We start from the raw sequence: 144,179 nt of genomic DNA, 5'->3' as shown, positions 1-144,179 counted from the left end.
GGGGTCCTTATGTAACATTTAAACACACTGATGTTAGCATTTAGCTCAAAGCACCACTGACTCTAAGTTTCTAGGTTCAGGCTACATGGCTGTCGACTCTTAAGCCACGATTTAACTCAATTATATTATACTCAAAGGCCCTCATTTATCAATCTTGCGTGAAAACAGGCGCAGATCTGAGCGCAGAATTGGTCGTATGACAGGACACACATGTGATTTATGAAACATTCGTATCTGACCAATCTCAGCGTACGAATGAGCGGGCCTTGATAAATGCGGCGGCTGAACTCGATCGTCATTAACATGTTACGCCCTTAAATATTCCTGTTTTGGAGGCCTCGCCCACTGAGGTCAAACATGTAGAGGAGAAACACTGGTAAGAAAATAAACTTTTTTCCGACACACAGATCGGCATCCTGACATCCGAGATGGAGCAAAATAAAGATGTGCTTTTTGGCAGTCTTAAGAGTGGAATAAAAGGGGCCAGTAAAAACGCTGTATGGAAAAGAATAACGGAGGCAGTCAACCCGAAGCAGCGCTCCACTGTGACCCGTGTGCGTGTGTGCACACTGTTGAACCTGCGCTCCTGCTCTGTAGCGGGGTTTGCCAGCGGGGTTATTAGGTATTCTGTTAGAGGATAACCTTTGTCACCTAGAAGAACCATACCAAAATGTTAATCATCTGATACCTTGTTTGATTTAATGCAATTTATCGAGGGTAGCCACTTACCGAGGAGATGACTTTGGCTCTGCAGTGCGCTTTCCTGCAGCCGCGCGCCAACACATTCGGGGTCGTGGGGGGCTGGAGCTGAGCTGTTTTGAAATAGAAAAGAATCGTGTCCTTAGTCTGCAGACTTTGGTGCTATCTGTAGACTGTATAAAAATATGGATGTAGCCTCTACGTCGAGGTCTATTCTCTCAACTTAATCCAATCATACTCGCCTACTGGAGTCTACATCTTGTCAGACTTTTACTCTGCCTCATTTCCTCTTACCAAAAAAGGCATTGATGTGATGTTGGGGGGAGGGAGATACGTCCATCTGGCTGATGTATACCTCGGAGGCGAAGTGAGGGCTAGCGGATAGCTGTCACTCAAGAGGCCGCGCCCCTAATTATTCATTAACTTATTACTTAATATTAGTAATACTGATGGGAGGCAAGGTGGCTTGGTGGTTAGAGCTGTTGCATCACAGCAGTTCTGTGTGTTCTGGGCTAAAAATTGATCTGGATGTCCAGAATCTTTCTGTTTGGAGTTTAAATCTCATTGCCATGTCTTCAACCAGAAGACAGAAGTGGAAAGAGAGGAAAGAGAGGCGCCAGGCCCCTCAGTAACTTCCTCACTTCAAAGATGTTTGATACCCCACTCTATATATTTGCTTAAAAAATGGGAGATATTCTGGAGAAGACTAGTGGGGAGCACTTTGAGTCCAACTGTTAAATACACTGAGACAGATGGAAAATATACTGTAATGAGTGTAAAAAAAAGAAGGCAAGTCCTCCATTTAAAAAAAGTGATATTTACTCAGATAAATTGTTGCTGCAATGTGAAGCTCAACACTTGAATATTTTAGCAAATACCAATTAAGAATCTTTGTAAAAATTTGTTTCTTGAAACAAATGCATAGACTAAGCCTTGACATCTGTTGGAGCGGGAACTGTCAAAGTTTCCTCTGAGACTCGTAAAAAAACCACTCCAGCCCGGTGCGTATTATACCTGTGTCAAAATGCTCGACACATCTTCACAAGAACAACAGTGAGATTTCAAAGAGTTACACCAAGAGCTGTGATAATACACACGACTGCCTGTGTAAGTGATGAATCCTTACAAAGAGGCCTTCAGCGTCCCAGGAGATGTCCTCTTGTTCACGGAGAGAGGTAACGCAGAGGACACACCATCGCAGATACTGCAACTGGCTCTCTAATGTATATTTATAGCGCTTCACTTGCATTTAAAAAGTTTAAAAACCTATCTAACAATGCTAAATATCTTTGATCTACTTCTGAGCCTAATGCAAACAGATAATTGTGTTTACTTTTTTCTTCCAATTGATATATAAACAGTTTTCCTTATGAATATAACAGACAGTATCAAAGATAAGTCTGTTCCTACAAGGGAGCTTTGTGATTGCTCTCTAGTCTGCAATTTGTCAGCGCGATATTTATATTCGCTTTCATATCTCCACTGGCATTAATGGCTTGTGGCCCGATAAACAAGAAAAACACACAGAGAAAACTCCTGTATGAATTCATCCATTGGTTATTTCCTTTTCGTTTTCCCTATTTATTTCTTTTTCTTCTCTCATAATAATGGTCTAACAGTTGAAAATGGTCCACTGGTGGGTTCACATCAAGCTTAGCTAGCATATCTTCCTCTATTGAACACTAAGCTGTGAATGATTGATCCATTAACACTGTAAATACAAAGCTTTTAGGTTTTGCGGGCCCTAAGTGCTGCTGCCGTCTCCTCCTGTTTGAAAATCAACTTGAACTTATTTTAAGCACAGTCAACAAAAAATCACATTCTGGATTATAATACATTTCATACATACATTAATAATTGATAAAGAAAAGCAAGCATAGAGGTTAAAGTCATAACAGTCATTAAAATATAATAGAGAACAGTATGCAGTCGGTTTACCTCTGACAGCTGATCAGTTGCGCTCTTTCTCTGGAGTTTGATCCGCTCTCCGTTGCATGCTAGTCAATCATCAGGAACAATAAACTGAGGATGCTGCAGGCGTGACGGCGTGGAGAACGGAGAGGAGCATGGTGGCTACTCGTCAGACTAATTAACCATACAGACAGGGCCCAGCACCATAACCCAAGACAATTCCAATCTGAGGGGCTGTAATTGAAGTGACAAGTTAATTACAGGCTGATATTATCGTGCGTTCCTTGTAACACCCCTCTGTAACCCCCACCCCACTTCTCCCTTTCCTCCTGTCTCAGTCTCTTTGCCGTTCTCTCAACTTCCATCCTCCGATGTGTTAATTAACAACGGTAGCCCAACAGGTTTGGAGCTTGCGCACATGCCCTCCTGTATCTTTGACCTTTTCACCTGTGCTGGATGTATAATTAAACGGAAATAAGTCCACTTTGTCTCATTTTCATTTACAACATTTATGAGCTGCACTTTGTAGACTCGAAACTCCCACCAGCCACAGAGACATTGCTACAGCCACATGCCCCTCAGCTCAGACCTCTCCAACAGATCCCACCCAGCACCTCTGTGCACCTCTGTAATTAGCGTTAGCATCTTCTTTAAACAAGCTACATAAAGTTTAGTGGCAGGATTAAATCAGATCATTACCATAATATGGCTGTGCAATTTGCCCCTATCTCTCTGCTTTTCCGCCACATCAAAGCCCGGCGGAGCACTGGTGTAATTGGGCCATGCCGCCTTGTCAAGATGATTCAGCCTGATGGCTGCTCCTCTGCCTGAAAAACCTCCTGGGCATGATAATTAATGGAGAAGAAAGTCAAGTCAACTGGAAGAGAAGAAGAAGGAGGAGAGAAAAGAAATTTAAAAAAAAACTTTGGACAGCTCCACATGAATATTTCACACCTCTGACTTATTCAAAATGAACATTATCAATTTGATGTATAATGGATATTAACTTTGTCAACGGTGTTTCCTTTTAATCCAGACATGTTTTTCAGGATGTTCCTCAACCTGATTCCTTATGCTGTGACCTTATGAGTGGTTCTAATGATGTAAGTGAAGTGAAATCAAAGTTTGTTTGGCACATTGTATCCCTCTTAGATCAATGGTGTCATTTCTGATGAGGGTGTCGACATGAGGACAGCTGCCATTCAATGAGTTCACATACAGATGATTTTGAAACTGATTTCCCTTTGGAGTTAAGGTAACAAACAGTGCCTTGTGTATTTATTATAATTTCCTTTTCAAATAGTCTCGTGAGACCAATGCCAATGGCATTACAACAACCTCAGCGTCTTACACAAAATCAGTTTTCTTTGATAATTTACATCATTATGTCACCTTGTAGGAAGAATGCAAATTACAGGCCTGCTGTGCCTTTGTTGACACTCTTTGCCAACACACTTTGGTAATGAATAAGGCAAGGCTTCAAACACAGACAGGTGCTGGGCATCTAGTAAGACTCACTATGAATATCCGGAGTAGAAAGTCAGCCTGGGTCACTGTTGATTTGTTGCAAATTAGCACCATATGTTTTATCTCAGCGTTTACATATGAATGACTCAAAACACAGAAAAGGAAGGCTGGAAGAGGGCGAGGGGATGAATATCGATGATTCCTCTGTATGCCGGGTTGGAGAGGGAGAGGTGGGGGGCACAATAGTGCCTGCCATTCAAATGTCCATCATCTGTTCAGCCAGTGAAGGAGGAGAGACAATGCTGGTGACAGTTGGTGACAGAGACAGCTGGTTGTCCCAGTAGCCTGTGCCTGTGATCCACTATGAGGTGACACCTCGCCCAAAAAAAGAAAAGTGGGGGAAAAAAACATCTTTGACTAATCAAAACAGCAGGCCAGACGCCCTGCCTGCGCCAACAGGAGACCAATGCCACAAGGACGCCCGGCTGGCATGTCAGACAATACCTTCTCTGTCACAGCGTCCGACTACTCCTTCTTCCTCCTTCCATCTGTCTTTCCTCGAGTCTTCACCCAACAGCGTCGGGGCATTGGGGGTTGTCAGCTAAAGCAAGTAACCTTTCCGCTCTTTCATTTCTTCCACCCCAAATTTGAATATGAAAAGGGACTCTCTCTTACCCAGTCAAAGACCATCACTTTAATGACATTTGGCAGTTATTTGATTTATTAGGTTTTAGAGGGAGGGGAGAAGAAATCCACTAAATATTTCATATGCCATGCTAATCCTTGTAATATTGCCAGCTGAAGCCATGTACCTGCACCGCTAAGACGTGAGGCACATGGATTTCTAGCAGTCAGATGACTGGAAATGCCTGTGAGTCTACTGAATAATAAAATAGCTGTATTGAAATATTTAGACTTTGATTGCCATTAAAGGAATCTTTAAAACATGAGATTTACGTTTCGAGGAAGAAAAGAATTGTGATAGTAGAGACAGCAATCACAACACACTTATACAGAATAACATCATCTCCCTCCGTATCCCTCTAAAAAGTAGATTTGGGGAGAAAAAGACGGTGCAGGTTCAAACAAAGAGCACGCTGCCATGGCAGAACAAATGGCTCACAAGAAGCAGTTCGCGTGATAGAATGTGTTTCTATGGTTGATGTCGGGTGAAAAACACAAGTGAGGGGAGATAGGACCTACACATATATAAAACATTCTGTGACAAAAGTAGCTTCAGAACTGGGAATGAAAGGAAATGAGGTGTCAGCAGTTTCATTCCACTCATGACACTTCTCTCATCTCAGCGCTGTTTGACATTTCCACAGCTGCTACGAACAGTAAGTGTCGTACAGAGGATACCAATGCTCCCTTTGTTTGACGAGCACTTTGTCCATTTGACTATGTTCCAGAAAGACTGAGACAAGAGACAAAGAGTGACAGAGACATAAACGGAAGCATGTGGTTTACGATCTGCATCCCCAGACCTTGAGGCCTAGGTTGGCTGACAGTATATAGGCCTGATGTGCAGGCGTGTAGGCGTGTGTGCCACATGGTGCCTTCTTGCCTCCCATCTCAGGACACTTCTGGTTAACTTACTCTCTCCCCACAAGTCCTTGGCAGCCATTTGTCCCTCTTTCATATTTGACATTGACCTTGCCGTGACATCACCCCCTCTGGGCACTGTGGCATCACCGAGAGATATGATGAAAGCATCCAAAGGCAGGCCACCATGACTACACACAAAACAGACACCACTTTGAACTCTCTGTCTCCTTTTGTTTTTCGCTGCAGTTTAAGAGCGGGGGTGTTCAGAGGCCAGCGCAGCTTGCCGTAATGTGCGGCTCACATGTGGCCAGAGCCTGAGTAATGCTGCTTCTTTGGTCGGGCCATGTCAAGGGACATGCCACAACTATCCACAGACTGAAATAACAACAACTGTGCGACAGTAAACGCTACCGATCTAGCATTTCATTTTTAAACAGCCAAAACCAGCATGCTTTTCTATTCTGTGCCACATAACGGTGCTGCTGTAGGCTATTTGCAATATGCAATACCCAAAGGCTTTGGAGCTGGTAAGATGAGAATTCGCTCTGTTAACGAGAGAATAAACTGTGATCTTCTGTTCCCAGCAGATTCTTTTTCTTTGGGAATATGTCATAGTGGCATGTGTCACATAATGGTATTGTTAGTAAGTGTGATATCTATCTATGCTCCCCTGCATTGCCTTTAAGAAGACATGATGCATGTTGTGTGTGTGTATATATATTATAGTATACACATGTATATTGCTTGTCATTTATTAGCTGATGAATGAAGGCTCCTAGGAAGCATAAAGAAGAAATTGAAAACCCAGAGGAGACGCTGCAGTGAGAGGGTTTGCAGGTAATGAGGCAGATGCGGATGAGATTGTGTGTATCTGTGTTTGTTCCTGTACCTGAATGTACATGTGTGCTATAGTAAAAAAGGCATGGGTGCTCATGTTGGAGTTGCTAGTTATACTCGCTAATCACAGCTACTGGGTGTGTAATTGGACATAACAGGCGTCAGTCAGGCAGGGTGGGCGGGAAGAGACAGTTTGGCTCCTTGAAGGCCCAGCTAGCTAATTTGCACACAGTGATATTCCCGCATAGACAACTGGAGGCAAATAAATGAGCTGAGAAAAGGCAGCCAGACGATATGCCACTGCGCACCCACTGCTTGATTTGCCACCAGGGCTTCTGCACCCAGGTAGCACAATTACTGCCCATCCTCTCTCCCTAAATTGTGAAGCGGAAGAGAAGTGACACCCATAAGGCGTGCATCACTGTAATCGAATCTAAATGAAGGCTGTGCATAACCAGAGCTTCCACCTGAGACAGTGGGAGAAATGTGACCGCGCCAGCCTGTCAACACCGTGTCAACACACCCGTTCACAGCCCAGTCCGCATGCATAATCACACCAATCATTACAGTGTCAATGATGATAATGTAAATATAAAGAGTGGAGGCAGGAAAGAAGAGGAGCATGCAACGCTGGGCAAAAACTCAACTAACAGAGTAGAAATAGTGACTGTGAGCACGAACAATGGGGGAGCAATGGGGAGGAAAAATGTTCAGTTTAAATTTGATCAGTAACACTGAGGTTACTTTACATCCGGTGGTAGGAAGAGCACACACATCACACCTGTACTAGGGTGAAGATCCCATGTAACATTTTAGGTGAGGTGTAACAATTACAGTGCATCTCCCATTCTCTTTGCAAATAAGTCATGTTGCAGTGGCCGTGTCATTGAGAGCTCAAAACATCATCCTCAATAAATCAATGTTTACCTTTGCAATAGTACCTTATAGCCAATATTAGCAACATAATATATGGTCTAAGTGATCTAAATAATTGACAGAAAAAGTAGAATACATTCACAGCTTATTGATATGCATTGTGACAGCCTAAAGTTGAATTGTAATTGGACTTTTTTTTAAAACATCACTGGATTGTATGTTACAATCTGAAATAATGAGCTATGTGCATAAAATATGTCTGGCTCCTGGTTTGACACACTTGACTGTGGCAGCACAGGTCATTGCACATGGTTGTTTCTGATAGCTGGTTAGCAAGGTAGCTTGTTAGCTCAAAATGCTGCACGAAAAAAAAGAGGACTCCTGTCACAAAGCCAATTACTTCTATTGAAATCTATCCAAAAGAGCTGTCACATTCATACCTTCAATGATCTTAGTGTGGGTACCACACAGTATGTCAGAGCTAGCTTGCTACATTAGCACTAGGCGAAGCACTACTGCAGAAGTAGCGTCTGCATGACAAATTCAGCTGATAAAAATCTTTTCACACAGTTTGGCTTAAAGTGTTTTGTATAATATATAACACACAATTTGATCGATGCAATTCTGGTTCGTGTGCTTTATTTCCCCCCCTTTTTTTGGGAGAGATCGCCCTACCCAGAATTTGCTAGTAAGAGGTTCCACTTGACTGGCATTTCAGTGCACTTTGATTAGTTTGAGGTCTGAAACTTCGGACTTCCCATGGCACTTGAACCCAGCAGGAGCAGCAAAAGTGAAACAAATGACAAATGACAGGCAAGAAGCTTGGAAAATCCTTTTATCCGATTAAAGCTATGTAAAAGCTAAATTTTGTATTATTTACTGATGTATTATATGTTGTAGAACAAATCGTGAAAATTGCTTAAGCTTGAGCTAAACACAGACCTTATTTCAGGCATCTCACCAAAAACCCCTTCTAAAAACCCTTTGGACTCATTCCTGCAGTACTCTTTTGAAGTTGGGGAATGACGTGAGTGCTGATGTAACAGCACTATAGTGGCACTTTCTACCTTTGGTATAGTCACAACAGTACATAAGCCCTGACGGCTGGTTTAAACATAGTTTCTTAATACGGGCTGTGTGCATTTTTCTGTGGATTGAGCATTTTGATACTTTCACAGTATTTATATAAAAGCTCAGCCTGCTTTATAATATGAATATATCTAAATCTCACTCTACAATATGGGTCTTTTAGTTAATGTGTTGTCCTTGTAAAAAAAAAACCTGAATACAATAGATTATGTGAGGCATCACTAGGACATAATAATGGTTTGTGTGTCTATCCGCCTCTCTCTATATATATGAACTTGCTTGCCATTGTATATGCTCACCACGAGTTTAAATCATTCTGATGTCAGAAGGGACATGCTCCATGCCACCCAGCATCATTATTAGCTTTTCATGGTGCCAAAGGGGAAGCATTAAATCCTCTCCACCACCCCAGTGATTGAGACTGTCACTGTCATTAACCTGAGGTGATGTCGGTGTAGACCGCTCAGCCTGTTGGCTGCTATCCCCATTGACATCTAAACACTGTTAACCTGCCAGCAACAGAGATGTACGTCTGTTGAATGCTCGAGCCTAAAACCAGCCCGTTTCTATCACTGTCGCCTCTTGGCCAAAACTTTACTCCTTTCCGGTTTAAGCCAGACCATATAGTTACTACTGGTGATGTCACTAGTGAGGAAGAGAAAGTTACAGGTAGGATATAAAGTTTGTAGTAGCGTTTTCCCCAAGTGGAAATGATCAGGTATATGTTTGGTCTTTGGTTCCACTAAATGGATATAACATTGTCACAATACTCTACTCAGCCTAATGCATAACATGTAAATTCAAATGTAAATAGATTATAATAGTTTCAGGGACCTATGAATTACCAAGTTTGACATCAAGGAAGAACATGAATTGTTGTCTTTTTTATTACTTTTGAAATATTTTTGAGGGGGAAAAAGTAATATTATGTAAATCAACCAATGATCTAGTATAATCTAGTGTTTTTCCTGAAGTCACCTCTGTAGCCCAGCAGCAAAGAGCTTTGGTTTTCAATGTTTTCATTCCATAATCTCGTTTTTTGTGTTTCAGTCATCCTACTGGCCGAAACAGTCTCCCCAATGAGCGATTTCCTTCCTTGTCATGAACACCAGTGGGAAGAAAAAAAGCTATCGACAGCACGGCTCTGGTTAAAGTGAGGATGGTGACACCCTGTTTAACGACCGTGTGTACTCTGTGCTGTAAGTGTAATACGTGATTTACAGTACTGTGGATTTTATTTTGAGGGATCCAACTGCCTTCTTAGGTGATGATGAAGCAGCAGCGGAGGGATATAGGAAGTCGGCCCGTCTCTGGAGGCTTTGACCAGACATATTTCCCTCTTTCTTTAGCCCACAATTAGAAGCGATAGTCTCCCACTCCTACGATGGCTCCCTCTCCTCAGCAGAGATATATTTATCTGAGGATAATTGGCCATTAAATCCTCACTTGACAACTGTGAAAATGCCACCCCAAGAGTAATCTGGCTGCCAGAAAATGACAACGGTTGGCAGAGCTGTCGACTGCTGGGAGCCACATCAGAAATGGATGGATCTATTCCACACACTCACATCCATACACATGCACACGGACAGAGCTGGTTGTCCTTATCAAATTATGTGCTGTTCGCAGGCTTGTGATTTATTTCTTTTCATAAAAAGGAAAGCCCTCATTATGATCCGTATTAAAAGACAGGTCTCAGTACTAAGGATAAAACACCATCCTTTTAAACCCTTCTGTCACTAAAGAGAAATGCACTTTTTAGCTTTATTTATTTTCATTAACTTTGCAAGCTCCCTGCTTTGATCACTTGATTGGGGTACTCTATATTCAATTATGGATGTCGCACTTCTTTGAAAGCCCTTATGTAAAATTGGATTCTTCTTTGCATAGCATCTGTCTGACTTGAGCTGATCCTTATCATACGGTTCAAAGTATCTGAGCTTACTAGCTTTTTGAGGCTGTCGAAAGCCTGGCCAAGGCAAATGAGAAGACAAGCACTGCGCTATAAATTTCTGTCCTTTTCGTCCAAGTGCCTTGGCTGTCTCTCAAGCTTCTAACATGAATCAGACTGAGCAGCAGATACAGTAAGTGTAATTATCCTCAAAGGATGAAGATAAAACCAGATCTTTGATGGTGTTTCAAATACTGGCCATAGATAACCCCTGGGTGAACATTATCCTGTCTGTGTATGTGATTTCTTTCTCTCTCTGATCAAATCCATACCAGTCCTCTTCTTACATTTGAAACATTTCCATTTTGCCTTTTTTATTATACAGGTCAAAGTGCTATATAAATACTACATAATACAATATCAAAACGCTCAATCCACAGAGAAATGCACACAGCACATATTCAGAAACTGTGCCTTTAAACCAGCCATCAGAACTTCTGTACAGTTTTGATGTCACAACTATATTATACATATAGGTGCAATGGTGCAGCGACGCAGATAGCATAAATGCAAACATGTTCTAGTAGAAACCTTTAATGCAAGTATGAAGCTGAGAAATAGCATAATATGGGACATTCAAGTTGTGTTTACATAGTCCTTGATGAGATAAAAAGTGGATCATGATCAGGGAGGTTAGATTCATACCTGGGAGAAGGTGGTTAGGGTTTTAGTTGTTACTGACATCTTAGATCAGCATACAGCATTTGTGTGTTTTATTGTCTGGCAAGAAACCGCTGACCATGACAGAGCATCTGCCATAAGAATGTGCACATTATCTCTCACAGAAGAGGTCGAGGGGGTCTCTTTTTCTTGATCTGGTAAACATGTGTTGGAAACGAAAGGCTGATTGAATTGACTATGTTTGTTCAGGAAAGTGAAGGTTGTGGCAGAGTGACAGGAGGTTTATTAAACTGCCATAAAGTCATGGCTGGCAAAAGAGTCTTTTCTTGAAAGATTACTCACTGGATGAGAATGTCGTGTATCCACTCGATTTAGGCCTCAAGACACTTACAGCACAGCACCTGCATATGGAGATGTTGCAGGCTTTCAGACTAAGGTAGCAGAGAGAATGGGGAAACCATGCTGTGAGTGTAGCCTGTCCTTTCAGATGTCATTTGTGTTGCATATTCAGGGGCTACTCAAATCACAGCACCCTGCCAGAGCATGTTACAGGAAACACCCATCGAAGAAGCTGAGAGCTTTCTCTGATATTACTCAGACGGTACTGGACAACAGGCAGGATGAAAAGTAATATAACTAATAATACAGCGAGCAGCAGGAAAAAGGGTGGATTCCCCTCTAAAAGCACCAGACTGTGTTGTTTATTAATTCAAAACAGTGTTTCAGTTTCACAATCCATGTTATCAAAAATTCCAACATTGTCTTGAGTGCAATCTCATGTTGGAGCGATAATGGGACGGAAAGTACGGCAGAGGTGAATAGAAGGTACGAACCATAAACTATTCACAAGAGAGCATGACAAAGGAGGAGAGGGAGTGAGAGAAAGCAGTGTTTCTGTATTCCCGTACCTCTACCCACCAGTGACAACACCTAAAACAGACGCACTCTACGTTTTAACAGTTTGTCGAAGAAGCTTTTGTTTGTTCCATTGTGTTTTTTTGCGTCTGTTGTTTTTTTACACCCCTCCTTTTACATCCGTCCTTTACTCTGGAGGCTTCCTTGCCGCTCACAAACAACAGCCCTCTCCCAGTTGGCTCTGTTTGATGACCTACATTACATTCTCTTTGCATGGAGGTACAGCAGGCTTACATGATGTGTGTGCATAAACTGCGGTGTAAATGACTCGAACAAAAGGGAGGAGCAGCCGTACGGGGATGGAAATGAAAGTGCGTACCATTGTAGGGGACACATTGCATCAACAGAGCTCAGCGTAGTCTAAACACCGCCACTGAGGGTTTGTGTCACTAATGATGGCTTGCGCTGACAGTGCGACGTGTGTGTGATCATGCTTTGTGTGTGTGTATGTTTGTGTGTTTGTCATGAGTATGTCCCTCACACATGAAACACAGCCAACTCTCCTCTGGGACCAACTGGCAGCCACTTCCTTCCTCTGGTTTTGACAAGTTATATGTAATAACAATCCACAGTGCATCTTCTACCTTTGGGGCTGGGTGCAGGAGTCTCAAACCAATGTGCATCTGTAGATGTAAATATGTTTCATCTGGCTGCATTGTGAGCATATTGGACGTGCTTTGATCGTAATGCAAAACCCAGCACCCCACATCATGGTAAAATCATGTACTCACTTCCATTGTATGTGCAGTGATTGTGCTCAACAACCCAGTGTGCCTCTACTAGCAAAACCACATATGTTCAGCATGGATGAAAAGTCAACCATGATGTTCATCCAACAACAGTCCCTTTAAATACCACTTTTCAAGCACAGGCTTCAAGCACAATTTAACCATCTGAAACCGTCTCTGCAGCGTCTCAGAGTACACCCATGGCACTGTTGCAACTTGTGTAATGTGTCATGTGGACGTCTGTATGCTTGGAAGTAAAAGCTCAATTCTGAAAGAGCCATCACACAAATTAAGCCCCTTCGTTTCCCCTCTCCAAAAACTAAAAGTTTTGCTGTTATCCCTGAGAGCAGCACTAAAGCAGAAAGCCAGTTAAGCTCCATTAGGAGCCTGCGCGCTGTGACGATCGCATTGGAAGTGCTGGATGAAAATTGCCCGGATTAATGTGTTAATCCACCTCTTTAAAATGCTAATGTCCATTTTATGCCCATTAAATCTCAGTGTGCGTTTTCTTTGATGCATGCAATTTCTATCAATTAAACACAGAGGAGTGAAACAGGCAGGAGGGAGATTAGTTCTCTTGCTTCAAGCACAAATTTTTCCTTTTGGTTTCATATTTATCTTGAATGTGGAAGGGGGGAGTTTGTTTGGAATGGGTTTGTGAAATACAGAAGGAGCAATGTGGTGATATGAAGAATTCTGAGAGCCCTGCATGCCTTTCATAGAGCTTATAACAACCCCCCAAACATTCACTAGCAATAGGGAATATGTAAACATATTACTGAAGTGATTTCTTTTCAAAACTACCAAAATGACTGGAAATATACTTTCTCTTTTATTTTTACCTGATTTTACATAATTATATATTTACCCTGCAGTCCTTTATAATAAAATGTTATTTTTATATTATCAGTTGAAGGGAGAAAATGTATTACTGATTTATTTTGTAAGACATCCGTATATATTGTATATATTTATGTTTAAGTGCATTTTTGTTTTTGTTACCTGATTACCACTACATAATCCTTTCCATGATTTCCCATGCACTACCGTTTTTGGTAATTAAAAGCTGTCAACAATTTTGAATGAAGTGTGTATAATGCATCAATAGCTTCCACTAATATCACAATGACATGTTTGCGATTTTGCAAAATATACTTTACTGTAATTTCTAAATAAACAACCAAACACTTTACTAAAAGCTGCCCTAATCCAGATTTTTTTTTATATTAACAATTATCAAATGTAATGTGTAATGTGAAAAGTTTTGTTTGCAGTGACGACCCCATGAGCTTTATAGCGTATTTAGCTCATTGTTTTTCCCAGTTTGAAACTTAACTGTTTTGATAGCAAGAAGATGTTTTCAGCAAAGTATCTCAGATGATGCCCGGCACCAAACATATCAAGATCCAGATCAAGTTATCAACTCACAAATGAACACAGTGGAGCGTTTAGCAGCAAGAGCAAGACATTCCCCTAAGGAGTTGGTGGAGACCAAACTGAATGACAATAATAGGAGAGTGAGCTTCCAGCCCACAGTGAAAGATAAACAAGTGGTGCCAACCCGTTCTCATCCCAACTCGTCAAATACGGCCACTTTGTCAGGACCCCTTGGCATCACTTGTCAACGCATTGGGTAGCCCTGCGTGTCAAGCTATGACTTTATTCCAACATCAGCAGAGAAGAGAAGAGAGAGGAGAGAGGAAACTATTGACTAGCCAGTAGAGGTCAGATTTAAATATTCTCGAATTAAAGTCTTGGACATACTAGATAATGGGACTGTGAATCTGGTTATCGTAGTAAGACAAAGGTGCAACCTATGCCACGGGAGTATACTGTAACAAGTCCAAGTCATTCAGTTGTGAACTGTTGTAGTTGCCTGAGTGCTTGAGTCACAATAATATACACACATCAGAGTGTTAGTGATGTGATTAAGTGATGATCTATTGTCCTGTAACACCGACAAATCTATTTCCAGATTAGTCAGTGAAGCTCCAGAAAGCCATGGCTATTGATTATGGACCGCAATCGCAAATTACTGAGCTGAATCACGTGTCTGCGACAGCCTGCAGATAGAATAAGCAGTTTGGATAGAAACGAATTGCGTGGTGAATCCTGTGGAATTTCTCATCCCACAAATGGCGGGATGACTCGCGGATGCCCTCGCTGTTGTGCAAAGCCTTTTAAGACCAGGAGTGACATAGCTTGTCCAATCACAGAGGCCTCTGCGGCTGACCATAAAATGCTTCCAGATTTGTCACACATACACACACACACACACACACGCACACACACACACACACACACACACACACACACACACACACACACACACAAACACACACACACAGACTCATTGTTCAGAGTTAAAATGCTTCCAGTAAACTCGCATTTATCATGTGAGCACTATTTTTGAGGTAGAACGCAGGGAATGATTTATGGAGGCATTTCGACTTCTCTCGTGCTCGCCCTCCATCATGAGCAAAATATGCTGCCGTAAAAGTAAAATACACCCTCTGCTACATGGTGAAAATGTACTAACTCATATTTTATTTACTCATGCATTGTGTGACAAGTTGCTGTGTGCCAATGAAAGGGCCACTGGCATTTTGGGAGGTCCAGGAAGCTATGAATATAGATTATTTAGAGGTGGAAGTTGTGCAGTCCATTAAGATGACTGAAGATAAAGCCAAAGCCTTAATTGCTCCTGTTTACAAGGACCCCAAAAGTCACAAAGCAATTGCGGTGGGGGCACCCCCAAGTCATCCCATTCTCCACCTCCTCTTCTGTCACACATCCCCATTCTTTAATACACCTATTAAAACAACTAGGCATCCCACTGGCAATACAACCCTTCCCCTAGCGTAAGCATATGTGGACTATTCAGTGGGATGGGTAATTTATTAAAATCAACCTAATTTTCCATGATATATCAAATCTCTGCCTCAGTAATCGTAAGCCCCATTTCACTGAGCGAATTAGGTGCCCACTGCTCGGTGCGATCAGAGGCCTGGAAAATGAGGCCCGGGCTGGTATAAGAGTGTTCACAGCCCGCTAATGGTCGGGGGATGAAATAGATTTCCACAACATTCATTACAGTTCAGCGACAAAGCTGAGCAGCCAAATATAAGCACACACTCAGCACCATCATTACAGAGGCCTGTTTAAACATACACAGTGACGGAGGATTTGTGATATGGAGGTCCTGGTGTAGTGGGCTAAGAACAAGCTTGCTATATTGTTGGGTTTAATACAAATCAGGCATTTAGCTTAAACTGTTCACCAAAGAGACTGACAAATTCTAACTAAACTACTTGGTTACGAAAATATCATGGTTTCGCTTAAAATGAGCAACAGACGTAACTGCATCACAGATCTAACTATGTCACAAAGTTACATCCGTAACAAAAGTTGGTTAACTTAAAAAAAACTTTTCTGAGTTAAAATGCTCCACAACCCCACAAATGCCTGCAGGGTAACAAACTCACCAGCCGGGAGTCATGCACACAGACAAGCTACAGAGCAGGACACTGATTTTGAGACACTTAATTACAACATGTAACGTTGTATAAAAAGATCTGAAAGTAAAAGTGTACAATAAACGCATTGCACCAAATAAAGCTCATTTCCAACTGTTGTCCATACAGTGCATATAAATGATATCATAAAGAAAACTGGTCATAAACAAAAAATATATAATATTGCAATAGAGTATGAGAATATAATGTATAGAATGAGGATTTTTTTGTGCAGTGCTTTAGGAAAAGGAACATACTACTGATGAACGCAGTATGCCGTATGTACTGTAAACTGTATCCTTCATGTTGCCATTGATTTCTTATAGTATAACTAGGTGAAATGTGATGGAAAAGTCACATAATCATAAAATTCAAGACATCAACAGCAGAATACACAGGCAAGACGGTATCATTTGATACAGCTGGATGGAAAAATGACTGGGAATATCACATTAGTATTTCCTCTCATCTTAACCTCTAATAGAGGATGACAGTAATCTATTCCAGGGTCCTGATCAGAAGCATAAACACTGGAATCCAATTCGGAGTGTGGTCTCTCACACCCACCATGGCGCCAAACTGAGTGCTATGCCCTCAACTTCACTTTTTACAAATTACATAAATGCAAAAAGATAGAATAAAATATTTAGATTTTTTTTTGTTCATGTTGAATGCAATCTTTTTAAAAACTGTTCACAGCCCAGCAGAAAGTGGAAAGCTATAAGCATAGTTCTTTTCACATCCAGCCAAACCTCAGAGACAGTTTTTTTTGTGGGGAAATAGACAAAGCCTGGTCATTGTCATGTTGTTCTGCTTGTTTTGGGGTTGAGGCTAAATTAGTTGCAACTGAGTTTGAGGTCCTGAGACGGCATGCTCCCACTATGTTTGAGCCACCCTTTGTCATTATACAATTTGTTGTACTGTTTTCCACAAACAGGAAGTCCCTCAAAGCTAGTGTATGACCTAGCAAGGATGTGTCTCCTCCATGCTCAAGGAGGAGAACTGATGAGATTGGACAGATTCAAGATGGTGCGTTTATATCTGATGGCTGCGACGTTTCCTTCCCACTTTTTTCTGAGGAAGGAGCCAGCACACTTGGGCAGCCTGCCAGCCACAATAGCTCAAGCTCTATCCCACAAAAATTGTCATTCTTGTACTTTTTATGCCTCTGGTTTTTCTCCTGAAACACAAGCATCCATGTGTTCCAATAACTGAAGCAGCATTTTGGTTTGTACTTAGATATTTCCATTACTTTCCCTCCCTGTCTTGCAGTGGTTCCAGCTGGTGTTGTTGGATTGCATATTGCAGCATGATCCTCTGGGAAGGCATTGTTATGGAAGTTGGGTGTACTGCACTAGAATCTATTCTGACTGCATTCAACAGCCTCCCTGTCTTAACACCACAGCTGTCAGCAATGTCACTACATGATGAGCCGTGACACCACCGAATCTAGCAACGCTTTGTCACCCTGATACACTTAAGCATTGGTTACAGAGCTCTGGCTCGGCAAAGACATGCTGTCAAGTAAGGAAAGACCATTATCTGCAATAGACACAAAAGTACAGGGGATCCCTGCAGACACAGAGATGATTAAGGGCTAAGTGTCATTCTTCCTGTCTTGGTGTATTTTTTTATTTAAAGAGCTCTATCTCTTACTGTCCGTTTTACCGTGCATCTCAGACTTATTGCCCAATTCTTCCTGCCTGCTCTGAAGGGACACAGACCCTGACAACCGTGTTGGGGTATTATCCTGAGGTACCGACCCTACTGGTCATACACCACTTCTCCTCAAAACAACCGAGGATGGGTAAATAGGAGAGTAAATCAATGTGAGGATTGACATACATGTGGAAAGCTATTGGTGATGAGCACAGGGACAGCTAAGTGTGAGTGGGATTTTCAGTGATGGGAAAGTATTTGAGGAATGCCCACACAAGAATCAGCCTCTTGGTTCTGGGGGCCAAAATGATGTAGCTACAGTAAGCCTTGTTTACAATGTCTGACTATTGGTGTCTGATTTCCTAATGACGATTCTGTTAGCATCCCACTAAAACAGCCAGAATTAGAAGTGTGATTCCCTTTGGGGCCAGTCATGCTCAACGCATAAGCACTTAAGGTACTGTGGGGCATTTGAATAAAAGGTGCCACAATTGTAACTGTTTTTTATCTCGGGAAGGATTTCAATCTGGATTCATACTTATTCATATCATCATATCTAGAAAATGCCCTATATAACTATAACATGACTGCAAACATCTGTACCTTGCTTAAGGAGTTTCCAGTGGTATTAAAGCAGTAGTATTTTGAGAAACACATCTATTTGCTTTTTTCGCAAAGGTTTAGATGAAAATATACAGTATATCCCACTCTCATGTCTGTCTGGAAAATATGCTACAGTTAGCGGCTGCTTAGCTTAGCACAAAAACTGGAAATAGGGGGAAACAGCTAGCCTCGCTTTGTCCAGGTAACAAAATCTATCAGCACTTTTATAAGCTCGGTAATGAACAAAAAGTGTAAAATTGACAATTCGCCTCAGCAACTTCTTAGAGTCTCCCATGAAATAGTCCAGCACATTGTTATGTGTACTGTAAAATGTCATTTTTACACTTTGTTTTTTGTACAGATTAACCAAGCAATACATATCGTGTTGATTATTAAGCTTTAACATTGCTAATTGTAAGTTACTTTAAGTTACTTTAAGAAAGAGTCAGGCTAGCTTTTACCACCCAATTCCAGTCTTTGTGCTAAGCTAACCCACTGCTTGTGTTGGCCTTATATTTCCACACATGAGAGTGGTATATATCTTCTTCATAAACTTAAATACTAAACCTATTTCTCAAAATGTTAAACAATCCCTAAAGTGAGAATTATAATAAACATAACTTAATTAATTAACTTAAATAATTTTGCCTGTCCCAGATTTTGCAGGGAGTGGGAAATCTGCTTCTCCAACCTCTAGGCGAGTGGCATTAGTATTCAGAGACAGACAGACAATCAGGCTCCAGTTTTATCACTCAGCATTTGTAAGAATCCGATCTTAGACACAGCAGTATCAATAAAAGATCTAATTTCTAGCCGCACTTGAACAACTGCGCCTCTTTCAACCTACACTGTGGGTATCAATTGTGCACTGAATAATGAAAAGCAATTATGTAGCTAAACAAAGCCATGGCGGTAATAGGCTTTTGTTTTATTTTTATACACAAAATGAAAATAGATTCTGCGGCTGTGTGTGGTTTTCTTTTTCAAGATCCTGTGGGTCATGCTCAGGGCATGCTCTTCCTAACACCAGTCTGCCTACAAAGAAATATTGTGATGGAGGTTCCAAGCCAGATAAGTTAGACGGCGAGTGAGTATGAATGCGGGGGACAGTGGCAGACGATCTGACTCAAACGGGGAGGAAACAGAAGTCGGCTGCTTAGATTGTGTCTCGATTAATTATTCAACAACCAGATTCTCTATCCAATGACCCCGGTAAAGAAGCACAAATTATTTAGCAAGCTGCCACATCAGCGCTTGGTGTGGGGACATGAAGTATGTGCTCTCAGTGAGATATCATAGGATGCATGCGTACCTCCGCTCAGGCTACTTGCCGCATGACACACGGCCTAGTGGGTATTGATGGCTGTATCAGGGTACAGAGGTACGGTTTCTCTCACCGGTCACTGATAAGGAGATTAAAATGTACGTCCTTGGTACAGACAGTGAATGGTACGGATGCAACAAATGAAGAGTGTTCCTCCAAAGTCAGATACCAATCATGTTTGAAAAAGTGACACCAGCTGCTTCAGAACAACTGATTCCACAGGGTTTAAACAAATGTTACTACTTGTTACAAGACACTGAGTATTTGATGCGCAGCATTGCAATAGTTTTGCCAATCAGATCCTCTATATTTAATGGAGAGGGAATAATGTTAATTTTCTTGATAAGCAAGTGGGGCTTCAACCAAGCCCTAATCTGCATGGCTGACCATGTCTTTTATGTTGTCAGCCATGTGACTGTTCCCTTAATATAAATGTTTCATGTATAATAATGAAATAAACTGATGTATTTCTCCAGCAGTGTCACCAAGACAAAGTCCTGAACTTAATGACATACAGTGAAATGAGACAGCCACGTCTGACAGCATGATTGTCACCCTGTTATTTTTGTTGCTCTTAAAAAAGCTATATACTTTCCACAGCCACTCAAAATGTGTTATGATTTCAGAGCGTGCCAGACAGAGAGAGGGTGAGAGAGAGAGAGAGGGTGAGAGAGAGAGAGAGAGAGAGAGAGAGAGAGAGAGGTTGGTTGAAGGGACAGACTGTTTGCATGCACATATGCAGGTGTATATGTGTTTGTACACTGTGCATTTGATAGGGAGTTAGCCTTGATCTTGTTAGGGGTGACTGGGGTCTCTGTGAGACCTCACACACTGGGCTGTGGGTGTAATTGTCAATGGCAGGCCGGCCTGTAACCATGTGGAAGCTTAAGGAAAAGGAATGGGGAGGAGAGTACGGGGCCTTTGTTTGTGGAAGTCGCCACATGTCTGCCTGTGTGGCAGTGCTGAGCTCCCGGGTGTGGAGGCTTGGCTTTGGGGAGATGATTGTTATAGCACTGGTGTTGGCTTTAAAAATGCCTTTTTAATGGGAATGCATTTCACAGGCAAGAGCAGCGAGGTCTGGGAAACCAACAACACAGCGGTGCGGTACAGAAGTTCAGCGTGTGGTTGTGTCGGGAGACGGTTCATCAGTGGAAACAGCCTGCCATCTGCTGCTGGACACAAGAATAACAGACAGGCTCCTAAAATGCTCTCCAGACTTGTGTTTTTCAGAGTTTTGCTCTTCTGAAACAAATGACAGACGTGCCATTTCTGCATGTGAAAGAGAGAAAAATCTTTTAATGATGGCATGTTAAAGGATCTCAATGCACAGTATACAAACACATCTTTTATATTATTTAGTTTAGTTTTGTTTTGGAGGTTATTTAATTTAAAATATTGGGTCAGATCAACTTCCACCAACCTCTTTTCTGCCTTACTTATTGTCTTTCCACACACTTATTCTGCATGTAAACAAACATGATGCATATGTCATCAGTTGTGTAACTGCGGTTGTAAAGTAGCTTAATTAAATATCCATTCAATACATGACCTTTTCCACTTACCTCAAGCACTTTTAACGCTTTTCCTTAATGAACAAATGAATTATGCAGTAACCTAGGCTCAGCCAACAAAAGGCATTTGCTGCCTAATGTGTTTGCCTAAATAGCAGTGAAGAGCAGGCCTACCTTTTAAGTGGATAAGGTACCTCTGTTCAGCTTGCGGTAAGTGTCTAGTTTAATTTAATTCAATAATCCTGATAAATGAAATAAATCCCTTCTGGGACATCCATTCCTTGAGTAGTGAGATAATATAAAATGAGGTTCACAGAGGAAAAATTAGAACATTATGGTTGATTGAGCTTTTACAAAAAGCAGAAATATTAATACAGAGATCTTCTTTATGTTTATAATTTTGCAATAATGAATGAAGGCATCCATGTGGAAAACAATCAGAGCTCGAAATGGATGACAGTGATTGTGAGGCTTAGTGAAAGAATGCATTAGCATTTTCACACACTCCCAATGCAAATTGTTTCACTTAAACTTTTTAAATACCATTTTGTGTTCTGACTTAATTTTAATAAGTTTGCAGATAAGGAAGCATAAGCATTGACTTGAAAGGCAGATCGTGAGTCTCTGCAACACATTTATTCACTATTTGATTCATGAGAGGAAGGGGGGAAATTGAAAAGAATGAAAGAACATGATCTTCTCTGTGAAATAATACATTTTGTGCTGAATCGAGATTATTTTAATATAATGAAAATATCCGTATCAAACACTAATTTAAATTCAATACAGATGCTTGTATAATTGAATGCACTACTCTGCACAAATTAAAACGGGCCTTTCTGGAGGCTGGCACTGCTTATATTGAAAGTGTTTTACTTTCAACCCATGCAGTTTTGCTTGGGCTGAAAGCCATTTAATAAACACATTTTGTGCTATAAGTATTTATTATATTAAATGGCCAAACTAACTTTGTGTGACACCATTAAATTATTGAAGATTAGACCCAAGCACATGAATATGATATATACTGTAGTTTTGCAGAATGTGTTTGCTTCAATGAAAACCTATTACCTGTATTTGTTTACTCTATCACTAATACAGAGTGAGTTTAAGTAATAACTTAAGCGTGCAGAAGCAATAACTTAAATGGGCTTAATACAGCCAACTGAACCACCAAATCTTTAAATCATTTTATAAACGTCAAGAAGATTTTATTCTTTCAACTGTGTATTGTAGTCTTACAGAACCTGTCAGTGATCTCACTCTAAATAATGGACCTACTGTCTAATTCTGCTGTTCTTCTGCTGTACCTGTGTATTTTAACCCCCACCCCCCCCCCCACACATACACACACACACTTATCACTTGTTTCCGGCAACTGCAGCCTCTTGTAAGTCAAATTGATTGAGTCGTCCTTGAACATCTGTTGTTCAGCCAAGCCTCAAAGGTAATCCCGCTAATGGCCCTCTAAGCTATCCACATAAACACACACATAAATAAAAATGTTTCCAAAGAGATTTGGTCATTGACTTGCTGCTAATCAATTCTACAGCCGCATCTGTTGATGAAGGTTTGGGAAGTACAGAGCAAGATATATGTAGCGATCAATGCCTGGCACTACACTTGCTGGGCAATGAGTGACAGTCACAGCTCCACCGGGAGTCAACATTTACACACAGATGGACCGGGGCCCGTCGGATGTCTTGGCAAAAGTGCTGTACACACACACACGCACGCACACAACAGTGAAACACTGACCGACAGAATGTTGTCCATCAACGACACAAGAGCGTGTGTGAAGCGGAGTCAGTAAAGTGAAGAAGTGGCATTCCATAATTTGAGCTCTGGCACAGACTGATATGAATGCTGTTGGATGAACGCCACCTCAGAAAGCTGGTGTTTCAAGATTTTAAGTAAATAAATGGAAAAAGCTGGCCAGGTACATTTTTTAATATTATGTCACCCCTCTAAAATAACCTTGGAGCTTTCTTACTGTATCCAGAATGTACACCTTCAGTTTAAGAAGAGGAAATAAACGATTACCAAAACTGAACAGCATTACGGTAAATGCTTAACAAGGGCTGAGCTAAACACACACACACACACACACACACACACACACACACACACACACACACACACACACACACACACACACACACACACACACACACACACACACACACACACACACACACACACACACACACACACACACACACACACACACACACACACACACACACAGTACAATAAGGGCACCAGAGCGTTGCTCTATCACAGTTATCACAGCCCCAAGCTGCATTTAGCCTATTATGCTTTTTGGCCTATTGGGCTCTTTTGGCAAAATATGCCGATGCGATACGTTTCATGATACAGGCATCACAATTCAATATAATGTGATATATTGCAATTAGGGATGACACATTGAGAAATACTTCCCACCGGTGTTACCAAAAATGCACCAGCTCATTACAGGGCTCATTTTGGCAGCTGCTGGGTTGAGAAAGGGGATGAAAGTGTCGCCAACTTCTCTTCCCTTTGTTTCAAGGCTAATGTTAACCATAGACTGTATATTTAAATATGATCTTAACCAATTGGACTGTTCAGACCATTTCTGCGCGGCGTAAGAGAAACCGGCAAGCAAACATACTGACAGCATATTATAAGCAGTATAGATATACAATATCAGCCTAAATATGTTAGCATATAAATGATCTGATTATGCACTTTTGCTTTTCACCCTGACACCAAATCATCCACCATTGACTTGTCCGTCTCGTCAGGTGATGAGTGAAATCTGACTCCTCTATACAGCTCTGCTGCTGTGAGTGCGAGTCTGCTGCGGAGCAGACACTTTCATGTGGGTGCTGATACGCAAAAAATGTACTAAAGAAAATCAAAATCATCAATGGCACAAGTAAGACTGTGTAAAACTGGTATCAATGACTACCTTGGCAAGCCTAATTATGTAGTCCAAGTAAAAGTAGTAAGAAGAACACACCAACATATGCATACATCAATACATAAGAGGGGAATAGTCATATGGCTTAAAATGGCTGTGGATTTACAGCACAAAATGAAACACTGTCTGCCCCAAATAATTGCATGTGAACTATTAATAAAAATTAATATTGAGAATCAACACAATGCTATTTTCTCAAGCCCCCATTGGTCTACAGAGAGTGATAATCCCACCATTGCTGTTAATTTGATCAAAATACTTCTGTCCAGTTAGACTGAAGTAGCTCAAAACATGGCTTTCTTCTTTTGATCGATATCACAAAAGGGCAGAAACATACCTGCTGCTTCAACATGACACTCGGAAGTTTCTCCAACACCTGGGTTTACAGCTAGAGAAATATCTGCATATGACAGACCAAGCTGGGCTTTTTTGGATCACTCCTGCTGCCAAGCAATAATCATAAATTTAATTTCCAATCTGCTCTCCTTTTATTAGTTTGGGTGTTATTAAATGAGATTGCTTCATCTTAATATATTTCCAGGGCCTGCGAATGTGGCTAGGAGCTGATATTCAAATTCAATAACATGGCCTCTACTTAGTGCATGGCACTAATAAATGCCAATGTATGATGCATACGAAGACGGGGCTCAGCGTGGAAGTCGCAGCGGGCAATAATAATGCTGTGAATGTCGCTCAGAGGTGAGATATGCCTCTCTCCAGCCCTGTACTCCAGTGCTCATATGCCTGAAGAAGCCCAGGTGACCTACATACAGAGATAGGCAGGATGGGAGTGCTGAAGAGGGGAGAGGCGGCTGTTCATATTTCCATGTGTTTTATTAACTATACTACACAAATCCCTGAAGAATGTAGATACAAGCTTTGGTACTTCACGTCAGAAAGATGACTATGTCAATCACAACTATGTGACTGACCTTTAACCTCTCCATTGGATGCTGGAGGAGACTGGCCTGTTGGATGCATCTTTTGAACAGACATCTGAAACGTTTGGTGTAGCAGAAAGACAAAGAGATGATCAAGGAGCTACAGTATGTAGCAGCAGCTTGGTTGCAGTGTTTCACCTATTGCCCTCTGCAGCGTTAAAACTTGACATCTCTCCCTTTTTCCTATTTTATCACGTAACCTGACAACTGCTATTGCAAAGATTGCAGCTTAGGAAGCTTAGCTGCAGGAGCGAGTGACCTTTACTTTTATTATGAATATTTCTATTTCCTTGTTATTATAGAGTTAAATCTATGCATATGATCAGCACAATGGATTTCTTTTTCATTAGTTGTGTAAAATGCCACTCAGTGAATGGAGGGGCAGCCGGGGCTGCCTGCCAGATTACCCCTCTCTCCTCCACTGGAGGGATCTGACAATTGGAATTAATATGCGTGGAGCTTTCCCTTTCCATTTGTTGGCTGTGGTTTTCCAGGAAACTTTATCAGGGGTAACATTATCGACAGCTTTGCCAAGAGCTTCTTCATCATGCTCACATTCGAGCCTGCCCAACACTTGTCACTGTCAATCACAAGGTGATAATACACAGATGATTCTCTCATTTGGTTTAATAAAATCTCCAGGCTTATTTGAACTGCAGTCATTACAGCAAATAATTGCTGCATTGAGGTTTTAGCCAGGCCATAGCCTCAGGGATAAGGAAAGACTATTGCTATATGAAGGATTTGGCTGATGTTTTTTTTGTATTCTTTACTCCCCAGTTGTTCATATTTCTAAAATGAATATTACATTTGAATCTAGATTTGGCTTTCTTTATTCAAACTAACATTGTTATTACATATTATCTGGATGTGGGGTCATCTTTTTTCACTTTTTTATGCCTGCACTGTCAAGACAGATTTCAGCTGGGACTGCCAATAGTAATTTTTAACTGTCATTTAAACCAAATTGTAGAGTTGAATCAGTGGGCTTAAAATTCTCTGAAGAAATGGACTGGTAGAAGGGACATATTTCATGTTACATTTGAATTCCAGCTGAAGACATGTACCTGGAAAATTCTGCCAAAACCACACTATATAAATCTTTCAGACTGGAACAATCAGGCAATAAAATACCCCACTACATAATTGATCCACATGGCAAATATAAAAAGGGATCTGATGCTGATAAGATGTCTACTACACAAATGTGTGCACTAGATTTGCTGTAGTCTAGCTCCCAGCTGCACCTTAAGTCAGAGGTTTTTAAAAACAAACCAAATAAAAAAAATACACTCATATACATTTTAATTTAAAAGTCTTATTGTAAAAAAAAAAAGATTTCCATATCTCTTTTGATGATGAAACAGGTCAAGGTGCTATATAAATACTGTGAAATTATCAAAATGCTCAATCCACAGAGAAATGCACAGAACCAGAAACTGTGTCTTTAAACGAGCCATCAGGACTTTTGTATAGTTGTTATGCCATTTCAGTTATTTCCAGGCTGCAATGACAGTGCAGGCGGCAAAAGTGCAGATGCAGAAGACTTGCTGACCAATTAGAGCAGACTAGGAACTAAAATATAGCGCTTCAAACTGATTATAGACAAGGTAGGGTGCAATTCTTTTTTATTCCCGGTTGATAGGCCAACGTGTTATTTGTTGAAAATGTGTTTTTTACATATTAAACACTGAATACAGGTATTTTCGAACAGTGTTTTTTGAACATTTAAGCATCTAAACATGTTCTAGTAGAAAACCAAAATACAAGTGAACCTGAAAATGAGTATAATATGAGACCTTAATGTTCAGAAACGGTTTGTTATTTGACCTTCCCCGCTCTAGTAGTTGTAAAATTTCAAGTATAAAAGAAAATCCAGTTCCAACAGATCACATATTCTATTAGTTAATCCAATCTCCCCATTTTAATTACATTCATTAGTATATTTGTTCGACCAAACAAGGTCACAATCGTTGATTAGATGACAAAGAATCAATGGCGAAGACAAAAAACTCATTACAAAAGCAATGGTGTGGATATTTGCACCCTTGTTTGTGTCAGACAGTTTATCCCAATGTCGATGAAGGCAAAGCAGACATAAACTTATTTGTTTTGAGGTGGTCTTTGATTTGTACATGTCAAAAGTGTGATGATGACCTTGTGTTGTTGGCTGCCCCAATAAAGAAGCAGGACACTAATTACCTTTGTCAGTGAAGTGTACTTGGGGCAATATACAATCAGATAACAATAATGGAGTCAATAATTTGTATTTACTCTGAAACTTGGACAATGTCATTTCTCCCAATTAATGCAATCACCCATGCATTAAATTAGTTTTTTTTTTCTCATCCAGAAAAATAATTAGGGGTAATTGTTAGGAAATCAATCAATCAACAGAATGAACTGCCAATGAAGCGTGTTCAAAACTAAAGAAATGTGTGACACAGATGGCTTGGATGTAACTTACTTACCCTCAAGGGACTTCTGCTGTGCAGTACACTGAAACATTCAAATTAAAGCAATAGAAAAGTGAGTATTATTTTCATGTTTATCAGAGTGCCCTAAAGCACTTTGGGGGGACTCTGATAGCTTCTATGTAAACAAAACAGATAATCTACGGGATGAAAAGACACAAAAAAAGACACTGACCAGGTAGACGGACTGTCCTGTCTGTCCCATCTGTAAAATCTTCTTTTTCTTTTTTTTTTTAAACAAACATATTACAATTTTTCACATTCAACTCCCTTTAATACAAAAAAACTAACATTTCAAATGTTAAAGTTTAAGGTTTTAACCTGTGGCTCTACTAACATGTGATAGTATGTATTCAACTTTGTAATTTAAATATAGCAGATGCATATAACAAAAGGTGAAATATTTCAAACATTTAACAGCCAAAATACGATTTTTAAAAGAAATTTGTCAAGACTATTAAATACAACTTATTAACTATTAAAAATACACAGACAGACTTCGAATTAAAGGTTGTTTTTTTTTCAAAGTCAATCAATTAAAAATTGGTCAACATGACAAAGTGCTCACAGGTGACAATAACCAATGTATTTTTTTCACAGCAGCAATTAAGATTCCATCCTATTGAGATTAGTTAGTTTCCAGGCCCCTACTATTTTGCATTCTGGCTCGCTGTCATGGCTTACTGTTGGATTTGGTCCAGTATTTAGTGCGAGCACTGCAGCATGGGCGGTATGAACCGGGCTACAACTTAATTTAACGGGGCACCTCAAACCATTTTGCTCTGTTATCCGCAACTTCCTAAATATCCTAATAGATTTGCGCTGAACCAAGCGGCTGATGCAGCATAAACGCTTTTGGTAAGGTGACCAGATTTAAAAGCCTCCATAACATGTTGTGTTTTTGTCTTTGAAAAACTAAAACGGGGACACTGCCCTTACCATCTATAGAGCCGTTTCTCTCACCCTAATTTCTCCTAAATTGTGAAGGAATTGATTAACAATGAGCTTTTTTCTTCTGATCAAAGTTGCAGAGATCAAGAACATCCAGAAAATCAGCTGTGATAACCTAGTATCAGCCAGACACTTCACCCAAACTAAGGCCTCTTCCTAACACCATATGATTTTCACAAGATTTGGGGACAGTTTTAAATAGGAAATGCCACAGATCATGTTTAATGACAACTTGGGGTAGAAAAGGTTTTAGAAAAGATGATTTTAAGGTGGTTTTTAAACTTTTGGTACATCCTGCTGCTATTGGAATATTATCCCAAAAATTGTTTAGCTTTAAGCATTCGAACCATGTTAACACGACTGGAGGAAGACATCTTGTCAGAGCGTATAGACCTTTTTAATGGAATTGAATTGCTAGGCAACAGACCTGGTCCTTGTTAACTTCATGTCAGTTGATGCCATACACATACACTGCAACAGGACAGATTTAGAATGTTTATGTTCAAATCTTTGAAAAGGTCCATTCAACTCAGCTCAAGAATATATATAATGAATGATGGTCTGCCACGCACAGTAACGGACAGTGACTACAATAAGTAACTATAATCTGACTACTGATTTGGAAATAGTAACGTGTTAGACTGGCTTACTGGTTACTGAAAACGAAGGAGTAAGATTAGAGTAGCTAACGTGTTAGTGGCATCACTGACATTGAGAGGCTGCCACAAGCTCGTGATGATTAGTTTATAATAAGTTTCTGGTGGTTTTATTTGATGACAAGTTACCAACTACCTCTAAAGAGCTCGAGTGACATTGAAATGTCAAAATAATAAAACTGTGTGCTGTAGAGTAGAACTAAACAGTTGTTAGTTGCAGCGTTGCTAATAATGTTGGTGATGGCTGTGGCTGACAGACAAACAGATCTGCTTTATCACATGCATGATAGATAATAAATACTAGGGTTGCAAAATTCCCGGAATTTTCAAAGATGGAAACTTTCCATGGGAATTAACGGGAATTAATGGGAATAAACTGGGAATTTTCAAAATTGAAGGTTGGCTCTTCTTTGGAAAGGGGATGGAATATGGCAGTCATGCCAGCACATATCTGCAGCCACCTGGTGGAAGGGACTATGTGAATCTGAGGCCCTTGCACCTGTAGCCTCCATCATCCTCCAAATCCCACCATCATCAGCCGCCTCCGAGCGCAACTGGTCACTGTTTGGGAACACCCACACAAAGGTTCGCAACAGGCTCACAAATGTGAGAGTGGAAAAGCTGGTTGGCATTCGGGCAAACCTACGGCTGTTTGAGCCTGACACAGAGCCATCCTCAACAAGGCTGGAAAGTGACACTGAAGAGGAAGACTCAGAGTTGGATATTGAGGAAGTGGACATGTTGTTGGATGATGATGAGGTCCAGGAAGAGTCTATTGACTGAGCAAAAAAGAGAAAAGAGGATTGCTTGAAGGAAGATTTGCATGTTTAAAGAGACATTTTGGAGGAAAAGTGGCATTTTTCATTTAACCTTTTGAATGGGACTTTGTGGAGATTTCTGGATGGGGGGCATTTTTTTTTGGGGGGGGGGGAGAGTGGGGTTAGGGGATGGTATTATTAAACTCAACATTTCTGTTTTTGTTCATCCATGAAACAAGTTATTGAAACGTGTTCTATTCCACTGTATTACAAATAAATCTGTTGAAATATCTGTTGAAAACATTTTGCATGGAGTTTTTCTTATGACTTCTGTTAATATTTATGCTTGGAAATAATATATTCCCAGTTAGTTCTCCTAAATTCCCATTAATTTCCATAATTCCCATTATTCCCATGGAAAGTTTCCAATATGGAATATTTCCAAAATTCCAGAGCTTAACTTACCATGGAAATTTACCGGAAATTTTCCGCCCCTTTGCAACCCTAATAAATACACATATAAATCAAACGTTAAATAACATATAACTTAGATGATTAATGGTAACACTTACAAGAACACCTTTGGTTCCCCTATCCAAGCAGTGATATTTCACTGTGTGTACTATAGCTGGCTGAATGGATGCATGAATTCATGAAAGAATCTCATACCTGTAGCTGCCTCTGGCGAAGGGAAAATAATATTCTACAGCGCAGCTATTCCACCAATCAAAATACCAGAAATATGGGAATTCTGCCCTGAGCTTGGGGCTGGCGGTGCTTGTTTTGGCTTTAGCCTGTGCGAGTCGTATGGTGCGCAACTATACGTGTCGTTTTGTCAACATTTACGTTTTTTTCATTTTTACATTTTATTCCATTTTCAGATCTTTCACTCACAGTGAAAACCGTTGATGTCTGGTCACCCTAGCTTTTGGTCTGAAAATTGCAGATCAAACGTGTCAACGGAATTTCTGCGCTCTGAAACTCATTGATGGCTATTCGCTCTGCCCCTATGCCAAAAGTTTAACTAGGATGAACTTTAACCCCCACACACTTTGACAAATACCGGCATGGCAAATAGAAAGGGGTCAGCCCAAACCATTTTCTTTATGTCCATGGCCCAGACGAAGCCTCCTAACATGGAGGAAAAGCAGATAATGTGTGTATCTGAGTTCCCTGAACTTTACAATACAAGTTTACAGTCGTATCATGCCCATGGACCCATACCCTCTTCTTCTTTGCTGCTCTTCTTCTTACTAGCAGGGCTAATGCTAGTACATGCTTCTTAGTACGGGACAGATGATGTGTCTTCTTTGCTGGCAACAACAAAATAGTCCCTCGAGAAGTTTTGAAAACTCCACACATTTTACTCTGTCTTCTTTGACTTCCTGAACATCCAAGTCGACTTGCGCCGAACCCAATGCGCCGAACCCAATGGCGCCACCAGGGGGTTCCCACTGGTCAGTCACAGATATTGATATTGGTACTGATGATAATTTTCTATCGCCATGCACAAGGGCAAAGGACTCCATGTGCTCCCTAAACTCTGTTTCTGCTTCTGTGACCTCAATTACCAGTCCCCTAATATACACACACACACAGACACACAGACACAGACACACAGACACACAGACACACACACACACACACACACACACACACACACACACACACACACACACACACACACACACACACACACACACACACACACACACACACACACACACACACACACACACACACATGCAATAACGTTTTCGTGAGTAACTGACTGAATTTGCACTGACCACCTGCACCGAGCTGCACCAATCTCGAAAGTCAAGAAGACTATCTGTGAGTAACTAAGTTATAATTTCTTTAGTAAAAAAAAGGGGGGAGGGGTAATATGCATCTTGACATGTGATTTTTAAGTTCCAAAAGGTGCTACAGCACCTGTAACCATTACAGCACCGCTGTATGCTTGTTTACTTTTTGGGGACATGAGTTATGTTGCTAATGCTAACATTAGCTGCTGCGCTGCTTGTGGTATATTTTCAGACAATGAAGAGAAAGTCGACAGACATATCTTCTTATTTTGAGAAGAAAATGACCACAGGAGGAGAGAGAGAGACGACAGGGGAGCAGCAGAGGTTTAGTGCGGAGGAGACAGAGGAGGATGAAGGAGAGAAGGAGCAGACAGTAGAACTGCATGACAATACCCCAGCATCAGTTACAGAGCACAGTGAGCAGGAAGTACACGGAATAGCAGCAGACGAGGGTCAGATAGCAACAGTGGTCACAAAGGCGAGGCAGGAGGCAGCAAAAGCAGGTGTTCAACCTGTTTCTGGACCAACAGGTGTGTTTTTATTATTGTGTACAAGAGGAGAAGAAGAAGCAGAAGAGGTTGCCAGGTATCTTAGAGCTAATGGCAGTTACCAACAACCATTACTCACGTGCTGACTAGTTCCTCGTGAGCTTGTTTGTGTCTCTTGTTTCTTAATAGATATCTCCCACTCAAGAGCAGAGTAGCTCAAGCAGCCACATCTCAAAGCCTTCCCTCGAACCCTTCAAGGGGGCGGATGTCGGTGCTTCTCTAAAGACCGGTACAAATATGGCTGGAATACTCAAAGTAAAAACTCGGCCTTCTGTTATGCCTGTCGACACTTCAGTCTCCCTAACTCAGGTGATTCAGTATTTACATCCGAAGAGGGGTTCAAAAATTGGAAAAAGGCAACCTTCAAAGATGGGGGACTACATTGTACTCCTGTATACCACAATGCAATGTGGTCGTGTTTTACAAGAGGAGAAGAAGAAGCAGAAGAGGTAGCCAGGTATCTTAGAGCTCACAGCAGTTACCAACAACCATTACTCACGTGCTGACTAGTTCCTCGTGAGCTTCTTACTGGTACTCGCTCATGTAATAAATTAGCCGTGGGCTATTACAGCTCGCAGTCGGCGGACACAACCATTGTTAACAAAACCACACTTTTACACCGTCAAAATTTCAACAATTTATATGGGATTTAACACTGAAACTAACATGCAACATCAATACAACCTATTACTGTCACCCTGAGTGCCCAGTTTGTATTATAAACTGACTGTAAAATGGGTTTACGGCTCTGTTTGTTTACATGAAATTGGATGCACATATATCCGACACAACTATTGACGCAACTATTTGTTCGAAAATTTCAGTGTAGTGTCCGAAATATCGTTTGGTCATTCACTATATAGTGCACTATTAATAAACACTATATAGGGGATAGTGAGTGAGTGAATGAGGGAACAATTTCGAACACAGCTTATGTTTGGTCTGAAAGGCGCATTAGTCACTAGAAGAAGAAGAAAAAGAATTAGTGTAGTGTCCGAAATCTCTATATGGTTTACTATTTGGAGACACTAAAAGGGTATAGTGAGTGAGTGAATGAGAGAACAGTTTTGAACACAGCTACGCACAGATATACATGGGGAAATGGCTCCAAACTTACCGGAATGCCCCTTTAATGAAACTGATCCATCCCTAATGTTACACCTGTGCTTTTCCAGCTATGAAAAGTCTAGATAGATAGATAATTACTTTATTCATCCCGAAGGAAAAATATTTTGTTGCAGCAATCTGGTACAACTGAATATGATGCAATACAATAGAATAAAAATAAGATTAAATAAAAATAAAAATATCCGGGTATAAGAAATAAGTTGAATACCTGCTGTTGAAAAGGTGTATTCCTTGTTAAACAATATTTTTAAAAAGTAATACTCATAAATCCTATCTTTCTTTTACTCTTTTCACCGAAGAAAAACAGAATATCTGTACTTACCGTTTAATTTCAGCTACTTTTTCTAAAGGACGCTTTCCCAACACGTGACAGAAGCGCCAGCAAATCAAATGCCAGAACGTTTATCCTGTAGACCAATGAGATTCCGTACTTACGCACAGAAACGCCCATCATTACGTTAGATTGAGCTCTGGTTTCTGAATCTGTCAAATTATTTAGGTAGCCAATGTTAGCCAGTTAGCCGAGGTTAGCCAAGCCGAGATGACACCCACAGCACTGGCGAGCAGCTGAGCAGTTTCTGCCATTACATTGGGGCACACGTCAGCATCTCTCAAAAGGGACTTTGACGGCTCTCTATCAAATACGGTGAGTGACATCGCTAAGCTTTCTTACTTGCAAGGGCTAAAAATAGAGGAAAAGTCAAGTTGTTGGCAACGCCAAATGTAGCATTGTAAGCTAATGGTAGCTATATATATTTATATATATCCCTAAGTGAGTTAAGGAAGGCGGATGAGACAACGTCAGTGTTTGGCGGATGAGACAACGTCAGTGTTTGGACATTACGATTTACTTGCATAACGCTTCGAAGGAGTATTTTGTCAGCTGTGGTTTTAACTACCTAGCTTACGTTGGCCCATAATGTTTGCTAGCGTCACGTTAGCACCGCTGTAGCGAATAACTCCGTATCTGTCACAAATGCTATGATATTAATAGCAGTCCTCATTGAAAATGAAAACAAGAGTCTTTAGTGTTGACATTCTATATTGATTTCGCAATATAGTTTTGAACGTCGACAACAATACTTAATGAAATAGCCACCTTAGCATGAGGCTAAGCTATTCCAAACAACTCCTCATTTGAGAGCTTAGTTGTTAACGTTTCTCACTTTGTACTGAAACAAGTTAGGGCATTTTTATGTTAACTGTCAAGTTGCAACGAAACATTGTTATAGTTTGTCTAGATGACATTAGACCATGAAGTAATTGATTGTATGCATGTTTACAAGTTGTTTGTGTGTATTTGGCTATAAATGCAACAACAGTCACTTGTTTCGTTTTTCGTGTGTGTGTTTTTTCCCCCCCCATCACAGCAGCGGATGGCCCGGGCAGCATTTGTCGTGGGACCTAGGCCTACATAGAAAGAGGGACACCTAACTGAACCTCTGAATGCGTAATGAACCTAAACCCCTTCTGGAGCATGTCTACCAATACAAGTCGTAAGGTAACGTTAAACACATTGGATTATAAATGTACACATGACAGGCTACACATTCAACTTCTTTGCATTTTTGAGAACGTGATAGTTAATAGTTTGCATCATACATTCAATGTCCAAATAAAACCCAAGTTCTCATATTGTTAAATCTTTATGTTTTTATCTTATGTATCTTATGTTAGTGGTTTTCTCAAAGTTCTTATGACATCATAGGTCAAATTTGTGTGTTCGTTGAAAAACCAGGGGACATTTAACCAATTTATGTCATCATGACTTTTTCTCCCAATGAATCTGAATACTATATCAGCGTCCCTGTGTGTGAAGTTGATGTGTCTGTACTCTGTATCAAGTTTCTGACAGCAATAATTTGATATCTGGGAATCTTTGTCCTGTTAAGGGTTAGTGCACCTCTGGCCTATTATTTTTTTAGGGGTCTTCATTCCTGAACCTGTCTCCACTTGTATTTATTTTCTTGGCAAACTGGATTTGTTAATACTGAAGTTGAGGGTGTGGTCTCGTAATACTTTTTGTAAAAGAAATTTAAAAAATGTTTAGAATTGGCTTTTCTTCAAATCAAGTTAATAGGACTGAAATTTACATGTTGATGACTAGAATCCACTTTCTCCTTGTAGAATAGAAGTAAGCATTACTAGTTGTTTAGCACGATTAGCTAGTGCTTGACTGAATTTCCACAAACAAAGGGTAGGTGAGGTACATTTTATCATGCTGGTGCAACCTGGGTGGGGTAGGGAGGAGGTAAACTGTCTACCTTGAGCATGGGTGTGAGTTAATTTTTTTCATGTCTAGTCAGAGGAGCAATTCAAACATTATGTAGTCAAGTCTGACTTCAATGAATGTGAAAGCTAAATCTCTTGCATTAGCACACTATTCACTGCAGACATTCCACGCATACTTGTATTAGTCATCAGCAGTGTTTGTTGTGCCTTCCTGATGCATTCCTGACATCCCGCTGCTTTGTGCTCGATGTGTACAGTGACACTGTACTATAACTACTCTTATCATTCTGAAAGGCATCAGTAAGATACAAGATAGCTGTACTTTAAAGTACTTCCTCTCTTTTAGAATACTGCTTTCACCATAAGCTGCAAACCAGATGGGCAGTGTTACCTGAGAGGTTGGTCACAGAATGTGGTTATTACACTGGGCCATTGGTCTCCTCTTGAGTGTGCATAATGGCTCTTAAACGCTACCATTCTCTAATCCAGCTCTTAAGACTTTCTTTTTACCTGCTATTTCACATTTTACAGCTGATGTGTTGAGATTCCTGTTTTATTTATCATACAAACAGCAGAGATCTGACAGTGAGGAACAGAGCGGGCATGGGGAGCAGAGAGCCAGCCCTGCCCGGCTGCCCTTTGGCAAAAAGCAGCTTCCACCCATTCCTAAGAATACAGCCCCCATTACCAAGCCTGCGTCAACGGGCAACCCAGCCCAGTCAGCCAATGGCACACATGCATCCTATGGCCCCTTTTACTTGGAGTACTCTCTGCTGGCTGAGTTGTAAGTATTGGACCACTGTCAGAAGTACAAGTTCAGTGTGTTTTGTTTTGATTCCCCTTTGCACTTTTCTGTTGTGTTTTTCAATGTTTTTATTTGACGTTCCTTTTTAAACTGTTAGTAGCACTTGCATTTAATAGACAACGTCTGTATAACATTGGTACCAGACTAAAGGGATACTTTGAACCCAAAGATGAAAATAAGTTTCATGCATGTTTCTCCTTTTTGTATTGATCTAACTTCCTGCCATATTACCTGCAGCACACTTGTGATTAAGCAGAAACTCCCTGGAATTTATGTCCAGCCATCCTACAAATCGGCGCTAAGTAAGGACCCTCTTTTGGAAGTTCATGTCTGTTTCATATGTACATCAAATGTGGCTACTCATAGATTCCTTCTTTATTGCTAAACATTTATATATAATATATAACCTTTATTTAACCAGGTTTGTCCCATTGAGATCCAAGATCTCTTTTACAAGGAGACCTGGCCAAGAATGACAACACATGAAGTTTCAACTTCAAAAAATTAGAATACAATAACTATTGAATTTTCAAAAAAATTAGTTAAAAGAATTTACAAGATTAATTTAAACATATGCACTCAAATAAAACATTTGCACTCCTGGAGCCTGGATATAATGTTTATCTTGGACTAGAATACATTCAGAGATACCAGACTTTGGAGTTCAAGCTCTGACTGCAAAATGTTCCATGTACTTGGAGCAGAAAATCTAAAAGCCTTCTTCCCCATTTCTGTTCTCACCTTAGCAAAATGATAAAAAATAAAAATGTACGTTGCAAAATTTTGTATAATGTGTATACAGGGCTCAACACCAATCTTTAAAAGAGGTTCTCAGGCTGGCTACAAGGCATCAGCTTTTGGTTGCCAAAAATGAAAAACTAGTTGCCATTTTTAGCTGCCTTATATGTTGATGCTATGCCGATATTCATCAGCTTAATAATGAAGATGTGGGATAAAAGAATACAAGCTTCATTACAGTAACTGAACAAAATGTTTTTCTTGAAGTTATTTCCACAGTCAAACCACTTAATATTCTTTGCCATCTCTAAATCGTATGCACATACAGCCTTGTCTGCATCCGGTTCTGACTCAACAGCAATATTGAAATATTATAACACATATTAAAAATGTATTTATTTTGGGGTGCATGATCAGGTGTTTGCTGTCCCAATTTCTTACTGTATATATTAAAAAGTAGTTGCCACAGATGGCAACCAAAGACCAAGAATTGGTTGCCAATTTTTTAAAATGGTTGCCAATGGCAACCTGGCAACTGTTAATGTTGAGCCCTGTAATGGGGCCTTACCCTCTCTGCCAGTTTCTGTTATCCTAAACTTTGATGGGAGTAAAAAATCTAAAGTACCATGTGTCTCCCACTGTTTAGTGTGGTTCGGGGTCATATTCATCAGACATGGCTTGTACCAGGATGGAGTCTTCAAATTCACCGTGTATATTCCAGATAACTATCCAGATGGAGAGTGTCCTGTAAGTATAGTATACTTATTTCTGGTTCCACTATTTAAAAAAAACAACATGCTACATGGTAGAAGGAAAAAGTGCGAAAACATTGACTGACACAAGTGTCTAAAAGGATATAACATTACGAAGTGATAACATTTTATATCCCAAAGGTAAATTTCACTGTGACATCATAATGTTCTGCAAAAAAAGGCCTTTCTGGCCATGATTCAATGACATAACTGTGGAACAGAAGTGTGCAAAACATGGTCCTGGAGACAACTACTGTAGCCGGGACAACCCCAGAGGCAGTTTTGAGTGTTTTGCCAGGTGTTCATGTGACATTTTGTCACAGCGATGGTGTCACAATCGGTGTTCTAGATCCTGCCCAAAAATGTGAATTACTCCTCTAACTCCATAATTCAGTTTTTAATGAATTGCAGTCTTTTTTTCACATGTTGACAGCAACCATTTTCTGACATGTACAATGTGTTCTGAAACCAATCTCTGAATTTACTTCCTGAACTTTTAAATAAAAGCAGGACTCTAAAGCGCCATAGCAAGTGATGGTTGACCAATTGTCTTGAAAACAATGCTTACAGAACAGTCCTAAAATGTTGACCAAAGAGGTGACGCAAACCCTTAACCATTTCTTCCTTATGCTTTGTTTTAGAAATTAGTCTTTGACATCCCAGTCTTCCATCCTCTTGTTGACCCTGTGTCTGGAGAGCTTGATGTCAGAAGAGCTTTCACCAAATGGAGGTATGCTTTTTGCTTTTATGCTTCTGCAACTTACTTTTTTTTTTTCAAACATGAATATTTAAGTGAAAACTAAATCTCTTAATCGCCCCACACACTTGCTTGGAAACTGTGAAAACAAGTTCAGTATGTGTTCAAATCAGACTAAGAATATCTTGGAATATCCACCTAATTTCATATTCTAACATATTTTATCACTCAGAAAAAGGTTAGGATTTAGGGACAGCTCTATGATGGTATGGTGGGTGTTCACGTTTAGTGGTGGTCAAGGACATAAAGCATATTATTACACTTTCAGTCTTCTTAGTTTTCTCACATCAAAATGATGATGTTGTCAACTCCCTATGTTGTGTTCTTATAGACGGAATCACAACCACATCTGGCAAGTCTTGATGTATGCACGTACGATTTTCTACAAGATCAATACCACAGAACCACTCAACCCAGAGGCGGCCGTGCTGTGAGTGTCTGAGCCTCCTTTCAGTTGTTTTTTAAATGAACCATAAAAAGTGGCACATACTCTCTAGTGCTGTGTGACTTTGCTGAAGAATTCAATTTTTTTTTAAGTTTTACAACATACAAATTAGCATTTTTTTTCCCAAAATGCCATCAGAAAATAGACATATTAACAAGCCTTTATGAATGCCCAAATGTCCATTGCTTAACTCATGGAAGCAAGTTATTAATCAAAACATAGAGCATGTCTAAGAACATGTTTTGTTTTCCTGCTTCCTCAGGACCTTTTTAATGGCATGACAGTTTGATTTGTCATAACAGGAAAAGCACAAAAACAAATTTCATTAATGATGCTCAGTTCCATCAAGTGCCCCAGTAAGCCATGCCTGTGAGCCAGCATGCACAATACCAGGATCATCAAACTAGCTCATCTAAATCAAATGCAGTCAATTTTAATGTTACCAATTACGCCTGTGCTTTTCCTGCTGATGTGCCAACATGGCTGCCGTTAAATACAATACTGTTAAATACACTTGGTTGTCAGTGGTAACCAAGTGGTACACCTAGCCAAAGCTAAAGTTTTCGATTACAACAGTCCTGCAATAAATCATACCTTTTTTAATAAAAGTTAGAATTGTCAGCTATTGCTGAAACGGCTTAAGAGACTTAATTGTACAGTAATTTTGGATGCTGCAGTTTGTTATGCTATTTAATTGCCGAGATAATAGAAACACCTGTCAGTATAATGCAATACATCACAATTTGTCATTGCTTATTACCATAGCAAGTGATTTAAACTAGAAATGTGATGGATATTGTGTAAAATAAATGTATTATCTGTAATCTACAAAAGGGACCATGAACTCCAGTTGTCATGTGTTAATATTCCTTTCCAACTGCCTGCCATAGAGTTTGAAAGCTCTATTTTTTTACTTGGCAAATCATATTGCAGAGCCACATGCATGTATTTTAACCACCTCCACAACAACAATGTTTGGCTTTAGTTATAACCCAGGTGTCACAAAGTATTTGTGCTTTTTTCAGCTATGAAAAGGATGTGCAGTTGTTCAAAAGCAAAGTGGTGGATAGTGTAAAACTATGCAACAGTCATCTTTTTGATCATCCCAAGATAGATGATCCCTACGCAATAAGGTTGGTAAAGTGTCTCTATTTTTAACATTCTATAACCTCACCACTACAAGAAAACACACCCTGTGTATGAGAGGAACCTCCTGAAAGGGAAAAAAAAGTTCTTGTCTCTCATACTTGTATTGCCACTCTTATCCATTTGATAGTTTTTCTCCATGGAACCCAGCTGTTCACGATGAAGCAAAAGAACGGATGTTCACATACAAAGTAAGTTTTAAAACATACCAAAGAGGTTCACCATCTCATTATTGTATATGAGAGTGCGCTCTACTGCAGTTCTCCTGCAAGAATTAAAACCCAAAGGGTTTGGTTAAGCTAGAGTGTGAGCTCTAAGCATTTTGATTGGTTGAGCTGTTCATGTTACGCAACTGCTAATTTGTCTTTCTTCCCCTAGAGACGGCCTGAGGATCACCAGAAGGGAGCGCAGGTGTCGGGGCTGTCTTGGGTGAAGCCTGGATCGACCCAGCCCTTCAGTAAAGATGACAGTCCTCCCCAGAGCTGAACCTGCACCGTCGCTGCCGCAGCTACTGAAGGGCGGTCCACGCATAGGATGCCATGCCACTGGCTTGCCTCACCTCAGCTGTTTATGAGAACTGGATCCTTGAAACAGTTGGGACAACTGTATGTTAAATCCCCACATTATTGCTCAGCTTTAAAAGCTTTGTAGGCATTTCCTCATACAGCTTCAGAATAAGGAAACAAAAGTTTGTATTATATGTAAATCGATGACAAATGGATGTCTCAGCAACATCATTTAGGCTGTGATGCAATCAAAGAGCTTTCTCATTTAGATTTTCAGATCCATGCACATGTTGGGCTGATGATACAACATACTGTCCCAAAAGGAGCTGAAAAGTATGAGTAAAGCATTCATACAGTAAGTATAGTGGACTACATGATCTCTACCACTTTGTTGAAATTGGCTCAGGACTGTTTATTTGTCAGACTTGGAATGTTGTCCGTCATAGCTGTGTGAATGAAACCTCCTAATTGCCACCCCTCACAAAACCCTATCTGATTGACATATGTTTTACATAAGTGTCTTATTTGACAATGATTTCTTTTTAATCCCACTGTGTAAACTATTGTCTTAATAGACCTAATATATAAAGCAGAGCAGGCATGTATGGTTTTAAATAAGATGCATAAGTAAGCTTAAGTATTTTATTTGGTCTGATTTTAAATAATTTTGAATGTTTATGTACCCTTTGGCTGTTGGTTATTAAAGGTTTGATGTGTAAATAATGGATGCTGTGCTAAACTTGGATTACTTGGATTTTATAAAAAAAAAAAAAGTTTTTGCAAATGTTTCTTAAGCTTGCTTACAGATCTTTTCATCATATAAGTTACTGCAGGATTCCCACACAAGTACCAAGGAATATCAGATATTTATTTTGATAAGGTTTAGTTATTGACTAGTTTCTGAGTAGATCCTAGAAAACACTTTTTCTGTTGTTCCAGTCTGAATGTCGCCTTTTTTGTAAGGCCTTCATCCGAAGAGGACTCTGGCGTAGTTGTTAACAATATTGCCCAGTAACTTTCGATATGCAAATATTGTGAAGGGGGTGTAAGAAGGATGGGATTTTTAAAATGACTATATTTGAATAGCAGATACGGTGCTGAAACCTGTTGGATCTATTTATAGCTGCTGTTAAAGATCTGACAAAATCTCAGTGCACGTCAGTCTGACATTTGGGCGATTGGCGTCTTCAAATGTTCATATGGAACCCTCGTCCAGTTTGTGAATACACTAATGCATAGATGAGGTTTAAATGCTCTTCTCTGAAATCAATAAAATGTTGAAAAACAAGTCATAATTGGAATTTTTGTTGTTGCACTTGGAACTAATGAAGTTTTCAACCTGCCATATTTTGATTTTTTTTCCCCCATGATTGCTTTGTCAAGTGTTTTCAAGTCAGAAGCTGCTCATCTATAATTCAGTTAGACCTGCACTCAGAGGGCAAGCGGGGGAAATAAACATGGTCAAGGTACACTAGTATATGATGTAGATGGGAGGGAGGTTTCACTTTTAGATATTTGTACAATAGAAATTGTGGTCACTACTGACAAAGCATCGTGTTCATCCGTATTCCACAATTGCCTGAAAGACAACTACGTTAATGGTACATTGATGAAGGATAATACACAGGCAATATTCTGTTAGTCCTTTTTACATTTACTCTTCATTATAGGAATGCTTTTGAACCCTTGCGGAATACCTGGGGGCACAGACAAAATCTAGATTAAAAGTGAAACTAATGTCCCCGAGGGGCAATTTGCTTCGCAGAGAGTGGTCCAACACAAATGAATACAATACAACATACACAACACAAGAGCCATATTTCCTACACTGTCATGAGTCATGCAAAAGTGAAAAGACAAGGACATATCAGGGATTAGAGTTAGATGTGTAAAAAAAAAAAAAAATACTAAATGCCCTTATGGACACATCTGGGACTCAACATGTAGGCCTAAAGGATGTTGAAGGTCCAAACCAATAGTCTGTTGTCATCACCCTCATTTCATACAGGTGCTGAAGGTAATAAAGGACAGTGTCAGTAATTTAACAGCACAGCTGGAACATTTCCTCCAGTTTGTTCCTATTGTTAAAACTGACTGTCCAGCAAATTGTAGAAAAGAAAGGACAGACTCAATAATAGAAGAATATTAATTTTTTTTACTCAGTGTCATGTAAACAATAACATTTTGCAACTGTATTATCTGATCATTTTTAATATTTCTCAAAGTATCTCTGTCTCCCTTGTAAAGGAGATATTTAATCTCAATGGGACGGATAAATCAATTAAAAAAATAACATTTTACATGGGCTAAATCAGGACATTAAAGTATTTTCTCATTATACTTGTGTGCTATAAGAGGTTAAAAGTGTCACAAATTGTATAACACCTATATGAACACTATTTATTGAGGACGACAGATAATTAGGCCTTGTAGTCCAAACCGGAATAATTTAATTTAGGGCTGTATGTCGCTCAGTAAGCCACTAGAGGTCGATGTGTACCCACGGTGGAGAGCTCTCCCACCCCTGTCATGTTCACATTGAGGAGAGACTCCGGTGCATGTGCGAAAGTAAAACCTCTCCGGATTGGCTCTGGGTTGTACGCGGCCATCTTATGCACTCTGTCAACATAGGGACTTTACACATGAAACCATGATTTAATCAGCCGCTTGCGTCATGGTTGGGGGAGACACTACACCAAAAGCACGCACGCTTAGGGAACATGTTTTTAATTTGACACGGGAAGGTGAAATTGTCAAAAACTGTCGGCGGTCCAATCAGAGAGGATGTCACTGATATGCAAATGCAGTGTTATCACAGTCACGTCAGCAGCAGCAGTAGAGCCGCTGTGCCGTGGTCGCCAGCAGGAGTACAACTAACAACACAGTCACAACTTCGCCGATAACACTCTCTACAGTGACGTCTGGAGTTGTACTTTGGGCTTCATTTTAGGTAAGAAATAAACACTTCATCATGTGAATGTTCGAGATTGGTTTCATACTCGACGGGTTAGGTTTCATTTAAGCAAGGAGCTGTCAAATAGCTGACAGGCAGCGGGGCTCGCCTCAGCTGTCTCTGATGACACCGCCTCACCGAGTGTGAATCTTCCTCGCGGTAGATGCAATAAGACAGTCCACTTACCAAACTTGTCGGCGTTAGTTTCGCGTGCGTTTCGCATACAAAATAGCAAATGTCATCGCACTTTCTCACAGTTTTGCCGGGTATATGGAAATGCGCGTGGCTCCAAAAGTAGTCCTCCGTGTTCTCGGTGGTCCTGAACTGACAGCGACCAGCCGGGCTCAGTCAGCACCACCACATATGTGGACCCCGGTACTGCCAGTCCGTCGGCAGGTTTGTTACAAAGTAAAACCAAAGTCGGTCGAGGACAACAAACTATAGTTGTATTATCATGGACACCATCGCTGTCGACCTCTCCATCCCCCTCCGGCCTCCTCCCCCCTCCGCCTCTTCTTCTACAGTGTGGTCACGACACCCTTAGGATCCTGTGGTTTTCAAAGTGGAGGTTTGGCTAGCAGGAGCACGTGTGACCAACTCAGCAGCCCGCGGGTGCCAATTTAAATTTATAATCAAGTGTCCCACGTGCATTAATTTGGCTTCCACTCGGCGACCAGTTGTTGTGCCTAAAGTAGCGCAACACATTGCCGCCTCCGCGCTCGGAGCTGAAGCCATTGCTGGGCTGAAGATGAAGAGGATGCTGAGACTTCAGAGGTGAGCCCGCACGGTGTCTGTTTTAGGAAAACAAGGGTCCTTATCAAACTTAGCAAATCTATGAAAACGAGAGCGTGTTTCCGAGTGTGAGCCGACATGGTGCAATTGTACCGATTCAAACATTTAAGGCGTCTTGAGTTGCTACAGTCTACTAAATGAAAGGCGCCTTCAGTCACAGCAACAAGCTACTTTGTTCCCGAGGTAGCTGACCTGACGCATGTCATTGTCGCAACTCTGATGTTTTTTTTTTTTTTAGCTACAACTTGTTGGTTTGTTTACGTTTGACTGAGGTGTGAAAAAGTGTGAAAAAGTGCCCATTTGTACTAGTTCCATGATTTAATGGCGACATCGACTGGGGCAGCTATGTACACAGTTCTTGTTGATATTAGGCATGAGTTGCACGTGTCCGGATGGCGCTTACAACGTCATGATTATGAAGGAAACAGCTGGAAGACGACTAAGGGCCAAGGTGTTGAAATGTGAGAAGTGATATGCTACATTGATTCGTGGCACATGGGAAAGACCAAACGTATATGGAGGCCTACATAGCCTACACCTTTACCTCCAGTTTACTGTTGTCAATCCAGTGTGAATGGACTGCTGACTGCCTCAGCGTTCAACTTTGGTTTGGCTGTGTCCCAGACTTTGAATGCCACCAACAAGAGAATATCTGTTGGAAATCATTTCAAATTACACAGATATGTTACGTTTTCATCACATATGTTTTTTGTGTGTTCATTAAATTAAAGGACACATTCTTGTTTTGGCACAAACTCAACCCAAATGAATAGTGTGTAGAAAAAACTCTTTTCAGTACTTTCAGATCCCTTTGCCAGATTATAGATGGTGTAAATATCACTTGAGTATGACTGGAAGAGTTTTTTTTATTGTACTTAAGTTGCTGGAATGTGGCAATTACACTCATATTCCCCTCTAGTTATAGACCGATACATCGGCCAGCCAGTATTATCGGCCCATATTTGCGTTTTTTAGGTGTATAGGTATCGACCTATGCGGGCTGCTGTGTTTGCTTGTAGTTTTTTTCTGGCATTATTTACAGACAGGCGTCCACAGGCTGCTTCGTGTTGCTGGAGACACCTTTTTAAAGTTTAATAAATGTTCCTTTTTTATACAAGTGAGACTCGTTATTGTTATCATCATTGTATAGTTTTTATGATGTAAATTGAGGGAGCAAAAGTAGTATCAACTCCAAATATCGGCTCAAGAAAATCAGCAGTTCGTATCAGGCATCGGCTAAGGCGGATGAAAAGAAAATCGGCATCGGCTCTAAAAAATCCATATCGGTCAAGCCCTATTCCTCTCTTAATTCATCAGTATCGTCTTTCTTGTCACGGAGGGATTTCACATGCCTTCTTTTTTGCTTGTTATCAAGAGTGAGACAAGTCATGAGCAGGCTGCCTATGAAGATAGGAATCCAAAGAAGTGTAAAAAAATAATAAATGGAGATGCCACATTCTTGTGATTTCCCAGGACATTAACGATACCAATGACTGTCCTGGGTTATCATCTGCCGGTCTGTGGTTGCAGAACACTCAGGTTGAAAGAACCTCATCTACATCTGTCCTTAGCTGTTGAAATTCTATCAGCTGTCTGCACCTCCCACACATTCTGCAGTAGCATGGTCTCTCTCTCTCTCTGTCTCTGTCTGTCTCTCTCTCTCTCTCTGTCTGTCTGTCTGTCTCTCTCTCTGTCTGTCTCTCTCTCTGTCTGTCTGTCTCTCTCTCTGTCTGTCTGTCTGTCTGTCTCTCTCTCTCTCTGTCTGTCTGTCTCTCTGTCTGTCTGTCTCTCTGTCTGTCTGTCTGTCTCTCTCTGTGTGTGTGTGTGTGTGTGTGTGTGTGTGTGTGTGTGTGTGTGTGTGTGTGTGTGTGTGTGTGTGTGTGTGTGTGTGTGTGTGTGTGTGTGTGTGTGTGTGTGTGTGTGTGTGTGTGTGTGTGTGTGTGTGTGTGTGTGTGTGTGTGTGTGTGTGTGTGTGTGTGTGTGTGTGTGTGTGTGTGTGTGTGTGTGTGTGTGTGTGTGTGTGTGTGTGTGTGTGTGTGTGTGTGTGTGTGTGTGTGTGTGTGTGTGTGTTGCACCAGCTGCTTTGCTACACACATGAAAGGTAGTGCTGATGGGTAATTCACGATACCAGTTTCTCCCAGACCCTTCTGACCTAGCTGTTGCCTTCCTTCTTACACTGGATGGGAATTCATGCAATTGTTCTAACCTACAAACATGTATTGATTATAAAAGGAGTTATGGTGGAGAAAAATTGTCATGTGGGGGGGGTCTGTTATTATACAGTACTTAGTAAAACATAAAACCTCATGTTCACATATTAATGTATTTTGTGTTTTTTTTCCTCTTGTCTTGTTTTTGGAAAGGGACACAATAAAATGGACATGCTGTAGCTTACAGTGAGGTTCATTGGGACCGGCTTGGATCCAGCGGCGTTCCAAAGGTTCCAGTTACCCTCTGGGCTCGGCCATGGACTTCTTCAATGACCCCAACCTCTTTGTTGGAGGTTTGGAAGGGCTGGATGAGGATGGCTTCACCTCAGCACCATCACTTGTGGATGAGCTAAACCTCAGTGCTGACTTTGAGCCCCTCCAAGTTGAGCCTTTAGACCCAGGGAAGCACCAAGACATGATGCCACCAGTTACTACCCAACAAGGCATGCCCGCTTACAGTCAGCAGATGGGTCACTACATGGGTATCAAGTCACAGAATCCTTTGGGGCAGGCATTTTCTGGTCCTGGGGGCACGGGTGGTGGAGGTGGTGGAATGATAGCAGACCAACATGGCCATTACCATAATGCTGCCATGAGCCAAGTACCTCAACCCAATGGGCCCTTCTGTAACAGTAGCAGTCCAATGTGGGGCAACCAAGACCAGAATGGGAATATGTACCACCCCTTATCTCAACAGCAACAACAGCTTTGCCATCAGCAGCAGCAACTGCACAACCAGCAACTCCATGTCAGACGACAACAAACGCAGCAGCAGCAGCAGCAACAACACCACCACCACCACCCATGCCAACAGGAGCAGCAGCACAGAATACAGCTACAACAACAACAGCAAAGTCATCAGCAACAGTTGTTAAATCAGCACCAGCACCAACAAATTAACACACAGACTATGTCCCTGCAGCATCAACATCACAATTTCTCCTTTCACCGGGAAGGTCAATCTCAGAGCCAACAGCAAGTTCACCATACTCAGCAACATGTTCAGCACCAAATAACTGTAGGCGGACCATTGTTCAACTCAAGGGCTATGCAGAGTAAGTCTTATTTGAATAGTCAAAATGCTTCTATGAGTGGGACTTGCTTGCAGCAGCAGCAGGGAAGCTACCAGTTGACCAGGGGAGGGCAAGCCTTTACTGGATCAGGACAGGAAGACCATAACCTGCCCTTCATGCATTCGTCATCTATGGTCCACTCCCTGCCCACATGTTCAGTCAGTTCTGCCTCTGCTTACCAAGCTGCTCAGTACCCTGCCTACCCTGGAGAACCAGAAATGCCCAATCTCAGTCAGCAGTCTTTGTCCTCAGCCTCAGTGTCTATGCCTGCCACAACCACTGCACCCCTCACTTCTACAGTGCCTGAACTCTCAGGGACAGTGTGCCAGTTTCCATCCACAGCAGGTATGAGGACCCCAGTCAGCCAGGAAGAGGAATGTCCTTTCCAGGCCCTACGTTGCACCGGAGAAACCCAGGGAAAGTGCAAGTCATCTGAAATGTTTGGTGAGTCTATGAACTGCTACTCCAGTATTGCCAGACAGCAGCCCTCTGAGCAGCCTCAGAGCTGCGGGGTCATCAACACTAATGGATACCAAGCACTGGAAGACAGTCTCATGCCATCAGTGGCTCAGGATGGAGACTTGGAGAGTCTGGAGCCTCCTGACCTCCTGCCTGACCTACTGCCCCAGCTGGAGGCTGCTCTCAGCCAACACGAGGAATCCAACTGTTCCTGGGTTGATTCCAGCCAGGAGAGGGGACTTGAGTATGGGAAACCACCAACTGTTGAGTACAAGGAAGAAAAGGTAACACAATGATACAAAATGAGTATTTGTGTCATGTTTTGATTGTTTTAAGCACATACATGGTGGCATATTTTACCCACACTGTAGAGGAGCAAACCTGTATAATATTATTTATCAGTTTAAATGAATAAGGGGAATTGGAGTAGAGTGAAGGTTGATTAATTGAAATGAACTACATGTTATATTTGTACATATATATGCTTTACTAATGGGGAACATTTTGTTGCTGAGATTAAGAGAGTTTATGTATTCCTCCCAGTGTAGCATGTCAAAGAAACTAGCCACTCAGGTAATGTTTAACCAACTATCCCAGATAGAACATGTGCCTGTCTGGTTAGGGAACCTGCAATCAGTGCTGGAGAGGGGGAAGGTGGAGAGACAGTACCTAGGGCCATCTAAAAGCCCTCTGAAAATGATAATGGTCTGTCCAGCCTGCTCTGTCTATCTGCCCAGTGCGCCGACAGCAGGTCAGACCTGATTAGGCTAAGAGTGGCAGGAGTGTCTTCAGGACTTAGCTGTAAGCATACTTAGGGCTATATCAAGATGTGGGTCAGGGCAAGCCAGAGGCACTTGCACACAGCCGCGCTGAAGTGTGGGGGAGGTTGCACACTGTTGTGGTAGCTGCCATAGTTTCTGTGTGTGTGAGTGCATGTGCACATGTGAGAGAGCAGGCGGGAAGAAAAGAGCGTGGTGGAAGAGAGTGGTTAGCACTTGGAGAGGGGGGGGGGGGATGGAGAGAGCAGTAGCTCATGGAAAAAGACGGAGAGTTTAGGAAAGAAAGGAAGGGAAAGAGACAGAGAGGAAGAGCACAAGAGAGGGGGAGGTTGGGAGAATGCATTAGCTGGCTGTAACAGGCTTCAGGCGGTTCCTGGACCTCAGTTGGCTAGTAACTTAGCAGCATCCACACAGCCTCCTGGCCCATGAGTGACACATGACCAGCAGCAAAAGCAACAGACGTTTCATCGTGATTTGCACAGTATAAAAAAGGACATGTATTTCCACATATCATGTATTCCTTCTTGGTCATATTTTTGTATTCCAGCAATGTATTACAAATACAATATATGTCCCACCATCATTTCAACAGATTTAGTGCAGCAGAAACAGATCATATCAAACTAGAAACATGAATATGTGGAAAATCCACACGTTTTTGTAAGTGTTTTCTATGGCCCACTACTTGCAACACAGAAGTGTTTCTTGGCATTATCTGACCAACCTCACCTTTTCTGTATCTGCACTTACCCATGTGTAGTAATGGATTGAACATTTTACAGTAACCATTTGAGTGACTCAATTAAATCTCTCAAAACAATGTCATCTTCCTGGTAGCACACCCGTTATGCCCCCACTCTGAAATCCAACCTATGCCTCTGAGCCAAAACGCGACCTTTGTTGAGTACTGCCTCCACTATCCCCCAACAGGCAGCAGGTGACCGCAAAACTGGTGGCCTGTGTGGATCAGTTCCAGTTAGGCAGACTATTTGCCCATCTGCAAAGGTCCTTGATTGAAATGGGGCCATAAACCACAGCCATACGAACGAGCCTCTCCCTCACTGTGTCAACATCCAGCCCTGTGTTGATGCTTACAGGCGGACTGTGCTATTCATGTGCACTGATGTGTGAAGAGCCTGCTGATAGTGTGTTTGCTGAACAGGCAAGGCATCAGGGGCTAGATGCCCAGTCTTTACTCCCCCGCAGTGAATGTCGCTAATTAGGTCTTCCAATGGTTGTAATGGTCAGCTGCAGCTGTAATGAGATTGAATAGTTGTCCCAGGTTGCCAAAATCAAGTTAAATTGAGTAAAAAAAATGTCCCAGGCCCTGTTGCAATGGATCTTTATTCAAATGAACAGATGTGTGTAGAACTCTAGCGTGTCCCATGAATCATTTCATGAATCAGCAACATTTGAGGACTGCAAGGGGCTTTCTCTTAGGAGGTAGTTCACACTTGGGGCATCAAGCACTCCAGTGAGACTTCTGAGCTGGATGCCAATTTGTAATGCTTAAAAATACGTGTACTCATGTGACCCAGCCAATAGTCTTAATGCTGTGTGCAGTCAGGAACTCAAGACTAACACCTGTAAGATCTTTCTCTGCGTTATAAAGTAAAACTAATTGTGAGAATATGTGTAGGTCTAAATAGACCATTGCTGACAATGTGTCAAATCAGTGAATGGGACTGCTGGCAGGGTTTTCACATTAACAGCTAAAAAGTTTTGTTTAATTCCGGTTTCCGACTGACCCTGTCAATTTATGTGCGACCAGCAAGAAGAAAAAATTATTAAAATACACTAACTAAAAAGGCAAACTATAATTACGTTTTTGTACAGCACCTCTTCGTCCTGTACAGGGATGAGCGCATTCTCTCTCTTTTTAAATGAAAACAAGGCTTCTCGTGGGATTTGCAAGCAGACGACTGGATACCCGGGAGCACTTGTTATATTTTCACAGAAGAAAGATGGTCATGTGTATTGTCTTCATTGTTTGCCCATGCAACAGCGTGACAATCAAAATTGAAAGATTGGGTTTGAAATCTTTCTAAAACATTCTTAAAGAAGTCAAGCAGTGCACTTGTTCATTTGTGTCAGCAGCTGGTAAAGTGGACCGAGCTGACGGATGGACTGACATCGCCAGCTGTTTATTTCTGGAAAATACTTAACACCGTGTCCTAACAGCATGCGTTGCGAGCCATCACTTTGATTACATCGTTTCCTATTGGAATGTCCTGAACCGGCAGCGAGGGATGCTGCGGGATGTAGTTTGGAATTGCACTGGACTGCACTTGTCTTGCGCGTTGAAAGTGCTTGACAAAGTACAGCTGATTATGAAGTTGACATGATGAATTATCTAAATGAGTCGTCCTCATTTCACTACGAAACTCGTTGTACCTAAACAGGCAAGATAAGGAGGAAACGACTGTCACTATAGTGTGTGTGACTGTGTGTGTGTGCGGCAGAGATCCCTCTATAGCCAGAGAGGCGAAAATTTTTTTGTTTTTGCTTTGTTTTGTTTACAAAAAGCAACAATCGCGCAGTGCATACGCATTGTCCATATTATCCACATGTTTAGATGTCATGTCCATGTTTATGACTGTAACAACATTGCAGTGGTTGCTTGTATAGCAACAGTGAAAGCCAGTTTTCTGTATCTGACAGTGGAGATCTACAGTTTGGTTGGATACATTTGAATATTGTTTGAGATGTCTTAAATGCCATCGGTCCAGAACTGGTTGTAAGGAGTAGAAAAAAAGACACACACATTTAGAATCAGCACATTTTAAATAAAACATTAGTATTGACTAAATGTTTTGTTCATATAAAAATGTGTTGGTGTGTGTGTGACATGCTGGGACACACAAGCTGGTAGAGTACATGCAGTACATGTATGCTATGTTATAAAAAAAAAAAAAGTATCCATCGCTGCTGTAAAGGATAATAAAATACATTTCCTACCTATCCATGACCTCAACTGACAACCAACAGGAACCAAAAAAAAAATGTTTTAGGCGTAATGTGATCAAGGATCTTGGTTTGTCTGATCACTGGATAGTTTTCCAGTTAGTTACTCTAGTATGGATTAGTCAAAAACATATTTTTCTTCCTGATCATCTCCTAGATGCAACAGGTTAAGTTGGTGAAGTTTTAAAACTGTGTTTTAACTGTGCTTGACTCAACAGGCCACTATGTGGGTATACTGTAGCTCCACGCTTGCAATGTGCCCTGAGTGAGTGTGGGAAGACAACAATGCACATGCCTAAAGCCTTTGGCAATTAAAGCAGATGGCACAAATTTGATGTCATGTGGGGCTGATTACCTTTTGCCTCACTGCAGTCTGATTGGCCATTTGCATGCAATGTCCTCATTGGCTCATCATTGCTGGAAGTTAGTATTTTTTTTTAAAGAAGATAGTAACTGCGGTCACTAAGGGTACATGCAGATGATTGAAAACTTTTCAGACCTTCTCTAACAACTTTATTTATAAAAAGCTACTAGCGACCAATTTAGCGACTAATTCAGACTGTCAGGGAAAAGGGAGTAATATATGGTTGGCCTAATTTATTACCATGCATGCAGCTCAGAACAGTTCAGTCGGAGTCCATCTCTCTTCTCTTATGCAGCAACACTGTTGTTGTTGTTATGTGACGCCGTGGGGGTTAGAGGTCGGAGGTGGGGCAATGACGACATCGTTGCATGTGTATATACCTGCTGTCGGAATTAAGTTATAAGCCACACTTCACAAAACACACTTAAGAACTTATTTATTAACAACTACATATACTTATTTACTGTTTATACTTAAATACTTACAACCAATACTTGTATAGACTGCTAGGCTATAATTAGTTGGCCGTGAATATCAATAGAGAATAACGTTAATGGTGAATGTTCTTTTAAACTACAATATCTATTTGGCTACCTTCCCTCTTCTGGGGATGCTGCTGAAAAGAGAGGAGAGTAAAAGGAGAGCCACAGTTGTCCGTTTGAGAACAAATAAAGACCAACGGTGGAGTCCCGTGTCTTGTTTCTTCTGCTGAGTGAAGTGACAGAAGACAAAATAAAAGTGTCTCCTTGTGCAATTTCTGACAACAGTCAGGAAGCTTAAGCAGTAAGAGCAAACACTGAACTACTTTAAGTAAAGGTGTGTGTCTAGCACTTTTGTTGTGAAAGGTAAGAACGGAAGAAGTAGAGCTATCTGCGCTGCCTTTGTCGAGGTAGTAAAATAGTTTTTAGTCGGATTCATGGATATATGAGGTCTAGTAGCAGGCCTGTGTGTTGTCTGGTAATCCTCATAATTAAAGAACCAACAGCATCGGTTGTTGTCTTTATTCGTGGTGCAAAAGCTCAGAAAAATCGACTTTGAGCCGAAAAAAACAATGCTTTTTTGCCCTGTGTTATTCACGTTCTGTGAATGTAGTTATAAAGAAAACAGCTGTTCGAAAAACTGTATTGATGTGCCGCCCCTGTGTGTAAAAGGCATTACTCAGCTCTCCCTGCCTCTCCTCGGAGCGCTGTGTCTTCACTGTCGTGTCAAATTAAAAATCCTCATAGAGTCGTGTAATTGCGACTTAATCTTATTTTTATAAAATTCTACAGCAGCGGCAGATATAATTATGTGCATAGAGGAAACATCATACTAAAGTATAACATAATTCCAACCATTCAAGTATACCCTGCACCCATGCAAAATGTTGCACAGTAGTCTGAAAATGGTTGGAGCGCTTGATTGTCTCGATTTGTTGGTTGATTTATTCATTCATTCATTCATATTCAACCACTTTTCCCTGTCGGAGTCGCGGGGCGCTGGAGCCGATCCCAGCTGACATCGGGCGTGAGGCGGGGTACACCCTGGACAGGACGCCAGTCTATCGCAGGGCACATAGAGACGAACAGAGACAGACAACCATTCACACCTACGGGCAATTTTTAGAATCATCAATGAACCTAACACCTGCATGTCTTTAGGATTGTGGGAGGAAACCGGAGAACCCAGAGAAAACCCACGCAGACACGGGGAAAACATGCAAACTACACACAGAAAGGCCCCAGCCGGGATTTGAACCAGGGACCTTCTCGCTGTGAGGCAACAGTGCTAACCACCGTTGTGGTTAATTTTCAATGGGAGAATTGTGTCTTCATTATTTCGTATTCTGAGCACAATCCTAATATGTCTTAACTTGGATTTGATACAGCTATATTTGGATACAAATTAAACCAAGGCCCAAAGGCAAAAAATAAACTGGTTTTGGAGATTTGTGGGGCAACAACAGCACATTCAACACACCCAGTACAGGCGTACTCAAACTGAAAGTGGGATATAAGCCACCCTGGTAGCAGTCCTGCCTTTTTCTTACCTCTACAGTTTTGTGTGTACATGCTGTATGAATCCATGTTACTGGGAGAAATCAAGTGGGCACAAGAATTCAGACAATGTCTTGAACTGCAATATCTTGGTTACTTTAAATCCAAGTATATTTTAACTGTATTGGTGATATTTGATGCTGCAAATAAATATGTATAAAAAACTAGGGCTGCACCATACCAAGGATTTTGTTGGTCCACCAGTGGTCATCATTTAGAGTGATTAGTCGACTAATCAACGCATATAAACCCCCCTCAAAATATAGCCTCAGCAACTGAATAACGTCATTAAACATAATTAATAACCATTATTTTACAAGTGCGCACAGCCGTGGGCTATAAGTCTGCCACCGGAAAAAAAATCATTTCAGATTCTAATTCTAAATTTGTCAGAAGAAATCAGCGAGGAGACTGTCGGAACTGTAGGTCTTACATGGGCAGGTAGCTAGGCTAATGTTACTTGCATGTTTAAAGGTGGTAGGCTATGTTTGAGTGATAGGCAAAGTTTTTCTTGCAAAGATGCATGTGACCTTCTTGCGGTCATCCTTGTTCTTTTTAAAGTGATCCCATATTTTAGATTTCTTTCTCGACATCATTGGCTATTAATAGTAATAACTATCTAACCGCCTTCCCTGTTAATCCCTTTCAAAATAAAAGCGAGTCACATAGATTTTCACTTAATTTAGACAAGACACGGCCCCAAATATTTTTGTTTTTTTTCCTGCGACCAATGGACCAATGAAATTTTGGTCGGCTAATGATTTTTTGTTCGACCAGTGCTTGGTTGACTATTTGGGGGCAGCCCTGATAAAAACAGAGTAGACCTGGAAAAAATTAAGTGTTAAGTTTTTCTATGTTGCCACTACGCCTTGCTTTCTCTTGCAGACACAGCTCTCACACTTTAATCTGTTCGGTGCATGTATTCTTTGATAGGCTTTGCGATTTTTGCCCTTTTTTGCTCTATTGTTTGTATTATTTCTAAGGCTTCAAATGTAGGGGTGCAAACCACGCCCTTGCTGAAAAGAAAAGAAACAAGAGATGGAAGGGGAGACTGATGATTACTGATGTCCTGTGCTGCTGTAGTCACTACAGGCCCCAGGCAGTGACACTGAGCAGGTGCCTTCTCCTTGCCTGCTTGCATTGCTGGTTTAGATTTATTATCTGACCCACTGCTCTCCCCTCTCTACCCTGTCTTGGCCTTTGAGCTGTATGTATCGCAAGTAAGCAACTTAGGATATCTGTGTGCGCTTACAAGGAGGGTTGGCTTGTTTATGTGTGATATGCTAGCTTTATATGCTTGCTGACCTGTCTAAGGTTTATGTAACTCCCAGCCGACCAGACTGGGCAGTGCAATGCCATAATCAGCCCTGAAACTTGACACCATGCATCACCCCAGCCCTCAACGCACCACCCACATTGACCACACACGCACATTTTGCACACTCACAAACACACACCCCTGGGAAACCTGCTGCCTCTGTTGCCACATGGTGATAGGCTGGCTGGTTCACACACACACACTCCCTGATCACCTCCCCCAACCATCCATAAACAACCCTCTCTCACTCTTGTCCCTCCCTCTCTGGCTTGCTGGCTATGTCAAGTGTTCTGACTGTTTGCATCCGGCCTCATCAGCCTGTCTCTTCGGAGGCCTGCCAGATAAGGGCGGGGACGGGGGACAACTAAGGGTCAGGGGTAAACAGGAAGTCAGGCGGTCTTTGCTGTGGGCGGAAGGGGAGGGCTCAGGGGAAGAGAAGGGGGGGGAGGAGCTGTGAGAGGGAGTTGTACTTGGATTGAGTGTGTCAGCAGCATGTGGGAACGCTGCCAGCCCAAACTGTCAGTAGGTCTGAATTTAAAGTATGCTCTTTTATTTGACTTTTTTATCATTCCTTCTCTCTCTTGCCTCTTTCACCTGGGATTAAATGGCTTTGAATATATTTCTGCGGTGATGTGTGGGTGAGTGGTCAAATGTGGAGGTTTTTGTTTCGTGTGTGCATGTGTGCACGTGACTGAAATGCATGGCTTTTTGGTTGTGACGTGACTGCAACCTCCTTGAACTCATGTTAACCTTTTACTAACTGAGAAGGGAAAGCTGGGTTGTTAGACTACCACAGTGCCTATGGGTATAAAAAGTTTCTTGTAGAAGACAGCATGAAAGTCACTTGTAAATTAGCCTCAGTGCAGTGTGCAACAGAGGAAATTAGAAAAGGCATGAAGTGGTAATGACCCCTTTGCCCTTGTTTACGACTGACATAGTAGTTGTCATCTTGTGGTAGGAGGAAGAGGTTGTCTGAACATCTTTAGTACAACATCTCTTAAAATCAAAGTAAAGCTCAAAGAAAGCTGCTTAAAGTTAGTATGGCTATTAAGTAAGTTTATCCTACTGTTCCACTTGATATATGGTTTTCTTTACCACAGTTTGACTTTGACTTTACTTCAAGTCAGTCACACTGCACGGAGACGGCAGTTGGCTTACTGGTTACTGATTTGTAAGTTAAGCAAACAGGTTTGTGTCAGGAAGTAATTTGCTAGTTGCCATGGACGCCTATGTTGCAAGTCCAGTCTTTGTTTATGGAGCGTTATGCTTGTATTTTACAACACTCAATTTCTGTTGACTGAGCAATTGAATGACTCAATTCACTGTCTACTTTAGAAGAGGAACGTTTACTGTTGAAAATTGTATGTCATCTATTACCACTCACCGTGTAGAGTCAAAATATAGTACCATCATACAGGCTCACAAAAAGTTAATTTTACTTAACAAAGACAGAAACCTTGTCATTTGACAGCATATGTTTCAGTTTCCCCATCTCATAAATAATGCTTACTTGCAATAATTGCTTTATAGTGCTTTGTTTTTAATCTTAAGAAATGATAAATAAGCAAAATACAGAAGTCATTCAATGTGCAGAGCCCATCTTGGTAGTACTATTAATGTGCAGGTTTCCTTGACTTGTGTGACATGGGGCTAGACCACTATACATTAGTGTTTCCACTCACCACCACCTACCAAAATAAGTGTAATCCCTGCTACCTTGCTGCATGCAAGCATGTCTGTGGTTCAAAGTGCCTTCACTTTGCTGTGTGGGAAAGGATTTATACAAATCAAAGATTTGAATGATTGTAATGGCAATTTTATGTCGTAATAATGTGTGAAAGTCCACACATAATTTAAACACAATTCTAAGAGATAAAACACAACAACAGATCCACACAAAAATCCACAAAATGTGCCCTATGTATTTAGCAGATCATCTTTGACGGTAATTTCTGTTAAGTGCCTGAAATTTAATGAGGAACTGCCAGTTGAAGTGTGTTGCTGCCAGTGAAAATGACACTTTGATTAATCTACAACTGCTAACTACATTAATTAGTTAAACTCAGTTTTGATAGTTATTCTTTTTAATTTAGTCAAATCTGCTTTGAATCAAAAAATGACAAAAGTACAGCATGTATATAGTTTGAGTTGTAGAGAATCGTCTAAAAGGTATAGATGCAAAACCTTTTAATGTTCGGGTTTATTGAAACTAAAACTGTTAAGATAAATCTCATTAATGATAGACCATCTCCAAAATTGCTGGTGGAGCCTGAAGAAAAGCCAGGGACAGTTAAACAAGGAATCTATGTAAACTGAACATGAAACGGTGATTAATAAACCAATGTAGTTGTGTCACCAAATGGTTTTATTTTAGCCAACTTTTTCAATTTTAAAATGTTTATTTTATTATTGTACATTGAGTGAGTGATTTTGTACATGACACATTGGCTACTGCTGTCCATTGGGGTTTTACCTCATCGGCTCGCCATGTTAGTACAGGAGAGCCGCTTCTCTCATTGAACATATGTCTATCGAGGCAGGAGGTCTTTCCATTATTAAAATAATAAATTCTTGCTGAATTTTCAAGCGGTTTGGTTTGTTACAGGCAGGCAATTTTATTTATGATACCAAATATGTGGTTAATTAAAAATGCAGGTTTTCATACAAAAATAGCTTATCTTGTGTCAATAGTAACAGTAAGCTTTGATCCATAATATAACTGAAATATGTGTGTCATAAATATTCAGCCCCTGTAAAGGTATCATGAGCGGGGACATTAGCAAGAGACCAAAACAATTTTTTTTTATCAGGCTGTAAACATGCTTAGTTTGAATGTTTCTTTGATTAGAATATCCCAAAGAAGCACAAAAGCCTGGCGTTTTCTGAGTCTTTACGGGCTATGGTAAGAATGGGTCTGAACTGCAAAGCAAGATGCCGACATCTACGCATATCTATGAAGTGATTTTTGTAGGCAAAAAAAATAAATAATAAAATGGTTCCACTTTGTTGTGGTTTTACTCTCCTCAAGAACAAGTTCTCTCTTCCTTGTCCTGCAGTCAGTGGAGGTTTCTATTTCCTGGAGAACTGAGGTTAAAGGGAAATAAAATTTCCAGTGCCATGTATATTTAGAGGTTTAACATAGCCTCTCTCTTCATACATGACATAAATTAAACAGTTTTATTGTTTTTTCCTGGTGAAGTTTTTAAAGAAGCTGTACTCTACATTCTTAACATTGATATAGCAGCAAAAAGAAATCGCTATGTGAAGATATAGTGGAATAATGGCGTCCTGAGCAGAAAATTAAGCAACTCTCTCTCTCTGCATGTTGTAATTTAGAGTTTTTCTGTTGTTGCTGCACCAGTGAGCATGTGTGTCTTGCACGATGGTATCGGACACCGTGAGCCACAACAAAGCTTCAGTATTTGACAAGTTAGAAAATAATCTGTGAGAGCAGTTATCAGTATTTCGAGTAAAGCTCCCTGTGTCTTTCATGAAACGCATTAACTCATCTTTATTTTTCATCAAGATATTTCGTTGTCATCACTTGCGACCCTTTGTCTGCTCTGTCTAACATCCCGGCAGCTACTCTGATTGTCACGAAGATTGGCTGTACAGAGCTGAGTTGACTTATGAACATTGACGGCCGCAATTGGATGAAATGCCGCAACTGAAGGATACTGAAACAATCCAGTCCATCTCTGACAGCAACAGCTATAGATGACCATGTCTAAATTTGTTTGTTTCCACTGTCTACCCAATTATCAAACTCATAATTAATGCATTCAATCAGATTTACAACTCATGGCCAGAAGTACCTGTTTTGCCCATTTTTGGGTAATTAACTGCTTTTCAAAAGATGTGCCATCACACCAAGACATCTTAGACAGACATATTGCTATTATTTTGACTTAACAGAAAATGCAACATTCCCAACAATTAGCCTTCTAATCTACTGTTTTAGTTATGTACATATTTTTATTCTTTTATAAAATTCATCTCATAGAAATGGGGTAGAGGTATTCCTGTTTATTGTCTGAGAAAGCCTGTATGCTTGGCATCTCCCATTCCAGCGAAGATTCACTCCACAGACACCTGCCTCGTACTGAGCAGGAGGTAGAAAATCATAATTAAAAAAAAAAAAAGAATCCCTATTTCATTCTGAAGGCTGCAGGTCGACTGTACACCTGCTCTTTCTTTGTTGTGTGTAAATGTGTGGATTTGCCTCTGTGTGTGTGTGTGTGTGTGTGTCTGTGTTCCTTTTTTGGACAGGCATTGGCCCTGCTCTCCCCTTGTTTCAATAATGAAGGAGTTGTAAAGGTCTGGCAGTAAGCTCCTTGCTGAATTCCCCTTTACCTCATCCCTCACTCTTTCCTCCCCTCACTCTATCTCTGTCTGGCTCTCTCTCTTTCATATCCTAAGGGACCTCCTCTCAGCTCCTCTCTTCAGTTTGCACCGATGTTCCCATTAATGAATGGCATCATCCGGCTTGCTTGTTTTGCAAAGTTCAGCTTCACTACACTGCCTGGTGTCTGACCTACTGTGCTGTCTCTGATTCAGAGACCATCATGTCAGTACTCAGAGCAGCTGCAATTAAAAAAAAAAAAAACAACCTTTACGAAAAAGGTTCATGATTTTGTTTGTGACACATAATATGAAATACACAGTCCTTGAACTGTTCAATATGCAAAACCATGTTTAATTCCTCTGGGGTAGATGAATCATACTGCAGCTGCAAAATTGTCACTTCTTTTGAGGCCACCTGTGCTTCTTTAAAGTGCATGCTATTGGTTACTGGGAGAAGACTCATCGTTTGATTATTAGTTTAGATTTCTGAATAAGGAGACAGTCACACTATGTGGTATAGCATTATACTGGTTTATTACCACACTGATCTTCTTTCCATAGGTTTGGTCATGTTTCTATTAGTCGTGATACCATGAAGTAAAAAAAGTATCCATCAGAGTATATAAGGCCTGACTTCCTGGTTGTAGTTTATTCTCAGCTTTCCTGTACAGTGAGGAACTATTGTTGGCATTAGTAGTGCAGTCACTTTTGGTTTTACCCTCATTATATGTGCTTTAGATAATTTGGCTAAAGTGCCCTTTCAGACTTTACTATCGCTTGTTTTTCCAAGTTGTGATAAAATAGAATTATCCTTTTAGAATTTGTAAGACTTTTGCTAAAATGCCTGAGCAGAAACTTTAATTAGGCCCTCCTCAATGTGAGAAAACATGAAACTACTGATGTTTTGTAGTAATTTAACAGATGTGTATGTGAATCGGACGAACTGACAGTGCTGATAGCTAGACAGGTTACCATATCACTAACATGACTTCCTCTGAACAGATTCAAGTGTACTGTATTTTACACAAAAGAGACCTGCATTCAGTGTGGTCATGTATGTTTGAACAGTGATCTACAATGGCTCTTCTGGCATATACCATTTTGGGAGTCAGTTACTAATTGTAAAGGTTGTCCCTCTGTTGCTGGATGGCCCCTTGCTTTCACTTTGGCTCATGCTCACTTGTGTATGCACACAGTGCTAGCCCTTAAAATATCATCTTAAATCTTGCTGAGTAACTGCTGACAAAGATATAAGAAGGGCAGATGCCCTAGTTAGAATCACTGCCTGCTCTTCTTAGTCATTGGGCTGGATTGGCACAGAGCCAGGCTTTGGCTATACTCTGTATTCTGCACAATCCTGAAACCCAAGTCACAGCTGTTTTTAACAGGGGGTTAGTGAGAAAATTAGCCTCATTACTAAGTCAAACTAAATCGAAACACAAAACGGAGGTCAGGCTTTGTAAATATCAAAACTTTTCACCTAGTATTGTTAATAGTTTCGTACTTTTCTAACTTTTTCTTTGTATTTTTGTGATGTCAGTTCAGTGGAGAAATACATGGTATTTTAATGAGACTGATGCAGATATTATTTTCAGCCACTTTGAGGTGATTAGAGACATATTTTTACCATGCATTCCTGCCCTTTCTCCTCACAGTCAACCCCTAGTGTTCAATTTTGTCCTAGACAGATAACTAGACACAACAACATACTGCACTTGTAACACTGGACTTCACATGGATCTGTCTTTGCTCATAAACCTTTTTATTAGGAAAAGGAATGGTTCTCTGTGCTGAACTTGATTAAACAAGGGAGTCAATTAGCTAACTGTATAATAGGAATCTAATAAGCTGTCCTATTGGATTGGAGTTGATTGGGAGTGCAGCAGGCTGTATTGGTGAGACACTTATTGTAAATTTTGCATTAGTGTTAACAGAAAGGTGTGCGTGCGTGTGTGTGTGTGTGCGTGTGCGCGTGCACATGCGTGTGTGTGTGTGTGCGTGTTGCACACACTCCTAGCAGTGTTTTATCTTCTGAGGTCAGTAGCAGTTGTCAGACTTGAACTTTCCTACTTCTTCTTTTAGCTTGTTGCATTGTTAACCCTGATGATTCAGCAGCATCAGTGTCTGTAAAATACTGTGTGTTACTTGTTTTAAGTTCAAATCGGCAGACAATTCCCATATGGCCAATAGTCACTGCTAGGTTCTATTGTTAGAAATTTAAGAGAGATATTAAGTAGCTGTCTCTCTTAACACTCAAATGGATGTTAGACGGCTAGATGTTTTTTTCCCCCAGATAACTGAAAATTGGAAGTTTTTAAATTATGCATGTCTAGTTTACAATTAATAATTCATTTGGAATGTTTATTGTAGCCTAGAAACTACACAACAGCATCAATGTATTGATCTCCCTGCACAGATTTGGCTGGTTCAACAAGGCTTTCTGGACTCAGTGGAGCAAGCCAGACTGTAGCAACATTCGTATTAATACAGAGGGCACAACGCTCGGCCCAGCTACTGTTACTTTTGACCCTGAATACAGGGTCATTAATGCATGATGCTGTATTCAACTGGTTAAGGAAGAATTGCTGTGCATCTTGTCTCCTTTCATTTATCAACCCTGCCACTGCCTCACACTTGAGTGTGGCTGCAAACTGACCTGTAGCCTCATTAGCAGGGCCTTATCTTTTCCCACCTAGACTCAGTGGTGCAATCTACAGTGTGTATCTTTAGCAACGTTATAGGTACTGGGTCTGTTGATGGGTGAGACAAGCATCTGTGATGTTTGTATTTCTGTGAGAAACACTGAAGGCCAAGCCTATTAGTAAATAACACTGAGAAATGTGTTTAGGAAAGTGTGAAAAGTGAGGCACAGGTTTAACAGGTTAAGGTGAAAGTGATGAGTCTCTATTTATCAGGCATTTTGTTATCTATGGCATTTTGTGATAGAGTTGTAGAAGAGAGCGATTTGTTGTGGTTTGACATCCAACACTTGGGTCGGCTGCAGCACAGTGTAGCACAAATTTAATAGCTGATGAGTCTTATTCGTATGTAAGATCACAGCTGCACATTGGGAGCCAAAAATAGCGAACATACAATAGATATACGTTTGCATTGTTTTGACATGAAGATTGATCAAAATATCTCCCAGAATGCAGCATTCATGCGCTGTTACAGATGAGAAAAATGGCTAGTATGCTAATCAGCTGCTAATTTTTCAGTGCTATGCTGTGTTGCAGCTGTCTCTCAAGTGTTGGATGTCAACCCCTCACAAATCAGTTCTGAACCAGTGAAAAACTCTGGTCGCTGCCTGAGTGATGTTCACTAATTCCAAATGAGACAAACCAATAGTGCTTCATTTGTTGGCAAGGGCTGTTTTTATTCTGGTTGTTGATTAATTCAATAGTAAAATGACAGAATAAATAAATCTGTGATATATTTGATCATCAGTTATGAAAATTTGGATTTTCATGCATCCTTTATATATTATTTCAAATGAAAAAATAGGAGTCATGGCTAATGATCAAAGACACTAAGCAAACTGAAAAAATATAAATTATATACATTTTTCTGATAATGGCAGAAAAACGAGATGTGTTGGCTAGAGCATTTCAGCTAAAAAGAGTTACAAAATAATAGATTGGTCAGCCACAAAACAGTGTCCACGCTTTTGTGTGGATTTGATGGCTTGCTCAATACTAGCAGGGTTATTTGCCAGTGCAAGCAGCATTAAGTAAACCAAGTATTGTTTAATCCCTTAACTGCAAACGTTAAAACTGAAATAACCAATTACCAGATCAAATGTATACATTGTCAACAGCAGTACAAGTGTGCAACATATCAATGGCCTCTTTGTCATTCAGTCCACCATGGATAATATTGCTATTAACACTAGGCGACACATTATATGCCAGTTGGCTAGGGGTTTTATCTCTGTGTATGAGAGTAGCATCTAGCTGTTAGACTCTGAAGCATCGGTGGGTGCTAGCCATCTTGTCATTTTCAGTCAGGGCATTGCTCTCACCATTTCCCTAATGGTGAGTTAGTAGAGACTCATGGTGGTACAGGCAAGAAATGAGAGCAGTGGCGCACTAACACAGGCCCTTTGATGAGGAACTAATGGAGTGTTCAGAGACAGACACCTGTGCCTCTGCAGCCGCTCTACCTCTCTCCCTCTCTACACACAAGCACTCTGACTCACACATTTTTTTCCACTCCCCTTTCACCAACTCCGCTACTCCCCTCCCCTTCCTCTACTCTTCTCCCCTCCTCTTCCACTCCCCTCCCTCACCCCCTCCCTCATCTGTCTTGGAGGAAGCCACTCCCCCCTCATACAGGCTTGTTTGCATATTAACTGTTTAGTGGCGAATGAGCAGTGGCTTCATGCCATGTGACCGTTGAAGCATGTGTGTGTTGCTAACTGTTATTTTCTTCTGCTCTCTCTTTCCTTGCTCTCTTTTTGATACACGCGATGCAAGATAGAAAAAATGTTATCACTAGTGTGTGTCACTACCAGCCACTTATGTTAATTAAGTCTTTCTGTGTTTTTAAATACAATGTTAGCTGTTGCAATGATTTATTTGGATTGTAGATGCCAGTTGGTCTTTGGTGTGTGTGTAGTGAAAGCTCACCCCTAAGTACTGTACCCTGGTGGGCATTACCTGAGAGTGGATTTGTTTAGCTTGGAAAGGACACTGTTGCTCAGCTCCCAGTAAGCATGTGGACTGCTGTCAAGTCCAAACTCCAAGGCCTACCCTGGCAGGTGGATCTGACGCCTGCTGCTGCATTCACTTGGAAAAGACAGTCATTTTTTTTTTGCACACATGGCAGTCGTCTTTGTCTCTAGGAGATATTAAGCTGTAAAATGTAAAACTACATGAACCACAGAGATGTTGTGAAAGAACTGCCACTGTCCTACCTCACCTGGTTGATGTTAGGGGTCATCTCACTGATCTGCTAGCATCCCTGTTCTTCACTTGCACACACATTTACTCACACATACACATTTAAAATAATGTTGTCCATACCATTCCAGTTAGCCAGTTGCATAAAACTTTATTGATTTCAGTTCAACATGCAATGTCAAGCCATATTGTGTTGTAGCATAAACACGCTCACCCACATATTTCACACCACAATACATAAATATATAAATATAAAAACTCACAATAAGTAGTGCAGTATGCTTTGGGTTGAGAGAGATCAGGATATAACAATATGATAAAAGTAATACAACATTATTTTATGGGACATGTTTTCCAAATACTCAAAAACTTCAAAAAGTCACATCTCAGATCCTGCCTGGAGGTCCGGCTCTTGTTATAGAAGCACACAAAGAACATTTGATTTACAAAAATAAGATTTCCTTGGAGGTATGTGATTGTTTTTTTGCTTTTTAAGATTTTATGGGAAATGGCTTACTGTTGGTGTTGTTATTTGCTCATCCCTTTTTGTCAATTACCTGTTGTTAACTCAACCTGCCAGGACCTATGTAGTGACATAGGATATGGTGTTTCAAAGAAGTGGTGTCAAAAGTACATCCCCTTCCGAGCCCCGGGTAGTCCTGGTAGCACTGGGCAGCTCACATGCCAATGTTTGCAGCTGCATGAAAAGTGAACAGGGTGTTGGCTGGGAAAGATGAATGTTGAGCTGATTTTGCACTGTAAATAAAGATTTTAAAGCTGATGGGGTAACTGTCAGCAACTCAGGCCTTGTCCAGTAGTGCTGTGTGCACTGTACCTGGCTTTAGGCCAGCAGTGTGTCTCTGCATAATTCCCAATAACATGTGCCAGCCAGTGCACATGGCCTCAGCATCACGCTGTCCCCTGAAAAGCCAGTTCGCTCCTCCTAGATCTGTTCTGGCACACAGGAAGAGCTGCATGTCTTGGTCACATCCCAGTTTCTCCTCTTGGATTTTTTTCAAGAGTCATAGTAGAATGACCAGGCTTTGACCTCACAAGTGCTTGAACTCACCTCTGACTCACTCTCACACTGCAGACTCAGTGTACTGTTGGCTGTGTGTTTCTGGTATGGTTAGGGAGCAGGAAGTCTGCTGTACACTGTGTTCATTTCTTAATGGTTGCAATGTTGTGTCCTGTTTGTATTAGGAATGTATTTTTAGCCTTTGGAAGTTTGTGTATGGGTTTGTTCATCTAAATTTTCCATATGATGCTGTTGCATAAATAAATCAGCGTGTCATTCGCAGCAACCGACATGGGGACAAAAAAAAAGTTGCAGTGTTGACAATCTGTGGTGTGATGGAAATTCAGTACCTAGGGGGTTAAGTTGTTTAAGTTAATGTAATAACTGCTAGCACCATCTGCTGGCCTACTTCCTTACAAAGAGAGAGAGAGAGAGAGTGAGTGAGTGAGTGAGCGAGCGAGAGAGAGAGAGAGAGAGAGAGGGAAAAACGAGTCTGGGTTTTAACGACATCTCTAATATTCATGCTGATGCATTTTGCTGCTTTGTGCTTTCATTTTCCGCCGCTCTGCCTGCAAGAGTCTCAAGCTCGCCATACACGCCCCAGCCAGGGAGAGGGGAGGGCAGCGAGGGAGAACGAGGAAAAAGACAAGTGGGTAAAAGGAGGAAAAAGCAACCGGCCAAACAAACAAGCAAGCTAACACAAAAGCCTTTTTGTGTGTAATAAAAGGAGTAACCTACCTTATCCTGGCTGGTGAAGAAGACGAGGAGAGGCGCAAACAGGGAAACGGCAAAGCGGAAAGAGCAAGAAAGAACGAGAAATAAGAGGGAGAAGGCTCAGAGAGGCATAGAGAGCATACGAAAGGCAGGCGGAAAGAGGAATCAATGAGAGGGGAGGAGAGAGGAGCCAGGGGAAGGCAACTCTGACACACACACACACACACACACACACACACACACACACACACACACACACACACTAACACACACACAGAGTGAGGGAGACTTTGGTGAAGCCGGACGACAGTGAAGCAGCACGCAGCAGCAGAATGAGAGCTTCCTGGACTGCCACGCACCTCCTCTACCGCCCACAGCGCTGCTCCCTCATCACCCTGTGAAGAGACAAACGAGGGTGAGAGAGGGTGAGAGAGAGAGCTCCCATGCGCTCCTCTTGAGCCCTGCCCGCTGGGGGAGGAGGAGGCAAACTGATCCAGCGCTCTCGCACTGCCTGACGAGAAGAGCTGACCGGGGAGGAGGAGGGGAGGCAAAAACAAGGAGAGAGGGAGGGGAGGGGGGGATTCACGGCTCAAGGAAGAGTGAGAGAAAACGACTGTTGAAAGGGAAAGAGTGAGTGTGTTTGTAAGGGAAAGTGTGAGCGAGCTACGGAGGGAGAGAGAAAAACCCGGCGAAAGGGCAAGGCTTTTGTTAGCCGGTTGGAGAGGGGGAGGAAAGAGGAAGAAAAAAACCCCACCATGTCTACAGTGAAGAGGCCAAGAGGAAGGGTAAGTGAGCTGCTCTGAGAGCTGGGAGGGAGGAGGGACAAGGGGGAGGAGGAGGGGCCGGCAGGAACTGAACAACCTCCTCTGCTACTGGCTCATGCTGCACTGCCGCCATCTTGAACTCATTGCTGCTTTATTTTTCCTCTTCTCTATAATCATTTGCCTTGCTGTGCTAGACCTTATCAAGGCACACTAGATTTACTGTTTGCCTTTCCCCACCCCCACTGTTCATTCCATACATCTCTCTCCAAGCTGCCCTGGGCTGTAGTTTATGTACAGTGTATGATGTGTGCGCGTGCGTGTGTGTGTGTTCTCTGAGAGTTGAACCTGTCAGTCACCAGAGAGCTTACTACATGTGGAAATGAGGGGGTGAGAGCCAGGGAAAGCTGGCCGACCCAAAGGGAGCCTTCTCTTCCTTTTCATGGGCTGTAATGTTCCCCACCGATTTCATGGGACTACGTGCTGCTAGAGAGATTGAAATCACTGCAGTGCTGGCAGGCTGTAATTTCAGTTATTTATAGATGTATTACACAGCTGCAGTGCTCCTAGTTTTGGTGCATTTTATCTGGTCTCTCTCTCTCTGTCTCTCTCTGTCTCTCTCTCTCTCTCTCTCTCTCTCTCTCTCTCTCTCTCTCTCTCTCTCTCTCTCTCTCTCTCTCTCTCCTTCTGATAGAAGCCTGTTTTTTATTCTTGCTGCTTCTTTCATGCGCCCTCATGTTCTTCCGCTCTCGAGCATTACTTTCAACCCCTCCCCCCTCTTTTCTTTTCTTTTCTACCATTAACTTGAATGAGAACATTCCAGCATGATCCCGTAAATTTCTTCCTAATAGCCTCAGCAGCGTTGCACACGTGAAAATCATAATTGTGTGTGTGTGTGTGTGTGTGTGTGTGTGTGTGTGTGTGTGTGTGTGTGTGTGTGTGTGTGTGTGTGTGTGTGTGTGTGTGTGTGTGTGTGTGTGTGTGTGTGTGTGTGTGTGTGTGTGTGTGTGTGTGTGTGTGTGTGTGTGTGTGTGTGTGTGTGTGTGCGCCTCTTCCTTCCAAATGAATCGCTAGTTATTTAACTCCCTACCCCCATGTTGTTGCCGAGGTTTAAGCTAATTCTCTTTATTTAGCTAGCAGTGTGGAAAAAAGTAACCGACCGCGCCTGGGCCATGTAGGCATACACAACACATTTTTTTAGATTAGGTCACCCATTTATGGGTTTCCTGTCCACCACAAGGCGCTTGTGTAGGCATAAAGGCAGTTACACCATCTATTATTCACATATTATCATGTATCAGCCAGGCTGGATAATTTATGTCTGAAAGGCTCACTGAAACCTGCTACATTGGGCCAATGTTTACCCTACCCTTTGTATAGCTTACTCCACCTAAAAGAATTTCATTTGTATCAAGCTCAGAGAGTTTGTATGTCACATGGTTTCAGAGTCTCCTCCACCTGATCTAAATTAATTCCTGGGGGAAACACTGGCCATTCTCATGCTGAAGGTGTGCTGGTAGAATTACAAAGGAAACTGAGAGTGGAAGTGAGCATTATGTAGAGAGTGACAGGTCCAACTCTCCCACCAGCAGCATCTGAGATGGGGAGAGCAACAAGCTCTGCTCTCTGAGAAGTTTACACAACCTCCAGGAGGTTGATGTTGTTCTGAATTAGTTTTCTGTAAAGGTTTGCGTATATAACTCGCCTATTATCTGACTTTTATAACGGCCTCATACGTTCATATCAATAGATAACAATGTTGGAATTTATGGTTTTTATTCTAATATCAGTACTATACCATTGTGTATATTACAAAACATGAAGACATGTTTACTTCATGCTAGTATTTTTGTATAGTGAAAGACAAACCCGGCTAGAAAATATATATTCAAGGCAGTTTTTGTGATATGGAGTTATATAAATAAATAAAATTCACTTTTCTTATTTGGTACCTCTTTATGTGGAAAAATGCATAGTTATTAGGTGGTTGAAATACCTTTGCGTGTAGCACCTGATGGCTACAAAATCTGATATTTTTGTTTTGTTAGCCCTTTTTTGTGAGAATGTGCTAAATATTTTTCTTTGTGCAACATAAGTTTCAGTCCCTCAACTCTGCTTCAAAGGACAGGGGTCAACTTCATAGGTCTTTGTCTCACTTGGTTCCATCACATAGCAATGCATCTCAGTTTGTGTTTGTGTCAACTACAATAGATTACATCATGTCTGTAATAGTTGCCTTAAAAAGTCATAATTCTAAAAAAAAAAAAACCTCATTATTTTTCTCCCTCTTTCCTCAGCCTCGAAAGAATGCTAATGGTCCCGGTAGCCAGGTACGGGTCCTCAGTCCACCACTGAAGAGCAGTTCGTCGTCGTCCTCCTCCTCATCATCTTCATCGTCATCCAGCTCATCATCGGAAAAGAGGAATCCGCGGAGGGCGCATCATCAGATGGAGGCAGCTTCACAGGATAAGCAGGAGAAGGCCAATAGGATAATATCAGAGGCTATTGCAAAGGCCCGTCAGCGTGGGGAGAAAAACATCCCCAGAGTTATGAGCCCTGAAAGCTTCCCCAGCTCCTCCTCGCAGCACAAGCACCGTAAACGTGAGCACAAAGGGAACGGCAAGGCACGGCCTAAAGAGAAGACCTGTAGGAAGGCCTGTATCGTACCCTCCTCCAAGCCCAAGCAGAGAGCCAAGATCGGGTATGTAGTCACAGCTGTTAACACTGTTCTATAAACCACTGAAATGCACCATCATTTGTTAAAATAATCCTGTAAGTAAAGATTTGATTAGGTCCTACTCTACCCAAACCAATACAACCCGAGCCTAAACCACTGCAGCATTTGAAAACACCCTGATTATTGTGCTACCATGCTTAAGGAGATTTATACATGTTCGACACATTTATACATTGAATAGTACGGCAATTATAACGATAATTCATCATAGAATTAACTATTTGGACACAACATTCCTATTTACTGTGATATTTATATCTTTGTGAATGGAGGCAAAAGCAGCAAAGCAGCTGATTTATTTTGTCAGCATAATTTCACTGGTATTTTGTTAGTACTGAAAGTCTGACTGAAGTCCTGAAGGAATTTCAGATTCTATCAGATCCTCTTCACTTCATCCATTTTCTAGTTAAAATAACTAACTTAGAGCAAGAGAAATACACATTGCAAAGTACTGGCAGAACCAGATTTGCAGATGTACTCACTTGTTCTGATTAAGGGGTGAAACAAAACCTGATGGTATTAGCTGAAGGCAGCAGATTATTTTTTTGACATAAGATGATACAACGTTTGTGTTTTAAATGTTTATATGAAGAGGCCAAATTTGCTGCTGTTGAATATCCGACCAGCTGCTGAATCCCTAGGTCATCTCTCTCTCTGATCTTTTGATAGCAACATAAATACAATCTGAACTACACTGTGATTGAAAACCTATTATGTTAAGAGTCTAAGTTGGAGTCCATTGGTTTTGAGCCGACAGTCAAAGCTCAATTAATTGTTCATATTAAAAAATGCATACATTTGAACATGTGATCACCTACACCTGCTACCTGTATTGTTATTGCCTATGTTACTAATATAACCTGCTTTACTTGTACATCGTTTTACTAGCGTACATTTTCTGTCTGTGGCTCACAAGATGGAAGCTCAAAGTTCAACAGAATTTACAGCGCACCATAACAATAAACCAGGCTCAGTCACCAGTATTCAGTATAGACATGGGAGGAGCAAACAAAGGCTGCATTTACATGTGAGACAGTGCTGCAGAGTATATTCAGGCAAGTAGTGCTGATGTATAAATACAGTGATCCGCCTCCCATCCCCCTGTTTAACTGCTATAAGCAGTGTGTAGCTATAAGCCACACCCAACACAAGCTATTGAAATATCAGCTGATGCAGATGTGAGGGTCAAGCCAGGGAGCTGAAGGAAAAGGGGGAATGTTTAGATACGGTAATGTCAGATTGTGTTGTTAGTTTTAAACATGACTGCGAAGGCCTGTGTTTTTCAGACTTAGCGTGCGAGCGACTGACAATGGTCAACAATATATGGCTGGCAGCTGTGTTGATTAATAATTAGATGAGCGAGGGCTGTTGCAGATAATGGATTTGTGTGAGTGTGAGAGAGATAATGACAAAGTTGTGGCAGTGCTGATGTTTGGGAAAATGGTGAGATAATGGAGGAATCCGTCGTAGTGATACAGTCCCACTAGCTTTCCAGCTTTAGTTGGATGCCTGGTGATGCTGACAGCAACTCAGGTCTCTAAGCTGTTTGGTTAATTTAATGATTGTTGATCTGGTGGCATCACTGAACAGGCTCAGTTTTTGATCATTAAATAAAAGCTCAGTTTGATCATGTTACTAATTTAACTTTGAGGCAAAACACTTTCAAGATCAGGAAGCTTAACTCTACCTTGGGTAGTAAGTGCACTGCACTCTCAGAACTTTTCCCTTCTTAACCACCTTGCGTCAAGGAGACAAAGCTGATGAAACCATCAGCTTTTGATCGAAAACAATGCAAAATGTGTTAGTCTTGAATGGCAGCTGACAACTGGTATGCAATCCGCCATTCAAATGTGTTGCTGATAATGATCCTTGTCGTTACAAGGTAATGAGCTGTGTAACCCAGTTTTTATTCAGTGTAACCATACTTGGCCTACATGCAGAAACAGCATCAGATTAGGGTGCATGCAACAAAGCCTAATATTGTCTCAGTAAACCTTTTTATAGCATTCATTACATAATGCATTCCAGCCATTTTAAAACATCAAACTTATGCAGTCTGGTCACATGACTTTTATATACGCCATGTCCTTTTGTACTTGTTTTATAGCTATGTTTCTGTATTTCTTTAGTTTTAAAACAATTCCAGTGAAGTTTCTCAACACAGACATGGGCTTTCTGTTTGTGGTGGTAGTATTAATGCTATTTCTCTTTGTTATATGAACCTCTGTCAAGCGAAATAAAATGTAAGGGATACATTTGAACTACGCTTAGTGTATTGATGATTTACATATAGTACACAGCTGTTGATACTTTGAAGTTATATTTAGAATTGGTCATGCATATCGTGAAATTGGTTACAACCGTTTTACAAGGCTTTCAAAACTCAATTACTACCTCTAAGGGCCAGTCACCATTGACAGTATGCACATTACAGTTGTACAATTGTATATATGATTTATTTTGACAAAAATAATCAGACAAATCTCAATGTGAAATCTGAGTGCCGTAACGTTGGGACTTAATCTTCAGCAGTTACATATGTGTGTTGCAGTATCTTTTCACAGTCCTTTCAGGATGATCGTTTACAGTTGTAGCACCTGGTCTGTGTCCCTCTGCCTTGGTTTTAATTGAGAAAAGAAGTTCAGACGTATGGGGCCTAGGTGCAAATGAGACAATGACGTGTAACTCTGTATATGAGAAAAGGTTTGTGGGAGTGTGTGAATATTTCATCTGAGGTGTGAAGATGGATTCATAGCTGGCAATTGCTTATGCTCGTGGACGTTTTTAAAAAAAAAATAGAAATGGCACAATAAAGATAGAACAGACAATTTAACATAGTTTTCTCAAGAGGTGTACTTGATGACGCTTGAGGCCTCAGTAACCTACATACATTTGAGTCTTGATGAGGGGAAAAAATAAACTTACAGAAGTGGAATGTCCATTTTCCTTCTATTGTCATTTATGAAAACATGAAGATGATAAACCTACCTGCATTTTTTCCCCTTAAAGGACTGTAACAAATCCAGCCAGTCCAGTTTCACTGAGGCAGGCAGGCGTAGGCCTTAAATTAGGAGAAGCCGGAGCATAATCAGTCAGGCTCATGGCACTGTAATGTAAACATGAGAACTAAAACAAATATACCTCCGGATTGGCCTGAACAACAGATGACCGTATTATACTCCCTCTTTTTCAACACTTGCTTTTGACTTATTTATGCAGCTCTGAAAAATATTGAATAAAACAAAGTAGATGTACCAAGTGTACCGTTTATACCATCATTAAAGTTTTAGAAAATATACAGTTACTGCATAAAAAAGCAGATACCTACTGTAGTTTGAAATTTCCCACTCCTAGTCTATACAGCCTCAGTGGGGCATAGTTGTTGTGGGGTGATGGAGAGAGTCTGCGTACATAATGAGAAGAAGCTCCGAGGAGAGGTTCATACTGGAGAAGGGTCCTGATCTTATGCATATGCCACACAGGATCTCCCCATAAGATATTAATGCATCATGGCTGAAAAAGTACTAGCCTTCCGCTATAGTCATTATTTCAGCGTCAACTCTGCTGAGGGTGTGTTCAGAAAGATTCAGGTTGTCTGTGTAGTTGATGTTCAGTGCTTACTCTGCCATTGAATCTGACTCTTCTTTATGCATGGAATGGGGCCTGAGATAAGACTATTACCCTAATTGTCTGTGTACTTAAGGATCTGTTTTTTTCTGAGACCACTTTGCTGTCATTGCTACCTGTGTTTCAACTAAAACCATCAATGCCTTTTAGTTGCTAGTGCCTTCTGGATTACTTTGCTACTTTACCAGCTGCTTGGCAAGCAAGTTAGGGGTCATATTATCATATGGAAAATCTGTCTGGCTGATGAGAAACATAAATGATAGCAGCTGATCAAAATATGGATGCACCAGCCGCTGTGGCAGGTGGACTAGCAACATGACATATCCAAGAAAAGATGTTGATGCATTTGTCCGCGATCTTTTTCTTTGGCATTAAAGTGCTTTAATATCAAGTAGGACTCCTGGTCTGGGGAGTTTGGAGGAAAATATAACCATACAAGAAATATCCATTACTAAAGGCCCATCTGATGTTTTAATAAATGTGGTACATTAAAGTCAGCTATTGTAGAATCATAGACACTGCTTAAAATATGACTTTTTTTGTTCATAACATTCTTTATCATTAAATTGACTTTAATCTGTGCTGAACCCTTTATCAAAGCATAAACATAGATACAAAAGCCTTCAGACAAATCAAAACATACCAACATGGAATCTCCGGCGTATTGCTGCCAGAAGGGGAAATAACCTTGGGGAATCACTTAACGTCATCTGTTTAAATAACAAGCAGGTGCAACTTGTAAGAAACTCATTTACAGTATTTGTTTTAAAAGTGGCTCATGTACCATATATCCCTATGTGTAGATATAGAGATGTTATGATACCATTTTATCCTCCCCAATATCAATTTCCGATTCCTGAACTTCTATATCAGCGATACCAAGTACCCAACCAATACCAGTGCGATAAAAAGCTGTATGCTACTAATCTTAAATGTAGTGTTCTGATTGCTGTCATTGATGTATAGCCTGGCTCAGGTTGAACCCTTTTGAACCCTTTTGTAAAACATGGGCAAATACATACAGAGAATGAATGCAGAATTTGCTTTTATTATCTAGTTTGACAGTCAGTCATAGCAGAAAAAGAACAAACTACTTTATGGTAGATTTCTTTTCAGTCTTAATTACGTGGTATTAGATCGGTGCATAGTGCATCGAGTCTCATACTCGCAATAACCGTTACCAGTATTTTTAGGCAAGATTGGAGGTATTTCCGAAAAATGGTATTGGAACAGCTCTATCCTTGTAAAATGAAAAAAGAGAACAAGCTTCATGAGAGCCATGCTAGGAGGCTGTAGGCCTTTTTCACAGCAGACATTTTGACCTGACATAGTTAGATAAATACAGGTGTTACTAATAGCGGTAATCCTTTCTATTCCATTTTTTTTTCCATATCTCACTTGATTTCCCCATTATTGGTTTAATAGCCTCTTTTTATTGCAAAAGAGACTCAAAATCATATTGTTGAGCATTGTCTTTGAGGGATATCACAAATGTCACATCAGCTTTTTGAGAGGGTGACCACCTGCATCTCTGAATCTAATGCATATACTGAGAGGAGAAATACATTTTCACTAGAGATATTGATACTATGATATTGATTTTATTGTATTATTAAAACAAAGGCACTGGAATATTTTAGGTTTGGTCTGAGGTACATTTCTTGTATCAAAATATGATTCACTAACCAAATCTACCCTTGGGTGAGGAGAGGTTTATTTAACAGGCCAGGCTTGACTGATCACAACTCTCTGTGGGCTGGAATTTGCTTTTCTAGGCAGCCTACCTGCTGAAAAATAAGCTCATATAATCATCAGATGAAAGCACTGTGCCGCTCATTCCCTTTTTTGTTTCTCCCTCCCCCTCCTTTACATTTTTTTTCCTAATATAAATTTGTTTCTTCCCGCTTGCTCAAAGCCATGCATCCGATGTTTCCTGTGAACAGGCATGTTTTAAATATGCTGATACTACAAAGCAGCAGGGTAGCAGGAAAATATCAAACAAAATGGTGCTTGTGAGATCAATTACATGATAGAAAATGGAGGTTTAAGTCTAGCGTATATGCAGCAGCGTATAGCTGTTCATATTTCAGGGCTTGCCTGCTAGCCGTCTAATCTCTTTTCCCTCACTTTTTCATTAGGAATAGCTGAAGCTGTTTTTTTAATTGAGAATATTCCTAGTTAATCCCTTGCAGGGTGTGAATGTGTGCTTGTGTGTGTGATACACAAACATGTTTTTGGATCTGTGTTGCTTGTCTTGGAGTTGAAAGTCATGCATATATACATGTTTGTGTGCGTGTGTGTGTGCGAGAGCCTCGTCCATTTTTAAAATGTTTGCTGAATAAAGCAAAAATCCTGTGTGGCCATGTGCACTTTGCTGATACAGTATTTGTGTTTGAGAGGAGGTATGATGGTGCTGTTACTACTGTTACCAGTTGTGTGCTGTGTGGCACTGAGATTATAGCCTTCCATTCATAAGAAGGGGGATTTCCTGACAAGGACCAGCACTACAGTCTCAATAAGCCCCTCAGGATGAGAAACAGACACAGAAAGAGAGAGACACACACACACACACACACACACACACACACACACACACACACACACACACACACACACACACACACACACACACACACACACACACACACACACACACACACACACACACACACACACACACCACTTAACACCATTTTTGAAGGATAGTGCGTCACACACAATTAGAATTATAGAAAAATAGACACATTTGAAGGTGATGAAGGTCTCTCTGAGATGCTGAAGCACCACATTGCAGTCTTGGCCTGCAAAGCACTTTCCTATCTTGATTTTTAATAAAATCAAACCCTCGCACATACACTCCCAGTGGCGGCATGCCAAGTAGGGCAGAACAACACTGGGGGATGGAGGTTATTTGGCACAATAGGAGGATGCCAAGCAAGCCTCCAAAAGCAACTAGCCTACCATTCTTAGGAAAAAGCTAGTGGTAGCCTATCATCAAGGATCACTATAATGTCAGATCAGGGGCGGCTGTAGTCTAATTAGAGATGTAAGATTGTCTGGAGGATGGCCTTTTTAAATCCTGGTGGGGAGGCAAATACATTGCTTTCATCTCCATCAGTAGCACACATTAAGGGCAGCCAGCACCATACCAGGTGGAAATGCATCTAAATGTGCAAATATGAAACAAGGTGGTGTGGAAGGTCTGCTGTTGTAAAATTAGAGAAGATAGGCTTCTCGTGGGCTAAAGACATCAGGAGAAGTGAGAATTGAAATATATTTATTCTGGTATCCATTAAGACAAAAATGTTATTAATACAATAACGTGTGTGCGTGTGCGTGTGCGTGTGCGTGCGTGTGTGCTGCTTTTGTGTACTGATAATCATTTGAGTAAAACATTTTACAGAAAGTGAACATACAAATAGGTTTCAAGATGAAACATTATGTTATCAAGATGATTAAATAAAGCGCAGCTTCCTACTCATACCAACAGCACTCCAAACTCCTTATCTCATTTACTGCTTTAATTATAGAAAAGAGAACATTTCATTGGCTTTACAAAGACTATGGATCACCTTAGTCATAAAGGACTACTATGGATCACCCTAGTCATAAAGACATAAAGATTGATCAACCAAATGCTAAGCAATTATAATCCAGCTTGCTGCATGTTTCATACCTTTGTAACAGTTTTGAAATTAAGATCCGTAACACTGTGTCTTTCCATTTGTTCCTTAACTGGTTACAATTCTATTCTTTTTCCATTTTTTTTTTATTTTATTTTTTTTATATATGCAACAGAAAGTACATGGCAGTTTTCGCAAAGTTTCCTGTCAAATGCTTTGGCATTTACTAATGTGCCTCAATGTTCCCAAAACCAGTAGGCTTGCATAAAATATTCAGCTTGTTGAGAAGACTAAGTCAGATATACCGTATACTGTATACTGGGTACTGTGTTAAATGAAATATGGAGCACTAAACTTACCACATGTATTCCTTTGTACATTGAAAAACATTTGAGGCCCCAAATATGTTGCAGTTATTCAGCATGTATTTAAATATGTCAACATCTTTTTTTATATATTGGCTCTGTTAGACAGTTATATGGCTTGAAAGTCACATGTTTGATACTGTATGCAAATTAGGTTGACCAGAAGTTCTGTCTTAACTACCTGGTTTGAGTTTTCAACTACTTTGCCAGAGGGTAGGATTACGTATAAGTGGAAACATCTTCTGGAAGAAACTGTATTCAAATAAAAAAACATTGTCAAAAACAAGACATTCTTCTGCATCAAAGTAATTATTCTGAACAATTCAACAGTCAATTTCTCAACTTTCTAACTTTAGCTTACTCGAGTGTTAGCCTTCAAACATTGGATGACAACACACATGACAACACACATAGCCATCCTCCTCCTCTAATTCAAGGTCAGCTGACTTGTGTGCTTTCTATGGCATTGGAGCTGCATGTGCGAAAGCTCTATAGCCTGCTCTGCACATCATGGATACTTGACTCTGACCCTGAAGAGAAAAACTGACTGCTTCAGACCTCTTTTTCTCACTAAGAGTTTCATTTGAAAGTGTTCTCTCTCTGTGTCTCTCTCTCTCTCTCTCTCTCTCTCTCTCTCTCTCTGTCTGTCTGTGCCTGGGTGGTCCTTTACACTAGCCACAGCGGGGTGGAACAGGCTGTAACCATCACTAAGATGTGGCTTGTGCTTTGTGTGTGTGGAATATATACTTAATGATATTACGCTCCAACTAAGTCGTGCTGCTCTTGTAAATGCGCTGCTTACATACAGTATGACAGTACCTCGGAGCCACCTCACCAACATGGTTCTGTCTCTACTGGCTCAATGGATGATTTCACAGCCCTCAAGTATCTTGTTTCACTGTCCAGGTTTTCCCATATGGGGATCAGAGAGATGCTTTAGCCCTGTTATAGGCTATTAGTTGCCGAGCTGCTGGCTGGTGATGTGACACTGGTATTCTGCTACATCTGTATCCCAACCAGCTTTTATTTGGTAGAGGAAGAAAAGTGTGTTTTGTCTCATTTAGCCACTTTATAGTTTTTGTTTTTTCAATTCTTCTAGTTGTCACAGCTGTTTTTGTTTTTTCTATTCATCGTGTCACTCTGACTTGGCACATTTATGTATCAATCATTCATAGTGTCATTGGACATGTGTTGATGCAGTTTTTATAGGAAGTGATGTCACCATGAACATTGCCGCCCACATTGCCAAGTACAGTCCCGAGTGCATGTTGCATGGCAACCATAAAGTGTCATTGTCAAGAGGATTTGTGAAATGTAATATGACCAGAGGGGGGGCAGGGATATCAGAAAGAGGGGACAGCTCTTCGGCACTGTGTTGCTGGAAGCATCGGCTGCTTTTTTGCTTTACACATTGTAGGTATGTGTTTGAGCATGTGTGTGTATCACCTTGCTCTGTTTTTGTCACCAGTAAGGGATTTGAAAAACTAGTGGCTGAACTACTACGTCATTACGTTCTGATCCTTGCATGTTATGTTAATCTAGCATTTAAGTTCTTGATAAAATGAGAAAATGCTCAGTACCTTTCATTTGTCAAGTATTTAATTCACACAGTGGTATACATAAATAGTCTTTACTTAGTTTTTACATATACACTATTAATTGAATTACCATAAAACATGCTATATTGTGATATATATCGTTATCAAAATATGAAATGTCCTATATCTGGATAGAAGATTTTGGCCATATCTTCCAGCCCTAATTGTGTTGTACCACACAAAATACAGTTTAGTGGATGTCTGTTGAGTTATTGTGATTATTTTATGTTATCTCAGCAATGTATGAAGAAAGACATGAAGAATATAAGGGCTTTCACACCTGATGTCCGTTTCTAGTCCACTTCCCTGGTGTGCACCAGAAGCGAAGATGAATAGTGTTTTTCTTTCTTCTTCCGGCTAGTCTGGTTCAATTTCACACCTATTCATTTGCTCTCGTCAGAATCAGTTGATGGCGTGCTAAAGTGAACCAAATTGTAGATGAACTTCAGCTTAATAAAGGTTTGGGACAAAAAATGGAAAAAAAGCACTCAACTCATCGGTAGGCAGATGCCTGGTGCAGGCGCAATAACGCAGATCCTTAACTGCTCCCCAATTGGTCAGAATGCTGAGAATGTTAACAAAGTGGGTGGTACCAAAGTCCGATCACATTCTCACAAACAAACCGCACCAGAGTTTGTTTGGAAGTTAACCTAGACCACCTCTTCTACCAGGTCTCGGTCCGCTTACTTGGTCCACTTCTGGTGCGCACCAGAGTACGATCGCAGCATTCCAACCTGCACAAACGAACCGTAGCAAATTACGGAGCACACTCAAGTTCAATTCAACCAAACTAAATAAGGTTGGTGTGAAAGCGCCCTAAGTCAAATATCATTGGCGTCTGCTTATATCAGTCTATGTTTGATGTTAACCAGGATGATGCTGCTAGAACCACAGAAATGAAATTAGGAAGCTTAAAGACCTGCCCTCCCTACATCTAATACACGGCATTGAGAAGATTTTTCTAAATGGCAAGGTTGTTGAAGAAGCTAATATGCTTTCTTCTTAACATGTTGGCTTGCTCTCCCTTACAGGACTTGCATGTTGTTCTACAAGCTGACCTCCTGTCCATTGCGCACACTTTGCATCTTACCGGATGCATGTTTGCAAGCAATAGGATATAACTGGCAAGCGTGGGAATCTTTGTTCACACTAGATATGAGTTCCTAATATAATCTCATATGAACCTACAGGGACATCTTTCTCACAAGAGACATACCTGCTCATGCAACAGTCTGTCTGAGTAGGCCTTTGATTTTGTGTGTGTGTGTGTGTGTGGAGCACAGAGCATGTTTGCCTTTCTCGGAAGGCTTTGTGGGTCTGTTATGTGTATGCAAACGTGTTGGAAAGTGAGAGAGTGAAGATGGCATTTTGTGTCGCCATGATAGCAGTGTCTATCTCCCCCCCCATAAACATCACACTAAGCCAGAGATTTGGCGCCTGCGGCTTCCAAAAGATAATACATGTGGAGAGACACAAGACTGGAAGTGTGTGCATATGTGGTGAGAGAATATATGGGGAAAGGTCACAGAAATAATATGACTGTGTGTTAAAGAGGATGAAGAACTGGTGAAAAGTAGAAGCTTATCTATTCATCGCGCAATATGCTGCTATCTGGGCCCATGATATCATCACATCCTTGCAGTCTGTCTTGGTACTACAATTGTACATTAGGCCATAGTGAGCATTTCAACTTGCAATGCTTAAAGGGGAAACTAACTGCCAAATTCTGATCAAATGACAATGATCTGAATCTGTAGACTAGGTGGGAGCTTTAGCAAAGCACTGAATTTCTTTCTCCATAAACTCAGGCAGCAGCTGCTATTGTGAAGATGTCGATACATGAAAGCATTTCAAACTATACTTCACAAGGTCCGTTAGCTGTATCTATGTACGCTGGGGTCAAATATTGCATGCTGACAGCTGAGATTCTCAGAGAATACAGGCGACTGCTGCAAATCAATGTATTGTTTATGCACTGCAGTGCAGTAGATGGAAATCTATGAGCTTGTTCCCCTCCATCTTAGTTATTGGTGCAAACCTACAGGGGGCTATGCAAGTGTAGTCTACAATGAAATGAGCAAATGGTTTTCAATCTTTATTTTTCTTCCGCAATACATGTCAATGACATGCTGTTTATTACTGCTACGGTCTCAGCGACAGCCTCTTTTTTTACATCTGTATGACGACACTTAAAGACTGGATTTTGATTCTACACATGAATTCATTTAAGGCTGCAGGTGACGATTATTTTCTTCATTGATCAGTCTGTCAATCTTTTTGCTGGATTAACCGGTTAGTTGTTTGGTCTTTTAAAATGTCAGAAAATGAAGAAAAATGTCGATCAGTGTAATCCAAAGCCCAAGATGACATCCTTAAATGTTTACCTCTTTTTTGTTTTTTGTCAGTTTATTGTCATAGAGACGTTTACCTAAAGACTGTGCAGATGATCACAAGTCGCTGGCATTTGTCAACACAACATGCTCCTACTGACAACAATGAAGTAAACGTTACTGTATGTACTTGTACTCTCATATTTATGGTGGGCTTTTTCTTCCCCCAGGAAAATTGTCATCAAGATTGGGAAGAAGAAAAAGAGAAAGCCAGAGTCTTCAGAGGAGTCGGATGATGACCCTCCCCCTCGGCACACTTCTAAAGACGACTCTGTAAGATTAAGCGCACGCACACACACAGACACACACACACGCACACGCACACAAACTGACATCTAAACCTACAGTACAAGTCACTATTATTGTAACTCCTGGTAATGCCTGGGGATGCTTGGAGTTTATTACATCATATTTTATCATATTAAAATATTAATCCTAAACTGTGAGACAACACTTGAATTTTCATCGAAAGTTTTTGTCCGTCCTTACTCACATGAGGTGTTTATGTTATTGCATGAGCTAAAAGCAAACCAATGGGAATTCTGGCTCTTTTTCTGTTGCCTTTCTGGTACAAGGTATTGAGTTAAGTGGTGTCCTCAGTCTGACTGTTGACACTGCTGCTGAGCCTAGAGAAATGCTTTAACAATAGCTTTAGTTTGAGTCTGGGGGGACTGACTCTGGTTCACACATGGGTGATGCAGTGGGTGGCTATCTCAAGTTCACATGCTTCTCTTTGTTAATGATGGAGACATGATGGACGCATGATCAACACAGCACACAGCATTATCTACGGTAGGTCAAAGCAGCAACAATAGCACCGGCACACAGTTAAATGTATGTCGTTTTTCCTTTAGATAATGCAGGATGACCACTGCTCCACCAGGCTGGATCTTTACTAAGGTGCTTAAAGCATCACTGGGACTCTTTTAGGAGAAAGAAGTTCTGTTGCCACAGCAGCCGGTGAAATTTAAATCCTCCAGAGATTTTGTCTGTTTAATAACATTACACTTACAGAAGCCCTGAAAGGCAAGGTGAAAGACAAAAAAAGCGTGTCCAAACTTTTGACTGGTACTGTAGACCTTGTGTGTATCTTAAATCCCCTGAAAGTGATGTACAAATAATGTCCAGGTGTGAACTTAACTTGCTACTTGTTGTTACATTTATTTTATATATTGCATTTCTTGCATCCAGGTACATCATATACACATTAAGTAGGCTTGTGCTGCCTGCAGGCACCATTATCATTAAGTAGCCATGTGCAGCATGTAGTCTCTTCACTATATGATTTCAATACATTATGTTTACACTGTTTAACTCATGTCAGCACCTATGCACAGTCCCATTATGTTTTTCAGACATTTATAGTTAACTAATAAGGAAAAACATTTTGTTTATGCTGCATTTTGCTGAACTTTTTACTTCCCTTTGTATCGTGTGTCAGGCACGGCTTTCAAAACAGACTAATTAAGCCTCAAAGTTAATCTCGGCTGTACCAGAACCTAAGTTTATCTCCTATGTGGAAGATAGTATCTCATACGTATGAGAGATATCTCCTACATAGGAAATAAACTTAGGTTTTAGCCAACAATGCCTAAACCTTGCCTTTCAGGGCTTCTGTACTTGAGTAAATTAAATGATCACACAATTTTAATTTTGTGAAAAAATCAGTAGTGATGATTCTATTTTCCACGATATACAATGTACACACCGCTGTGGAACAGTAGCGATTGCTCACCTGAGGTTGAGATTTTTTTAAGGTACAAAGAAAAGTACCAGGGGGGAGGGTGTCTGATACATCATAATATAGATAAACGCTGGCTTTTTTATGTGATCAATAAAGTGAAGTAGGTGACATGTGAGGTTATCTTTTCTCACTGCTAAGTCATGACTGGTATCTGCTATGTTAAGAGTTACATGTCTGAATGAGTGGGGATGACAAGTGACTTGGTCTCCTCCTTTGCCCGATCACCTCTCTCTCTCACTCTCCTTTCTGCCTTCTATCCGGACTATTGCCTATGATATAGTTATGCTCGTTAAATGGCGCCCCTGGTCTTAATTAAAACAGTCTGTTGATGACTCATTTAGGATGATCTTGTGGAAGAAGTCAAAGTAGCATGACTGACGGGTAGAAAAGAAACATGGCCACCTCAGGGGTTCAGCCCTGTAGTCATGGCATGTAGCAGGTTTGACTTTCCAGCTTCTGGTCAGCTTGTGTTTGGGGATGTAAGGGTATATCTCCATGGGGATATTATACTCCACACCTAATTAACTTTGGCTCAGTGGCATTTATTCCTAATTAACTACATATTATCATTAGGAGGGGCTCATGTATTGATGCAGGATACAGCAGCCCACGGATACGATAATTATCAAGGCCTGACAGGAAGGAATAGAAAAAAGCTGGATTTTAAAGCACTCTTGTTTTGTGTAGGGAGGGTTTCTTAGCAAAATGGTTTTCAGAATTTCTTCCTTGGTTTATTGAAATTTAACAAGGTTACTCATGGTTTATGTTTTTTTCATGAATGACAGGAGGATGGAGAGCTCATATTACCCTTTTTAATATGTGTTAGTGTGATTGCTCAGTGCTTTTTTGATTCATGTTTATCATCCATCTCAAAGAAATATAATACAGTATTTGTTGATATAGGGATTTGGAGAAAATAGTGTCAAATGAAGACAGGATATCATCCTAATGTCATTTTATAAATATATGAATAGCGTTAGTTCTCTTAAAGAGCTATTAGATTATACAGTCAGAGATTTAAGAACTTACATGAGTAAATGTTGGATCAATAGTAACCACAATGTCTGGGAATTGCTTTTACTTTGATTTACATGAACTACAGGCAAGATGAATTAGCTTACCTAAGCAATAAGTAAGCCTCACACTCGGAGCCTGGACAATAAATCAGCCATGAATCATGATTGAGAGAATAGTGTGTACTGTGTGGTTTACTGCTGAGATCTGCTTCTGTGATACACAAGTGTAAAATAGTGAATTTGCCTTATCTGATGTACAATTACAAGACATCGCAAGGGCGACGAAATACTGGTATCACAGTATACCAAGGTTTGAAACCTGTACATTTGCTTATGCATAGTACTGAAATAAACATTGCATACAATTTTCAGAAGGGAGACTTTTTACGCATACTTTCATTTATTTATATATATATTTATATTTATTTATTTATTTATTTATTTTTTTTTCTTAAATGGTTTCAATTATAATAAAGCATTTGTTCAACCAAAAAAAACAAACATTTTTTCTTTCTTTAAGGGTCAATCTTAGACTAATTTGCAAATGCGTATTAAAATTGAACCTCTCAGTTCATTTTCAACGGAGGTTATTAACAGTGCAGACCAAAAAGCAACAAAACGTGACCTACAACCAATCACATCAATAGAAAGACGTCACGATGAACAACACATGCAAAAGACCAACATAAACGTTCTCAAAATACAGTTAGACAGTACACCAAATGTGTTTCTGAAAACATTTGAGGTAACAAATGGGCAATGAAGTCACATAATCTTGATGAATATTTGATCAGCGCTGCCTATTTTGACAGTGGGAGTTTTGTGAGCCTGTTACTCTGGACGCAGTATGCCAGTTAGGTTCGGTAACTACATTCTTCATTCTACCCATCTTAAACCCGAACCACGTAAGATTAATAGTTGTGATTGGCCTGTCCAGGTTTTTGACGACTGGAAATCTTCCTGATTGTGAAGGGGGGCCAGAGGTACTTGCCAGAGTAAATGAAACATGAGCTTGGCAGATTCAGCTGGTTCCAAGGCTAGGTCATTGTTAATGTGATTTTTGCTGAGGCGGATATTGTAAAGTGAAAATCTCCTACCATTGCAACTGAAGACAGTAGTAAACAATATTCGCCCATATAGTGTTGCATAATGGCGCAGTATGCATGAGTGTACAGCACATGTGCAGGATGATCAATGATTAGCTCATTGGTTCCAGCAATGTTCACATCTGCTCAGTCAACATTAAACCTGCCCCAACTTCAAATTTACTTGGTAGAACCATCTAGGACATTGTAGGGTTACTTACTGACACAAACCATGGTTTACTTTTTATCAAGGGTGAGATTGAGGCATAAAATCATCCAGATCAGATGAATATTTTTTTTGTGTTTCTTCTGTCTTGTCTTGCTTTTCTAGAAGAGGCGATCCAATCGACAGGTGAAGAGAAAGAAATACGCTGAAGAGCTGGAGGCAAGGTTGTCAGATGATGAAGTCAAGGTTATTGTCAAAGCCAAGAAAACCAACACTGCAGCATCCAAGCAGCCTGCTGTTCAACTCTTTGTAGTAAGTATTTCTTCTTACAATTTCCTGTAGTATTAGTTGGCTTATGAGCAACAATCAAAAAATTTGTGGCAATGATGCACCATGAATATTGGGGAATAGAACTTATTTCTTCAGTGAAAAACAAAAACACATTTCAGAGAGGAAGAACAGCAGATATGCTCAGTGAAGTATAGCACAGCCTGTTCTTTTCACCAACACAATGTGACGTACAAACCAGGACCCCCTACAGCTTTTCTGTACAGACAGAGAAGATATATAGTCAGTGCCTATATTTTAATAATTTAGATGCAGAAAAGAAATAAGGATGGGATTATTGATGGCAGCTCTGCTCGCAAACATTTTTCTTGACAGACTGCTTACCGTTGTCTAAATCAAGTGTGTGTGTGTGTCTGTGTGTACGTGTGTGCGTGCGTGCGAGCATGCGTGTGTGGTATCCATAAGTATCCTCATGCTCATGTAAATGTCTCCTTTAGTAGAAAGAAAGAAAATACTGACATTAAATGTTTAATGTCCATTGCATTTATAGGAGAATCCCAGTGAAGAGGATGCCGCTGTTGTTGACAAAATCATGTCTTCTCGTGTTGTCAAGAAGGAGGTAGTCGTTTTCCTGCTTTTTAGTGATTGTGAAAGATACTTTAAATCACTGCACTATTAGGATTAATATTGCGATTATTTTACTAGGTATTAAGATAGGAATTATGACATCATTCCATGGGTATCTGTATCTTTTATAAACATATTAAACATGTACTACGTTGGTTCTAAATAACATATCTTTATGATATAGAATAAAATAAGCCAAGTTAAATTAGAACTCAATTTGAAGTTTGTAATTTTCTGTTGTTCTATCATTTTGAACCTCTCTACAGGTCTCTCCAGGAGTGGTTGTCGAAGGGGAGGAATATTTTGTAAAATACAAAAACTAGTAAGTTCATTTGCGGTTATTTGAAGTTGGCAACTGTTTCTTTTAACATAATTCACATCGTGAACTAATAATAATATTGTGATTGTTATTTTTATTTAATATATATACCTGTAGTAAGTGTGATCTGTTACTAGGTATGGTTCCAGACGTTACTGTTTCAATTTCCTAAATTTTAAGACAAATTCTTCAAACTAAAACTAGATAGATGTCCTGAAAAGCTATGTGAAAGAATTCTGAATAAGACCTATGTGATTAGCAAGCATACATACAAGCATCTCAGGCTTCACTGGCATAGCTTTCAGTAGAGATCAACGACTTTTTGAACAGCCTGTCAGTAAAAAGAACCCTGTGACCTCATCTGCAATATGTGATTACACCTTCTGGTGTACCTCTGCGGTAACCGCAGATGCTGTTTAGAATGTGTTTTTCAGTGTTTCTCACCTTCATCTGAATGTGTGTGTGTGTCAGCTCCTACCTACACTGTGAGTGGGCCACAGAGCAGCAACTGGAGAAGGACAAAAGGATTCAGCAGAAGATCAAACGTTTCAAGATGAAACAAGCACAGAGGGCTCTCTTCTTTGCAGATGTAAGGCTGTGTGGCTGTTTTTGTCTGTGGACACTGTATACTGTTTATGTGCACTCTCATATTTTGGCATTTCCCATTAACAGGTGTGTTTTCACAATTTGATGATGTGTGTGTGTTTAGTTTACATGCATATGAAAGTTGTGTGTGTTGATGTTTAATTAACTTTTTTGTCTGTGTGGGCTAACACATCTGTGTGCATATATTTGAATCCCTTTGCTCGCTCACTCGATACAGTAGTGATACTGGTCTCAGATTCCAGATGGTGAGTGGGCATTTAGGTTTATTTTCTCCTTTTCTCTCCCTCTTATCTTGTTTCTACCGCTCTCAGATGGAAGAGGAGCTCTTTAACCCAGACTATGTAGAGGTAGACAGAGTATTGGAGGTGTCGTATTGTGAGGACAAAGATACCGGCGAGGTAAAGTGAATCCTCTTTCGTTGGTTAATCATATGAGTGTGTTTATTTGTGTCTACGTGGCTGAACATGTTTTACTCTTTTTCTTTTTTTGTGTGTGTTTTTTTTTTTTTTTCATTTCTTTGAGTATATTCTCGACTCTAGTGCTGCCTTTGTATCTGAGAAGTGCTCAAGGCTATCCTAACGGGCTTCCTCGCAGCCCATTGATATTATAAAAGCAGGCCTCGGCCTTGCTCCAGTCTTTTTTTTGCCCTCATTCTCCTCTGTCTGCTGCAGGAGGTGGTGTACTACCTGGTGAAGTGGTGCTCTCTGCCTTATGAGGACAGCACCTGGGAGCTCAAGGACGACGTAGATCAGAGCAAGATTGAAGAGTTTGAGCAGCTGCAGGCAGTCAAGCCAGACTCGCGGAGAATGGTAAGCCATGCCCACCGGCAGTCCTCACTTATTGCTGTATTTCCATTTTCTTCTAATACTTTCATACTTTTTTGTTGCTGACCAAATGATCACTCTCACACAGCAAAGCGAACAAACCAGGAGACTCAAACACCTGCTGCTGCTAGTCACTTCAAGGGCAGTGAATGTTGTTTCTACTGTAAAAGTAAAAACATGACTTTGTTTTTGTCAAATAATATTTCCTAGTTAAAAGTACTCTACTCGAAATACTGGGGGGAGGATTCTGCTCCAGATTTCATGTAATTTGTCCTGGATAAGAACAATTTGAACAGTCCCACTAATATTGTTTTTCAGATTATATTTCTTCTTGCCACAGTCACCTCCCTGTCCTCCAGGAAAATTTCCACTCTGCCTCGATGTTTTTTTAACGTTTGGCTCTCCTGTTTCCCAGTTTTGACATAAATAATTTCAGAAGTGGTCCCGGAGAGATGCATTTCCGAATACAAACCCCTCCACGCCACTCTCTGTGTTTCCCTTTTGTGTAAAATCATTTCCTTCATATGTAAATGTGGAGTTAATTTCAAAGCACTCAAGTTAACTCTCCATTTACAATTTGTCACTCAGGAACGGCCCCCAGCCAATCTGTGGAAGAAGAGGGAACAGTCGAGGGAATACAGGAATGGCAACAGCCTCAGGGACTACCAGCTAGAGGGGGTCAACTGGCTTCTCTTCAACTGGTACAACAGGTCAGTTTTAGATAATATATATACATAAAGTAACATTAATAGCATTTCAGTCATGATACTTGCAGAACCACACACATGGCACACTATATACAGCTCCAGGGGGGGGCTGTAGGTTATCTTAAACCTGGACTACATAGTCACATTTGATACCAGTAAGCTCTACATGTAACCATCCATAATTAAACAAAACAAGATCTAACTTATTATATAGCTATATAATATATTGCTTACCATTTCAGGAATAATGAAAACTACTACTACTACAATATGTAAGGAATAATGTAGAGCGAGCGGGTCATTATCTCATATTAAACCCTAACAGGGTGATACAGGGTAATGCAGGTTTAATTACCCGCTCGCCCTACATAATCCCACTTATTACATAGATACTTTATGAAAAAAATCAATAATTTCACACAAAAGATTGATTTAAAAATAATTGTATTGATTTAAAAGTGGTCCTCCAGACTCTATGATCAGAACTGTGTCCATAGCAACGGTCGGTTTTGCAAAATAGAATGCTGTAATCGACTGTTGAAGTCAGAACTGACTATTCAACAAAGCCATGTAATAAAACAATTTTATACATCCAGTGAGGGAAAATACTGGAATGAATATTAATATCAAAATGTCATAGATTATCATACCTTTCAAGCATATGCTTTAGCAGGGGGAAACACTTTTCATAGGTAAGCTAGCTTCAGTATTTTTAGATAGAAGACTAATAGTAATTCTAGAATACATCTCGCACCTCAAGCAAAATACATCTTTTAACATGCTGTATTTGCTTGTAAACTTTCAATAATCCCATGCCAATAGAGTACTACTGTATATTTACTGATTTAAAGACTTTACATCGGCATTTTTCATTTCAAGAGGATACCTCTTGGGTGCTTTAGGTTTGCAGATAATGAATAATAAATCCCTTTTGCTGCTTGTGTGGACGACACTTTGATTTGGCTGTATTCACGTTATTTGGTTGGACCTGCGAGGAGAGTCAAATTTCCTGTAAAAGGTGCACACTGCTGCAACAACAATTGCTTTCCTTCGCCCACGTTCACCAAAGAAGTGCCGCACAGTACTTCTGGAGTACAGAGTGTGTGTCAGTGTGCTTACATTAACCCTGGGAATCGGCTTTATGTGTAAGCATGCAGGAGTTTGCGTATGCCTACGCAGAGAGATTCATCAAAAGTAGAGAGCAGCTTAAGAGGCCAGTGGGAATATCTGCAAGTTGCAATTAGCATCAAGACATAATACCCCCACCCACTGGACAGCTGAATAAATGGTTTGCTGGAGAACACCGCACAGCAGAGGCAGTTGCATATGCCATTATGTTGTATTTCATCTCTTTAGTCTGTTCGTACTGCTGATGATGTAGTTTTCTCATCATATTTCGCTGTTTATTGTTTAAGTATCATGGGACTTTTGCATTTTCCTTGTTTTTCTTCCTTTCCTCTTCTTGTATTTCTTCGTTCATCACCCCCTTTTTTATACCCCCAAACATTTATTTAGTTAACATTGCACCAGTACAAGAGTTACCTACAACAAAAACAAGACTAACCTATAGCAGAAATGCTCTTGGTCAATACATGCCACTTAGTATTAATGATACAGGCAGGCATTTTTGATTTGTAAATGCTTCATCACCCCTCACTACACCCTTGCCTTCAATGTCCTCTGTGGTTTTCATTCCACCCCAATTTTATCTCCACTTATTCTCTTCTAACCCTTGTTATCAACAATTGTCAGACGAAACTGCATCCTGGCAGACGAGATGGGCCTGGGAAAGACCATCCAGTCCATCACATTCCTAGAGGAGATCCATCGTGTGGGCATCAAAGGGCCCTTCCTCATCATCGCTCCACTCTCCACCATTGCCAACTGGGAGCGCGAGTTCCGCACTTGGACCTATCTCAATGTCATTGTCTACCATGGGAGCATGGTTAGCAGGCAGATGCTCCAGCAGTATGAGATGTATTTCAGGGATGCACAGGTAAATGGACGGATCTTTTTGCCTTTTATTTTTACAGCACATTTTTGTGATCAGGATGTTAGCTCACTAAGCACAAATACTGTTATTTTTTTAAGTATAAATTATACCTACATAGTAATCCCACAACAAAATCAGCACATGACCCTCAACATATTACACATTGCAGCACATGGAGTATATTCTATACCATTCTCATTCAGTATATTATGCAAGTACAAAAAGGGCCAGTATTGAAAGTCTAAAGCCCTTCTAGTGGCCTGTAAATCATGTACTTTTCATTATACATCATACATTTCTTGTCAGATGCAAACAATATTCTATACAATTCTGTTCTATGCAATTATGCACATTTTAGGTTTACAGAGCAGTGCGGCTTTTGCTTTTGTATGTTTTAAGAAAGAAACACTGTAGATCACCTGTAGAGAGCAAGCAGGCTGATGTTGAAAGAGGAAAATATTTTCTGTAAGGGAAGAGGTTGTCACAAAAAATGTCAGAAGATGTATTTTTTGTGACATTGTTGATTCTGTACACTTAATTAGTGCTACAGATTGTGCTTCATTTTCTGAAACCCATGAATTCTTACTGTGTTGGGTAAAGAAACATTTTATGAATAAATGGGTCATAGTACTAACACAGCATATAACAAGATTTAAAGAGGGGCAGGAGCCCAACAGTAAGTAGGCTGCTAGGTAGTTAGTGAGCCTTTAGCAGACGCTGTCTGTGGTTGGCAGGCCATGTGATGTGTCACAACAGGCAGTTAGAAGCTCTTAGCATTCAGACGAACCGTAGGAGGAATTAAGGAGAACAAGTGCAGAACAGAGCAGAGCCGCCACCAGGCTGTCTCCCAGGCTGCCTATGATGTCATAACAGCCCCCGAGGGGAGCTCTCTGTCGGCGCTGCTCAAGCATATCAGAGAGAGAGGCTCTTCTCCAGCAATCTGTTGGCTGGCTGGCTGTGGGAGGGGGTTATTGGATAACTGAGTATCCCTCGAGGACCGTTGTCAAGGCAATAGATACAAATGGAGAGGCGGGGTGAAGAAAAGCCTCCCCAGACAGACAAACAAACAAATAAACAAACAGCATAAATACTCACAAGCAGGTGTGCTTTTCTGTGTGTTTTTAGATTGTCAGCAATATCTAAAAATAGCATGTGTTTGCTGTCAACAGCATAAGGTTGCAAATTAGTAGGTTTATAATGTTAACAGTTACATACTCATTATTTTCTCTCAGAAAACAGCTCTTTTTTCAATTACAAATTCTGCATCTTTCAATTTTATAAAACATCCAAGTACAACAAATCAATTAAAATCATTAGATGTGTTTTAACACCTCTGTAATTTCTTGTACATTTTTTCTCTGTAAAATTGTGAATGTGTCTTTTATAAACGCTTCAGAAACCATTTTGACCAAGTTTGTCTTATATCATTCACCTTTTTGTCTTAAGGGCCGTGTGATGCGAGCTGCCTACAAGTTCCAGGCCGTTATCACCACATTTGAGATGATCTTAGGAGGCTGTCCTGAACTCAACGCTATAGAGTGGCGCTGCGTTATCATCGATGAGGCCCACCGCCTCAAGAACAAGAACTGCAAGCTGCTAGAGGGCTTTAAGCTCATGAACCTGGTACGTATATCGTCAACATAACAGAGAGATAGAAAAAAAACAAACTCATTTTAAATATGTTCATTGCTAAAGCTTTCTGGTTTAAAAACTATTTCCACCTTTTTGATTTAAGTGTTTCTGTCATCAAGGTCCTGTCATTCTCTACAGTAGACTATCATCAATCATCAGATGGGACGGAAACATTATCATCTTGCGCGTCTTGTTGTCTTTCAGGAGCACAAGGTCCTGCTTACTGGTACTCCTCTCCAAAACACGGTGGAGGAGCTCTTCAGTCTGCTCCACTTCCTGGAGCCGGCACGCTTCCCCTCAGAAAACACCTTCATGCAGGAGTTTGGAGACCTCAAGACTGAGGAGCAGGTAAGCCCACAGATACAACAGGCGGGGCGCCCCCTAGTATAATGATAGAGGAACTTTATATATATAATATAATGCTACCCATTTTTGGACTGTGTATTGACACAATTGCTCACAAGAAAAATGCTTTTTACCTTTCCTTCTACATATTGCTGTTTGGCATTTCATTTTTAGGCAGACAAACTAAAGAGATGCTTGAGGAAAGACCATTCTTGAAGTGTGGTGCTCATGCTGAAAGTTAAAATGTTTGGAATGGCTAAAACTCAACATGCGGAACAAAATCTAGAAGCTCTTTGTGCCTGTGGGAATGTGAAAATCCTTTTCATAGTTGCTGGTGCTGTTAAAAAACACTTTTTCAAAACATAGCAGAACTGATGCCAGACAAGGGCCTGTATGTTTAAAAAAAGATTTTAAAAAAGAACGCTGGTTTGGGTAAGCTGGCCCACTCATGGGGGTCTAGTAGTAATAAGCTGTGATGATATACTGTCAGCTGTCAACAAACTCGGAACACTGGTTTTAAAACGTATTTATATGAAATACAGACATTCTACTATACATCAGGACTGGGCGATATGACGATTTCTTGACAAAATGATATGAAAATGTCTATCCTGTATATTTTTCCATATAGTTTCTATCACAATGTTGAAAAACCAGTTGCTGAACTGCATTACGTCAATATTTACTGTATGCCATTTGGATGATGCTCATTATGTTCATTTTGCACTAAGCTTTTAATAAAATGAGGAAATACTCAGTACTTTTCATTCATCCGAGCCCTAATGTGTGGTATTACACAAAGTTGTGCGGATGTCTGTTGTTTTTTCCCTATATAGTATCTGTGTACTACACAATATCCCCCAGCAGTGACTGAATGTCATAACTATAACTCTTCTCACCTTTGTGTCCACAGGTACAGAAGCTTCAGGGTATCCTGAAGCCCATGATGCTGCGCCGGTTGAAGGAAGACGTGGAGAAAAAGTTAGCTCCTAAAGAGGAAACCATCATTGAGGTTGAGCTCACCAACATTCAAAAGAAATACTACCGTGCCATCCTAGAGAAGAACTTCTCTTTCCTGGCTAAAGGAGCTGGCCAGGCGAATATGCCCAACCTGGTCAACACCATGATGGAACTGAGAAAGTGCTGCAACCACCCCTACCTCATCAAAGGTAGGATGGTACATTTTTAAGGTTAAATGTGGGTTAATATACAGTATATAATAATATTAATATAGTTGAAATGTATAGTTGTGATATTGGCAGGCAAAGTAGTAGGTAATTCCACAGTTTTCTGTTTAGTCTTCAGAAAGTGCTGTTGGCTTTATTTAAAGAGTAAGGCACTCACTATAATTTGAGGTTGTTACATCAGACTCTGCTGTTCTGCCTCAAGAAAGCAATGAGAGTCTCAACAGATTTTGAAGTCATTGCATATGCACATAATCTGTCGAGCATTCTTTTTTTGTTCCCTTTTTAACTAAACCACAGTGTCACTTCTGGACCACTTATTAAGTATCTCCTGAAACGATACTATAGCATTGTAGAGTACAATGAAATAAGGTGCACTACTCCTGATCAGTGAAATAAAAGATACACAAAAACATCACAAAGACAAAAACAACTTGAGCAGACAAAAATCCACAGCTGACGACACAGGTTCAAACCTAATAAGTAAGATAAATAAAACCAATGTAATTTTTACTAGACTAAAAGTCACTATAATGAATGTAACCATAAACATTTCACATGTATGGATGTAATTACAACACTGGAAAAACTGTATACAAAGAAGTTCAAATGTATATAACCTTATTGGACATTTGGGCAAATCAAATCTTGTAGAAAAAGCATGAAGCATGATGTATCTATGTCTTTGCAATGTTAGGGGCAGAAGAGAAGATCCTAGAGGACTTCAGGGAGGTGTATAGCCCCACTGCCATGGACTTTCACCTACAGGCTATGGTGCAATCTGCCGGGAAGCTGGTCCTTATTGACAAACTACTGCCCAAGATGAAGGCCGGAGGGCACAGGGTGCTCATCTTCTCTCAAATGGTGCGCTGCCTGGACATCTTGGAAGACTACCTCATTCAGAGAAGGTAATGGTGACAGATGATGAAGGATTTGTCATGTTATAGCTCAGACTTAAGAATTCCCTACACAAGTCTGCAAGTGTGATTTTAATAATATTAATCTTTTGAATACATAATTTCCAAAAAAAACTTAATGCATTGCAGTAAAGCAAAAAAGCTTCTATAATAAGCTCTTCAGTCAGCATGTATCATGAAACACCACACACATTAAATGCAGGAATTAATTCTGTTCTGGAAAACCAATGGAATTTTGAATGGTAAAGTATGTACTTACACTGTTCACTAAATGGCTTCATGCCGGTTAGCAGCAGCATTTTTAATGATTAGTAGTATGGAGCCTGGTGTTTCATCACATCAACTGATTCATAACAGCACCCGTCCATCTCTGCATCCATTTATCCTGCTATAACATATCATAGCATGCACAACAGGAAGTGTACACTGTTAACCGGCATATCATTGAACTGTGGGAGGAAACTGGAAAATGATCATATATCCAAACAGTTCTCACAAAATGACTCCATGTTGCAAAAATTTTAAAAATAAATCCTGTCAGTTATTTGAAGAGTTGATACATATGCCATTTTAATTTATTTTTAGACTGTAATTTCGCAGTTCCACAAAGGGTAGTAAACAACCATATTGGCCTCCAAAATGTTTTAAGTCATAAGATTCACAGGTCACAGAATTCTAGGTATTTATTAAGGAAAATATGTTTCTGGTGTCTGTGCAAAATGTATGATTTGTAGGCCTGTGATTACAGTGAATGAGAAGGGGTTTCCCCACCTGCAGAGCACAGGGCCAGCTGAGAAAGATGATGGGCAATGATTTGTACTTATATCATGGCCATAAAAAATCTCATTTACAACATAGGGCTCTGTCAAAGTACAAAACTGCTTTGAGAAACAAAGCGCTCACCTGTGTGTCTGGTTCTGTGTGTGTCAGCATTGTGTTAGGTAATGCCCAAAAGTCCCATAAAAAGCTCAAATGGGATGAGTGGTCAGGAGCACTTAGCAAGACAATTATGGGGAAGGGTTCACAACTAGCCATAAGAGTTAGAATTTAATGGCATTTAGGAATTTGATCATCATAGTTAAGAGTTTTCTGGTTCTTATCTGTGTGATTTAATTTTATTCTCAACTCTCTTGGGAGTCTTTACTGTTTGCTTTCCTGACTTTTTTTCTCTACATCTTTCTGTTGCTCTCAAGTTTCTCTGTCTGTCTCTCCTGCTGTCTCTTTGTGTCTGTCTCTCTCAAAAGAGGCGTCTAGTGTGTGTTAGCCGTTCCGCACCCTTAATTAATCATTAGAACTCAACCAGACCCACAAACTGCCAACTTTATACATTACAGTAGCACAATTGTCAGTAGAGAGAAGGACAGATGGACTGCAGTGGTACACGCACATGTTTTAGAAAGGTAGAGAGAGGGGAAGAGACGATGCCCTTTTGCACGTAATGTTTCTGCAAGTTATAAGTAACTTAGCCTACTCTGAACGCTGCTTTGTCGGTGAGTCGACTCGCACATCACTAATGTGTGGTGCTGCCGCTGGTTTTCCCATTCTCACAGACGTTGGCTCTGTGACGGAAGGATCTGTGACTACCTCTGCGCCGGCAGCAGAGGTAGATCCTTCCCACCATTCTGTCTTCATACCTTTCAAAAAAAAAGGCAGGGTGTAATAAAGGCGAAACTGCCCCTTAACAAAAAGGTAGTGTAAAAGAGGCTTATCTCTCTCCCTCTTCTTGCTTCTCCAGCAGTTGGAGAAAACCCTAAACTGCGCAGCACAGACCTCAGACAGGGTTCAGCAGCAGGTTATAGACCCCCTCAGGGCTCCCCTACATTCGACAAGCGGTAGCTTCCATGAGGCTTCTCTGACTGGAAGTAGATTACCCTGTGGAGAGCATGAGGTTGGATTGTGGGAGAGGATGAGAATGGACACAAGATGAAAGAGCATAACCACTCCTTGTAGAAATAGTTGTATCTATCTAGAATACAGTTTCCCAGGTGTAGACAGGAAGCAAAATGAAAGTAGGGTTTTGGATACATTTAAAGACCCAGTGCATCAGTGCGATAGCTGAGTTCTAATCTGTTATTGAAAGCTCAATTCATTAAAGTAAATTCTTCAGGAAAACACAAAGTCAAAATGATAATGTTTAATTTTTTAATTGGCCATGAGTATAATGAGAATAATGAGTCATTGCCATATACTGTACATGCATCATGGGTCATTTTTGTGTGTTGCAGGTACTTATATGAGCGAATAGATGGGCGTGTTCGTGGGAACATGCGACAGGCAGCTATCGACCGCTTCAGTAAGCCTGACTCAGAGCGCTTCGTTTTCCTCCTGTGCACAAGAGCCGGTGGCCTGGGAATCAACCTCACGGCAGCAGACACCTGCATCATATTTGACTCAGACTGGAACCCGCAGAACGACCTGCAGGTACGACACAACCACATACCGACTCACACAGCCGTAGATGCAAAACACTGTTGTAGATGTGTGCCATCAATGTGAAGGTATTAGAGAATGTTTGTATTCATTATTCGCATTGTTATCTCTTGTCTGACATCTGCTCATGTAAACACCCGCCAACAAGACTCACCACCAAATAAAAAGGGCTTTACACTGTGTCCAATCAAGAACAAGTGCTAATTTACCTAAATCATTCACATTACCATCATTTAAGATCAGTTGGCATTTGAGTCAAACTAAACATATCAACACAAAAGCTTATTTTGCATTTGTCTCTGTCCCCCCCCCCCACAGGCACAGGCTCGCTGCCATCGGATCGGTCAGAACAAGGCAGTGAAGGTGTACCGTCTGATCACCAGGAACTCGTACGAGCGAGAAATGTTTGATCGCGCTAGCCTCAAGCTGGGCCTGGACAAAGCTGTGCTGCAGAGCATGAGTGGTCGAGATAACAGCCTGGGAGGAGGCGCTGGGGGTGGGGTGAGTTTGAGAATTGTCCAAATGGGCTGGAATAGAAATGGGAAATTAAATCATTTAGTCATATAAATTACAGTTGAGTTAATTTTCTGAGAAAGGTCTTTGTTTTCAGACAGTGATGGTGATGAAAACCATCCAGTTCACAAGCTGACCTCGACTAGAAATGACATTTTTCAGTTCAACTATCTCATCATCAAATTATTACACAAATGAGCAAAACACAGGAAAGAGTCAATGTGGCACTGTGCTAATCATACGGCATTGTTTATATAGTTTTTTTGTTGTGACAGAAAAATTACCTCGACTTACCCACTAAACTCTTTTTTTCTATTCTATTTTTTAAATTAAAATTGGACCTTAAGTACTCATTTAACAGTCAACACAATTACACACACATTTCTCGCACTCACTCCCTTTGACTCTCTTGTTGTCATAGTGTGACAAAAGATTTCTTCCAAATGTCTCTTCAGCAATAGTGAAAGTCAACATTTTCTGATATCCAATGTGTCCTGAATGACATCAGAGGAACACTATAACAGATGGCAGACAACAAGACGGCAAGCAACAAAAAAGAACTCTTCACAAACCCTAGAACTTGGAGCTCACTCAACTTGAAGTGTAACCGAGCCTGTTAGAGTCTAATCTCATTGTGAGGGAGTGTGTCAACAGTGTGTGAAGTGTGTAGGTGGATGTTTTGCTGCAGTTGGTGTCCTCTGAGAATTATCAGAAGTTTAAGGAGGTTGAGCTATTAGCAGGTCTTCACATCTGGTCTGACTGATGTTATGGCTTTAATAATCCAAAATGATTGACTGTGTGTTGTGTTTTTAACTGGATTTTAGAACATTTTAATGTTTTGCATGTAATATTTTCCATTTTGCACCTTTCTATATTTTGTTTGGCCTTAATAATTTGTTGGTATTAGTTGTATATCTCTTCTAAATGTCCATTTCGTTTCATGAACTTCTCAGGCAGTGCAGCAGCTGTCTAAGAAGGAGATTGAGGATCTGCTACGCAAAGGTGCATACGGGGCCATCATGGAAGAGGAGGATGAAGGGGCCAAATTCTGTGAGGAAGACATCGATCAGATCCTCCAGCGCAGGACAAAGACCATCACCATCGAGTCTGAGGGACGAGGATCCACCTTTGCTAAGGTGAATGAAATGGATAAGTCAGACTGCTCTAAATGTATCAACTGTCTTTACCCAGTCCTCAACAAGTTATAGGTGGCCACATTTAACATATGACAGGTCAACGGGTGTTTTTGTACATCAGACAGGTAATGGCAAATATGACTGGGATTTGATATGATTCTATTGTCTTCTTTCAGGCCAGTTTTGTGGCATCTGGAAATCGCACAGACATCTCTCTGGATGACCCCAATTTCTGGGACAAATGGGCCAAAAAGGCTGATATTGATATGGAGATGGCCAACGGCAGAGTATGTACTTCACCACAAATAATACAATATAGAGGGCATAATTATGACCTTTCTCACAAAAATGTGTTGCATTTTACAAAGATGTAATAGCTGGACAATCCAGTAGGGTTGCAGCCTTTCTTTGTGTTATAGACCTAGAAATCCAGTTGCTGACATTTTGTCCGCCCTCCATCCCCTCGCTACAGAATAGCTTGGTGATCGACACTCCTCGTGTCAGAAAGCAGACGAGGCCATTCAGTGCCACCAAGGATGAGTTGGCAGAGCTTTCAGAGGGCAACAGCGACAGTGACGACACCAAACCTAAGCTCCGACGAAACCACGACCGCCTCAACAGCTATGGACGCACAGAGTGTTTCAGAGTAGAGAAGAACCTCCTTGTTTATGGGTGAGATGATTAAAATAGTCACTAAACCATAGAAGCTGTGTTGATCTTGTCCATAGATAATACTGAACTGGACACATACATTTACATATCTGTCCTAACAATGCCACTAATGCCAGTTACATACAAATGAACAGGGTCGTTATCATGTACAAGTTTCACAATAAAAGTGTCCTCCATGTAACATCTTGACAAGTGGTACTTTTAATCTGAGTCCACCCCTTTTGGCTTTTGCTTTCCAGCTGGGGCCGTTGGAAGGATATTCTTAACCATGGGAGGTTTAAGAAGCAGCTGACAGAGAGAGATGTGGAGTCCATCTGCAGGGCCCTACTGTCTTACTGCCTGGTCCATTACCGTGGAGATGACAAAATCAAAAGCTTCATGTGGGACCTGATTGCCCCTACTGAGGACGGACGCACCAAGGAGCTGCAGAATCACCTGGGTGAGTCTCGGGTCTTCCAGCCTATAGTTAACTGGCTTTATAACAACAGATCCTGGCACATGTAGAGATGTAATTTCCTACACTGCAACTATGACTGAACCTCCTCTTGTTGCACCAGGTTTGTCTGCTCCAGTCCCTCGGGGCAGAAAGGGTAAGAAGATGAAGACCCAGTCCAGCTCTTTTGACATCCACAAAGCCGAGTGGCTTAGGAAGCACAACCCAGAGCACATGCTTCAGGATGATGGCTACAAGAAACACCTCAAACACCACTGCAACAAGTAGGTGTTTCCCTATTCCACTTAATGTTGTTCATGCAACATTTTACAAGCTGACACTTTAAGCCAGTTCAGTTTACATCAAGTAAAACACTAAATTAGATTGTATTCCTACGCCGCTTACAGAAATCAGCTGTATATACGTATTCAGTAGTAGTAACCACAAAATATTATTGACTCTAAAATAGTGTTATATTTTATATGAAAGAGGCAGTTGTAATATCTAACTTATTCTCTTCTATCAGTTTATTTTTAACACAATAAAGCCTTAGTGTTTGACAAAATACAATTTAAACTACATTTTTTAACTGTGGCACCTCCAAGCCACAGTATTTAGGAGACACTAAAGCATCTATTGGAGCAGACAGTCGAATGATTAATTAATGGACATGCATCACATTGATACAAGCTTACTAATATGATTCTTAATGAGGCTTTATCCCAGCTAATTGCCGTCATAGATCTCTCTTATTTACAGACAGAGGGGCAAAGATGGATGCTATCAAAACATGGGCGGCTGAGATGTAAAGCCAAATAGATGGCCTCTTCTTTTTAAAAGAGGGGCTTGTGGGCTTTGGCCGCACACCGCTGCGGCTTCCATAGAAAGTTCTCCATTGTTTCTCGGTCCAGTTGTGCTGAATCCAGGGATTGTCTGATATGCGACACGCCAGGCAAATGGGGACACAGTCAGCAGGGTTTGCTGACTTCTGCGTTTTCACTCCGAGGACCTGGAATGTGACTGGTGGGGGTGGGGTGGGGGGGTTCACTGGCCTCCTTAACAGGACTGTTAATGTAGGGCTTCTACACAGGATTCGAAAACTATAAGCAGTAGTGGGAAATTATTTCTGGCAGTTTCCAAAAGTCTTGATAAAGTGTGAAAGACCAACTCATCAGAAAATCAGATCACCATTGATTCTTGTTCCTCAGGCAGTTTGCGTGTGCTTCTTACTGCATACTTTAGTAAAGATGTGAATCATTTACTGCTTTGACACAGAGGACACAATTTTTGAGAAATCCATGGGTGTTTGCTTGTGTGTTTTGAATCAGAATTTAATCTGCGACAGTGTCTTCCTGTTACACTGGTTTTTGTTGAATTGTTTTCTGTGAGCAGATCATGAGGGATTCTTTTCATGCCACTCATGCCATGCATACTTGGCTTATTTGCTTCTGAAAAACTGTGTATGACTGTGCTAAGATCCTCTGCAGCCTCTCTGAGTAAACCATATCTCACACACACACACACACACACACACACACACACACACACACACACACACACACACACACACACACAGACTGATGAAGGGCTTAGAGTGATGAAGGGCTGTGCTGACAGGCAGAGGAAGCAGCAGCTGCCTGGGTGGGTCCAGTCACACAGGAGGACGAAGGGTGGAGGAAAAAAAGGGAGGAAGTTCAAGATTTAGATTTACCAGAGCTACAAGTCGAGACCGGTCAACACAGACATCCATCACTCCGACAGACTGACAGACCCGGGAGCCTTACAGTTTTTCTTGTCCTGTTAGCAAATCGGGGAAGGCTGAATTACAGTGTAAAAAAGATTGAATGCATGCTGTATTTCAGAGCAGCAATCCACAACTCTTTCAGTGCTCTTGAAAGAGCAGCAGTGTAGAGAAGACATGGCAGGAGAAGAGGCCACAGGTGTACATGATGTGAGAGCGATTTGTGGGTGCAAATACAAGGAAGTAAAAAGCGTTTTGTCGTTCTTATTCTTATTTATGGAACTTTTCAGTGTTAAGATATCAGTAGTCTGGCAACAGGTGTTAAAAATTAAGAGCTGGATGTGTCAATTTGGCTGATTCCTAAATGTCACTGCTTATTTGGCCACTGGAGAATACTGTATCCTCGGAGATGTACCCATTCTGTAAATAGTAATTGTAGGACATTTAATAATTCCACAGTAATGGCAATTCCCCACAGAGAATTTTGCTCTTGTGCCAGAAATCCTTAAAACCTCTGTGACGCATTTTTCCAACAGCCAGCATTACACGATGGAATTTAAAATCATTTTGTGCTCAGACAAAAATGATTACACAGAATGCTTCTAATCTACATTAAGCAAAATCTCAAGGCATGCCAGAAATTAAGCCTGGCACACCAGCGCACCACAGTTCCCACCACTTCACCGTATCTTCGCTCAAAGCCTGCTGGCTGTGATGTGTGATCATGCATCACAGAGCTAATGTCTCTCCTGTGAGTCAGCCTCTCGCTACCTTGTCAGCCTCGACTTCCCAGCCTTCATCTACTGCCAGAGCACGATCACATGACGACTGGAGAGAGACTGCTGTCTGTTCATTCAGTCTTCGGAGCCTGGCTGTTGAGCCGCCCATAACTCTTTGTGATATATACATTAACGTCTACTTCAGTGAAACTATAACTCGCCAATCTAATTGTTCAGTGTACGCCAGTTCTTTGGAAGGTCTGTACAGCTAATGTTTTAAAGCTGTGTAAAAAAATTCTTAAGCAAAATCCGACCGTACTGGCAAACGTATAAAACATACATTTGTTAGTGTATACTGCTTTTGTGAAATGATAGGACGGGGACTAGATTGTACAATTTTAGGATTGCAGTTGAATTTCTCACATCTCACTCATTTGCATTGTGTTCAAGGTCGCTGCATGTATGTGTGTTGGTTCTGCTCGCTCAGCGTTTGTGAGTGGTCAGGGCTTTGTTGTGACCAGTGGGTTTCTCTGTGCAGGGTGCTGCTCAGGGTCAGAATGCTCTACTACCTGAAACAAGAGGTGATAGGAAGCCAGGCTCAGAGGGTGCTAGACGGCGTGGATTCCAGGTGAGCAGACGTTACTTTACCTTACATAACATTTCATGCCCTATGTTTTTTTTTCATTTAGATTTTTTTTCTATAACTTTGACTGCTTGATACTCCTGAAACACAATCACTATTTGCAACAACTTTAATACAGTAGATGGTACCTTAACACTCCTAGTGTGGTTGTAGAATTCCTTGCCTGCCCAGATAATGGAATAGATGGACCCATGATATCAGAGGAAGGTCAGACGGATTTAGCAGCTTTAATACAACACTATACACCCAGGCAGAGTTGTCTGTTGGCAACAACAGAGTTTCCATGTCAAGGTGGAACAGCTGCCTCATAGATTTTTCTCCTTGAGTGGCAAGTGTGGTCATTAGCATATGGTATCAACCTGTTGAAGGAGGAAGTAACTGATCAGCCAAATGAATAAGAAGGTTGTAGAGCTCCACCTACTGGTGATAGATGGGCATGCTTGATTTCTTCTGATATCTATTATACAGCCAGCACTGTTGAACATTTTTGATCAAAACTTCTGTTAACTTTCTGTGGCGATTTACTCGTTAAAGGAGGGTTTTATTGTTTCACAATTTTCATTTTGTTGTTTCATAATAAAAGCTCTTCATAGGGAGCTTTATTTTGGGCCTCCTTAACAGTTAGAAGTGTTTGCATTAACATTAAAAGTCAGTAAATGAATTGAATCAATAAAGATCCCCCCCCCCCCCCCCCCCCCCCCCTTCCTCTTCCACTTCCTCTTTAGTGAGATAAAGATCTGGGTGCCAGACCCTGACCATTCAGAGCTGCCAGCCTTGTGGTGGGATGCCATCTCTGACAAGTGTCTGCTGCTGGGTGTCTATAAGCATGGTAAGAAACAGATTATTTTATTTAATAAGTCAATCCAAACGAGGGATGTTGAAATTAAACTCAGCTAGTCTATAATGTACTCTCAAAGCATATTTTCACGTCAGTACCTGACACGAAACAGGTTACTATAAAACAATCCCAGTATTTCAAGGTTTTTGAAGACTAATTTAAAAAAATAATAAATTAAAACATTATTTTAACTGATCATTTTGGCTTATGATACCATGTGATTGTGGGAAATCATCCATTTTGTGTATAATGCCTGGTCCCTATCTCAGAGTTTCCACACATTATCCTTTGCTAACTTTTGTATTTGCTTATTCTCCTGTGACTCCCAGGTTATGAGAAGTACAACACTCTCCGTGCAGACCCTACCCTGTGCTTCCTAGAACGGGTGGGACGACCAGATGAGAAGGCCATCGCTGCCGAACAGAGAGGCAACGATTTCATGGATGGGTCGGTACAACATTATGTGGCCTTTTGTTTTCACGGTTTAAGTTTCGGAAAGAAAAAAAATATATGCATGTGTCAGCTAGGTTGTTAACTGAACTTTGTCTGTGATTAGGGATGTGGATGACCCAGAGTACAAACCTGCTCCAGCCCTGCTGAAGGACGATATGGAGGTAAGGCAAAGTGAACCAAAGGTGCATGTTGGTCCTCTGATAAAGCATATTAATCTGACGGGTCCCCTCTATGTATTTGAGCTCATTTGTGAATAATTGTAAAATCTGTCACAGTCTGGTAACCTTATATTGATCGAGTGTGTTTTTTCCTGTAATAAACACACTGACTTCTCATGCAGGATGACGCCTCTTCTCCTGGAGACTTGGTTGTCACTGACAATGCCGGAGGTGAGCATTAAATGCTTGTAATCCACAGTGGATTATCATTACCACAATGATTAAACATAGTCTTCCTATAGACAGGAGAATACTGGAAAAGTTTTGAAATTTAAAGTTATGATGAAAATGAAACATGAACCACATGCTTCCTACTATTTCATGTTCTTTTTACTGTATATTACTCTGATCCAGATGCACTTCCAGTGACAGAAGGTCAAACTTCCTACTGGCCCTCACCCTCAGTGCTGACAGCCAGGTTAAGGCGACTGATCACAGCATCTCAGCGCTACACCAAGAGCCGACAGATCCTCCAGATCCACCAGACTCAGACTCCGTCTCCATCAGCCATGATACTGTCTGCTCCGCTCTGTCCGCTACCCCCCACACTCAACGACACCCTCAACCCCAAAATGGTTGCTAAGATTGAACGACAACAAAGGTCAGAAAACAGACTGGGTCGATGCTGAGCAATAAAATGCATCCTGGAAGTTTTGATAAGTGACAAAGTATATTGAAGAATATTGTGTATGAAAATTGTTACTACATGGTCAATTTTTCACTCTCCTCAGATGGACCAGGCGAGAAGAGGCTGACTTCTATCGTGTGGTCTCCACCTTTGGTGTTGTTTTCGACCCAAACCTTGGTCGGTTCGACTGGACCAAGTTCAGGGCCATGGCTCGGCTTCACAAGAAGACTGATGAGAGCCTGCAGAAATACCTGTGTGCTTTTACCGCCATGTGCCGAAGGGTGTGCCGTCTACCACCCAAAGAAGGAGGTCAGAAGTCACCTTGCTTATTCCCACATGTACACACACAGATAATCAGTCAGTCAATCTTTATTTACACACACCTTAAGTGAAGAAGTCTGAACACTCAGAAAATCTTGACTTTTTTTTAAGCAACAGATATTTTGATATTTGAATGTTTGAATGACAAGTTAGAGTATGGTGGTGCGTGAAAAATAGCTTAAACACTTTTCTCAAGATGATCAGTAAAATCACTTCAGGTTACTGCAGTGTGTCCTAAACTCATTCCTGGCAGTATATTGTTTTATTCTAGATTGAGTTCTGTAGCACCTTAATAAACAAGCTGGCTAAGCAGTGCTGAGGTAGAGGGACAGATAAGGTTAATCATTTGTAGAAAAGCAAACAATGTGATGTTAAAACCCCAGGCACCAACAAGTCCTTGGGTTGTACCTGTAGAGTGGCCTATATTTCCTCTCATACACTCACACCAACCTCTTCAATTTTGTTCCAGACTCTGCGGTGGACCCGTCTCTGACCATCCAGCCCATCACAGAGGAGCGAGCGTCCCGTACACTGTACAGAGTAGAGTTGCTTCGCCAGGTGAGGGAACAAGTGCTTCGCCATCAGTTACTCTATGAGCGCCTGCCGCTGTGCCAGATGAGCTCTGACTTGCCTGTCTGGTGGGAGGCCGGTAACCATGACCGTGACCTGCTAATTGGAGCTGCTAAGCATGGCGTCAGCCGCACAGATTACCACATTCTGAGAGATCCTGAGCTCAGCTTCATGGCTGCCCAACGCAACTACAGCCAAACAAAAACTGCACAGCAGCAATCGCGCACATCCACCCCGCTTCTACACCCTCAGTGCCAGGCCACCAGCTCAGTGTTGACAGGCTCTCCAATGCCCCCACCAGCTCAGAGAGACGCAGAGCTCAGTGGGATTGTACCCAAAGTGGAACCAGCCTCAGAGGAGGAGGAGGGCCGTGAGAAGCAAGGGGAGAGTTGGAGCCCTTCTCGAGCACCAGCTACTCCCACAGGTCTGGAGGAAAAGCCGGTGTTTGATGCGAGGGATAAAGAGAAACAGATGGTGGCGGCACGAACAAAACCCCTCACACCCAACTCCTCTGAGAGGAAACCTAAGAAGGCCAGCAAGAGGAGCCGCAGGGAGGCTAGGCGTGGCTCCGAGTCCGACTCAGATGGCTCGTCCTCAAGCTCTTCATCGCGCTCCTCTTCCACCTCTTCATCATCCTCTTCTTCCTCATCACATTCCGGGTCAAGCTCCTCCTCCTCCTCATCGTCTTGCTCCTCTGGCTCTTCATCATCATCGTCCTCCTCATCTTCCTCTGATGACAGTGAAAGTGAGGGAGAGGAAGGGAAGAAGAAAGGTGAGTACCTCAAACCTGAACTCTTTCTACTGTTATGTGTAGGTTACAACTGAAATATTTAATATTTTGTTTGGAGCAATTACATATTTCACTGATTTCCTAACCAGCTTGATTGTCTAAATTAAATAAACTATCTCAATTAGTTTTTTTCTTCGGTTGTGATGCTCTTTGGCCCAGTGGCTCTAGAGGGCAGTGTTCATTAAAAATAGTTATACAAATATGTCCAAGAATTGTGCACACTTAAAAGGTTTAGTGAGTGTCTATAATGTCTGTCTCTGTGTCCTGTGACATTCTCAGTGCCTGCAGCTACAATTGTAAAGGGCTTTGATGAGGACAGCGTTGCATCTCTGAGCACTATGCAGGATGAAACCCAAGACACCCATGCATCCGAGAACGGCATCGCCAACAATTCCTCACATCCTTTCCAGGGAGGAGGGTACATGCTTGCTGCATCCTACTGGCCAAAGGTGAACTACTGTACATGTTAGCAATCCAATCACTGTTACCGATACATAACACTGCATGACTTATAAAACATCAAATTAAGTATTTCTCTCTTATTAGTTTTATTGATGAAAGTCAAAAAAACAAATTAACATTGAAACTTGCAGAATAGCTGTGGGAAGAAAGGAAGTCAAACTGATAAAAGAGTTTGAGTGTGCTGATTGTCTTTGCTGTTTATTTAGGATCGCGTAATCATCAACCGCCTCGACAGCATCTGCCAGGCAGTGCTAAAGGGCAAGTGGCCGGGAACACGTCGGGTGTACGAGCCTGGAGGTGCAGTGGCCTCCTTCTACACCACCAAGCTGCTGGACAACGCCAACAGCCTGTGCGAGGACCCCTCGGCCTCACCACAGGGGTCAAAGGTGACCAAGCATGTTGCAGAAAACAAGGAATTCTCAGTAAAACTCAACGATGTATGTTTATTTCTCCCTTTTTCCCCTCCTCCCTCCGCTTCGCCCTAATCGTAGGACCCTACCACTTCCGCTGCCATGACCGGTGCTAGCTGCCGTGTTCAGCATGTTTCTCTGGTTTTTCTTCTCCTTTCCTTTGGGTATGATTAGTGGTTTTGACTGCCTGGCAGGAGGAGAGATTAATTTAATAGCAGCCTTCCTCTCTTTTCCCACACACTCAATTTGAATTGGGCTCGTAGGCTGTGATTACATGAGCACAAATCACTCAGTCATGAGAATATAATAAGGTTCAGTTTGAAGCCTCTCTAGACTGAAGGGGTCTTGCTTATAATCTGATTGAAACGGAGACCTTGGCTGTGGGTGTTCTCTAATATATTTTTAGGCAATGTGGCTATTAACTTGGCAAGCCTTTGACTTGCTTCAATTTAATCCTTGCTTTTGTGTTGCTTTTTGATAAGGATCTTTTCTTCAAATGTATGGTTTTTACCATCACAGACCCTCAGACACCTGCTGCTTGTTAATCTTTTTTATGCTGATAGCAGCTATTTCTTTGGCATGGCTTCCCACTACAGTTCAAACTATGAACAGACTTTACCCACTGCCCTACCAGCTATTACCCTCTGTGTGTCCATATGTCCCAATACTACTAACAAGAAAGTACCTGATAAATATTTTCTTTTATTGTAAAAAATTCTTATAAAATGTGATAATTTATTACATTAATTGTAAATCAACATACTAACCAGGATATAACTTTCATTGTGAATATGAAAAATAACCCAAGACAAATTAACTTCTTAAATCAGTGGAGGCAGAGAACTCTCCCAAAACAGTCTGAGAAGGAGGAAAATAAAATAAAAATAAATGTTCTCCTTGTTTATAACTCTGCATGTTTTTCCTTTAACTATAAATCTTGCTATTTGTATCCAACACCTTTGTTTGTCTGTATAGCAGGAGGGAGGTCTGAAGTTGACCTTCCAAAAACAAGGTCTACCTCTGAAGAGGCCCCTGGAGTCAGAGGAGGGCCCACAGGCCCAGCAGCAGTACCTGGCCCGGCTTCATGAACTGCAGAGTGCCTCAGACACAGGCCTGGCTGACATCACCAAGCCTCAGTGCAGCTTCCAAACGGGTGTGTTCAATTTAAGTACAGAAAATACCTGAAGACCTGTGCATTCAGAATGTGTTGAGAGAGGCTATCCTTTTCCCATACTACCACTAGATGGCAGTATAGTTTTTTTGACAGACACTAGCCATCTTCTGCATCTTCTAGAAAATGTGTGTTCAGTTTGAAATATATCATCTTAAAAAACAGTAACTGGAGGTGAAATTCCTAAAGAGCCAATTTAATTCTGAAAATGATTTCCCCCCAAATTTAGGACATTTTCCTGTATCTCAACGCTTCGCCATTACACTTAAAATTAGGCAACAGTAGTTCACGGCTAACAGGGTGCTTCTTCTGCAGCGCCACCAGGTCTTAGTGGTCAGATGAGGCCAAATGGAGTACTGGATGGCCAGCCAGTAGTTAAGAGACGGAGGGGAAGGAGGAAGAATGTGGAGGGGATGGACCTGCTCTTCATGAACAGGAGTAGAGTCCCTGCTGTCCCTGATCAAGTAAGCAGTTATCTTAGGAGCTTGTGTGCCATAATGCATGCTTCTGATACCACAGAGCCTTTGGTGCTTGTAGTTATTTGTACAGGTGAAAGTGTATAAATAATTGTGAAAGTTATTGTTCGCCGAAGTGTGCTGTATATATTGAAATGTAATGTAAAACACTGTCTTGTGCTCACGTATCTCCAGGTGCCTCCAGGGTGGGGTGGTATTGGCCAGGTGGGCATGGCTGTTGCACCAGTGCCGGGCTTTAGCCAGAGCTCCAGTCAGGTCCCCGCGGACACTGACAGCAGGGTACCCGTCATCAACCTCAAAGATGGCACCCGGCTTGCTGGAGACGACGCTCCCACAAGGAAAGATCTAGAACAGTGGCTAATAGAGCACCCCGGCTTTGTTGCAGACACAGGGGCCTTCATCCCTGTGAGTCCATTTGTTTCCATAATGTACAAGATTTATGCTTATGTCATAGGTAAATCCTCACAATCAGTTAAAATTTTGTTGAAGTTTAATGCTCCCAGATAGTTGAAGATTTAATTAAATTAATATCCTGTACAGAATATGGCATTCCTATAAATGCACCCACAGGTGCACAGTTTGATCTTGCAAAACATTGTAAACTGTATCTAGGTTTTGCAGAAAAGTCACCGGCGTCATTTTCTGTCAAAATTACATGTTTCTCCATTTCATGCACAGGGGGTAAATAAGATGCAAATGCAGTTCCACTTCCAGGATGGTCGGCCCAAGCAGAAGAGGCACCGCTGCAGGAACCCCAACAAGATTGATGTGAACAGCCTGACAGGAGAGGAAAGGGTCCAGATCATCAACAGGAGAAATGCACGGAAGGTGTGTTTGTTTGTGGTACTGTATGAAGGCGTGAGAATGTCCTCAAACAAATACTAAAAAATAAGCTCCTTAATCATTTTTGACAGACTGTTGAAAGGAAGTGATATTTACGGGCAGTGCCATTTATGTACCTCAGAGGACTGCATGTTTCCTACATGTAAAATATGCATCTTGCCTGTTGTGCAGTTCAGTTCATGTTGTCTGTAATCTTTCCTGTAGGTCGGTGGAGCCTTTGCTCCTCCTCTGAAGGATCTGTGTCGGTTTCTTCAGGAGAACCCAGAGTACGGAGTCCCCCCTGAATGGGCTGATGTTGTCAAACAGTCGGTGAGTCACAAAGTAACACATCCATCAGATCAAAACTTTCACTTGGACTCTGTTACATTAAGAAAGACCATTTTTAACAGTGTTGATATAGATTCAGTTCATTAGGTTCTCAGAGCAAAACCTAACACAACTCCTTAGCAACAAATCCTTTCATGAAGGTCGTGACCTGTTTTATGGAATTGTGGATACATTGTGAAAGCTGCAGTTGAGAAATGGGATTCAAGAACTGGTTTCAGTTGAGAAGCACCACATTGGAATCTGAATTGTATGCCTCTGAGCTTATGCATTCTTCTCATCAATGCCGCCATGTTTTTCTGACAATTGCGCATTGCAAAACCATGACATAAAACTGATGCTTCTACGCTGTTAATGACAGAGCGCAAGTAACAGTGTAAAGCGTGGCTTCATCAGTAAAGCTTGCATTGTCTGTAAAATTATATTTTCAAGTAAGGCTGGAAAACGCCAGCAAAATGCTGAAACATATTTCTATGCAACATGGGCTTAAAATCTAGGAATCCCATGCATTTGACACTCTAGACACTAGGGATGGAACGGTTCAAACAAATCCACTGTTCGGTTCATATCATGGTTTTGGGGTCACGGCTTTCGGTTCGGTTTGGTTGTTTTTTTCTATTTCTTGTAGATTCTAAAAATACCATGTATCAGATGTATAGCCTAATAATTCGATTATTTTTATTCAGATATTCTGCATGTACGCGTTTATTTATATATTTGGCAAAAGGGTGAACAATTGTTTGCCTTCTAGGTAAGAATATTAAGTTTTCTTTCACTAAAATACACACAAACAGCAATCACTGAACTGACTGAAATAGGCTACATCAGGGTTATTCAATTCATTTGGAATTGAGGCCGGTTGAAGAAAATGATCCACAATGAGGGGCTTCACATTAATGGATATTGTTAAACAATACAGTATATTGTCTTTATTTTATCAATATAAATATTAGTCATGAACTCAAAGTGCAATAAGCTTGTCAAAAACAATCCTTGTTAAATGAACAAACCTTTGAACCAGAGGTTTTCACTCAATTATTGGATTAAAGTACAAGTTTGAGGCTCTTGTCCTTTACTTGAGTATTTTATTTACATGCTACTTCATACTTCTGCTCCACTACAAATCAGTGGAAATATTCTACTTTTTACTCCACTGCATTTATCTGATTACTTCAGTAACTAGTTACTTTACCAGGCTTACAAGCACATATGACACATTAGTTTATTCTTCCAAAACATTAGTTTATTCATGGACTGACAAAAATGTACGTAACATAAATGCAGAGTAGCATGATTTTTCTGAAAATGCCTTATTAACTTACTGTATACTCTTTACACACCAATATGGCTGCAGAGTAAATTCAGGCTTCACAGTGACAGAAACTAAAACTTCTCTGTCCGTTCTCTGGTGGACTGGTGGTTTTCTGTGTCAACCTTTTTTCTTTCAGAGTAGAAAGAGACATTGATGTGGTAATTTAACAACAGATTTAACCACAGAAACAAACAAACAGAGCGGAGCTTAGCGAGCTGTTGCCAAGAGGATTCAGAAACCCACGAAGAAGAGTGTAGCGGGAGCGTGCATAGCGTTGTGGTCACGCGCCTACAGGGAGCGCATAGAGCAAGTCTCCCAGCACGCGAGACTTGACGCTCTGAGACAGATACGAGAGAAGACAGCGGTCATGAAGACTTACGCTAAGTTACACCTCATAAACCGAACGGTAAACACGTGTACCGAACCGTGACAAGCGTACCGAACGGGACGGATTTTTTTAATAAACCGTTCCACCCCTACTAGACACTCATCCATACTATGTCCAGACTCGCATAACAAAACAGTTGCTTTAATACTGAAATACTGTGTAGGGCTACCTTTTTACACACAGAAAAGGGAATTCATAACAAATCTGGCCGATAAGCAGAATCAACACTGGCATTGGTATCAAGATCTTATCAAGTCTCATCTCTACTGCAGTTTGTGGTGCTGTTGATACTGATGGTATTTATACACTGATGGTGTTTGAGGATGTAGGATTAGTTGCATGGCTGTTGTGTACCAAATAAACAAGCAATGAATATGTGCATGTTTACCCCACTGTTATTACTAGCTAAGCTGTGTAAAACTGCTAACTCTGCATGTACCTTCCACATTTCCTCCAGGGTTACCTCCCAGAGAGCATGTTTGACAGGATCCTGACAGGACCCATTGTACCTGAGGAGGTGAGCCGGCGTGGACGTCGACCTAAGAATCCTCTGGCGAAGGCAGTGGCAGCAGCAGCAGCTGCAGCAGCGCCCAACCCAGCGGCCTCCGGCCTGGGTCTGAACCCCCTGCTGGCCAACGGCCTCCTCTCTGGAATGGACCTGAGCAGCTTACAGGCCTTCCAGCAAAACCTCCAGAGCTTACAGTCCATGCAGCTCACCGCAGGCCTGATGGGGTTGCCGTCCGACACCAGCAACCTGGCAGCAAGTAACTTAGCTGCCATGTTTCCCATGATGCTGTCTGGTATGGCTGGATTTCCAAACCTGCTTGGCATGAGCAGCTTGCTTGGGAAGCCTGCTCAGGAGGGCACAGGAGGCTCTGAGGAGAAGACAAAGGGAACTGCCAGCGGTGTAACAGGAGAGCCGTCGGCCTCTAAAGCCCCCTCACACACCTCAGACACCAAAGGAGAAAGGACAGAGGGCTTGAACACGACTCCTTCCTCCACTTCCAGCTCCACTTCCTCTGCCACCGCCCCACAAAGTGCTTCAGCTGCCTCTGCAGCATCCGGTCACCCACTGTCTCTTAACCCCTTGTTACTCTCCAGTATGCTTTACCCAGGGATGCTTCTCACTCCAGGCCTTAACCTACCTGTGTCTGCCGCACAGCCGCAGAGCTCAAACAGTGACTCCACCCTTCCTCCTGCTCGTCCTCTTGCACCTGCAGTCTCTGAGTCATCGCCACAGGAGATAGCTCTGCTAGCAGCAGGGAGGGATGGAGAGGAGGATGACGAGGCATTAGAAGATGACGACGACGATGAAGAGGAGGACTCGGCAGAACAAAAAGAGAACAGTGGTCCTGACGGTTCGGGGAAAGCTGAGTCATCTTCATCAGAGTCTGGGAGTTCCTCTTCATCAGATGATTCAGACTCCAGTGATTAGGACTGATGCTATGAATATATAATTATAAATTTATTTATGTATCGCTAGAAATGTATACATATATTCACATATATATGGATTTTCCAGCACTTATGTTGCGATTTCTTTACATGTAAATACAAAAACTAACTAAAATGTTGTGTAATAAAGACTACAAAAACCTTTAAAAAAACAGGAAAAACTGACTTAAAAGGAACTGAAATAAAATTTCAGTGTTCACAAGGTACAGTCTTGTTTTGAGACATTTTGCATGTCAGACTTTAGTAGATTTCTGAACTCTGTGAACTTGTACCACAATTATGTACAATTGCAACAAAAAACGGCATTATTGTAATTATGTCAGGATTTAATTTTATTAAAAAAGTGAAACTACATCAACATGCTCGTTGAGCTGTACTATTAATATATTTTGATGGTTGGGGGGTTACACTTGACAAACACTTTGGTTTCTCTTGTAAATAGCCGGTACTTTTACAGGTCCGTTGACACTTATGCTTTGCAGGTCATACGTTGGATATGTCAGCAATAATTTGGGCAGCTAATGAATGTCACTGAAGCTGTAGATCCCCTGTCTGCCATGTTCCACCCCAGTGCACAAATCACGCAGCCTCATAGCTTCATATCACGTCAAGTTCATTTCTGCATTAGTTTTCATTCAATAACGTGAAGCTCACGCATTAAAAAAAACAAAACACTTTTTTGAAGTATTATCATAATTAAATATTCTTTCTTTGAAGGTTTCATTTTTCACAGTGATATCCAACTTGAGAAACTCCTCATTTTCCCCATCACCTTACAAACATGTCCAAGGCGCACTTTAGCTACTCACAGTAGGCATGTAACACGTTCACTTGCACATCTGTTGATTTTGACTCTGGCGTCAGAGTCTTATAAACTGTGGGGACAGAAAAAAACCTTTTACTGTGTGCCAAAAACTGCCCTTTGACCCTTTGAGGTTGTGACTTGTGGTCAGGATTATTAATGACATTGATTATATTTCTACAACCCCGACTGCATCTTACCTCAACTGTGCTAGATGGATTGGCTTCACTGTGCGGATCTACATGTGCATGGGTGTGTTTTCTTGCTGTCCATGTGCATACTGTCCTTGTTTCTGCTGGAACGTTTGTGTCAGAGGCCATTTTTTCTTTTTCTTTTTTCAGAGCTTCCACTGTGTTGTTTTCTTTGGCTGGACTCCTCACCTGGTATCTCCTGCTTCCATAACTTTCCACTCTGAATGTTGTTTACTAAGGAAGGGGCCTTGCAAAGCTTCGACCAGTAGAAGGCTACTGCTATTACAAGTGTCTTTGAACCTTCAAACACATCCCATTAGAAATTTGGATGAATGGTTCTTGAGATTCTGTGTGCATGTCTACCAAAGTCTTACACAATATACAAGGCGCAAGCACAAAACGGTTCAAATCCTCGCTAAAATTGTAGTAATTGTCTTTGAGTATTACTTTTAACACAGTGCAAGACGGGTTTGCTTCAGGAAGGGCTAAATAATAGCAGCTTGTGGTACTGGGAGATTGCATTTTGGTTGTGTGTGATTCACTTTGTCTCCACTCTCTTCTGTTGATGAATGGAGCTTCAGCTAGATGTAGAAGTGCTCTTATCCTGTACCTCACATTCTCATTCAGCTTCTGTCTGGCAAACAAACTGCTCAGATCTGTGCTCGGTGTCCATGCGCATTTTGTTCATCGTTCCCGCACATGTTCATATTCAGCTGTAACCAGGATACACATAAACACTGGATTTCTCGAGCCGAAGTACCTTTTTTGTAATTTTCTCTTGGCACAACAGTGCTCTAGGACTGCTGTTACACAGTGGACTGTTAGATACACGTTTCAAAATGATTTCTGAGGTGAGGCTTCTGTTTGGACTGGGTACAACAGAGCCCCACTGAATTATCTCAGTCTGTTTAGTCCTTGAGTATTGCTGTAGCATTGTTTTGTAATGGGTGAAACCGTGAGCAGCACCGGAGTCTGAAAACAAAGACTGAAGAAAAGTATTGATTTCTAATGTTGCTTTAAAGTGATTTCCTTGCTGTATGTCCTTGTATGCTTCTTATATACAGTACATATATACAGTATATAGAACTCGTCATGGGTTTAGCTTGCAATGCAATCGCTTTTTTTTTTATTATTACTAACAGTACAGTATTTTTCTATGTCTGAGCAATGAACTTAAACATGCCACTGTCATTTTGTATATCTGCACCTCTGCTCTCTTTAAACTTGTAGTGCCCTTATGCAAACACCCAACCATTGCTACTTCTGCTGTAGGTGATTGACGACTTCACTTTTTGTTGCCCCACAGTGATGGGTTGATGGATTGATGACTGTGCTGGGCCTCTTTAGGACACAAATGGGGGATCAAAAGGTAGACATTGGACATTTTTACACAAGATTGGACATTTCATTTTGCTTGTCTTTTAAAAAACAAATTCTAGGTTGTAATGTACAAGGATATGGAGAGGCAATGTTGAATCTGCGTTAAACACAAGCAAACAATGACCAATATGCAAGAAGAATGACAAAACACACTACTGCTGTACAGGGAGGTTTTCTTTCTGTTCTCATACATGCAATCACTGAGATGACAAATAGCATCATCGGTTTTGTATTTTGATTTAAAGCTTGATAATAACCTTGATGTCACCCTGGTCAGTTTGTCTTTTTTTCTTTTCTTTTCATTGGACAGTTGTATTATTTGCAAGTTGTGGTCTGTGTAGTCAAAATAATTCTTTATGTAGTGCAGAAAAACACGTCTTAAAAGTCATTTGTAATTTATTGGATTACTTTCTATGAAGTTCTATAGAGGAAATTGAGGTTTAATTATTTTTATTAAACATATTCTTCTGACTATCAATTAAGCGTGCCTTTGCCTGTTGCTTTGTCTGGGGGCCTTATTCAAGAAGTCATCAGTGTCAGAAACTCATGTGCACACTTTACTGCTGTTCTGCTCCAGTTCATTCCCCGCAGTGACACTCACACTAAAGCAGATTCAGCTGCAGTGTTCAGGCCAGTGGGAGAAGGCACAGAAAAGTATTTTCTTTGTGATCTTGGATGAAAGCACTTCTTAAGTTTTGCTATGCATAACTATCCAGTGACAGAAAATAAACTGAAAACAGTAGGTACCAACATAACATCAATATGCAGTGCAAGTATAACAAAGGAGCACTATATGGTTCTCTGAGTGCTAATTATACCATATAATTAATACAGCATTCAGTACATAAGTGCATCAATCTTGAATGTTGAATATGCATAAATAGTCCATAAAAGTTGGTAAATCATGTTTTAATGTTGGTCATCCATTAAGTCTAAAATGTATTAAGAGATATGTAATTGCTTGTTACCAAAATTCTTGACACAGTGCATTGGTAGCTTTTATAAGTCCTTATATACTTCTGTTGGAAGAAAATTCTCTAAACGGTTCCATATTATGCTCATTTTCAGGTTTATATCTGGTTTTTGAGTTTCTACTAGAGTTTCCTTTTTTCTTGTACTGTCCATCCGTTTTGAAATACTCCATTTTAGCTCCTGTCTCTTTTAGCCCCCATCCTGAAAAAGCCCAGTCTGCTTTGATTGGTCATTGTATTCTCTATAAACTGATATCTGCATATGAATGTAGACTCTGTAGGCAACGGGACAAGATTTGGGTAGCGGAAGTGGTCTGGTTTCAATTTGTAGCCCAAGTTATATTGACCAATCACATTTGAGCGGGCTTTGGCTTTGCAAGTAAACAGTCTGTGTGGAGAGCAAAAGAGGCAGAACTCATTGGCCGAAATGCAATCTTGGAACCCATCTGCTCTTTTCTGACGACCGTTTAGCTTTATATTATTACACCATAAACAATGACCAACCGCTCTGAAGATGAGATCTTTCCCCGGATATCTGCTGGCTTCACAGGAAACCCCAAAATATTGGTCGTTGGCCCATAGCCGAATGTTCCAAGATTGCTATCATTACAGCCAGGGTTATGACTGTAGCAGCACTTTCTACCTACTGTATGTATAGTATATTTGTGACATCACAACCGTACAGAAGTCCTGATAGCTCGTTTCAAGTCACAGTTTCTGAATACAGGCTGTGTGTCTTTCTTTGTGGATTGAGCTGTTTGATACTTTCACAGTATAACAAGACCAAGTTGACATAAACATTACACTGCTGACCATCTCTTACAGCAAAGGGTTAACAGGTTTTTTTCTCTCTACTGTAAGTCCTCTTCTCCTCCTCTGGGGGGCGCTCAGTGGCCATAGTAGGTTACTTCTACAACTGTTCATTGCTTCTCATAGCAACAAGACCAAAGTGACAAGTTGGGGCTTGTCTGAGAGAGGCCAATGATCTGAACTTCCTCAAGCTGCAGAGCAGCAGGTTGACTGCTCTGCCATTAACCATGCTGCACTACTCCTAACACCAGCTGGACATAAGAGCAGAAGACCCTCAATCTGGCTCCTCAAAACCAAAACAACTCACTCACAAAGTGAGCAACACTGGTACGTGACTTTGAGCTATATGACTCTCTTTATGACTTAAGTTTTCTTGTCTTTCAGTAAAAAGTTCAACTTAGATGACATGGCTGACATACTGCATGAAAAGTCAGCTGACAAGCAAAATGTAACACTCATAATCCACTAAATCCTGCAGCACAGACAGACAATCTACAGTTAACAATTGACTATTTTATATTGCTCAATGCAGCCAGGCCTTAAAGCACTAATAATAAAGTTTTATTGATAATCAACAACAACAGTAATTCAGTTAAGTTGAACATTTAAATGTTCAGCACGTGTCTGAAAGTGAAAGTAAGGCTTATTTTGATGTAACTTGTGTCAGTGAAGAAAACAGGAAATGGGTGTAACCCATAGAAATGAGCAGCAGATTTTAAATTTCTCAGAGTGTAAATTGACATATTACAGAGTTGCCAGACAAATAAAAAACATGTAGTGTTTGTTGGACGACATTGTTCTTTCCTATAAGATGCAGGCAAGTTGTCCTACATACTACTAGACACTAGACATAATTATGTTTACAAATTCGTATCAATCTATGACTTGTGGCTGTTCTATTGCTACAGAGATATGTCTGATCTTAAACCTGCAGTTGTGAAAATAAGTGTCAGATAATGTGACAGCAATCCTGATTTCAATATTTAAAGTGTTGCATCTGAGAATAAAGTGAATTAGGTGAAATATTTTTTTTGTCCATTAACCGGCAGTTCTGTTAAGACATTAATACTCATTCAGAGGAAGTGTGTAAGGTCTCTGCTCCCTCCACACTGAATTTACTGCAGACACACCAGACTGGTTACTCTTTTAGGAGAAAAGTAGCTGTTTAAATTGACATGAATGTGTTGGAAATGTAATGCTTTGGTGAAGAAGTGTTTAACTCTCTGTGTCTTAAACTGATTATTACTGTGTGTTTCAGTTTACACCCTCACAGAGATAAAACTGGCATTAGACCGACAGCAAAAAATATTCACCTCATTTGACCCCATATGATTAAAATATTAAAGTGATGTAGGGGTTTTCTCTCTCCATAGTAAGGATGCTTTGTTTCAACATATGTAAACCTGTTGAAACTGTCCCTAACCCAGACATCTATAGAACAAATAAGAGTGAACCTGTGGATCTTATGTCAAACAAGGACAAACAACAAAATCTAAAAAATCCATTCTGTTCAAACTTGCCTGTGGCAGTAGATAAACGAGCTGCAATAATGATCATGATCAATAATTACTGCAATTAACAACTTCATTTAGATTCTCACAGGATAAAAGAGACCATATCTTGAAGACGTGTGAAGATGAATGAGTAAAGCAAGAGTGAAGAATTGCCTTGCACGAACTTTAAACAAAGGTCAGGATCAAATACTATTAATAGCATAGAATAGCTGTGTGTCATCAGCGGAAGAAATGGTTTCAGACTGAAGCAAAGGTGGTCACTAATGAAAGCTTTATAGCTATTTACTTTTCATCGGACAAAAAAACAGGCTCATCCAGGAAGTGTGTTATTTGGAGTATTTGGAGTGTGAGTCTCTCTCTCTCTCTCTCTCTCTCTCTCTCTCTCTCTCTCTCTCTCACTCGCTCACTTGCTCACTCACTCGCTCACTCACTCGCTCTCTCTCTCTCTTTCACACAGACACACGCACACGGTATCACCGCATGTCTGCAAACACTGTACACTTAGGTCTGTTCCACTCTGTGAGGACAGTAACCCAGAATGCTAAACAGCACATGTGGGAATGATTAGAGGAGCGGAGTATCCATTCAGGACGGACAGAAAAGGGAAACAAACACACGCAGATACAGCGAAATGGATGAGAGAGGAGGGGGCATTTACCAGTTGGGGAGTATCCAAAGTAAAAGTACCAATAGGCTTGCAACAATGTAAAGAAAAAAAAAAGACCCTGTTACAAGTTTAAGGCGCTGTTGGAAATGACTCATGGTTTCCAATCACCTGTGATTATCTTTCACATCATGCAGCCGGAGCAAAAGCCCTGTTACTGGAAGCTGACAGAACATAACAGTCAGTTGCGCCTGAAATTATCTTGTTTGCCAAGTCCTCTAACAGACACAAGTCTTCTCTGGCATCTTAAATATTCCTCTAACTACACCCTCAGTCAACAGTCACCATTCTCTAACTGACTTAATGATGACCTTTTCATTCATACACAAAGTTGTCTACCAAGGTGGCGCAGTAACTCATGTTATCTAAGATGTACAGTAACACATCATCACAGTTGCCGGTTGATGAAAAATGAAGCTAGCCTCTGTCCAAAGATTAAAAAAAATTCACTTACCAGCACCTCTAACATTCACTAAATAATATTTGTGTGTATTACTAATTTATTTATCGAAAAAAAACAACATGTAAAAAGCTGTTTACAGGGAGCTATTTATTGGCTGGCCCACTTAGTTACAGGAAGTAGTAACAACCACTACATGGTTCTGTACATTTGTGTTTGTGCTAAAACCAGATATAACATGTACATTAGGTGCTAGTAGGCAGATGGTTTAGCTTTGGAAACAGCCAGGTTAGACTTTACAGACACCTTGTCCATGTTTTTCTACAGGTCAAGACAGCGTCTAGAGTGAAACTGTCTCTTTAATAAGCAGCCTACAATATATGCCTTTATGCCTATTTTATTATAAAAGGTATCTCAGACTGATATAATGATAACACCATTTTTACAAATTAATCGTATTTAGTGGTTAACTGACTTTAACTGACTGTACTGCACTGCAAGATTTTCCCAGTGTTTCTAATGTGCTGTTCCTTGTTTAGGTGCCCATTCCTCCTCTGACTCTCATCCTGTGTGAGTGTGGAGATCACCATGGCAACCACCCCTCAGGGTAACCAGGGACGGCCAAGGTTTGGCCCCAGTGACTGTCTGCTCGCTATGTTCAGGTTAGCACTACGTTCTCACAGTATTACTCATACGGTGATTGTTGTTTGTATTGACATTTGAGAATTTCATTATCTGTGTATGTTATGTCCATACACAATAAGTAGCTTAACAAAACAACCACTATAACTGATAGTTACAATGAATCACAACAGACCTTAAATAATTGATCAGTGTCACAGAGAGGATGCTTAATATTACTGCAGTATCTCTAACATGCATGTTAGCTTTTGATACTTACAATAAATAACCCTTGATATTTTTACGGTATTTGACATGTGGTATGTTGGTTTGCATTGAGCCAAAGAACTATTTTTGCTATGTGTAAACATGATTAGTTGAAGAGGTTTCTGTATACTCTCCTTTTTCAGTTGCAGCGAGGGCTTTTAAAACTTTGTGTTGCATTTTATTCACTTCGCTCATTTATTTAACCACTATGCTGCTGTACTAACAACTATGATTCTTCTGATTCAGGGCCTGCTCCAGAGATCCAACCAAGGCGATTAAAACTAGACTGGCATATATGCTGCGTACATTTCGGCAACACCACAGGGACAATGCAGGAAATGAGAACACCAACGGTATGCTAACATATTCAGTATTTCGCAGACAACAGCATGAGGGACTAGTAATGTGAATGTTCAGGATAAATGCCTGATTAAGTTTTTATTTCACATTTAAATAAACACCGTTACCTTATGTTCAATATTTCTGGAGGACAGATGCTTATGACTTTCAGAGTCTTATTTGGTTTATAGCCCAGTATTTAATGATGCCCAGTCAGAGACATAACAGACCACATGTTTAATATTCACTGGTTCTATCAGAAGCAACAAAGTGTGTTTGAGCATGTCAGGGAACCACTGTCTGCTCACCTACATTATTTGAACTCCCTTCATGACAGGTGTCAGATTCTGGAATAAAGCTCACGTTCTTGATACAAGTCACGTACAGTATATTCCATGATATATTGTTTTACAGATCTGGCAGCAAAGTGCTGCTGCGAGGCCGAGGTCTGGTATTACAGGATCCTGGAGGACCTCATGAGTCAAGAGAAGAACAGGTTGGGCATCAGTGACATCTCGGTGAGTGCACTGCCCCCAAGTGGCCACAAGTGGAACTGCTGTCTGCACAACTCCTTTCCTGATACCTATGCTAGGGCCACTGCTTCAGCAAGTCCTTCTTAAGCATTTTTCAAATGAAGCTTCGTGACGCATTTGTGATGTGCATGTTTGTCGCAGGTCATCTTGGAGAATGATCTTTTCCAGTGCTGTCTGGTGGCCTGTGGTCTGGAGGTTACCATATCCTCAAACAGACTACCATATAACTTTCCTCTGATGCTTCAGATCTTCAAACTGGCACCGTACCACTTCCTAAAGGTGCGTTTCAAAATTTGCTATACTGCCCAGAATATGTGTGCATGTTTACACATTTATGGACATTCAATGAAAAATGCATGTAATTTTATAAATGTCCGTGTATATAAGCAGGATTTTGCTGTAGATGAGGTTGTTTTGCAGTAGTTATTAAAGATGTCTGTCAATTCAGTCTGTTACTTTAAAAGAGACACTTCTAAGATGATTTTGGTTGGTTGTTTTTTTATACCTAAATAAGCTTTATTCTATAATAGTGTTGTCAGTTGTGAAGCAGAAAATGTACTCATATACTGTGGGTAAGTGTCATCTATAGCATCTTTCCCAAATCCTTCTCTGTGGAGCAGCTCCACAATTTATACTTGATCACAAATTTGAGTTTTAACTCAAGGGAGAGAGTTGTCCATGTTTACTAATATTTCTGGACTGTGTTACACCATAGGAATAACATGAACATGAATTTGAAAATGGACGTAGTTCCCCATCAACAGTGATTTCTGAGGGAGGGGAGAGTGGTAGTCACTCACTTTTCCCCCCACGGTTTCCTATCTGGTTGAACCAAAGCCACATTCCCACAACCTCTAACTTTGAGAATACCTCCTTCCTCCATGTTTTTCTATGTTTGGACAGGTGATCGAGCCGGTGTTACGGGCTGAAGTGGGCCTGCCTCGCACTGTTTTCAGACACCTCGCCCAAGTGGAAGAGAAAGTTCTGGAGAGCTTAGTCTGGACCAGCGACTCACGGTTGTGGGAAGATATCAGAGCCAATGAGGGCCATCTGCCTACCTGCCAACAGGTTGGCAATAACATGCAAAAACACTTTACCTGTCACCAGGAGTAAGCTTTAATACTCCATGTTTTTCCAAGGTGACGCTGTTCCCTCACACATACCTGGCTTTAATGATCGCTTTGTGTCACATCCAGGTTTTGCTTCCTACACAGCTCGAAGATCAAAAGAGAACAGACTTTAAGTCCGACAGAAACCAACCAGGAGGTATGAATGCAGTGTATTAAAGCTTGTTTTTGATCACATTGTTGTCATTCTATTGCATTTATTACATTCCTCTCCTCAATTGCAAACTGACTACAGTATTCTTATGGATTGACTGTTTATGCCAGTGGACCTCAGTTTGGGAGCTGAACCACCTGCCAGAACTGACCAACAGTTTTCCTCATCAGCTGTAAGCAGGCCTCAGAAAAGCAACTCTCTCCATCTGTTTGCTCGCAAGGTCAGTAAATCTACCACGCCACCACATGCTCACACAGTGTGATGATAACTGTCATTTGGAACCACAGTTAAAATCACCTTTAACATTTCCATCAAGAGAAAAAAGACAGTTAATATTTGCATTTGATATTTTTCATTGAAGATGTTTGAAATGACGCATGAGGTGATAACAGATACACTGTCACACTGTCCTGGGAATGTAATCATTTCTAAGGAGAAGTTGTTTATATTCTATATATATTTGTAAGAGGACTTTTTTGTGTGGTCATGATTTCTTTTTTGGCTCAGGTTTACAGTTTGATGGGCAAGCGTCTGAGGGAGTTGTGTTCCACACTGGACATTTCTGATGAGCTGCGGCTGAAGATCTGGACCTGTTTTGAGAACTCTTTGGTCCACTGCACCGACCTCATGGTAGACCGTCACCTGGACCAGCTGCTCATGTGTGCCATCTACATCATAGCTAAGGTGCGCTTTGATCGATCTGAGAGTTGTTGATTTGGTAAGATGCTGGTATATATGCAGGGATGTCTGTTTCTAGGAGATATTATTACTGCAGGTCAGGAACTGAAGACTTTTTTTGACACTTTAATTTGTTTGACTTTGGTGGAGCGTTGTCCTGATGGAGTTAATGTTACCTGCGCTTTAAGATTTTTTTTCCAGGGAAGGCAAATAATTTGACACAAACTGTAACAGCACTTATGTATAAAGTAGGCTACAGTACCAGTTATTAATGTCCCCTTCCACTCAAAAATGTGTTTTTCTTCTCTTCATGTCCCCTAAAAGGTCTGAGCAATATTTGACTCTGGAGAGGGGGGGGGGGCTTTGTTGAGGCCAGATCCAGAATTTCTCAATGAGCGATAAAGAGTAGATGTGTCCTCAGCCAGAGTTTTTCTACTTTCTATATGGAAAAAAACATGTTAAACAAAATATTAATCATAGTTAGGGTTTCAAAGGGGTGGAACATTTCGGAAAAACTCTCAAGAAACTGGCCATGGGAAGTTAAGCTGGAGAACTGAACAGCTATGCTTCATCCATCTCCTTTTCAGGCCAGGTGTTGTTCTTTTCTAGCTGTGCTGTTGCTGTATTGGTATGTTGGTGTCTGTAGTTTTTTTTTTTTTGATTGCTGTGGTCTGGTGTGAGATAAAAACTTGCATGTGCTGGAGGAATGCACAGTGCATGTAGGGGGCGTGGCCTCAAAACCCCCACAGTAAGCAGTGAGGAATAGCATAGATATTCTCAAGTTCACTTGCATGAAATCCCTGCAATATTTAAAATCCCTGTTAAGGGCCAACCTTCAACTTTGTATATTCCAGGTTTATTTCCATAAAGTCCTGTTAATTCCAAAACATTCCCCTTATTCCCTTGGAAAGTTTCCAACTTTGAAAATTCCTGGAATTTTGCAACCCTATAGCAGAGTATTTTTTTTCATACTAACTCATGGCATGACTTTTACAGATAACCAAGGTGGAGATACCCTTCAAACGCATAATGAAGTGCTACAAGTCTCATCCACTTGCCAGCAAAAGTGTACGTTTTTATTTTCAGATTATTCCTGCTTGTCATCTTTGACCCATAAACAAAACAGTGTGGTTATTACATAGACCCAAGGTCACAGTTTCCATCATCTCAGGAAATTCAAATATAAGAAGTATTACTTAGAGATGTTGATGAATATTAAAACTGTGTCATCAAATTGATTGTCATCAAAGACAGATAATCTGTGAAAGAATCGTGTTCCACCGCCTCCACCTGGTGCTACTTCTGGCATCTGCTGGAAAACAACCAATCAGAGCAGAGGAGTTCAGAAACATATTTTTGTGTACTGTTTAACTGTAAAATGAGGAAGCGGGTGTTTGGTTTTGGCTCAACTGTTTCCAACATTGCGGTCGGGTCAAAAACTTTCTCATTTTACAGCCAAACAGTACACTGAAATATGTTTATGAAAACATTTGAGAAATATGCAATACAGTAACAGAATCTTGATTCATATTTGATCAGTGCTGCCTAGTTTGACAGTTTGATCTGAGTTCAGGAGCAGTCAATGACACTGTGTTAAACACTCCTTGACTGTGGTTGGTTGTTTTCCTTGGGGTATGGTAAAAACTCACAGATGCCAGTAGGAGCACCAGATGGAGGCAGAGGGACATGATTTTTTATTTGACTCATGTGCTACTGTCAGGATAAAGTGACAGTTTCAGAATATATGACAAAAAGTAGTTTGTATAAAGGTTACCAACCGCAGTTTTAAGTATGACTGACATATTGAACGTGTATTTGGGTTCTGTGATTGGGTGTCTTATGGATATATTATGAACATTGACGTTTTATGCTCTCAGGTCTGCAGAAATGTGCTGATGTCCAGAAGAGAGACAGAAAATTCTCTCAGTGGAAACAACAGTAAGAAACCCTCAAAATACAAATATTTAAATTAAAAAACTTATCTGCATGCAGAAGAAATAGAAGGGGATGAAAAAGTTCTCTCATTACCCAAAGCTAAATCGTGTGTAAGGTCAATATGGGACATTATGGTACAGTGTGATGTAATAGAATCTGATTTACACAGTTAAAAAAATACATATATACAGAAAAATAATTTTATTTAGGGCTGGGTGATGATTCAATATGATCATTTATCATCTTTAAATTGAATCTTATTGTGATGAAATTATATATCGAGATATTGTGATACACAATTACATCATCTAAATTGATAATACCAAGCACATACTAACTCAAAATTTCCAGAAAATGTGATGTGAAATATTTCAATGTTCGAGTTCAATGTTTGATGTTGTTTATAAAATGAGAAAATACTAGTTTTTTTTAATTTTTTACTTGATAAATTCACACAGGAGTTAACAGAAATCACCATTACAATGGGGTTATTTTATTTAGACTATTTATTTATTGAAATACCAGAGAACATGCTATATCCTGATATATATCATTATCAAGATATGAAATTACCTGTATCAGGATAGAAGATTTTGGCCTTATCATCCAGCCCTAAATGTATTCATTTACGTATCTTTCTCAATAATTATGTATATATAATTGTGCCTGTTTCTTTATTTTTTTAATCACTCAAGGATTTTTCCTTGCCATGTTTTATGTAATATTTTGTGCAGTTATTAAAACAGTGCTAATTGAATTAATAGATTAGACGTGCTTTGACTTTGCTGTTGCAATGACATAAACATGTTAGCCCAAATTAAACACTCTTACCTGTATAGGAGTAAACATCCTATACAGCTGGACTCAGCAACATGCGAGCATCACCAGCATCATGGTAGAGAATTTCTTAACAGAGGCCCTTTAGACCGCACATCTGGGGTCGGCCATAAGTCAAGTATTAAGTAGCTGGAGAGCTAAAGTACCTTATAGCAATGACCTGTTGTATAAAAAATGAAATACATCCACTCACCACAAGAACTCACAACTGCATTATATCAGTGATTTAAGAGGAGACCATGTACTGTAATTCCACAGTGAGAAGCAACCATTAATGACACTGTTGATTACAGATAATGGAGACCAAGGCATCAGTATTCTGACCCCCAACACACCATCAACACATTATCCAGGACCTTGTCAGGAGGAGAGGGGCAATCTTATTTGTTTTTACAACCAGATCTACATGACAAAGATGCAGCACGTTGCAAAGCAGTTTGTCCTAACCTCTGCAGTAAGTCAACTATTTTAAGTCAAAATGAACGTGAAGCGTAACATGCTGAGGTCACAAAACTCCATTCATGGTATATGTAAAATGTCGTAATATACTGTTTCACTGCATTTCTTGAGATGGGAATTTCTCATCTACACATGCTCTCTCATGTCACTGTTGTATAGGGAGACACTCCTCCTTTGTCTCCATACCCCCGTCAGTTGAAAGCATCTCCTGGCAGGCAGCGGCTGTCCAGAAGCCACTCCATCTTCATTTCACCGCACAACACAGAAACTGCTTTCCCCAGTACAAACGGACTCTGCTACTACTTCAACTCAAGCCCCTCAGAGGTCTGTGAACATAATGCTGGACATTTTTTTAGTGATAAAATTGTTTCTTTAGTAGCTCATTTAACAGAGATTAATAATTGAATTAATCATAATTGAGTGATTCAATAACAGTTAAATATGGTTGATTCAATTCACAGTCCCTTTTTATGCTCATTTTCAGGTTCATACTTGTATTTTGGGTTTTGACCAGGATATGTTCACATGCCTTAATGTAATTAAAAAAACATTATTTTTCTCTTACTGTCTGAATATATCTGTATTCGCCCTCTTTCTGAAATGCTCCAATTAAGCTCCTGTCTCTTTTAGCCCCCTCTCGAAAAAACCCAGTCTGCTCTGATAGGTCCGGAACATATCTTTTCATATTGTTTCCAGGTCATGTGACTATAAAGGCACTGTAGCTGCGCTCTCTACCTATACATAGTATAGTTCTGACATCACAGCAATACAGAAGTCCCGGCGACTTGTTTAAAGACACAGTTTCTGAATACAGGCTATAAGCATTTTGATACTTTCACAGTATTTTTATAGCACCTGGGCCAGCTTCATGATCAAAAATAACATGAAAATCTCCCTTTTTACAACATAGGACCTATAAATATTGCTAAAAATGTCTCTCCTGTTTTGACAGTATCTGCGTGAGATCAATAACATGATCAGGACGGGCAGGTCACCTAACATGCGACGCTATATGGCATTATTGGATGGACAAGAGGAAGAGGAGGGAGAAGGGGAGAAGGAGGAAGATGGTCCTCCAGCAAAGAGGCTTTGTTTGGATGGTCAGTCAGCCTGGCAGAGGCGACTAAGGAATGTGGTGAATGATCGTGTGACAAGAAGGGAAAGGGATCAACCATCTCCAGTTACAAGGCCTTACCTGCAGTAGAGCAGAGAGGAGCATGAAACATCTGCTCCTGTTTCTGAGGCTGTAACAACAATGTCAGCTGTTGGAGGAACAGCACAGAGCAGCTTTGTCTCCCTTTACAAGTATATGTTAAGAATTCCTTTGGTCTAAATTCTGGCTCCTGTCTGAGCTAAAATTTTCTGACGCATACTACACTTGAATAAGGCACTTAACAGTCAGCTCAGTGGTCAATGGTAGAAGCTTGTGGTCACCCTGAGCAGCTCCCTGGTTGAGGTGTATGATGTACATATTTGAAGTAGGACATGATTTTAAAACTTTTGGAAAAGGAATATATATATATTGCAATTTTAAAAGGTAAGATAAGGTGAGATTGTGAAACCTAATTTCTAAATGATTCACAAGAATGAAGGAAATCTGCAGAAGTAGAGTGGCAAGACATCTGACTCAACGGTACTTGGAGTATGAAGTTAGAAATAGGGTCTGACCGATGTGTGAGTTTTGAGACCGATTAGCAAATATGTGCAGCTTGACAGAAGGCTCTTTCACAGTCATCATGAGGAGACAAAGTTTAATTAAATTACGATTGATTACAAGCAGGACAATCATGTTCCAGTATTCTAATTTCCACATCATATTTTAAAGTTGAATACTTGCAACTTCCAGTGCAAATACACTGAGAGTTGATGTTACACTGAAGAAGGAAACCTCTTCTTTTCTAAATAGTTCATTGGGCTTTTTTCTGTAAGGCTGTAGTATTACTTTAAGCATATGTAATTGTCTCTCTTGTTAAAAAAACGCTGTTAAATTGAAATATTTTTCATCTATTGTGCCGCTTTAAGCTCTGTTTTTTTAAGCAATCAGTGTTAAATAAATATATATGCACAATAAACATACACTTATTTGACAATATGTCTTGTTTTTGTGTCTCTTATTCGATAAATTGTTCTCTCTTAAATTACCCAATAAAATTGTCACAGACATCACAAGCAGAAGACTCTTGATTCTGGACTCTGCTCTGCTTCTTTTTCAGAAAGGAAACCTGTTTTTACATGGCACAGCAGTACTACCTAATGACAAACAGAAAGGGACTCACTACATCATTTATACTCAGTCATTTTCTGATTCAATATCATTTATTTTCAGTTTTCTATCTCGCACTCCGTCTTCATACAAAGCTGGGTATCTACCAAACTAATGATCTACACTTTTTGTTTCCTAAGACCCAGTAGACTTGTAGTTAAGGATCTGCTTTGACATTAGCTGACTGGTGGTGTATAAAATTCATAAATTCCTCTGAATAAAAGAAGAAAGTCCCAGCACATCCACTGTTGGTAACCATGGCTGCCCTGTGACTGACACACAAACCCTTTTAGTGTTTGTCAGTAACCATGTTGTGGCATGCTAGTGTGTTAATTCTCAACCAATGTTGCTTAGGAGGTAATTACAAAAAGGCAGTACGGCCGGCAAACAAAGGCTCGTAAACTAAAACCAACACAGTCAGGTGTCCAAACTCAACAGGAAGTCTCATGGTTGCCATGGAGAACAAAGGCACCTGAGCCCACAACACTTATATGGGCCCTAAGGTTATGACCAGTGTTTAAAAACTCTATATGCCTCTGGACTCGCATTAGCCGAACAGCGCACTGTAGACTTAGATTTTGCCAAATTATGGGTTGCAACACAAGCCGAGACACCCCTGTGGTGGACCCTTCTGAAAAGCCAGAGGAGAGACCGAAGACAGCCACTTCCACCAAGGAGGCGTCTACAGAGGAAATCAATGGAACAACAGACAAAGACGGGGAGGAAAAGTCGGAGAGTTCCAGCTGAGTGCCATCTTTACACCTCATCCTAAACTCTTCTCAGAGTAAGAAATATGATTACCTGAAAGATTTTCCCACTGCTAAATTTTCATAAAATATCAAATATTATTCACCATTTACATGAAAAATGTCTATGAAATTTTACTTATCAGCTGACTTTGACCTTTCATTGTTTTATAATTATATCAATAGAACGAGATAAAAGTACCTCACCATAAAGCAAACAATTTATGAGCGTCGAATTGGGGTCACTTTGAAACAATCACCTCTATAACTTGACCGCCATGTCTCTCTGAGGCTATTTGACATGACAAATGGGCTGTGTGGTGACTGAGATGGGCTCTATGTGTCTGTGTCGCTGTGTGTACAGATTGGCCTGTCTGGGGTGAAGGAGGGCCTGTCAGCAAGTAGAGGCGACGCTGAACTACTGTCCATCAACATCGTGTCATCTGGGCCAACCACACACACACACACACCAATACACACACTTCTGAAATTTAGATCTTATGTTCATATTCCAGAAACTATTTTGTGATAAAAACATTGATTCAAATACTGTGCTGTGCTGTTGTGTACCTGTGTTGCCTTTATATTCTTTTCGAGCCTTCCTTTAGATCTTTGTACAGCTCCCTAGAGGCGTACTTTGCGTCGCCTTTGTTTGTTTTCACAGCCGCTGTATTTTCATTCTCCTCTCCTCCTCCTCTAAAGCAATCATACACCTCTGGTCAGGGCTGATAGTTACAGCACACTCTTTCAAACGTTTCCAATTCTGCTGCAGGCTAAAGCAGCAACCCTTAAAGATAGTCTGCTTATGGTTCAGCTGTGGGTACCGTGCAGCTCTCCAACTAGATAACATGCTCTGCATATCAGAGTCAGAGACAGTGAGTGCTTTATTCAGCAAATAATGAAATGCTGCCAAGAGTCAGGCTACAAAAGCGTTCGTCACTTCCCAGTCTTTGCCACCAGGGGGCATGGACAAACACTGAGGTAGTCCTCTCTGCTGCCACCAGGGAGCAGAAGTGATCTTTCCTCATTGCAATGAGCCATCTGAGGCTGGCTCCATTTGCTCAAGACATTTAATCTGAAATATAGGTTGTAAGTTTATTACCAGCTAGTGAATGGAGTTGGAATGGAATAGCCATTTCACAAAGCCATATCAAAAATACCCATCTCAGAGGCAGTGGGAAATTACATGAAAATATTACCATTATACAAATGGAAAGTGTGATTGAATAATGTGCAGGAGAAGATAAATGAAAAGCACTTTGTTGGAAAACGTGGTGCTAAATAGGTTTTTAATTTCAGTAGTGGGATAAAAGAAGCACATTTTTACCCCATTTCACTGCCAATTGATTAGTGGTTCCACATCTGCAGATAGAGAAGGGGTCTTATCGTCTCATTATCAGTTAATTAATATGCATGCACACATGCCAATTATCTTTCCTCTGCCATTTAGCAGAAATTAGACATTGATGTTTTAATGGTGCTGGAATGGATAACTCCTTTGTTGCTTTAAAGACAAGGCAGCCACATTGATTGACATAGCTGAGTAATGTTAAGAGGTACAATTGAATTAAGAGCAACCTGAAACACTTGATTATTATATTAATACTTTTTACCAGCTTAAACATTTTCTGTCCCTTTCCAGTTGCTTTAATCCTGTGATCTACCACAGGTTTCTTTAACGAACTCACTCATGAAAGATACAAAAAGGGCAAGGCTTATGGTGCTATATATACACACACACACACACACATGCATGCGTGCGCACCACGCACGATACCAAAGAGAATCCACTATGGAAACATTTTATTTGAAGGACATGCAGAATAGCAAGTTATTACATTTTTCCACTGTGCCATGACTATTAAAGATGAAAGGACCCAAGGCCACACCAAGTGAAGCAAACCCAAGATGAAAGTTATATTAATCATTATTCGGTTTACTGTACTGCGTGTGCTGAATTTATGTTCATGAGTCACAGGCCAGTGTTATGTGCCGGTGAAATAGGCAATATTATGGAAGGAAGCACTATTGACATTTTTCATTTCTGCATAAATGCTCCTGGTTGCACATTAGGCCCAAGGATGTTTTTTTTTGTTTTTTTATCAATGCTTTTTGAGTTCAATCCCACAATGCTGTAATGTTAGAGTAAATCTGTATGATCAAAAAGAAATGATCTGGACCTAGGATCCATGACGTTTCCACACATAAAACATCACAGAGGACAAACTTGTGCCACTGGAGGCAGCTGCTCACAGGTTTGTGCCAAATAAAGAGGGCAAACAGAAAATGAGAAGGGTAACTAAAAAGAACTCTCTAGGGTGTAATCTCCTTACTCAGTAATGGACCATTTATATGATATGTATAATGGGGCTGCCACAAATATTCACAACTTGTGGTCTTATTTTCAGCAAGCCTCTCTTTAAAGATATGTTCTTCACAGGGTATCTTTTGTGAATATATGATCAGAGGCACGACAGCCCTGGTCTTTAATCTTACACTGGCCTTGAAGAATGTCACTGATTCCAACCACGCCAGCCCCCTCCTCCTCCTCCTCCTTCTCTTCCTCTACCCCCACCACGACTGCAGGCTACAGACACCCTCCTATTCGCATTGCAGTGCAGCAACGCATCTCTGGTTGTTTAGAGCTGTATGGGTTTCTTTATTTTGAGTTTTAAAAAACTCATAAAAACTTGTCACAACCATCTGATCCTGCAGTGTCACTGAGGCCTTTGAATTGCTGCTTCATAAACAGTTGATTGAACACAAATAGCAAAGGCTTTCTAAGTGAGCTATCCACTTTGAAATTTGTTATGCTGACCTCTCTGGGAGACACTGGGTTTCAATGTCAGGGTAATATGTGCACAGACATTTTCTCTTTGTTGTGAGATGATTAGCAGGCTGGGCACTGCAGATGCAGTAGTAAAATAATATGATTTTGGTTTTCTTTATGTCTGGAACAGAATGATTTTGCAAGATATACCTGTTTACTGGGTTTGACCTTTTGTTTTTCTACAGGATACATTTTCCTCCTCAGCTATGGAACAGGAGGAAGACTCAGCAGTTTAATAAAATAATAACATTGTATAATGGACTTGATCAACACACTGTCATATTATCATATTTACTAAGTAATGACAGCTAAAATGTTGTAGGTTTCAAGACCAATACCCCAGCTTACCCACTTGTGTTTCAGCAACAGGGAAATGCTGTGAAGTGATTTGCAACCTTGCACCTGCATTTAAGCAAATATCTGTGTACAGTATAGGGTACACCTGTACAATCTAATGCAAACCAAAACAACAGCGCTGCCATAACACTCATTATCAACATTCGTAATACAGTTTTTGGTGACATTGTTGGAAATGTGTAAATTAAATTATATGTTTATTATTGAGGTTATATATTTTTTTAACCAAGCTGTGGGATCTGGTCATTTATACCTGACTCTCTCATCCACTAACTTAAATGAATGGGTGAATGGGTTATGTGTTGCACTCAAATCCAGGAGACCAAGGATTGAAACCAGCCTGAGATCTAACTTAAAATTTTGTTGACTTATTATTTTTGCAGTTTCTTCAGGTTTAGGCAAAAAAACAACAACTGGGTGAAAACAGCCTTGTTGGCTACCAATACCTGGGTACAAATAGCATGCATTGATATTTGTACCAGGGTGTAAATTGCCTTTGCCTTTTTTAAAATAGCATGAAGGGTATGAGGTTAATAAATAGGGGTCCCATCTAAATACACACAACTTGTCCCAACCGTTGCACTCTTAGCCGCGAACAATATTATATATGTTGTGTCCTGCTGAAGAGTTACAGTAATTGTTTCAGCAATGCATAATTGTATTGGATCACATTAGACTATATGAGTGTACCCATAAACATTGCCCCCCTGCAAAACATAGTGCACACTTGTCTGATTTACTGTAGTTTTACTTTAATATTATGCATGATTTTCATATGCGTCTGATTTAGATTCATGTTTTTGGGTATGCTTGTTTTTATAAAATCTCATAGCTAGATGGTAAATCAAGCTTCCAGATTAACAAAGCTAAAATCAACTGGTTTAGTGATCGTTTGGGAAGAATCCAAATGTTAAAAGACAAAACAGGAAGTGTAACAAATGAAAAAATGGACAGAGCGTGTAAGGTCAATACCATAGTACACTACAAGGACCTCATACTGTACGCAGGAGTAGTTTCACATGTGTAAACAATTTAAATTGTTTCACTCAGTCAGTGTCTCTCTGCAGAGGAAGAAAAAGTCATCATCTCATTTTAAGACAAAAAGTCAAACAAGAAACACTGGTGATTCATCAGTTTATGTAGTCCATTAGACTCTCATTTTAGTGGACAGTAAACAATAGCAACACCACAAAGTCTTTATTTTGGGACTAGAGTCTCTTTATGATTTTGGGGAGGTGCTTAATGGAGTGCACATCCCAAAAGGTAATCTCCTTGAACTATGGGGAAATTGTCCCCGGAGCAAAGCTGCTCACAATCCATCTACCCACTGCTTCCAAAAAAGATTTGCTCAAAGTCGACCGCAAATGAATACAGAGACTGAAATATCTTACCATTAAGTTTTTTGTCAAATGTCATAGCAATGAAAATTCTTTAGGACACTGCAAATAGATTATGAATGAGTGGAAAACCCTATAAAGTCCTGAAGGCAAATACGATTTAGCTGAAGATAAAGGTCAGGGTGCTGGATGAGAGATACATGGAGGCATGTGGACAAGGATGACTTGATTATCCTGGATGGGAGCACAAAGAGACGTGTCCTTTTGCAACAGGGTTACAAGAAATACCATCTTCCAATAACAGTGCCAGCTATAAATGGTTGAAAATTAATATAAGTAAGTAAGTTCCTAAAAAAAAAGTACTGCATGATGTTGAGATGTAAAGCACACTTAGTCACTATGTGTACACGTGTAAGTGTGTGCATATGTGCATGGTGTGGCCATGTAGAGTAACACCTTTCAAAGAAAATGGGGAAAAATAGGAAATTGTACTCTAAATGTCATTCATTCAGCTCTGATGTCGGGATGACCTTCAGCAGAATCAGCCCTTCCTATTGTGAACGTGGATGAATGGGTGCTGTAAAATATCAAATTTGATAAGAAAAAACGTTAGTGTGAGAGCAAACGTGTGATGGTCGCCACTGTATGGTCAATGTGAGTCTAGATGTGACTCTCTGTTATCGACGTGGAAGGCGACTTTTGTATACTATAGGTATTGTTGATTTGTTTGTTCATTAGATAACCTTTGTGAATGCAGGGATAATCCCTACCCTACATGTATATTGTTTCATTTTGATTGAGTGGCATGCTAAAGCAAACATGCTTTACCCTCCATAAAGCAAAGGAGGGTAATATACAGTAGTTGCCTGGGTCCAGACCTTAGAAACCGCCCACTGCATTGTGGCATGAAGCTGCGGTTTCTCGGTTGAAAACACACAAAAGCCAGTGAGCACCACTGGGTGACTGACTAGCCAATCAGCTCCATGGGTACCACTTCGTTGCTACTGTTGCAGCTGTTGGTTAGGGAAGTTGAACAGTCCATGATTGTGAATCGCTAAGCCCTGCCCCCCTTAGTTACTCTTGCTAGGCCCGTCAAGCTCGGCTAGTACGCCATGTATACACACAACAATTACTATGTTTACATGCACACTATTCCAAATTTTAAAATTTCCAATTCCAAAACAAATATCACATTATCCGAACAATGTAAACAACTTAGTAGGAATACTGTCTTTTTCAGAATAAGGACAAATCCTGGAATAGTTTGTGCATGTAAATGTTGTGGTTGTTTAATCAATTCCTAACACTTTTACCCTTGTTTTTTTGGTTTTGTTAAGGAGATTAAAAGAAGGACACCAGCCTCCTAAAGCCCCATGTACACCTCTTTGGCATGTTGAGAAATCCAAAGCATGAAAGCCCTGTCATTACAGTTGCTAGGCTATAACTGGACAATTGATGTTTAGTTTATGGTTGTTGCAAGCATTTTCAAAATATAAAATATTTTTACATCTTACACTATATGACTTTCCTGATATCTGACAGAATTGTAAACTACGTTGTTATACCCTGTTTCCATCCATAGTCTGACATTGCTTGCACTCTGATTTCTATGAGGGAAGTGGATGACATTTGCCCTAACCTCCCTGGAAAGAGGAGCAATGTAAAAGATAATTTACCTTTAAGGATACAAAAATAATCATACATATCATACGCATAACATATATCAAAAGAAACATCAAGTATATCTGTACATTTGAATGTACTCGTCTGTTTGGTTTACCTCATGCTCTTGCTTGGTGTGTTCATTATGTGACATCACTTGAAAGAAATCCATTAGGATAAGAAAGGCTTATTATCAAAACAATTTTCCCCAACAGTTTTTGTGTTCACCATGACATCAGGCCTAATACCCCTGAACATTACTAAGCCATCTGTATAAGGGCTCTTTAACACACATCAAATAACAATAATAGTCTGCTAATGGCATTATTGCCTGCTGTGTCATCATGGGAAAATAGGAAAATATGTGCTATTGTTCTAAGTTAAAATCTCATGGCCAAAATATGGGTTTCTACATTTGTTTGTATGAATTTGATCATTATGACTAGAGCAAAAAACACTCTAAGGGCTTACGCTGAATAGATGCCTTTTAGCCAGCATGTTTGTTTGTCTGCAGATTGTTAATAACAAGCTCTCCTCTATCCATGATTGGGCCACAAAGAATGTGACCTCATCTCTGGGAAAAATAATTAGGACGGCCATCCAGAGCATACTGAGAAACCCCTCAGTCTCTCCCAGAAGCAACACTGCACAAAGACGGTCCTCTGTTCTCGATCCTAGCCCCGCCTTGATATTTCTGTCTCAGCTCTGGTTAAATAATCTTAATGTGGGTGCTAAATAGAACTTAGTTTGTGGTCTGTAAAAGAGCAGCTGCAATTAGAGTAAGATTACCCAGAAGAGGGCTTTCAGACTGAATGCAAGGGCTGATTACAGGTTCCACAGAAATAAAGGCTACATGTCAGGTTTGATCTCTTTTCAGCTCATAAAAATGTGTCTCATTGTTGCAGCATGCTGTTAGTGTCCAATCATTACTAAATACTACAAGCTGCTGAACAGCACGTCATAAAGAATAAAACTAGAGCCAGGGGAACATTTGTATTTGATCACGTACAAAACAAAAGAATGCTTTGAATTCACAATATATGAGCTTTTGGATAGCTACATGAGCCAAGATTTCCGTTATTACACTGCAGATATCATTACTGGAAAATAAGGACATACATGCAGCTGATGTTTTTCATATAGTACCATTATGTCAAATAATTACTGCCTGCATTGTGTCTCCTTTAGGTCTATTTAAATTATTATAGATTCATATGAAAACAAACTGCATGCCCCTTGAGAGCAGACCGTTGCTAGAATGTATTTGATGTTGCTTGTGCAGAGAACAATTTGCTTAGCATGGAAACATAGGTAAAGGTTTCTGTTATGAGAAATGAGTGGCACACAGAAATGGCACATTTGATGTTGCTTGCTTTCATCTTGTACCCGTTTCATGATGGGATACAATCTCTGCCTTTTTTGCATACAAGCCAAATGATTCCTAATGGTCATTTGGGGGCTATGTTAGTCTTTTAATTAGCTGGAAAGCCTTTAGCCAAACTACTCTCATCCTTTACCATCCTTCAATCTCTACATGCAAGCCTGTTGTAAACGGTAAAATTGCCAATATGATCTAAACTATCCTCTGTGTGGCTGCAACACTGACTGTGTACTTGTACGAGTGTGACAGTCTGTGCATCTTCAAGCATAAGCTGAAGGTATTGGTATCATGAAACTAGATAACCTAAGGCCTCCATTGGTGCCAACCATGTCATGCTAGCTTGTTGAGAAATCAAAGTTGGGTTAAATTTTGTCAAGGAAAAACATTTTTTGAAACCAGACGTGACCATATTTGGACAAGAGGGCAGGCCTAGGGAGGAGCACTAAGCAGCATCATCATGCTGTGCTCCTCTGTTTAGCTAAATGCTAAAGGGGGTATCTGACAGTTTGTCATCCAGTTGACACAAGTCATAGCTAAGATTAGCTTTTCTAGCAAGGTGCAACAGCATAATGATCAAAACATTTTCAGGCGACCACAATGTTACAATAAACTCAGATGAAGTGAAAACAGACTATGAGAAAGTCAAAATCCTCAGAATTTAACAAATACACCCCAATCCAATTTTTACACTTTACAATGTTTACTGGGGTCATACATCAAGCGAGAAGTAGGGTATATTTTCCACTGAGTTCTATACAAACAGATTTACTTTTTCAACCAGTAGAGTCACCTCCTGCTGGGAACGAGAAAGAATGTAGTTTTAAGGCACTTCAGCGTTGGCTTAACTTTTCAGATCCAGAAGCTATGTCCATCTTAATTTTACAGTCCATGCCTCTCACCTGAAGATAAGGGCTGCCGCTATCTGTAGTCATAACCGATGATGTAGATGCTTAAATTGGGTCAACATCAATATTTTGAACAAACACATATTTTTTCTAAAAGCTTCCAATTCAATCACCATTTCCCCTATAGTCATTCTCCAGTGATGGTGCTGATGAGTGCAGTTGCTAGATTTTTACATGAACATCGATATCCTCTGTACTCATGGCATGGATGGCTGCCGCTGAATGCCCGCTACAGAGCAGCAGAGTATGTTCATTGTAATCAAATGCCGCATCACAGACTAGGAAGCTGCTGTGCTCCAATAGGTGAATTGACAGGTTAAGTAAACATAATGTTGTCCGTACCAGTCACAGTCTTTAGTACCGGTTAACTAGCCTGACTCCGCCAGATAGATTGATTTGCCAATCTATCACCACCTTGGTGATAGACAAGGTGGTGATCTTCACCAACAATCACTTTCTGGACATCTGAAGGTTAAGATCCTCACAGCTTCATTTCCAGTTTTATAACCACCTTGGTGATAGACAGGTCAAATCAACCAGTTAGATCAACGAAGCGTATGACGTACTAACAGAGCGTTGAGGCAAAGTAAACAACATGTTGGTAAAGGATATTGACCGTTATGTGAATACCGTAATGTGAATTTACGGATAAAAGGCACAATTTCAGGTGCCCGGTCCATATTCCAACAGAAGGATCCAAGAGAAAAAAGGGTTAGTGAGCGGCTTGCTCGATATCTGCGCTCATCTCATCCACGGAAGCCACCGTTGTTTACACAGTCGCTTCTCGTTGCGCCACACTTCGAGCCGCCTCAAAACCAACGCTGATTGGTTTGGTCGCTTGGGCAACCTTCTCCAAATTTTCTCTGCCGCTGGTTACCAGACTGATCTGCAAGTAAAATACAATGGAGCTTGGAAGATCCGGATGGTCTCGTGAGGCTAAGGTTAACAGGCTCAGTAGTGAAGGACTACTAATAGATTGTTTTGGAAGTTAATAATGGGAGTAACAGGCAAACAGGCTTTAAATTTGACATATTTTCTTTTAAATAAGTGATGGACGGTGGATCTCATTTATGCCAATGTGAAGAGTGGTTCATGTAGATGTTCGAAATATGTAATTATTTGAAGAAACTTTAAATCGTGACATTTGAGAATGGACTTACAGTTTTGTATATTTTGCCTGGATTTTGTTTTGTGCTGCATTATACAATGACACGCAGTTCATCAAAGTAAAGTGGACTAAAATTAAATGGTCAATTTATTATTTTGGAGGAAATTTAATTGTTTAGATTAATCCACTAATCGATATAATAGATTAGAGATGAATCAATAGAAAAGTTTTTAGTAGAGGCCCTACTCAATGTATCTAAATGAGTCTCCCCTTTACAGACATACCCACTTTATGATAGTCCCTGTTTTGGGCAAAAAACATGCAGTTTTTCTCTTACAGTATAAATATGTTATATTTGCCTATTCTAAAGCGGCAAATTTGAATATTTCTGCATACTGGGGTCCCTAAACATTTTTGGAGTTGCATAAATTGGTTATGACTGGAAAGCTAAGACTCTTATGGATTCATTGAGTGCAATGTTATTTGTTTCATTGGTGAGACCATTTTTTAAAACTTGACCTCACTGTATACTCTGACAGTTTCCATAAAACTTGATTTTAAAAAATGGCAATATATCACCTTACTCGAAGAATATTGCACAGCCATAGTGTAACTTGCCCATTTTCTGTGTCCCTGTGCATTTATGTATAGTGCATGTACTGTATGGTGTTATTAACATGGTTATTGCCTCCAATCCACAGCAGAAACTGATTATATAATCCCTTTAATGTTAAATGGTTTTAATGACTTAATCAGGCTTTTGGGCAGGCTGTATGTGTGGATTTGTGTATGAAAATTGTTTGTGCCACAGTGTTCTCTCTGTTTCTGGACATCCACCAATTGTTCACTCCAGTGACTGCTAAATCTTTGTGTGTATATACCCCTTGATGTGCCCATGTGTGTCTGTGTACTTCTCTCTATGCATGTGTATATGTAGCATCTGTTCATTGTTGGCTGACTAGTGCAGTGTGTGTCGGCGCTCAGGTGCAGCTGCTCTTGTCTCCTGTTGCTATGATCTCTGAGCTGAGAGGCATTATTAGCAGCCTGCAGCTCTCATAGCCTTTTCCACTCTAATTACATACCCATCATTAAAATGCTAATTCATACTATTAAAGGGGCAATTAAAAGGGTAATTAAAAAGGCTTTGTTCCACCAGTCTACCTGCATGAAGAGTCTGACCATTGCTGGTCCTCTTTTGATCTTCACTATTTCCATAATGCCTGAGGTCTAATCCCTTTATCCAGGTTCAACTGGATGTCACTGGCTACTGATGGAGGCAGCTTTGGAGGCTAACAGATTACAATGTAAAGGACTCAGGATACAAAGCAATTGATCTAAATACAGTTACTGAAATAAAAAAAAAAAGCAGTGACCAACAGCACAAAAAGAATCAGGAATTACATAGAGAGGAAAAGTCCCTCCTCTTCCCAGTGGACCACCATGGGAACTTATTTTGGAAAAAAATACGATATCAAATTTTAAAAAGATCATTTTGAAAGTCAATAAAGTTTGTCATAAAACTGTTGAAGTATTAATATAAGACTAGGAAAATACGTCTTTAGAAATACTCACCCCAAAGTCACATAAGTGACATCCTGCTGAAGCTACAATGCCTGTGTGTTTCTTTCTGGATGCTTCCACTTTTCGGTCGATAAAAAGAGTCACTGGATAAATCACACCAGGTAAGATAATATTACATGTTTTGTGGAACATAGTTGGCTGAAGTAACTAGCTAAAGGGATGAAACTGTTACTGGTTTTATGATAAACGGTGGCAATATTTGCGAGTTATTATTAGTTTGATTGCTGGACTGAGCACTCAAAACTCAGCATTAACCAAAGTTGGCGACAGTCTCCCAGATGCAGATGCAGCTAGGTGAGTTTATCTTGCATCAGTGAAAACCTGGCTGACCGCACTCCAGGGATTTTTCAGCATTCTAAGAGAGTCTAAGTCTGATGTGGTCGTGGTTTTATTTTTTATAAGAGTGCAGAGGGAAACTTGATCAAAAATGTTTTGTCTGCAAAAGATGGAGAAAGAAAAATTGCTGTGAAAGGCTTATTTAAATGTTTAAGCAAACAAAAAGTGAATAGCGCTGCTAATTGTATTTGTGGTTTTCAACTTAAAACATGGTGTGTATCAGTACGTATTGAACAATTTAGGTTAATTTTAACTATGCCGCAATTGTACTGATAATCGATTTGAAATTTCCATATCCATTTCATCTTTACTACAGTAGCTGGCGAGCAAGCCAGGGGACATATTGTGCGACATGAGTGTTGTAGTTCACTGCGTGTTTTCACACAAAACTTAACAGAACGCGTAAGACAAACTTGACTGCAACTTTCTTGACTTACAAAATTATCTTTTGAATTAAATTCATGCCAAATTCAAACTCTTGTTGTTAACTATCGTAGCCTCCATAGTTAATTGGTGGTACAGCCTATTTCACACTGAATTACTCACATTTCTAAAACTAAAAAAAACCCTGCAACACAAAGATCAAATGACAAAACAAGGACTTATCTTTGGATACTGCTACAAAGAGCAACAAATCATTTCTGGGACGCAGGCTTATTAAACTGGAATGAGTCATCTAGGAAATCATTTTATCCATCTGTATCATTCAGAGCCAGAAATATCTGATTTAAACTGGGGTTGCTTTCTGGCAAGACAGGGTCTAACTAACTGTAGCACACCCAAATGTCAATAATTATCGATGCCTTGTACATAATGAAATAACACTAGCTTTAAACCTAATCTTGTACACTTTGTGTGTTTTCATGTGATATCAAACACAATGGGCTCTGGTGAATAAGTATTGTGGTGTTTATCTATTACAAAGCAGTTCACTGCAGATAGAGCCAGTGTTAATGAAAGTTAGCACAGATGGAACCCTCTAAAAATGAGAGATGATGGATTCGCTCCAGCTTGCTGATGCTGCGGGCTCTATTTGGTTTCAGGGCCGGTGAAGTGTCAGTGGTTTAATTTTATAGTGCGTAGTTTCCCCTGATTTCCCCCCGGAATGGAGTGCTGTTGGAGAATGCGGAACATCTGCTGCCACTCAGAAAGTGATACATATAAAAACCATCATTCCTATCAGTGCTGGTTGCAGCTGAGTCAAGGAAGAGAGCCAACCTCACATTAGAATAGCTGCCTTTATTCCCTGTCTCTTGTTTGCTCCTGGGGATTGGCAGTCAGAAACCTATTAAATTATCCTGTGTTGCTAAGGCATTTGTAGCATTTCAAATATGAGCCCTGAGGCAAAGCTGGCAAAAGGTATAGTATCAAACACCGTGAACAAAGCCTGCAAACTCTAGAGCATGATGTTATCATTTGAGATAAAGTAATACTATTACCTCACATCAATGTTTTAAAACAGCCCTCCATCTTTGTGGGAGCTTAAACATGTTGAAATACTATATACTGGATAAACATGGCTGAATTTAAATAAGAATCAAAACAACTCAATTTGTTCAAGAAAAAGAAATGGAAAAGCATTTATTTTGAGAGACCTGATTCATTTATATAAGTAGGTTGTTAAATGCTAACACATTCACTCTGGAAAAGATTTGAAACACTGAACTTTTCCAAAGCAGTTGGTTCCACTTTAGATTCTACTTGC

General features: G+C 40.6%; 3 protein-coding genes across 8 annotated transcripts; all 3 read left to right on the top strand.

Annotated features, from left to right (window-relative positions):
• Nucleotides 1-33,983: 33,983 nt before the first annotated feature.
• Nucleotides 33,984-41,584, top strand: aktip (akt interacting protein). 2 transcript variants are annotated; one of them, XM_083918542.1, is made up of 10 exons: nucleotides 33,984-34,126; nucleotides 34,851-34,981; nucleotides 36,288-36,496; nucleotides 36,755-36,819; nucleotides 37,902-38,002; nucleotides 38,649-38,737; nucleotides 39,096-39,194; nucleotides 40,235-40,342; nucleotides 40,486-40,546; nucleotides 40,734-41,584. In XM_083918542.1, the coding sequence occupies exons 2-10, from the start codon at nucleotides 34,934-34,936 to the stop codon at nucleotides 40,839-40,841; spliced, it is 888 nt and encodes a 295-aa protein (XP_083774668.1). In that variant the 5' UTR covers nucleotides 33,984-34,126; nucleotides 34,851-34,933; the 3' UTR covers nucleotides 40,842-41,584. The 2 variants fall into 2 exon arrangements, with proteins under 2 accessions (XP_083774668.1, XP_083774667.1); XM_083918541.1 differs by having other exon boundaries at nucleotides 36,285-36,496.
• Nucleotides 41,585-43,643: 2,059 nt separating this feature from the next.
• chd9 (chromodomain helicase DNA binding protein 9) lies at nucleotides 43,644-114,640 on the top strand. Of its 5 annotated transcripts, none has more exons than XM_083912817.1 (39): nucleotides 43,644-43,811; nucleotides 46,970-48,632; nucleotides 69,845-70,248; nucleotides 82,058-82,160; nucleotides 86,064-86,210; nucleotides 86,737-86,805; nucleotides 87,080-87,135; nucleotides 87,604-87,721; nucleotides 88,050-88,136; nucleotides 88,410-88,547; nucleotides 89,151-89,272; nucleotides 91,022-91,265; nucleotides 92,709-92,885; nucleotides 93,099-93,242; nucleotides 94,153-94,408; nucleotides 95,121-95,331; nucleotides 97,566-97,761; nucleotides 98,089-98,271; nucleotides 99,237-99,419; nucleotides 99,596-99,706; nucleotides 99,892-100,091; nucleotides 100,331-100,530; nucleotides 100,649-100,808; nucleotides 103,523-103,612; nucleotides 104,353-104,456; nucleotides 104,795-104,912; nucleotides 105,022-105,079; nucleotides 105,259-105,307; nucleotides 105,491-105,737; nucleotides 105,868-106,073; nucleotides 106,555-107,427; nucleotides 107,725-107,894; nucleotides 108,114-108,293; nucleotides 109,296-109,485; nucleotides 109,804-109,952; nucleotides 110,139-110,369; nucleotides 110,643-110,792; nucleotides 111,012-111,116; nucleotides 113,289-114,640. In XM_083912817.1, exons 2-39 carry the CDS (start codon nucleotides 47,073-47,075, stop codon nucleotides 114,264-114,266), a joined length of 8,967 nt encoding a protein of 2,988 aa, XP_083768943.1. In that variant the 5' UTR covers nucleotides 43,644-43,811; nucleotides 46,970-47,072; the 3' UTR covers nucleotides 114,267-114,640. The 5 variants fall into 5 exon arrangements, with proteins under 5 accessions (XP_083768943.1, XP_083768942.1, XP_083768941.1 ...); XM_083912816.1 differs by having other exon boundaries at nucleotides 109,293-109,485; XM_083912815.1 differs by having other exon boundaries at nucleotides 108,114-108,344; nucleotides 109,293-109,470.
• Nucleotides 114,641-118,639: 3,999 nt separating this feature from the next.
• On the top strand, nucleotides 118,640-130,050 carry LOC310950780 (retinoblastoma-like protein 2). Its single transcript, XM_083918772.1, has 14 exons — nucleotides 118,640-118,767; nucleotides 121,558-121,680; nucleotides 122,153-122,259; nucleotides 122,660-122,763; nucleotides 122,920-123,057; nucleotides 123,682-123,846; nucleotides 123,975-124,044; nucleotides 124,170-124,279; nucleotides 124,567-124,743; nucleotides 125,734-125,805; nucleotides 126,615-126,675; nucleotides 127,803-127,963; nucleotides 128,128-128,292; nucleotides 128,921-130,050. The coding sequence occupies exons 2-14, from the start codon at nucleotides 121,607-121,609 to the stop codon at nucleotides 129,170-129,172; spliced, it is 1,656 nt and encodes a 551-aa protein (XP_083774898.1). The 5' UTR covers nucleotides 118,640-118,767; nucleotides 121,558-121,606; the 3' UTR covers nucleotides 129,173-130,050.
• The last annotated feature ends 14,129 nt before the right edge of the window (nucleotides 130,051-144,179 follow it).

Source organism: Echiichthys vipera (assembly GCF_963691815.1).
Source record: "Echiichthys vipera genome assembly, chromosome: 1".
Taxonomy (NCBI): Eukaryota; Metazoa; Chordata; class Actinopteri; order Perciformes; family Trachinidae; genus Echiichthys; species Echiichthys vipera.
The sequence above is the reverse complement of the archived record's forward strand: the minus strand, read 5'-3'. Positions and strand labels throughout refer to the sequence as shown.

What these genes read in the sequence shown, in the direction of transcription:
- aktip (XM_083918541.1), top strand. Translation starts at nt 34,934, where the DNA reads ATGAACCTAAACCCCTTCTGGAGCATGTCTACCAATACAAGTCGTAAG. An exon ending in CTACCAATACAAGTCGTAAG is followed by an intron (nt 34,982 to 36,284) that starts GTAACGTTAAAC and finishes TCATACAAACAG; the next exon opens with CAGAGATCTGACAGTGAGGA. An exon ending in AACCCAGAGGCGGCCGTGCT is followed by an intron (nt 39,195 to 40,234) that starts GTGAGTGTCTGA and finishes TGCTTTTTTCAG; the next exon opens with CTATGAAAAGGATGTGCAGT.
- chd9 (XM_083912814.1), top strand. Translation starts at nt 47,073, where the DNA reads ATGGACTTCTTCAATGACCCCAACCTCTTTGTTGGAGGTTTGGAAGGG. An exon ending in TGCTGAAGGACGATATGGAG is followed by an intron (nt 105,080 to 105,258) that starts GTAAGGCAAAGT and finishes CTTCTCATGCAG; the next exon opens with GATGACGCCTCTTCTCCTGG. An exon ending in AACGGGTGTGTTCAATTTAA is followed by an intron (nt 109,486 to 109,803) that starts GTACAGAAAATA and finishes CTTCTTCTGCAG; the next exon opens with CGCCACCAGGTCTTAGTGGT.
- LOC310950780 (XM_083918772.1), top strand. Translation starts at nt 121,607, where the DNA reads ATGGCAACCACCCCTCAGGGTAACCAGGGACGGCCAAGGTTTGGCCCC. An exon ending in TGGGCATCAGTGACATCTCG is followed by an intron (nt 122,764 to 122,919) that starts GTGAGTGCACTG and finishes TGTTTGTCGCAG; the next exon opens with GTCATCTTGGAGAATGATCT. An exon ending in CCATCTACATCATAGCTAAG is followed by an intron (nt 124,744 to 125,733) that starts GTGCGCTTTGAT and finishes TGACTTTTACAG; the next exon opens with ATAACCAAGGTGGAGATACC.